This window comes from Ictidomys tridecemlineatus, unplaced genomic scaffold (assembly GCF_052094955.1).
Source record: "Ictidomys tridecemlineatus isolate mIctTri1 unplaced genomic scaffold, mIctTri1.hap1 Scaffold_87, whole genome shotgun sequence".
NCBI classification, from domain to species: domain Eukaryota; kingdom Metazoa; phylum Chordata; class Mammalia; order Rodentia; family Sciuridae; genus Ictidomys; species Ictidomys tridecemlineatus.
In genome coordinates this window covers 223182-367360 of record NW_027526114.1, presented here as the reverse complement: position 1 = coordinate 367360, position 144179 = coordinate 223182, and the positions used below count along the sequence as shown (strand labels likewise).

General features: G+C 35.9%; 1 protein-coding gene and 1 pseudogene across 6 annotated transcripts; both read left to right on the top strand.

Annotated features, from left to right (window-relative positions):
• The first annotated feature begins 36401 nt into the window (after positions 1-36401).
• On the top strand, positions 36402-39227 carry LOC144374769 (F-box-like/WD repeat-containing protein TBL1XR1 pseudogene; annotated as a pseudogene).
• A 16744-nt stretch (positions 39228-55971) lies between these two features.
• LOC144374771 (adhesion G-protein coupled receptor V1-like) lies at positions 55972-129004 on the top strand. Of its 6 annotated transcripts, XM_078037508.1 has the most exons (23): positions 55972-56209; positions 57158-57316; positions 69715-69808; positions 71801-71879; positions 71996-72134; positions 72793-72864; positions 75868-76131; positions 78445-78526; positions 79367-79491; positions 81518-81626; positions 81994-82117; positions 90177-90295; positions 91035-91157; positions 97277-97499; positions 97829-98028; positions 102090-102236; positions 104630-104885; positions 106321-106523; positions 108303-108479; positions 108847-109029; positions 111311-111490; positions 114568-114724; positions 121838-121955. In XM_078037508.1, the coding sequence occupies exons 14-22, from the start codon at positions 97457-97459 to the stop codon at positions 114679-114681; spliced, it is 1503 nt and encodes a 500-aa protein (XP_077893634.1). In that variant the 5' UTR covers positions 55972-56209; positions 57158-57316; positions 69715-69808; positions 71801-71879; positions 71996-72134; positions 72793-72864; positions 75868-76131; positions 78445-78526; positions 79367-79491; positions 81518-81626; positions 81994-82117; positions 90177-90295; positions 91035-91157; positions 97277-97456; the 3' UTR covers positions 114682-114724; positions 121838-121955. The 6 variants fall into 6 exon arrangements, 5 of the variants coding, with proteins under 5 accessions (XP_077893634.1, XP_077893633.1, XP_077893635.1 ...); XR_013434078.1 differs by lacking the exons at positions 55972-56209; positions 57158-57316; positions 69715-69808 and adding an exon at positions 71239-71461 and having other exon boundaries at positions 114633-114724; XM_078037507.1 differs by lacking the exons at positions 55972-56209; positions 57158-57316; positions 69715-69808 and adding an exon at positions 71239-71461.
• The last annotated feature ends 15175 nt before the right edge of the window (positions 129005-144179 follow it).

Below are 144179 nucleotides of genomic sequence, written 5' to 3'. Positions count from 1 at the left end.
CACGTAATGAAGAAAGTTAACAGATGAGTCTTTGTCTCTAGCATGGGCCAAATATACATTTGCTTGCTCTTTGTGTCTTATTAAATATATAGTTCTCTCTAATGGAATGCAAAGAATAAGAGTTAATAAGTGAAAACAACACCTCTGACAGTCAGGAAAGCATTCTTTATCATTGCTATTAATCTCTCATAAATTACACCTCCTCAAAACAGAGAGAACCCAATCAGGCAAGTTGAGATTTAAGGTAAAAAGCATATTTTTTAGAAATAAGGCATCATTTATCCAGGTCATTCATACCATTGACACTGAAAATCAACTGTTTTTATGTGATTCTGGGCCCATTACTACAGAAGGTAAAACTCCATTCAAACAGAGCAGACACAGTGACAGAAACAGTGACAGAATTATTTTATACAATATTACACATGCAATAGTGTAAGCAAAATCTTGTGCAGAGAATATCCCTAATGTGGCAGCTTACTGCAAAGAAAGATGACTCAGAGCAGGAGCAGTGTGGGAGGGCTTCAAGAGGAAGATAGTGACTCCAGTAAATTTTCCATGAGGATTGAGTTTGAAGTGAGGGAAGGGAATCTTAACCAGAGAAATCGGAGCAAAAACAGAGGGTTATAAATGTGTGTAAGTTCAACACTCCAGAAAGTTTGTTTTGATTTTGGCCCTTGCTTGGCCTTTCAGAGCTAACACACTCATGGAGGAAAAAAAAAAGTAATGTTTGCCACTAATTTTACAACATCTAGAAACTAAGGAAATGAAGAGCACCTGAATATCAAACTCAGTAAATGTCACTAACCAAAACCCGAGAGATTAAATAAGCAGCTTCTTTAAAAGCAAATGAGAAAGAAACAGTTGCTGTATTCTTTTAGAGCACTATATTAATTGGTCTCCTTTGTTGGTGCCACAAGATATAAATTATTTAAAATAAATTATGTAGATTTATCTTAATAAGAATAAATGAGCACATCATTGCAACAGAGCAGGAGCTTCTTCCCTAACTGACTTTATACACATCATTAGAGTTCCAGGGCAGCCATTCTTGGGCAACCCTGGTTTAGGGCGTTATTTATTTATGGTCAAGCTTCCAAAAGTGTGGAAGCACTGAGGCAAAATGCTGACAGGTCAGATCGACAGAGCACACAGCAAGCTGACCTTTGCTATTCCTTGGAGTGAGAAATATTTATGAGGCTAAACTTTCTCCTAAAGTGCAAAGCCTAGAGAAGAACTGTTTCTCAGATCCTGCTACTCAACAGAAAGCATAAAGCATGGAATTTCGAGTCAGAAGATCTGAAATCAAGTTGTTTTATCACTTAGAAGCTTTTTGATTTTGAATATGGAAATGATTAATATCTGCTTTAACTATATATTTGCTGTGAGGAGAATAGAAAAAAATCAAAATTATTTTATATGATGTTTGTAATTTTCCAAGTCATATGATTCTTAATTTTATAACTGAAACTTGTTTACTCTTGGTGGAATAAACCAAAGGTCTTTTCTTTTTTCTTTTTTTTTCCTAACTACCTGTTGAAATTATCAGCACACAGATCCCATTAGATTTTGCTGTTTTGATTTCATGTTTCCATTTTGGCTCTTCAGCTTTCTTTTAAAGAAAAGCCATTTAAACTGACAGTTTCTCACTCTTAGGACTTTTGCCTTTTCCTCAATTGCACGGCGTCTCAGGTTACACCATCCGGTATTTAATGTAAAATACACACTTCCATGATGTGCTAATTGTTTCAATAATGCAACCTCACAGTTGTAATTAGTTCTTTTTGCATAGTTTCTTCCTGCCATGGATAGTATTTTTTTCTGAATAAATGATAATATAGGATTGTCTGTGTCAGATCAATAGCCTACTGTTTCCAAGAGCATGCATCTCAGAGGCCAAGAGAAGGTTTTTCTTCTGTAATGGGTGGCAATTCTCTTGTCACCCTATCACAACACCCTGTATGTAATCAACCTTAAGACATACAGATTTTCAGATGGGATTCTGAAAATCTGCTTCTGAGGTGGAAAGCAAAGAAGGTTCCATGTCATGAGTCCATTGTATATCCCCCCAAAAAACAACAAAAGATAGATATAAACAAATTACTTAAATATTAATGAGAACCCCCAAACAACACAAGATGATATAAATAAATTATTTAAACATTAATGTAGAAGTAATTACTATAAACATGTCTGAATATGTTTATTTTAATTTAGAACCTTAGTATAGTACTTATATGCTATATGTCCTTCTGTAACACTTTAAGCATATTTAATTTATGAATTGTTATCAGTAAGGAAAAAAAGGAGAAGGATCTGGCAATGAGCATTCTAAGTCTTCAGCAATACTTGAGGAGGGGAGGTAAAGATGACCTGGGATCCAGTTTTCCAGGGATAGTGAGAAACTGACCTCTGATATCAGCTTAACTGGGCCAACATGAGATTAAAAATAAAAGAAACTTAATGAATACATTTTTGGCCTCGTTAATTTCATTTTATATTTTCTTTGTAGAATTTTATAAGTTTTGCATATTTGTGTTTTGAACAGGTACTCCATCTAACAGAACAACCTGAGTTAATTTGAGATAATAAGCCATCATCTATAGGTTAGAATAGGATGTAAGTTTGACTTCTAATATTAAACCCAGTAAAATGGAAGAGATAACTACAAAATTATAGAGATTAAAGTTACTGTTGAAACTGACATGCTGAATGTTTAAACCCAAAACTTGGAAACCAAAGACAAGGGAGTAAAAGGGCAAAGGGAAAAGTAGCCAGTATTTCGACCATTGCCCTCTAGGGTTAGCTTGGACCCAGGGAATGACAGAACTGTTCTAAGTGTCCTGCAACTCCAGGTGTTACTTGAACTCCCCATCGGGGATTATGAAGACCTTAGAGAACAGGAAGCCAACCAGTGCACATTCATTGAGGAGGGAAATGTCTCTAATGCTTCCATTGGAAGCCACAAGTGGTCATCAAGATGATGACCTATTCTGGCAGATGGCACAAATGGTAGAGGAAGACCAAAAGAGCCAAGAGGCTTCCCACAAGCTCTCCTAGTGACCCTAAGGAGAGACTCTGCTAAAATAACATTTGCCCTAAGTTATTTTTTTTAATCTGATAGAAAAAAATCCAGATCCTGAGATGTGTAGGTGAATATAACTATTAATACTTACTTATGTAACCTCACTTGGATGTTTCCACTGTTAGGACCTCTGGTAATATTTCTGCTACTCCTGTTCAATTCAGGTCTTTTTAATCTAAGAAAGTTTGTGTCTTCCAGATTACAAAATTCCATATCCAAAAGTTCACAACACAAGAATATCAACCTATCCCTGCAACTGAGACCAGTGTCTATCTCCTTTATAAAGTCAGGATGAGACTTTTGATCCTTCACTAGGCAGTGCCATAGCCCCTGGCCAGAATAAAGCATCCATAGAAGACATATCTTCACTGGTCACCAGCCCTTAAAATTCAAGGATCAAAGTGGGCAGGGGGGATTTAGGATAAAGAGAAAGAGACACTGAATCTTAAAGGAAATACTCACAGGCCTTTGAGATGTAGAAAGCATACTTAAACAATATTCCCTTGGCCCATGACCTTGTAAAGTGAAGGATATACACAAGTGCAGAAAAAACTGGAACAAAATTGTGCAGCTTCATCTCCAGTGCTGCCCATGATATACCCCATTTATAAATATTGGATCTTCAGCAGAAATTAGGCCTGCTTCTCGTTCTCTAGATAGCGTGCATTCTCCCTTGAACATGTGTCTACCTTCCAAAATAAACCTATGTCTATGTCTTTAAAAAAAAGAAAAGAAAAGAAAAAGAAACTTAAACACAACATTTCAATGTCTTAAATAGCACTGGAATTGTTGACAAATTTCAAGAAAATAAGAAATTGTGAACTAGATCCCTGGCAGTGAAAATGAAGGCAACTGAATGCATTAAAGATAAATTAGGGAAATCAAATCAACACAAACTAATAAATATATGGATATGGGGACAAGAAAGGAAGAGTAAATAATGAAAGATGGTTTCTAGGGTTTGGGTTTGGATCACCAGATGTTGCCAATAATTCATCTGAGAAACATGGTAGAAAATGACGTTTAAAAAAGATATGAGAGGTTGATAATTACAACATTTTGAAAAGTACAGGCCTTTGGAGTAGTCAGAAATATCCAATAGGAAGCTAAAGTATGTGTATAGAGCTCAGAGAACTATCAGTGCTATATTTTCAGACTTAGGAGACCTTAGACATTGATCCTAACCAAAACTGTTAAGTTGAAGAAAAAGAACAGGAACTTAAAAGAACAGAAAGTATTTCTAAGGGAAACCAAGGGTCAGCAGAGAAAGTGAATGTAGGGACAGAGACTTAGAGGGAAGAGTCGAGAAAGAAACTGGGAAAAAAGCTGTGCCATTGAACTCAAAGAACAAAGGAAAGTTTAGAAGAGAAAAATTAATCATTACTATCATCAAGCCTTCATTAATGCATTGAAAACATTAGTTTCAGCACCGTGGCTGCCACAGAATGATTGGCACTGGAATGATCATGGAAGAGTTCACTAAAAGTACAAAGTGTAGGTTTGTCTGGCAAAAGGAGGAGAGAAAGGACAGTGGCTACACAGGGATGCAGGATGCAGATTCAAAGGTTATCATTTTTCTGCATTTGAAAGAACAATTTTGAGGTTTGTTATAGTCAGAGAAAAACCAGTTAATGGAGAAAGGTTTGTAGGTAAACAAGAAGGAGGAAGTTATAGGTGGGAAAAATCCTATGGTTTCAAGAGAGATTGCTTTTCAGGGAAATGCTGTCTAAAGTTCATCTCTAATGTAAAGAGAGGCACTGCTTCCTTGGGGAAGGGTGTAAAGAAGGTAAAGTGCTGTGCAGATAAGTTCAGAGAAATTGTATAGAAGATGAAGCAGTCCAAGTATGTCTATTCATTTCTAGGCATATTTATTTACCTTGAAAACTTTTAATTTTTATTTTTTAATGCTTGGCAATACATGTATACAAATTGGCTTTAGGTGAAAAAATTTTGTACAAACTATGGTTAATTATGTAAAAAAGATAAATAAATAAAAATAAAGAATTGCTACACTGCTCATAGTATCTGACTACTCTATCTAAAGTATTTCCTGTCCCTGTGTCTGTGACTCTGGGCTTGAATTAAGCAATTCGCAAAACTACAAATTATCTTCTTCTATTTCTCTCTAGGTCTTTATGGATTTGCTTTCCTTAATAAAAATATGGAATAAAAAATATAATAGTTTTTTAGTTAGAAGACCTCTCTAACACATTAAAATGCTATTGGCAGAAAATATTCTAGAGATAAATCTTAACATTTTCAAGAGGAGTAGAGATGCGTTTGTTTTCATATCAAGAAGAATGGCCCTTCAAAGAGGACTATTGATTTCATAGAGATTTCAAAAAGAATAATGAATGACTAAAAATAGCAGCAGGGGTGAGAGATGATACTGCTGTAACTCCTTAGTAAACACAAGAAACTAAATTAGGCAATTAAGGCCAAATGAATCTCATTCTTGCATTTCTGCAAAAGAAATGTTCTCTGCAATACTATTCAGGGCAAAGATTGTACCTTGGTCATTTCTAACCCCTAACCTGCCACAGAATCTAGCATAAGAATAGAAAAAGGAAAGTATAGAAAACCAGGGAGTGGGCCAGGTGTCATGGTGCACACAGATAATCCCAATGGCTTGAGAAGCTGAGGCAGGAGGATCTCAAGTTCATACCCAGTCTCAGCAATGGTAAGGTGCTAAGCAACTCAGTGAGACCGTGTCTCTAAATAAAATACAAAATAGAGCTGGGGATATGGCTCAGTGGTCAAGTGCCCCCGAGTTCAGTCCCAGTACCAAAAAAGAAAAAAAGAAAGAAAAAAAGAAAAAAGAAAGAAAGATGATGAAGAAATAGTTTGCATTGAAGATGTCAGAATATAGAAAATGAGTGGTGTGAAAGAAAATAAACACCACAAAAAAAGGTTGATTGGTGTGATACGAAAGCAAGCACTCTTGCTTCAATAAATGTAAAGTGTCCATAGAGAAGATTACTCCTGGTCCTACTATCTCTGGAAGTTAGATAGACAGTTATTTGAGAAACCAAAATGAAGACAGATGCTGAAAAATTGTGTGAGCAAAGCACTTTCCAGAATAGTGGAGTGTAGAAAACATGTCATAGGAGTAAGAGTGGGAGTTGAAGCAATTGTGGAGTCAGAAGAAGAGAAGACCGATTCTTGTGTGATAATATATGGAAGATTAAACTTATCCTTTTCATTCCAGAGGGGTAGAACAGAATGTTTATTTTATTGTTTTCCAGTTTTAGAAATTGTCATTACAGATGGTTGAGTAAATTATACTACCAAGTTTATGTTACTGTATTTATCATTGGTCTTTACAATGATTTACCTCTTTGTTTATGGTCTGTAATTCCCTTGTTTGACCCATTCTTACTCTATCCCATTGGCAATCATGTTTCATATCAATCTTTTTTCTTTGTTTTCATTATTAAAAGTGTTTTAAATACCATTATATGCTATACAACTGTGTACTTAATTTTTGTCAAGCTTTTTGATGAGAATGTGCATTTGTTATATTACATTTGCATCTAATCGCTTTTAACTGCGGTGTAATACTAGACATGGGATATTGACTATGACTTATCTAGTCCTTGAATTAATGGCAACAGGATTACCTCAGATCTCCATCCTGTGCTCTTCACACCATCTGTACAAAAAAGCCATGAAAAAGATTTCTGTATATGTTCCTTTATGAACCTGTTGAGAATTTATATGTATTACAGTGCTATCCAGAAAAACAGAACCAATAGATTACATCGATGATGTAGATGTAAGGGAATTTTTCCAGGCCCTGTGGTGCCCTCCTATAATCCCAGAAGTTTGGGAGGGAGGCTGAGGCAGGAGGATTGTGAGTTCAAAGCTGACCTCAGGAATAATGAGGTGCTAAGCAATTCAGTGAGACCCTGTCTCTAAATACAAAATACAAAATCAGGCTGGGGATATGGTTTAGTGATTGAGTTCCTGAGTTCAATCTCTGGTAATTCCCCCCACCCTCTGCAAAAAAAAAAAAAAAAAAGAAATTCTAGGGGAATTGACTCATGTACCTATGGAAGCTAAAAAGTTCCACAATAAGCTAGAGAACCAGGTGTCAGTAGCATGGTTCAATTCAGGTTGGAAACTTCAGAATCAGGGAAATGGATTGTGTAACTCTTAGTCTGAGGCCAAAGGCCTGAGAACCAGCAAGACCATTAATGAGTGCATTAGCATATGTCCTCGAATCGAAATTCCAGATAACTTGGAGTTCTGATGTCCAAGGCTAGGAGAAGAAAGGGGTACCAGCTCTGAGAGAGAAAGAGGGGTGGGGGATTCACATTTCCTGTGTCTTTTTGTGCTGTCCTTATCCTCAGTCAATAGGATAGTGCCCACCTACACTGAGTCAGGGAAAATCTTTCTTACTCCGTTCACTGAATCGAATGCCAAAGTCTTCAGGAAAAACACCTTCACCACATATCAATAAACCATGCTTTGCCAGTTACCTGAGTACCTCTTAATCCAGTCATCTTTACGCTTGAAATGAATCATCACAGGGTGTGTTAAAAAAAACATAATCACTCTGCCAATGGTTATTATGCATATGCTCAGTTAGCCTAAGTAGTTCAGCACTATTCGCCAGAACCCTGCTTCAGTCTCTACTCCACCAACAGAGAATGGAGACAACTATACCCCTACTATTACTATTATCCAGCACTCTAATATTAATCAGTCTAATAGGGGTAAAATGATCCTATTGTAGTTCAAATTTGCATTTATATGGTTGATATTTATTTTGAGGGTCTCTTCTCATGCTTGTTAGTTTTTGTTTATTTTACCTGTAATCAGCCAATTTATATCTTTCTAAATGTCTCCATACATTTGCATTGGTCGTCCTGCTTCCATACAGAATTTCCTAGTAACATTTGAACATCAAAAATGGTTTCTCTTATATTATCACTTATCTACTGTCCCAGGTGTCCTTAGTTGAATTGGGAATCCTTATTTATTTATTTATTTATTTTTAATTTATTTTTTAGAGAGAAGAGAGAGAGAGGAGAGAAAGAATTTTTTTAATATTTATTTTTCAGTGGACACAACATCTTTATGTGGTGCTGAGGATCGAACCCAGCACCCCGAGCATGCCAAGTGAGTGCGTTACCACTTGAGCCACATCCCTAGCCCCCCAAATCCTTATTTTTTAGATAATCAATGTCATCAGTTTTCCACATAGCTGATTATTTTGAAATTCTAAGAAGTTCTTTCCAGCCATCACTTCTCAAAATAACCTCCTAAATTTTCTTTCCATTTGTAGAACTTGCAGTAGAAGAATGTGTGGCGTAACATGCATACGTTTTCTGTGCATTAGAACTAACCTTAGAGAAAAAAAAAGAAAAAACCAAAAAGATTTACCATGGAGTACAGAAAAAACCCCTGTTACAGAGGAGGCTGAGGTTGCTGTCATTAGCAAGTAAGTTTGAACGGATGGTATCAGTGAGTCTTAAAGAGAGAGGTCAAGAACAGTCACTAAAAAATAACTTTAGGGGCAAAGGGAAAAAAAATTAGAATCAGACAAATGTCCATAATTATGAGAATAGAAAACCAAATTCCAGTTTATTCAGACCTACAATATTAACCACATAGAAATTAGGAGAATGCAGCACACAATATATCCAACCATGAATAAATCTCAAATATAGTATGAAATAACATAAAATTGCCTACATTAAAACACAGTATAAACCACTGAAATATATAAAGCACATTGTTTAGAATTTTGTTTTAGAAATAAACTACTGGAAAAGTTTCCACAAATAATGGTGGAAGGGATTTTTTAAAGAATTGGGAAGATAGTTTCATCTATTAACATCTTAATAAAAATAGATATTTGAAACAAATAAGACAAAATATTAATTAATAGTAAATTTGAAGGAGGAACCACACATGTGTCTTTGGTATATCTTTACATTTTTCTACATATTTAAATTATTTCAAAATTAAAAAAAAAAACTTCAAAAATGAAGATTGATATCATAAGCAATTCATGAAAACACTGTGTTTTAGAAAATGATAGTTATTGAAATGCAACAGCACATGTTTAATAGACCCAGCTGTTTAGCTTAATTCAGCCGCTTGACTCTGAAATGAGTCTCTGTGTTCCAATACTATGAAAGATACAGCGAAGCACAGGTTGATGATACAAAGGATGATATATTCAGTAAGTCTGAATTATACTTTTGGGGCATATATGAAGGCTAGGTACATTAATTAGAAAGTTAAAAAAAACTCAATTAAAAGAAACTCTTTTTCAAAAATATGCAGAAAGACCTATAACACATCTCTGGTGGCGTCCTGAGTTTCACATTAGGAAGCAATTTGATATATAATTGAATGCTGGAGAAACAGATGAGTTATCCAAAATGGTGAAAAGAAATCAAATGAGTGTCAGTTCTCAAAAGCTATGGATTGAGAATGCTAGAAACATAGCTCTGCCTCATCTAATTTCATGAATCCCATTTACTTTATTTCCTGCAAACACCCAAGTCCTTTAGGACTAAAATTTTCAAAAGTATTCATTCTTCAAAATTATTAGCACTTTGAACATGTTGCCAACATTTTCTATGATTTGACTTCTCTGAAGCAGTTTTCCATAGATTTCTTTCCTCCCAAACCATTCCACTATGTGTTTTGAACCCATCATCTATAATCAGCAACAGATCTGGAATTCTTTAAACCTTCCCCCCATGTCACAATATCCATGTAGTTATTTGAGAAGAGATTCTTTATTCTCTTAACCTTCATGTGCCTCAAGCTCTGGAAGAGAACCAATATTCCTTTCCTTCTCCTGCTTCCAAACCCTCAGCCCAGGCCATCAGACTTCCCATCTGCTACTCTCTGTGGTCACTTTCACCTTCTGACTCTCTGGTTACTCTTCTTCATTGACAGATTGTTTTAGTTCCTGATTTATTATCTCCTTTTGTACTACTATAGATGATTTCCAAATTTCAGTACTTATTTCTCTCCGGTCCCAACTTCTTCATCAACCAAAATAGATTTTTACACCCACATCTGCCATCTAGTCCTTAAAAGTTAGGGATCACTCATGACTTTACCACTTGGAGAAAAAACTCAGTTTAATACCTTCTATTCTATGACCACACCTCCTGGCCTTCATGCTCATTTGTCTAACATTTCTTCAATTTCTAAAAATCCCATTGAGCCCTGCAGTCCATTGTTTCTATCCTTTCCTCACTACTGCTCACCCTTGTTAAATCCCCTCTGTCTTTTCTTAGATTCTGTGAAAAAGAGTTACATATGTGGGCTGGGGTTGTGACTCAGTGGTAGCGCTCTCACCTAGCATGTGTGAGGCACTGATTTCGATCCTCAGCACCACATAAAATAAATAAATAAATAGATAGATAAGTAAATTAATGAAATAAAGCTATTGTGGAAAAATAGAATTAAATATTGTGCTTTGACAATATTTCTGGTTCTCTTACTTTTTTCACTTTGTGTTACCCTAGCCTGAAAAAGAAACTTCAACTATAGTTAAATTTAACTATCACTTCTTGAAAAATGGATACTGATGAATGAAAAGCACAAAACCAAGCTGTCTGGTCTCACTATAAATTCTTGATGACGTGTCTCAGATTGAGTCCTCAACACTGCCTGATAATTCATAATTTAGCTCTACTTCCCCAAACTATTTTTCTCCTAATTCCTCAAATAACTATTTTATAGCCTTTGGTGTGTCTTTGAAATTACTACAGGATGCCCTCCCTCCAACCATCAGTCTATTGTTGACTTTGCTGCATTCTTCAAGGGGTCACGGGAAAGATACAGAAGTCGATGAGGACTTTCCCTTATCCGACCATCACCAGCATATGGCCATCCCCTCTGCCTTGAGAATAAAGTGTCTCCGCCCTACTAAGGGGCCACATATCCTTATGTGCCCTAAATCTATTACCACCACCTAACAATAATCCATGATCACCTCCTGCCACAGCTTCCCAACAACTTTTCTCCTGTTATTCCAGGGTCTTCTATCTCTTGGCCCTCTGTCACTTATCAGGGATCTTTTAAAAACACCTCATCACACCTGCTTAAAATTATACAATGACTTTCCAACACAATAAGTGTACCATCTAAAATCTTTCTTTTGGTTTTAAAAAGAAGAGTCCTTGATTATCTGTCCTGCTTCTGTGTCTGTCATTGTCCTCACTCTGTCTGTTCAGCCATGCATTCTGGGGTGATCAGTTCTTATTGTTACTACTCAAAATGCTTGTTGCTTCATGTTCAGAAAGAAGGACCCTCCTTATCTTTCAGATGCTGTGCTGGAAAATCTTCACTGCCTACCTCCATTATAAAATAACCTGACTCTTAAATCTCCTAGTGGAAATGCCAGTATCTGAAATCTGGAGAAATATGACAAAGGAAGGAGATCCACAGCAGATGGCTACACAGGGCAGAGCTGTAGACAAGTCACAGCCCTCTTGAAATAGGAGTTCTTGGCTGAGTTGTTCTCACAGCAAAGCTGAATAATAACATATCATGTTAGGGTCACTCTTAACAACAACCCCATGAATGACTTTCCTTCTGAAACTCAGCAAGGACTCAACGACAGAGGAGAGAACAGTCGTGCCAACTTTAAAGGAAAGGTGGAGATGGAGATGACTGTGCACATCTTATGCTCTGTCCTTATGCCATGGCGGTGGGACTGGAATGAGAAGCGATCGAGTGAAAATCGTGAAACACGATGAAAAAGGTGAAATGAGCCTGACTGCCAAGAGCCTTAAAAGTAATTTGCTGTCAACATACCTTATATACAATCAGAGATATGATAAATTGTGGTATAAAGATGTATTAAGAATTGTAATGCAAAAAATAGCAATAATAATAAGAGAAAAAATAAATATGTAAATGTAAAGACTAAAAAAAATAAAAATACAAAAGAAAGAGCATTTGCATTTAAAGTTACATAAAAGGTCATTTCATTTTATGGTTAACATATGCCTGTGTATTATTAAGGAATAAAAATAATATAATCATAATTAATAAAAATTTATTTAATAAAAAAAAGTAATTTGCTGCAGGTAAATGAATTAGCTTGAATCTTGGAGCTACTTTGAGCAGGTACTAGAAAGCCTACTCTGGAAGAAGTTGGGTGGGCCCAGTAAATAGTGAAGAGAGTGCAAGGAAGTAAATTGGAATGAACTTATTGAGATGTGTTGAGGACGGGAAGAAGATAATAAAAAATTTGGTTATTTCTAAAGGAAACATCTAAAACTGGATAGATTTCTTAAAACTTTCTTTTTGTTTTAATCCATGCTTCAAAGACTATAATACTCTCCAAGTTCTTAGATTATTAATGACACCAAAGCAGGAGAAAAAAAAGAAATGTACCATAAAGGACGTGTAAAGGAAAGACAAATCACACTCAGGTTCTTGTAGGCACAATCCGATTCCCTGCCCAACTCCCTTTTATCTTTTACTGAACAAAAGGGATATGGCATTGTTTCAGAATGGTAATACATGAAATAGAAAATTAGTTGGGTGCGGTGGCCCATGCCTGTAATCCCAGTGGCTCGGGAGGCTGAGGCAGGAGGATCATGAGTTCAAAGCCATCCTCAGCAATGGCAAGGTGCTAAGCAATTCAGTGAGACCCTATCTCTAAATAAAATATGAAATGAGGCTGTCAGTGGTTCAATGTCCCTGAGTTTCATCCCCGGTATCAAAAAAAAAAAAAGAAACTTAAAGATTATCTCAGTGTTTACTCTGTTTCTCTCTCATTTCCCTATTTGCTTACCATTAGTCACCCTGAATGCTTTGCAAAAAGTTGTTCACCAGCCTGGCTGTCAGTCACTCACTTATCTACTCCTTAATGGTCTCACATGACTCTGCTTCTTGGGCTTTTCTTCATGCTCTCAAATATATCTCTTTCTCTAGCTCACACTTGTCTTTTGATCTTTGGCTCTACATACACACACATCAATCCATCTATACTTCCTTAATGCAGTTGAGTTAGAGAATGTAATTATTATCTTTTTAAAATTAACTTTCTTGGGACTGAGATCTGGAAGAAAGTATGAAAAATATCCTATCCCACAAAAGTGAGGAAAAAAGTGTTTCTTTTGGGCTACCCAGGTAAATTGAACATTAAACCCTGCCAACTCTTTATATTAGTATTGTTCTTTGTACACATCCAATTTAAGACTCAGAAGAATGCCATACCTTGAGTGAGGTAACTGAAATCATTCTGATTTCATGAATAAAGAGCATACATGGTCACATATAGAAGCACTGGCTTCATGGCTGTGAAACCTGTGCAGATGCACAAAGCTCTTGTCTGAAGGGTCTTATGCACAGTTTGATACTCTCTGCCACTATCATCTTAAATCTTATGTACACGGAGTCTTGAATTTAGATTTTATACTGAATTGGTAAATTATGGAGACTGCACTGGGACTTCTATTGAAAAAATGTCCTGAGGCAAAGCCAAGTTTGCTTTGTGCAAATTCAGCAACAGTGGTACCCCTTGGCTGCAGGTCTTCTCACCTCCTGCTTTGGCAATGTTGAGCAGCCTCCTTGGTGAGGTCTATTTCCTCCCAAGGGGCAAAGAGGGTGGGAATTCCTGATCTACCTCTGTACCACAGTAATCTAACATCTATGCTTTTATCCTAATATTGAAACCTTGAAATTTACAGTCTAAATATACTACTTGTGAAAAGGCAAAAAAATATCATGATGGAAAAGAGCTTCCTTAACTATGTAGTATATACAAAAGTACATTTTAATGGTTAAATTCACATGTAAATGTCATTAATGTTAGAATCTGAGCTTTTTTGTCCATAATGTTTCCTTCTCAAATAGATCAACTTAACTATCAGATTCAAGAAAGAATAAATTACTTTTTAACATGGTTTTTAACATCTTTTTTTAAAAAATATTTATTTTTTTTCTAGTTTTAGGTGGACACAATGTCTTTATTTTTTATGTTTATGTGATGTTGAGGATTGAACCCAGTGCCCCGCACGTGCCAGGCAAATGTGCTACCCCTTGAGCCACATCCCCAGCCCCTTAACATCTTTTTAACGTGGTGTTAGTTACTCCAACAAATACCTACTGAATGAATAGGACTGAGTAGAAAATATGAGGGTCTAAAGACATATATTTTTCAGATATATATGAAAAAATTTATAATCAACCCCAAATCTCATTCAGGATTATTGTAAAATTTCTGGGCATTGGAAATAAAAATTCTGATTATTTATAAATGCAAAATAGCAGAAAAGAGTTTTCAGTTGCACCAGATTTGCTTGTCTATTTATACAAACTCAGAAGTATCCAGTATATGCCCATGGATTGTATCAAACAGAAATATTTATGTGTATTTTATATTTGATAAATTTGTTTTTAATCAAAATTATTAATTGTATGTATTTACAAGGAAAAACTGCATAACCACATGTAGTATCGATATGTTAACTCTATAGTCTTTTATTTGATTTCTTTCAGTCTGATAAATTCATTTCTGACTATATATTAATTGCCTTTTAGGCTTACTTATGTTTATATAACTCTCTTTTTCTCAAAGTCAAATTTGGAAATAACAAACTTTGGGGTCAAGTTATTGAACTTTCTGAAGTCTACCTTTTCTATGGTGTTTTATGATGTTGAGTTTAGATAAGAATTTTTATAAGGTATTCAAAGTATTCTTAGAATTATTCTTTAAAAAGGGAATATTTTTCTATTCAAGATTCTTTAAGTAATAAGTGATCAGTGCTTTACAGTACCTTATTTGAGTATTTGAAGTCATTAAAAAGACAAGAAAAATAAATTCAATTTTAATACACTTGTATCTTCTTATCAAGAGATATAATTTTTTCTTTGCCTATGCAGGGTTTTAGTAGATACAATTGGAATTCATTCAGATACAACAGTTGACCTTCAGATAAAGATCATTTAACATGGGTGTGAATTAATCATTTGATAATTTGTAGCATGGTCACAAACTGAAGTTCACATACAGATCAAACAGGGAAACTAAATTAATGACAAGGCCAGATAAAATGTCAGAGTCATAGCACTAATTTCCCCTCAGGACTTACTCAGGAAGGTATTAATTAGTCTGAAAGCAGACATTTTTTAAATTTTAATAAATATTTCCAAGCAGTTTTCTTGAGTAGTTTTATACATTCATACTCAAATCATCAATGCAACATATTTCATTTTATGCTAACACTTGATACATTTTCTGTTCTTTTAATCAAAGCAGTTCTCAAAATATTTTATTGTAGTTTTAACTTTCATTTCTCTGATTACTGTGGTAGTTGACTAATATTGTGAAGTGCCTATTCAATGTTTTGTCCCATTTGGTTTTTGCCTATTGTGTTGCTTTGTTTAGTCTTCTTTTACTGATTGGTTGAAATTCTTTTCATATTCTGGAATATGAGTCTTTGTTAAAAGTATATATTAAGTACATTTTCCTAGATAACAGTCGCCTTATTATGGTGGCAAATTTAATGAAATTGAATGTACCAATCTTTCCTTAAATATTTAATATCAGAAAGAAATTTTTGCCATCTCATGATTCTGAAGTTACTTCTTATTTTGTTTGATGCTTTTTAAAAAGTTTATGATAGATTTTTTTTCTTGATAAATTACATATACATATTTGCAAACAGTTGAATTTTGTAGTTGCTGGATGAATTTTCCTGTGTATGTCACAGAGATCAAATCAGTTAATTGTGGTGATCAGGTATTTCTATATCTTAACTGAATATTGTCTTTAAATTGTGTAGAATTGTCTTAAAATCTCCAATTATTCTGAGATGAGAAAATCTTTAACTAGGCTTATTGGATATTCATCCCTCCTTTTAGTATGTCAAACTTTGCTTTATATTTTTGAAACTGTAATTTTCTGCATACAAAATAGGGTAATTTTATCATCATTTTGGACAATTTACTTTATCTTTAAGAAATATCACTTTTTTATTTCATGAAACATTTATTTTCTTAGATTTTGTCTGATTTTAATAATATTATGCCAGATTTCTTACAGTTAATAAATCTTTTCCTAGTTTTACCCATAAGTTGTCTCTATTCTGATATTTGAAATATGCTTCTTAGACATAGCCTATAGTTTACTTTTTAAAGATTTATGAAATTTGACTTTTTGTTTAAATATGTCATTTTTAATAAATTACAATTACTGAAAAAATTGTGTTTAATTTACTATCTATATGCTCTTTGTACCTTCACTTCTTTCTTTTTCTGAGATGATTTTATTTTTTCCTTTTTATTGGTGCAGTATGATTGTACATATCAATGGGATTTGTTGTTGCTTATTCATACAAGCCCATGATATAACTGTAGTTTCTCCAATTTCATTTCTTAGCATCCCACTTTTCCCCTTTTTGACATTTTAGATATATAGACTGTCTTTATTATCCCATTTTTTGTTTCTGTGTTATCTTTTTTTGGGGGGGTGGGGGTGGGTAGTACTGGGGATTGAATCCAGGGTCTTGTGCATGTTAGGCAAGCACTCTATCAACTGAGATATATCTTCAGTCCCTGCATTAGCTTTTAGATTACATCATTTATTTTTCTTTTGCTGGCTACCTTAGAAATTACAATATATATCCCTTATTATTATTGTCTGCTTTAAATTTTAAAATTTATCACTTTCACTTCATAATGGAAAATATTACATATTCTCATATTCTCTCTTTTGCCAACTTTATGCATTTTGTATTTTAATTTTCATATATTTTGTTTGTATGTTCAGCATTCCAGGTATCATTATTATTACTATTACCATATTGGTTTAAGCAGGTAATATTTATTTTCATATTTCTATATGTTCAACATTTTCATTAACCTTCATTCTTTTTTATCAGTTTCATGGTCCAATCTGGAATTATTTCTTTCAGTCTGCTTTTTTCCCCCATTTTCATTGATTCTGTTTTATACATGACATTAAGATTCATTTTTACCTCATTATAAAAGTATGAAATATAATTAAGTCCCCAGTACTTCCCCTTTCCCTTCCTTCCTCCCTCCCCTGTTCCCTCTACTGATTTTTCTGCTATTTACATTTTGTTGTTGTTGTTTTGATAGGTAGTGTCTGTGGACATACATGATAGTGAGATTCACCACGGCATATTCACATATGCACATGAGAAACTGAGGTTAGATATTTTTGGAAGTCTAGTAAATTTTGGTAATAAAGTTGTGTATGCACATGGATGTGAGTATGTGTGGGTGTGTGTGTGTGCATGTGTGTAAAACCATTTTAATTTTTATTTTGAAGGTTATGGAATTTTATTTTTAATTTTATTTTGGTAAGTTATGGAATTTTATATTGGTATTTTTTCTTTCAGTACTTTCAGTAATCTTTATGTTTAAACCCTGTTTCCTAACAAAAGCATATACTCGGGTTAACTTTTATAGCCATCTTTGTCTTCTGACTGATGCATTAACATATTTCCCACTTAAAATAAACTGTGTTAACATTTTCCCCAAGCTAAGTACTTTTTTTAGTTGTTTCATTTGTTCATTTATTTAATTTGTTCTCCTCCCTCACTATTTTCTGACTTCAGTTGTGTATTTTTATATTTCAACTCATTTACAGAAATATTATTCACAACATCTTTTGAAAGCATTTTTAGCACTTGCCTTAGAATCTACAATATATATATATTTACATATGCAAAGCCTACCTTCAAAATACTTTGTAATTCAGGATTGCTGCAATAAAAATTTTTAATAATGAATGAATAGTTATAAGATAATTAACATATCTTGTTAACAAAAGTAAGAGAGTTATTGGAAATATAGATAATTCAAAATTTTATAATCTAAATGATGGAGAGACTATTATATTACTTGGAAGTTTCTTTTTAAAAAAAACATTCGTTCTAGATTTGAATAAAATGCAGTTGAGAAAACTGAAACTATTCAAGATGGTAATAAGGGGAAAATGAAGAGAATTGAGAGCTTGAGCAGTCAGAATATTTTAATATTTAAAAATCATAAAGCAAAATAAAAATAAATTAAATATAAAACTGCCATAAGGTGGGTATTTTATCTACATGGCTAAAATGAATGCTTCGTAAGCTGATATTGGAACTGGAGTGAATAGAACTAATTTTTAAAAGATACCTGGACCTTTTTGTGTCACAGAAAATAGGCCTAAAAGATAAAGAATACATGGGAGCTGTAAGACTGTCCTGGTCTTGATACCATTTATAAGAAATTTATGCAAACTATCTGATTCTCCCCCAAATTCCAACCTATTTCTAGAATGGAGAAAAATCTGGCAGGGCATAAATAGGAAGACATTGTAAGAAAATATATGAGCAGCAAAGAGAGCATGAAAGCTTACTAATACATAAAAACCACATGCCAGGGGCTGGGGATGTGGTTGGTGGTCCAGGGGTCAAGTACTTACCTGGCATTGATTGCCAGCACAATAAACATGCACACACACAAAGCATATACCAGAAAAATAAAATTGCAAAAAGAATTTGATAATTATGATCATATATTTTATTATGAATCAAAGCTGAAACAAGCATAAAATAGAAAATCTGGATACTTCTCATTTTGATATATCTTTAAACTTGTTCAGAAAAACAAAACCTCAAGCTTAGATAGATTTATTGATAAATTCTTCTAAGTATTTAAAGATGTGATAATATAAAATTTAAAAAATCACTTCTAGAGAATTGGAAAGAACTACATAAACTTTCCATTTCATTTTATGAGTCAACTTTATCTAAATATCTGAAAAGGACTGGACACAGTGTTTCATACCTCTAATCCCAGATACTTGGAAAACTAAGACAGGATCACTGAGTTCCAGGTCAGTCTAAGCCATTAAGCAAAACCCTGCCTCAAAAATAAATAAAATAAAAATTAAAAACATTGGTAATGTAGCTCAGTGGTAGAGTGTTTCCTGGGTTCAATCAGCAGTACCACACACACAGAGAAATAGAGAAAGAAAAAAGAAACTCTGGTAAGGACATTGCAAAAGCAAAGAATCTCAGGCTAATTTCTCTTCAATATATACTCAAAAAATTATTTCCAAAATGATTTCAAACAGAGTTCAAAATTGTATAAATAAATAATATATCACTATCAAGTTGTGTTTATTGCAAGAATGTATTAATAGATGAAGTAAAAACATGTGATAAAATTCATTAATGTCATGCTTTTTAAAAACCTGAGTTTGACCAGCTATAAATAGAAAGAACTTCCTTTGATAAAAAAAAGAGTCTTAAAAAACAAATATCAGCAAATATCCTAACAATACTAAATACTTAAAAAAACAAAATGCATCAAATATCCTAACAATACCAAATCAAAAGTATCATATACAACTGGAGCAAAACAAGGATACCTACCATTGCTTCACCTATGCAAAATTATTTGAAGATCCTAGACAGTAAAACCACAAAACAAAATATTGTTGTGGTTTGTCTATGAGGTATCCTCCCAAAATCTCATGTGTTAGTCAACACAGTGTCATTCAGAGTTTGAATGATTAGATTATGAGAGTTGTGACCTAATCAGTGAATTAATTCATTTGTTGATTAATAATAATTTGAATAGAATATCTGGGTAGTAACTGTGGGAAGGTTGGGTGTGAGTGAAGGAGACAGGCCACACCCAACTAAGGACATGCCCTTGGGGATTATACTTTGTCCCTGGCTTTTTGCTTTCTCTTTCTTTGCTTCATGGATGTCATTAACTGAGTGGCTTTCCTCCTGCATGATGCCACATCTCAGGCCTAGAGCACTGGAGTTGGCTGACCTTGGGCTGAGACCTCAGAAAACTTTTCTTCCTCCAAGTTATTCTTGTCAGGTATTTGGTCACAGTGATGGAAAAGCTAACTAATGCAAATATATTTGAAGTCTAAAATAATCTGCAGATAAATTACTAGATTTAGTGATTTAAGTTTAATTCAAGTTCATTGTGAATATATTTCATTTCTATTTGCTATTGGAAAACTATTTGAAAATTATTTAAATCATACCATATAGAATTGCATAATTTTGCAATCTATAATTGATGAAAATATACAAGATATCTCCATAAACAACTATAAAATATTAGTGAACAAAATGTCCAAATAAATATATAAAGAATCACATAGAAATAATTGAAGATTCAATGTTCTATTATGTTTGATTTTTCTATTGATTAAATAAAATTCCAATGAATACCCCATTAGTTTTTTTTTTTAAATTGGGGAGGCTATTTATATAAGCTGACTACAGAATTTACATAGAAATTCAAAGAATCTAAAATAGATAGAAAAATTGTGATGCAAAATAAAATGAAAAGATTTATACTATTAGATATTAAGACTTTAAAAAACAACAGTAATTAGGACAATGTGGTATTCCTGAAATGATGATCCAATATATAAAGGATAAAACTGTTTCCAAAGCCAACCATAGTATATATGAACACTGGATTTATGACAAAATTACTTTCCTGTAGAGCAGTTATAGTAGGGGAAGGATATACTTTCTAGTAAGTGTTTCTTAGTCAATATCTGAATGACAAACATAACTTATGATTACTATGTTATATCATATTTTAAAAAATAAGTGCAGTTCATAGTCCTATATACAAGCCATGAAATAATAGCACTTTTAGAAGGTAATAGGTAAATACCTTTATGACTTTAAGTAGAGAAATAGTTTTTAAACAGAAATAAAAAAAAGTTAATTATAAAGGTAATCACTGATAAATTGGACTATATTAAATTTAAGAGCTTTTGTTGAACAAAGGACAACATTTATGAGCATGAAAATGGCAACTCACAGCTGGGCATATCATGGTGGACATCTGTAATTCCAGTTACTTAGGAGGCTAAGGCAAAAGAATTGGAAGTTTGAGACTAGCCTAGGAAACTGGGTGAGAACCTATCTCAAAAAAGTATAAAGGACTGGTGATGTAGCTCAGTGACAGATTACCCCTGGATTCAATATCCAATACCCTCCCACCCCGCAAAAGGCAAATGTGAGAGGATATTTGATATTTTTAACATATGTATCTTATAGAAAGATTCAAAACAAAGAACTTTTAGAAATAATATTTACAAAAACTCAGACAAATCAGTTTAAAAATAAGAAAATCCCTAAAAGCAGTAAAAGTGCCAGATGGCTACATCATAAAGAGTATATCCAAATGACCAATAAATACATAAGAAAACCTCTCTAATCAGGGAAAGCCATATTGAAATCACAATGAGATATCACTATTCACATGACAGGGGGTAAAATGAAAAGATTGACAAAGAGTGTTTGCAAAGATATGGAGAAAACCAAAGTAGCATAACCTCTTAATAGAAATGCAAATTGTTACAACCACTTTGGAAACTCTGTATAGAGTCTATACAAGCTGATATATGCATTCCCCTTTTCTGGTCAAGTTTCATCATGGATCCATGATTTCTGCCTCCTGGTATTAACTCAACAAAATTGTCTCCTCCCACAATGAACAGGAATGAATCATGTAACCAGTAAAATTTTGTATGACTTCCAAATCCAAGTCATAAAATGCACTGTGTTGGATCAGTCCCTCTTGGAAAAGCTAGCTGTCATGTCATGAGGGCATTCAAGAACCTTATGAAGATACCAGCATGGCAAGGAATTGAGGTCTCTTGCCAACAGCCATGTGAGTGAACCATCTTGGAAGCAGATCCCCAAACCCAGTCAAGCCTCCAGATAAATGCAGCCAAGGACAACATCTTGACTACAGCCTTGTGAAATACTCTGAGCCAGGATTGCACAGCCAAACTATTCCTGTATTCCAAAGTAGCTGAAATTGCTTGAGATAATAAACATATATCATTGTTTGAAGCCACTAAATTGGACAATACATTCTCTGACAAAGTAGTTGCATTTTTTTTAGCTAAAACCTTATAGAAGTCACATATTTTTGTGCACAAAGAGACAAGTAAAACTTTGTTTATAATAGCACTAAGTTTTATAGGTTAAAATGGAAACAAACCTAATGTTCTTCAATAGTAGAATACCATACAAGGATAGAAATGAATGGACTCTAAAACAAGCAACAACACAGATTGATCTCAAAGACATTACATTTAGTAAAGGAAGGCAGATATAACAACACAAGCTATATGATCTCATTCGGATAGCTTTTAATTGCAGGTGGAAAGATTCTATGGGGACAGAAACCATAAGTCACTTCCTTTTTGAGAGTTACTTAACTGGGAAAGAGTTTGATACTGAGATGTGAGAGACATTCTGTTTCATGGTCTGGTTGGTAGTCATGTGGGTATTTTAATCTCATGAAAATTCATCAAATGATTTGTGTATTTTTATTCATTTATGTTATACTTCAAAATATTTCCTTTACAAGAAAATTCTATCATCTGTTCAGCTCTCAAAGTACTTCGTAGAAAGTAAGTATTCAATAAATATATATATTGAATTTATATTACAAAATAAGATACTTTAGATTGTTTGACAAATATGGATACTTGCAATTTTCAAATTTCAAATTAACATATATTCATATATATCAATTTATTATTTTGTTTTGTTAAATGTGAACACACATGCACACTCATCTATATATCTATATATAATTTTAAGTATTAACTAAAATAACTCATCCAAATCAAGGTTTTAACTAACAAAGTGTTCAAAATTTTCACTTATACCAAGAATATTCCTTCTGTAATAATTTAAAAATTAGATTATTTTAAAGTGGATACAGCAAGCCATTTGGAGATGACAAAAATGGAACTTCAAAATATCTGATGTTTCCTAGTTCTTGGGAGTAATTTTGAAGTTGAAACTCAAATTAAATTTTTTTATTGATATAATTTTTTATGCTCCTGTTTGGCTCATGTCTGAAGATGAAAGTGATTTATAAAAGTTAGCGAATTCTTAGATGTCATTCTGTCTTGGCTTCCACTTACTACTAATTGGCATCCAAGTAGGACACATGTTACTTAAAACAAAAAAAGTGAATGCCACTCTGTCCTTAGGCTACCCTTATGGTGGTGGTAATAATAATAATAATAATAATATTCCTCAGATTATACTAACCCTCTGACTCTTACATTCTCTATCAATTCACTTCCTTTCAAAAAGTGGCGCTATTAATTTTTAAATTTCAAATTAAGATGCTCACATTTTCTACACACAGGACATCTCTACAATTTTATTAAACGCTAATAATAAAGAAAGATTGCATCACTGTCCTTAATTAGTTAAATTTTAATTATATTGACTCTGATGCTAAGGTCAATTCCATTAAGGGATCACCCCATTCACCAATCTTCAATAGTATGGACTCACATAGCACTTAGAAACTTGTATGTGCAATTTAGCATTTAACTGTAAAGGCAACAAAACACCATTAACTCAAAAATCATGTTATCATATAATCTACAACCATCCAGGTGACTACAATCTCAGAGTTACAGAGGGAGATACTTGCCAGAAGCCCACTTGAAGAGTTTGAAAATTAGACTAGACACCATGAAGTGATACATGGCTTCACTAAAAAGGAGAATAAATCAATCTCTCCGAGCAACACCTACAGTGATCATACACTGTATCAATCTTTCAGTAAATGTTTATACCTACCTTTTATGAATCAGACACTGAAAACAGGGTTCATGGGAATTAAAAATGGAATAACATATTAGTCTTCTGCTGGTAGAGCTAAGCAAAGTAGAGAAAATAAACTCAGAAACACATGAGTTTTTAAAAATAGACCATGATTGAGTGGAAAAGAGTTCTCTGTAGGCATGAGGAATAAGTGAGACAATGTATCTGAACAATAGGGAAAGTTAAAACAAGGAGGATGTGCAGGAGATGGAGGGAGGGAAACATTCTAGTAAAGTAAAACACAAATGCGAAGGGCAGGTATTTTATACACCATCACATGAGGTGACTGTTAGCAGTCCAGTCTTACAAGGCAGTACTGTTTGAGGATCAACTGTGATCGAGATAACAAGCACATTATGGAAAATTCAACCACCAAACACTTTCTATGCACTAAGGACCCTGGACTAAATAGCCTAGAAAGTGATGCGTCACTGAAGGTTTTAAGAAGTCCATAATCCAATATATATTTCAAAAGACTCTCCTTTAGTTTGGTTTTTCATGTGAGCAAAGCCTAAGACAAAGATTTGAAATGGATTGTTCATTTTAGGATGGTCCCAGATAGAGTGAAATTATTGGAAAATTGAGGAGAAAATGAGAAAAAGAAAAAGAATACAAAGATTTAATATTAGGGTTACTACTTCGGACTTGTTTTTACCTAGAGTTTTTGCGAAATGTACAAATGTTTCCCAGAATTATCTGCTTGACTGATACGAGGTTATTGGGTCTGGTCCACAGTGGGTCAAGCGTTCTACCTGGGGATTATAAATCTCTCCCAAGTCTGGACTCTGCTTACTCTCCCAGGTACGCTCCTAGGGAGAGCCATTGGGAAGAAAATAAAGATGTATCATGCCCTTCTGGTGGTTCTTCTGGTGGAACACTGACAGGAAAGAACTGTTTTCCAAAGTATATGGACAGTTTTTTTTTTTTTTTTTCCTAAAGGATGTCAACATCCATTTTCTGGAAGCACAGATTATTTGATGGTAACAGTAAAACCTCAGCCTAGAAATGTGAGAGAAAAAAGACTAAGCATCAGGAAAGAAGGAAAACAGCCTTCCTGACTGTGTTCATAATGCATTAATATATATATATATATATATATATTTGTTTTTTTTTTTAAGAACTTTGTCAAGGGGCTGGGGACCTGGCTCAAGTGGTAGCGTGCTTGCCTGTCATGCATGCGCCTGGGTTCGATCCTCAGTACCACATACAAAGATGTCGTGTCCACCAAAAAAAAAAAAAAAAACTAAAAAATAAATATTAAAAAAAATTCTTTCTATCTCTCTTCTCTCTCTCTCTCTCTCTCTCTCTCTCTCTCTCTCTCTCTCTCTCTCTTTCTCTCTCTCTCTCTCCACTCTCTCTCTCTTTAAAAAAAAGAACTTTGTCAAATGTTGGGTTTTGGCTGAGTTCTTGGCTTATTTGATGTACATTAAAATTCCCAACATATACCGTTATAGTGCTCAAGTAATCTCCTAAATATTATTCAATGGAAGAAATCCAGACATAGGAGTTGGCTGGTGGCTAGTGGACCTTTTGCATGATTTCATTTCAAAAGCTTTAATTTTCTTTATAGCCTGGGACATAATTCTGCATATGCTTGAATTTAGTAGCTTTGAAAGTTCTATACATGGTGTTCTTATTCATTTTTCATTACTTGGTCCAAAGAACTGTGATTTCCTAAGGATTAATGTTTACATCAGCGTTTCTCACCCTTCCACACAAGGCTTTAATATGGCCTCTGAATCTATTTATTTCTTATGGCTCATTTCCTTTATTTCACAAATAGCAGTATGGACAATTCTTCAAATTTGCCAGAAAAACATTCAACACCGAAAAACCATGTTTGTCTTTTTGATACTGGCATTTATTTATTTAAGATAAGATTTGATAAGAACTCATTTCTGTAGCTATTAAAAATAAAATATAGCCCAGGTAATTGTGAAACCTCAAAAGCAAATGCTTCCACAAAGACAGTGCATCAAGCTTCTAATATTAGAGATACTGAATCTTAGTAGTGCTTTATTTCCCTGCCCGGAATATAAATAATCATAATATTTTTTTAAAAAAGCTTTCCAAAGCAATGAGCTGATATTTCAGCTCTCAATGTGTCATACCAGTTTCTGTGCCTTCTTTCTCCTTCACTATTTCTTTAAATTCAGAATGAGTCTTGTCACTACCTTATACACAGAAGACTTCCATGAAAGTTACAATAAACCAGTTATTCTTCAAGCCTCCCCTTGGGACAATGGATCCCATTTAACTTTTACTACAAGGGCTCACATATCAGAAATGGATCTCTAATACATACAATTTAAAGATTTGTTTAGTGTAAATTTAGGACTCTCTTATCATGGCTTTCTTGAACTATTTCTACTATTTGTTTGAATTACTTTATCATATACATTGCCTGATTAATATTCCTTCTATATCTTATGCATCATCACTATCTTCATGCCTACCATGTGCCATCTCTGCAAAATTATTGCTTTTTTTAAATCTTGGAATTATTAATCCTTTAGATACCAAGACAGGATTAAATCTACCCTTCTCCTTCTCCTTCCACACATAACATCATCACCAAATCCTGGAAATCGATTCTGTCTCCCCTAATACCTTTTCTTCCTGCTTTATGTAAAGAATAGTCAAATAGCCTTAAATGTAATGGAATATTTTTGATTATGTTTACATTTAAAACTGCAGCATTTGCTATGTAACCTATTAATAGGCTTGGTTGACCAAATGAATAGATAGAAGAATCAACCATTACCTTCCAGCATACATTTCAACTTTAAGAACAGACAACATTACTATTTCGTTGGCTGGAAAAATGCAACTGTAAAATCCAATGCAATCTTGTCCATTATCCTGAAAAAAAAACCTCTCCTTAAATTTATTGAACTTATAACATATGTTAAGTGCTATATAAATATTAGGAATTTAAAAATTTAAAATCAGACAGGGTCCTGTCACCAATTTGCTTACAGCCCAGTAAACACTGAACATGTGCAGAAGAACATATAACAGTATAATCAAGACCAGTTTCATGGAATTAATGGAAAAATAATATTTACTATTGCTTACAACTAGGGAGTATAGATATGCTTTGCTTCTCAATCTAAGCCCAAAGAATATACTCAACAATGAAACTTATAATGAACCCATTATAATGTTTGCTTATATAGAATTTCACATTCATAATTATTTTTGGAAGCTTAATGTCAATCCAGGCAGTTATTCTCATGCAGTTTTTAAAATAAAAAAACCAAATCTCAAATATCTTGCTGGATTTACCAAATGCCACTTTATCATGTGGTGTTAGAGCCAAATTCTAGGTCTGTTGATTCCTACTATAAGCATATCATTTACAAAGTTCCTGAAATAAGACATTTTATCGATATTTTCTTAATGGTTATTTTCTTAATATATATTTTCTTTTTTCTTGAATGTTTTAATTTTTATTTAAAGGTACTACTTTAAATAAAAGTAACAAATTGTCCATTAATATATTTGAGATAGGTGAAGGATATAAGTATTTATCCCCACAGATGTAGAAACATTTAAAAGGAAACTTATACATGTTGCATGGATTCATTATCCTCTCTGGGACTGCAGAATGTATAACTGCCTTCAAATGACTGTTCCTTCTACTACAATTGCAGAGAATTTCATTAAATTTTCTATGATTTAAATCCAAATGTGCTCCAAAGACCCATGTGTTTAAGGCTTGGTCCTCAGCCTTGGTGATGCTGGGAGGTGCTGGAACCTTTAGGTGAGGCTTGGGGGCAGGCCTTCAGGTCATCTGGTGTCTGCTCCTGAATGATGTGTTCCTTTCCTTTTTCCACCCCATGTCCCTGCCATGATGTTGATGTCCTGACAAGTGGCCTATAAACAATAGATCCACCGGATCATGAACAAAAACCTCCAAAACTATGAGCCAAAATAAATCTTTTTGATTTATTCAGTCTTAAGGAAGGAAATTCTGACATATTGTGCAACATGGATAAATCTTGAGAACATTATAATAAATAAATCAGTCACAAAAAGACATATGTTTGATAGTTTTATGTTTTTAAGGTATCTAGAGTAGTCAAATTCACTACTTTGGGTATCTAAAGTAGTCAAAACGCCTGATTATCTCAGGTGTTTTTTACAATAATGAAAAATTGACAAACAAATGCTGATATGTGGATGGTTCTACTGTCTGTGAGTAATAATAGCCTGTATTTTAAATTGTTGCTGAAATAGTATCTAATTAATAAGAAAGATTAAAAGCACTCCAGAAAGAAATGTCATTATTGATCCTAATTCTATTAGTCAGCTTTCATCAATATGACCAAACAAGAATAACTTAGAGTAGGAAATGTTTACTTTAGGGTCACATTTTGAGGGGTCTTAGTCCCTGGACAGCTGACTCCATTGCTCTGGGCCTAAAGTAAGGCGGAACATCATGGTAGAAAGGCATGGTAAAAAAAAAAATGTTGCTCAGAACTTGGAAGCCAGGAAGCAAAGAGAGCAAGAGCAAAGAGCCAGGGACAAGAAAAAGTCCAAGAATATGTCCCCAGTGTCCCAGCTTCACCCCACCTGCCTACAGTTACCACACAGGAGTCCATTTAAATAATTATTAGTCCATCAAATGGATTAATCCACTCATGAGGTTACAGTTTTCATACTACAATCATTTTTACTTCTGAACATTCCAGCATTGCCTACAATATGAGTTTTTGGGGGATATTAAAGTTCCAAACTATATTTTCCAGCAATGCCATTCTGGTTCTTAACTATTTTTGATCCACCTCCTGAATTCTTTGTGTCATCTATGATATTTACTTTTACAAATCATTTATTTTCTTGGATTCTCATGATAACTCCAAAAAATTTGTTGTATAATGGTTCAAGCTCATTAAGTCCAGTTCTGAGTTAATCTCACCCTAGAGGTCAAGATGGCAGGGTAGAAGGAGGCTGTTTTCCTTGTCACTCTGTGACCTGGGATTCAAGCAATGGGAATACTGTTTCTTTATGAGTTATTAGAGGAACCCTGGCAGCTGCTCCTATGCAGAAATTTAGGCCACTGGTCCATGCAGGTCCCAAGGCCTCGTCTGTGCAGGACACTTGGCTGCTTGCCCATGCAGGACCCCCAGCCACCACTCCTGCACAGCATCCCTAGCCTCCACTCCTCTGTGGACCCCCATCTACCAGTGTGGGGCTCGACTGGTCACCTCCATCTTGGGACACTGCAACCACTGCCACAGTTGACTGCACCAGGGGGCAGCAGACAGGATGTCTGGAGATAGCTGCCAGCCATAACACTGCACACCACAGAGCTGCATCTCCTGGCCTGACACCCGTCTCTAAAAGCAGCTGCCTCCATCTTGGGACCCCTTTGTTGCCATCTGTAGTTGGGGCAAATCTCAGCTTGAGATACCAGCTGGAGCCTTGAAGCAATATCAAGGTACCTATAATGCCCCAACTCCCCCCTCTCCCCTGCAGCCACTAACCCGGCACAGTACTTGTAGCTATGTGGCTGGTCCATAGCTCACAAAGCCTGGTCCTGATCTTCCTAATACAAAACAGCTCTCTGCAACAGGTGCACAAGTTCCAGAGTTCATCCCACAAGACTTCCGGAGAGAAAAGTTCCTGATTGGGAAGTAGAAAGCCAGGGGGTGAGTGAGACACATTTTAGAGACTAAATTAGAAACCAGGAATTTTGAGGACTACAGACAATATAAGAAGACAAGCTCAGGAGCCCACATCATATGAGTAAGTTTTAAGGAAGATCCTTGGAGTGCAGTCTCCCAATGGGGACTGACAAGTGCTGTACCCCACCTCCAGAAGTTCTGCCCCCAAGACCAATCCTTCATCATCCTGAGGGTGGCGATAGCAGAAAACAACAGACAATTCCACCTACTGGATGAGAAGGAAAGCAGGAAATATTCTGAACAGAAATCAACAGAAACAATCCTTGAATTTTCCTTTGGGAATTTTTTTTTCTTTTCTCTGTCTCACCCTCTCTCTCTCTTTCTTTTCTCTCTCTCTCTTTTTCCAACCTCAAATCCCCAATATTTGTAAAACCAGTTCTTTTCATGGATTAGGCTACTGAAGAGTAGGATATCTGAATAGTGTATTATAGCAGTGTTGTATATTCTTTTATCTCCTATTTTTGCATTTTTTATCTTTCTTAATTTCTATGTTTGTTTTTTGTATACTCTCTATTGTATTTCCACTTACTTGTTTCTCCAAAACCAGTTTTTCTCTTTTTTGCTTGACACTAACCAACTTCTTTTAATTCCTTTTTCATGCTCCATAAGATCTAATAACTCTATACCCTCATCTTTTACCTCCTTACCCTCTCACTCTATATCCCACTCCTAGTTCTCTCTTTGCACACCATCAGAAACTGTAGACACTTTTGCAAACCTACTGTTTATATTGTAGATAATAATTGTACTTACTATTTCTGTATATTGTGACAAAAATGTAAATAATAGGAGCTATTTGGTTTAAGGCTGCATTGTTTGTATTGGGATCTGTTAATATTGATCTCCCCCTTAAAGGAAAGTTATTGGAACTCTACAGGGACACTATAAACCAATAGGGTAAAAACTGCAACACCTCAAATCCCCAGTGCTAGAAGGGAAGAATTTAGAACAACATGAATAAACAAGAAAAGAAAGTGCCCCAAGCAAACCAAGATACTACATTATTAGAGTCCATGGCCAGCACAGCAGAAAAAAATGACAGAGAAGGAGTTCAGGATATACATAATTAAAAGATGATATAAGAGAGAAAATACAGGCAGCAAAACATCATTGTGATAAAGAGCTACATAAGCAAATACAAGAATTAAAAGATTATGTCAATAAGGAGATAGAGATTCTAAAAATAAAATTAGAAATCCATGAAATAAGGAAACAACAAACCAAATTAAATGCTCATTTTAGAAAGCATCACCAAAAGATTAGATCACTTTGAAGACAGAAACTCAGTTAATGAAGACAAAATTTATAATCTTGAAAATAAAGTTGACCACACAGTAAAGAAGGTAAGAAACCATGAGCAGAACATTTAAGAATTATAGGATAACATAAAAAGACCAAATTTAAGAATTATTGGGATAGAGGAAGGGATAGAGTTACAAACCAAATGAATGAACAATCTATTCAATGAAATAATGCCAGAAAATTTTTCAAACATGAAGAATAAATTGGAAAGAGGCTTACAGGACACCAAATGTACAAAATTACAACAGATATCCACCAAGGCACATTATAATGAAAATGCCTAGCATTCAAAATAAGGAAAGAATTTTAAAAGTCACAAGAAAAAGGAATCAAATTACATAGAGGGGGAAACCAATTAGGACTTCTGCAGATTTCTCAACTGAGACCCTCAGAGCTAAGAGCCTGGAATAACATATACCAAGCTCTGAAAGAAAATGGATGCCAATCAAGAATTTTATATTAAGCAAAATTAAGCTTTAGGTTTGATGATGAAATAAAAACCTTATATGATAAACAAAAGTTAAAAGAATTTACAACCAGAAAGCCTGCACTAAAGAACATCCTCAGGAGAATATTCCATGAGAAGTAAATGAAAAACAACAATGAATATCAGCAAAGAGAGGTATTACACTAAAGGAAAAAACCAATCAAAGGAGAAACCAAGTCAAGTTAAATACCAAAAATAAACAAAATGACTTGGAATACAAATCATGTCACAATTATAACCCTGAATGTTAATGGCCTAAACTCACAAATCAAAAGACATAGATTGGCATATTGGATTTAAAAAAGACCCAACAGTATGCTGCCTCCAAGAGACTCATCTCATAGGAAAAGACAGCCACAGACTGAAGGTGAAAGGTTGGGAAAAATCACATCACTCACATGGAGTGTGGAAGCAAGCAGGGGTTTCCATCCTAGTATTAAATAAAATGGACTTCAAGCCAAAGTTAATCAAAAGGGATAGAGAAGAATATTTGATACTGCTTAAAGGAATCATACATCAACGAAACATACCAATTTAAATATATAAGCCCCAAATTACAGAGCATCTATGTTCATCAAACAAACTCTTCTCAATTTCAAGAGTCAAATAGTACACAACATAATAATACTGGGTGACTTTAACACACCTCTTTCAGAACTGGATAGATCATGCAAACAAAAGCTAAACAAAGAAACCATAGAACTCAATAACACAATCAACAACTTAGACTTAACAGACATATATAGAATATTTCATCTATCAATGAGTAAAGACACTTTCTTCGCAGCAGCATATGGATCCTTCTCTAAAATAGACACAAAGCAAATCTTAGCAAACACGAAAAAGTAGAGATACTACCCTGAATTCTATCAGATCATAATGAATTGAAATTAGAAATCATTGATAAAATAAAAAATAGAAACTACTCCAACACCTGTAGACTAAATAAATATACTATTGAATGAACAATGGATTGCAGAAGACATCAAAGAGAAAAAATTTTAAAAATTCTTAGATACACATATAAAAATATCTGGGACACTATGAAGGCAGTACTGAGAGGAAAGTTCATTGCATAGAGTTCATTTCTTTAAAGAAGAAAAAGTCAACAAGTAAATGACATAACATTATATCTCAAAGCCCTAATAAAAGAATAATCAATACCAAAAGCAGTTGAAGATAGGAAATAATTAAAATCAAAGATGAAATCAATAAAATTGAAACAAAAGAAACAATTGAAAAAATTGACAAAACAAAGTTTATTATTTGAAAAAATGAATAAAATTTACATACCTTTAGCCATGCTAATGAAGAGAAGGAGAGGGAAAACTCAAATTACTAAAATCTGTGATGAATGATGAAATATCACTTCAGACACTACAAAAATACAGACCATAATTAGAAATTATTTTCAAAATTTGTACTCCAATAAAATAGAAATTATTGAAGACATCTACAAATTTTTAGAGTCATATGATTTATCCAGACTGAATCAGGATATGTATACAAGTTAAACAGATCAATTTCAAGCAATGAAATAGAAGACACCATCAAAAGCCTACCAACCAATAAAAGCCCAGAACCAGATGGATTCACAACTGAGTTCTACAAGACCTTCAAAGAAGAACTAATACCAATAGTCCTCAATTTATCCCATGAAATAAAAAAAGAGGGAACACTTCCAAACTCATTCTATGAAACTAATATCACCCTGATCCCAAAACCAGACAAAGACACATCAAAGAAAGAAAACTTCAGATCAATATCTTTAATGAACATTGATGAAAAAATTCTTAATAAAATTCTACCAAATCAAATACAAAAACATATTAAAAATATAGTGCACCATGATCAAGTGAGGTTCATCCCAGGCATACAAGCTTGGTTCAACATAAGAAAATCAATAAATGTAATTCATCATATCAATAGACTAAAATATAAGAACCATATGATCATGTCAATAGATGAAGAAAAAGAATTTGATAAAATACAGTACCTCTTCACGTTCAAAACACTAGGAAAAACTAGGGATAATAGGAACATATCTCAATATTGTAAAAGCTATCTATGCTAAGACCAAGGCCAACATCATTCTAAATGGAGAAAATTGAAACCATCCCCTTACAAACCTGGAACAAGACAGGGATGCCCTCTTTCACAAATTCTATTTAACATAGTCCTTGAAATTCTAGTCAGAACAATTAGACAGATGAACAATATTAAAGGGATATGGATAGGAGATGAAGAATTCAAACTTTTACTATTTGTGATGACATGATTATATACTCAGAGGATCTGAAAAATTCCACCAGAAAACTTCTAAAACTAGTAAATGAATTCAACACCCACAATCAAATGCATTTCTGTACATCAGTGATGAAACCTCTGAAAGAGAAACTAGAAAAACTAAAAAACTCCATTTACAATAACCTCAAAAAAAAAAAAACTTTGGAATCAATGAAAGAGGTGAAATACCTCTACAATGAAAATTATAGAACGGTAAAGAAAGAAATTAAAGAAGATCTTAGAAGATGAAAAGATCTCCCTTCTTCTTGAATAGGCAGAATTAATATTATCAAAATGACCATACTACCAAAAGCACTATACATATTTAATACAATTCCAATCAAATTCCAATGACATTCCTCAAATAAATAAGATAAGCAGTCATGAAATTCATCTTAAAAAAAAAAATAAGAGACCCAGAGTAGCCAAAGCAATTCTCAGCAAAAAGAGTGAAGTAGGTGGCATCACAATATCAGAACTTAAACTATATATAGAGCAATAGAAATAAAAACAGCATGATATTGGCACCAAAATAAACTTATAGACCAATGGTACAGAATAGAGGACACAGAGAAAAATACTCCCAAGTACAGTTACATCATAGTAGAGAGAGGGACCAAAAACATATATTAGAGAAAAGATAGCTTCTTCAACAAATGATGCTGGGAAAACTGGAAATCCATATGCAAATAAAATTAAGCCCCTATCTCTCATCATGCACAAAACTCAAAGTAGATCAAGGACCTTGGAATCAGACCAGAAACCCTGCACCTAGTTAAAGAAAAAGTAATTCCAAATTTTCATCATGTCAGATTAGGCCCTGATTTCCTTGACACGACTCCTATAGTTCAAGAAATAAAATCAAGAATCAATAAATTGGAGAGATTCAAACTGAAAATCTTTTTCTCAGCAAAAGAAAAAATCAGTAAGGTGAAGAGACAACCTACAGAATGTGAGCCAATTTTAACCACATGCACATCAGACGTAGCACTGATCTCCAGGACATATAAAGAACTCAAAAAAACTTAACACCAAAAAACCCAAATAACTCAATCGATAAGTGTGTAAAAGAAGAAATACAAATGACCAAACAAGTATATGAAAAAAAAAAAATGTTCAAAAGTGTTAGCATTAGGGAAATGCAAATCAAAACTGTCTGGAGATTTGATCTCATTCCAGTGAGAATGGCAATTATCAAGAATACAACTAATAATAAATGTTGGCAAGGATGTGGGGGAAAAGATGCATTCATACAATATTGGTAGGACTGCAAATTAGTGCAACCATTCTGGGAAACAGTATTCAGAGTCCTCAAAATCTAGAAATGAAATGACCATATGATCCTGTTGTCCCACTCCTTGGTATATATCCGAAAGTTCTAAACTCAGCATACTACAGGGATGCAAGAATATCAATGTTTACCGCAGCACAATTCACAATAACCAAGTTTTGGAACCAAACTGGGTGCCTTTCAACAAATGAAAGAATAAAGAAAATGTGGTATATATACACACAGTGGAATATTATTCGTCCATAAAGAATGACTTTATGACATTTTCTAATAAATGGATGGAACTAGAGACTCTCATATTAAGTGAAATGAGCCAGACTCAAAGAGTAAAAGTCAAATGTTTCCTCTGATACACAGAAGCTAATCCAAAATAAGGAGGGTAGGGAGAAAGAGAGAGAAAGAAAAACAGTGGGGGGAGAGATTCCATAAACATAGAGGAAAGTTCAGTAGAGTCAATCAAGGGAATTGAGAGGGAGGAAGGAGAGGTGAGATAAAGGAAGAACAGTGGAATGAATCTGACTGAACTTTTGTGTCAACGTACGTAAATATTCCAGTGAATCTCAACATCAAGTATATCCACAGACACTGATTAATAATATGTGTATGTATACACACAAAAAAATGCAGAAAGTTCAGTAGAATAATAGAATAGAGGGAAAGGAGCACAGGAGACATGAGGCGGGAGAGTGGAAGTGCTTGGGACTGAACTAGAGCAAATTTTATCCCATACTTTTGTGATTATGTCAAAATGTATCCTAATGCTATATATAACTAAAAGGAATCAATAAAAAATAAAATGGTTATTTTAATTTAATGGTGTGATAATTCTGGAAACAAGTGCTCCTACTTCCCCAGGTTTAGCTAGGTTTGTTTGTTTATTAGTGCTGGAGAGAGCTTTACCATGAATACCATCCTCATTCAAATCATTATTGGTGAGCTGTGGCTGTGGCTCAGTGGTAGAGCATTTGCCAAACATGAGTGAGACACTGGGTTTGATTATCAACACCACATATAAATAAACTAAATAAAAGTACTGTGTCCATCTGCAATTTAAATTTTAAAAATGTTTTTTAAAAAATATCCTCAGTTGAGCGCCTCAGCAGCGGGCCTGGAGGGAAGGCGGGAGCCAGCCTGCGGAGCCGCTCCCCCCCCCCCCCAAGCCGTGCCGCCGCCGGCGTCCGCGCGCCCCTCCCCCGCCGGCCCCTCCCCCGCGCGCCCGCCCGCCCAGCGCAGCGCAGGCCGCTCGGGTTTGTTTTGCTGCGCTGCCGTGGCCGCCGCCGGCCTCGTGAGCTCATTTGTGCCTGGCTGGTCCCCATTCCTCTCTCCCCAGTGTTGAGTGTCTGAGCCGTTGGCTGGTCCGAACCATTTGGCTCTTTCCCTTAGTAACAGCTTTTACCTTCTGCCTCAATTCCTCTCCCCGCTGGCGCCCTTCCCCCGAGCGCCGCCTCCCCCCACCGCCGGCCACGTGCGCCCCCGCCCCTCCCCCCGCGGCGGGAGCACCTCTGCTCGCCACCTGGGGACCCGCGCCGCGCTCCCCGCCCCCGCCCGCCCGCGCCCATCCCCCGCGCCCTCCGCTAGACGGGGTTATAATTGCCTCTCACCCCCCCGGAGGGGTTATTTTGGGGGTGGTTGGAGGCGATGGCAGCGGCGGCGAGGAGGGGAATTTCCTTGTGCCTCCATTCCCGGGAGGGGGGAGCGGCGTTGGAGGCCACCGTTTCCAGAATCAGGAACAGCTTCTTGTGATCGGTGGTACCGGATCTTCAGTTGCGCATCCCTACGTCAATGCACTGCCAATGGGTTATATCCTTTGTTGTGACCTCATGGTTTAAGTGGGAATAAAGATGAGTATAAGCAGTGATGAGGTCAACTTCTTGGTATATAGATACTTGCAAGAGTCAGGGTTTTCTCATTCAGCATTTACCTTTGGTATAGAAAGCCATATAAGTCAGTCTAATATAAATGGTGCACTCGTCCCACCTGCTGCCTTGATTTCTATCATCCAGAAAGGTCTACAGTACGTAGAGGCAGAAGTTAGTATTAACGAGGATGGTACCTTGTTTGATGGTCGACCCATAGAGTCTCTGTCCCTGATCGATGCCGTAATGCCTGATGTAGTACAAACAAGACAACAAGCTTATAGAGATAAGCTTGCACAGCAACAGGCAGCAGCTGCTGCAGCTGCCGCAGCTGCCACCAACCAACAAGGATCTGCAAAAAATGGAGAAAACACAGCAAATGGGGAGGAGAATGGAGCACATACTATAGCAAATAATCATACTGATATGATGGAAGTGGATGGAGATGTTGAAATCCCTCCTAATAAAGCAGTCGTGTTATGGGGCCATGAATCAGAAGTTTTTATCTGTGCCTGGAACCCTGTTAGTGATCTCCTAGCATCAGGGTCTGGTGACTCAACAGCAAGAATATGGAATCTTAGTGAAAATAGCACTAGTGGCTCCACACAGTTAGTACTTAGACATTGTATACGAGAAGGAGGGCAAGATGTTCCAAGCAACAAAGATGTGACATCTCTAGATTGGAATAGTGAAGGTACACTTCTAGCAACCGGTTCATATGATGGATTTGCCAGAATATGGACTAAAGATGGTAATCTTGCTAGCACCTTAGGGCAGCATAAAGGCCCTATATTTGCATTAAAATGGAATAAAAAAGGAAATTTCATCCTGAGTGCTGGAGTAGATAAGACTACAATTATTTGGGATGCACATACTGGTGAAGCCAAGCAACAGTTTCCTTTTCATTCACACCGGCATTGGATGTTGACTGGCAAAGCAACAATACCTTTGCTTCTTGTAGTACAGATATGTGCATTCACGTCTGCAAATTAGGACAAGACAGACCTATTAAACATTCCAGGGACATACGAATGAAGTAAATGCTATCAAATGGGACCCAACTGGCAATCTCCTGGCCTCCTGTTCTGATGACATGACTTTGAAGATATGGAGTATGAAACAAGACAATTGTGTCCATGATTTGCAAGCACATAATAAAGAAATTTATACTATTAAATGGAGTCCAACAGGACCAGGGACAAATAATCCAAATGCCAACCTTATGTTAGCAAGTGCATCCTTCGATTCTACCTTTAGGTTATGGGATGTAGACCGAGGAATTTGCATCCATACTTTGACAAAACACCAAGAGCCTGTGTACAGTGTAGCTTTCAGTCCTGATAGCAGGTATCTGGCAAGTGGTTCTTTTGACAAATGTGTGCACATCTGGAACACACAGACAGGTGCTCTAGTTCACAGCTATAGGGGAACAGGTGGAATTTTTGAAGTTTGCTGGAATGCAGCAGGAGACAAAGTTGGAGCCAGTGCATCAGATGGTTCAGTTTGTGTATTAGACCTTCAGAAATAGCGCTACTAGTTGGAAGCCATGGACCGACTATGAATGTGTACATAGCCAAAATGACTGTCCCTGACCCACGTACTGCTATAGTCCCACTTGAACCATGGCCAGTCCACTACAGCCAAATCTAAAAGAAATATATACATACAGTGTATATAAACAAAATTGCACCCTGAAGATGACAGAGTTTTGTCACAGCTTGTGAATTCTGTTCACCAAGTGCTGGAATCTAATCTGCTGTGCCCCTAAAATAGCATTTAGAAGTTTGGATATGAAAAACAGAAGAAAGAGATATACGTTATAAAAGCAGACCATACATACATGTACCAGTTTTTGGATACTAATGACAGCCTTGTCTCCCCCTTTGAATCAGCAGACACCATGGATTATATTCTTTTGTTTCCTTTCAGTAGTGAGCAGTTTGTATGTACAGAGAAAATGGACTTAAAAAAAAAAAACTTGCAGCAGTAGTTTGTTCTTGCTTTTAAATTTTGTTTTTGGTTTAGATTATGGATGCATGAAGTAAGGGAGTGAATCAGTTTCTTGTTTATATTTTTTTCACCTTTTAAACAAAAAAAAATCTTAAAAATATTTTAATGCATTCTTTTGAAGAGATTAATGTTTGGTACATTTTATGGCTCCCAGAGCATATATTCAATTGGTGCATATTGTGGAAGGAAGGGGGAATTTGAAATTAAATGAAAACATATGACTTGGGTCATGGCAATCTGTAAGACACATCAGTAAAAGGGTATTATGCTCTGTTTTTTTTTTTGTTGTTGTTGTTGTTGTTTGTTTGTTTTCTGGTTCTTTTTTTGTGATGTGGCTTAAATACAATAGTTTCATTTTTGGGACATGTTTCTGCCAATTAAAGACTAGAAGGGCACAAAATTTTTTTTTAAATACCATAGAGAAGATATATTTTTAAAAAATCTTCTGATGTTTTGTAGCCATAACTGAATTATGGTTAAAATGTGCACTATTGTGAAAAGGAGCAAAGTAGTTTTGGGTTTTTTGTTGTTTATTTGTTTTGCTTTGTTTTCTAAGAGATTAAAACGTTTCTGGATAAGGATTAGCTTCTCAAAGTGTCCATCATTCTGTATAGAAGCTTAACTATGTAATGTAACCAAACTCCAGTATTAAGAATCTCTCATGTTGTTTTTCTTTTATACAAAGCAAGATAACGGCATATAACACTGCCATTACATGGCAAAATGCTTGCTACCTTAGTTTAAAAAACAATCTTTAAAACAAAAGACTTGCTTCAAGGTATTTTTAATAGCAGTGATTCAGAATTAAAAAAAAAAAAAGATAATTGCACTAACCTCCTTGCTGCTCTGATTCTGCATTTGTGGTACTTGTGACTACATTTTTTTTCAAGTATAAGATAGATTTAAGCTGCTATTTTTTTTTCCAGTAATCACTACTCTATCATGTCTTTTACTCTGTTTATGTCAAGTGTTTTCTTAAAGATAACAGGCATCAAATCTCTTGTGCTCATGCAACTAAAAGCAAAATATACAGACAAATGTTAGAATGAGGCCATGTTTATGTGTATGATTAACAGGGTTTGTCATTAACATAAGAATCTAGGAGTGTCAATTTGGAAGAGAATAGTTGTCAAATTTATATCTTACAGATTTTAATTAAGGAATTGTTTATTATCAAGCTTAGCAAATTTACAACACTATTTCTGTCAATAATTATTTTGAGGTCTTTACTGCTAAAATTTTAACCTGTGTTCTGTGTTGAAGTGGAAACTGATTTAACCCAAGTTAATGCAGCTTTGATTTGCAGCATTTGTTGTTTTGCTATTTTTACAAAACAGCATTGATTGAAGCAAGTCTTGGTTTTACTAAGGTAGAGTAGCATTTGCTATAGGTAAAGAGAATAAATACACTTAATTTTCACAATACATTGTTATATGTACCCTAGTTGTTGATAGTGGGGACTATGATACTGTAATAATATTTTTTAAGATTTACATCCAGAGAGGCAGTCATTCATGATGGTTTTGTGCCAGCTGTTTTTAGGGTTTTGGATCACATTAGAGATAATTTAGAACTTATAACCCTGTGACTTATGTAGGAAACCTAATATGCTGAGTATCTGGCACTTGAAATCCTGCTTTTATTGCTAGAGGTTCACATCTGGTTGACCTCTGTTGTTGTTTAAAAAAAATAAATAAAAATAAAAAAATCTGTGCAATAAAAAAAAAATATCCTCAGTTAAATCAATATTGTTCTATGCTGTCCTTTGCACCAAGATTCAATCCAATCTAAATTTAAAAGCAAGAATATTGTCTTAAGTTTTCTTCTAAAATATTTAAAGGATGGTATTTCATATCTTGTTTTGTATTCCATCTCAAATTATTTTATTCTTGTGTTCTGAAATATAAGGACATGTTTTTATTTTTACTTATTAAATAATAACTTTATCTGCACTATTTATCAAATAGAACATTCTTTCCCCACTTAATGGAACCACTTTGTACATAAATTGCATGTATATGTACCTCTACTCTGTCTTTTCTATTCTGTACCATTGGATTGCCTATGTTTGTATTATTAAAACAAAGTCTTAATTATTACATTCCACCAATTAGTTTAGACATTTGATATACAAAAATAAGTCTTTCTTATTTAAAATTTTATTATAGCTATTTTTTAATTTTACTAGTCAGTTACTAGCAGAAGTCACTAGGTGAAGCTTTCCTCATGGGGAGCAGGCCCATGATCTCTTCTTCCTGATGGGATCCTGGACATGATACTGGCACTGAGGGCGCTATGGTAGAGATGTGATTCAACAAGGCCATGATCAAGGTGACTGAGAGGCATGAGAGAAGTAGTGTGGGGCCCTGGTATGATTGTGAAATCACAAGATCCTCAGAGAGTCTGAACTTTCATCACTTTAAAGACTCCGTTGTTTAATTCATAATTTTTGCATTTCTGCAATTTATAAGTCAACTCATGTTTTATCTGTTATAACATCATGCCTTATTTTGTTTTGAAAGGATGCATTAAAACACAAGAAAGAGAAAATTAATTTAAAATAGTGTAACTTTATTTCCTTGGCACCAAAATAGACTTGTAGACCAATGATGACTTGATTGGAATATGTGAAATATGTTAATATCTCCTCTGAATAATAATACAAGGGAATTATTTCCTGAAGGGAGAAAAGCTCCGTGGGTATTTGTTGAATATATAGTAGCCAATTTAAATTCTTGTTTTTAAATTACTGGTTCTTTTTAGTTATAGAATGACAGTAGAACCCATTTTGATATAATACAAGCATAGAATATATCTTCTTCCGATTAGGACCCCATCCTTGTGGTTATACATGATATTGGGATTCACTGTCGTTTATTCATATATGTACATAGGAAAATTATGTCAGATTCGTTCCACTGTCTTTCCTTTACTCATCCACTCTCCCTTCCCTTCATTCCCCTTTGTTACTGAATTTTTATTATTCCCATTTCTTCCATCCCTCTACCCACCTTATTGTGGGTTAGTTTTCAAATATCAGTGAAAACATTTGATATTTCGCTTACTGGGGCTGGCTTATTTCCAGACCTAATATGCCCTGAGTCCTAAGGTAAACTCTTCTGTCCAGAGGTTCCTTTCAGGAACATTGATCTTTGAGTCTGAATAAGAACTGGCCATATTATGCCTCTTGTGATTCACTGGCCCTGCTTTCTGAGCTGATTCTGGAAAGCCAGGTACTTTTCCAGTGAACACCAATGGATAGCTGTCTTATAGGTTGTGAGATACCCAGTGGCAAAGCAAAAGAAATGCTAAGTATAATGACCTGAGATATTTTTCCATGAGCAAAAACCTTGGAACAAGGAGGGAAATCTAGAAGATGCTAAAGACAGGAAGGGTCAGAAAGCTGCTAAGACACAGTAAAAGGTGTCACTAATAATTATTAATAGGCAAATTAGTAGACTCAATTATTATTCAACATCTAAACAACTTTGTTCCCCTTCTCTTTGAAAATATACTTCTTTGACCCCACAACTTATGAAATTTGCCATGACCTTCTTTGGCCAAAGGAATGGAGTACATCCAAAGCACATGAATTAACTTGCCCCCTTGTGATCCACCATGAGAAGAACATGTTTGAGAAAACTCATAGAACCCAAGGGAATCTAATGGGCATAACTCTCAACCATGTTCAGCCACATCTGACCAGCTCCACAGACCCCTGAGCAAGTAAAAGTAAATACATGAACTTGTAAGGCTCTGAAAATCAAATTCGTTACACAATAAAAATTATCTAATAGAGCCTACATTAAATGGGTTCACCTTCAAAATGCCATTTCTTTTCCCAGAAGTATTATTGATATGGATATTTCTGGAATCCTGAGAGTATTTGACCTCACATTGTCACAAATTCTCATAGTGGATGACCTATAATTACAGTGATCCAGGCAGTTCCATTATGAAAGCCAAAGATATACAAGGTCTAATAAATCCCAACTAAAAGCACTTCAATAAAAAATACATATAATCATCTAATTTTTAAAACTTACAGATATAATAATATAAGGTCTATACAGGAAAGAAAAACTCTAGGCAAAATCATTAACCATCAATAAGAATTAAGTAGCTCTTGGCTTTATATGAGCATGTTAATACTTTTAAACTAAAAACTATGTAAAATAAAAATATATGAATAATTGATTAAAGTTAGAAGTAAAATAGATTATAAAATATTTCAACCACAGTTTTATAAACAGTTTCTATGTTGTTACTAATTCAGACAGATAAAATGAAGGAACAAAACATTCTTGAACAAAACAAATCTGATAAATGTGCTGCTCTTTGTTACTTTTAGTTGCTTTTTGTAACTTTTAGATGTTTTTCATATGCTTTTGAAGAATATTTTTAAATTATTTTAGTTAGTGTTCTCATTTGGACTCATTAATTTTGTTAAATCTTTAAACTATATACAAATGTGTTATTTAAAATCTTTGTTTCATTGCTCAAATACATACCTGCTATTTATATTACTATTTTAGTAGCCCAGTTTCACATATTTTAAAATTTTTTCTATTCATTTGTTTAAAATGTATCAAAGATTCATTTCAGAATTTTTTCTTATTTAAATGAGTAATATTAACTTTCTCTTTTTAGAGATATCTAAAAGGAAGTCCAAAATGTACATCTGAGTTTTCTTGGATGTACATTACCTAAATTCATACAAAAGTTGAAGGAAGTCAAATCTGGAAAGAAGACCTTCAAATGTTTAGGTCATCAGTCTTTGCACTTGCTTCTCATTACTAGTCAACTCTGTAAGTGGATAAAATATTTTACAATTACATTGGGGTGATGGTGAGAAAAGATTTATTTTTGCTGTTTACCCATTTAAGGAATTGTTCTAAGAAACAATTATTCAAGTAAACAATAGTGGTTATATTTTAAGTGAATCCTGTTTTCTAGGACATCATTGGCTACATAACATCAGGGCAAGAGAAAATAATTAGTTCTTTAAATCTTGGAAAGTAAAATGGATTATTTATGCAGTTGTCAATAATGTCCTCATAGGCAGTACACTAAAAAAAGAATAGTGTTCAAAAAATCTGTTGCTTGGCAAATTAGAAAATTTTCTTATATTCCAAAGAATCTGGCTGGGTAAGTTTAGCAAAAAAAAAAAAAAAAAAAAAAAGGTTGTTATAAGGATAAAAGTTAGTTCACAAAATGAAAAAAAATACAAGAAATTCTGATATAGAAATCAGTATGGTTTTGCAGGACATAGTGGTGCATGCCTGTAATTCCACCCAACTCCTCTGAGAAAGGGGTTAAAGACCAGGTTCAACAACTTGGCAAGGCCCTAAGCAACTTAATAGATCCTGTCACAAAATAAAAAATAAAAAAGCAACTGGGGATGTTTCTCAGTGGTAAAGTGCCCCTGAGTTAATTTTCTAGCACAAAACATTTAAAAAAGAAAAAAAAAGAGAAGAGATGGAGGTAGTAGGAACTAATATACAATTTAATCAGAATGCCACAACTGGAATAAGTAAGATTTAACCATTTTCATTTTTGTATCACTATACTGAAGACAAATACTTGGAGAAGTGAGTGTCAAAACCTTATAATAGAAATGTGCTCAACTCTTGGCTAGGGAAAAGAAGCCCAATTTTATTTCCTGCTTTTCCAAGATTATACAAAGTAAAAATGCCTCTCTTTCCCACTCAACCAGGAAAAAATATTATAGTGCTGTTAACAAAGAAAGGGAAATAGATGTTGGGTAAGCAAAACTTTAACAAATAACCTGTCTAATCCTTCTGGCTACCTAGTATCTATATACAACTGTTGTTCAATAGGTTCCCCCAAATTATCCTTGCCCAACAAAATATAGCTATATAATGCTTATCTGTAACCTCATCCTTTCTTCAAAGAAAAATAATGTTTCATCATTTATTTATTATTATTGTTAAAAATTCCAGATCTTCTCAAAATATTCATACCATATTCCCATGATTTCATCACATGCTCTCTTTTGGTTTTAAATGGTGAGAAATTTACTACATATTTGCACATGTCCATACTACCATAAGAAAACAAATGAGTTTTTGAAAAAATGTTCAAAATTGTTACATATATTTGAATAGGAAAAGAAAGACAGAGCTAAGTTTCTTTGTTCTATAACCACAAACTTTTTCTACAACCCCTTTGATGATTTCTTCTGTTAGCCAGTTACTCACTTCCACTGTGATGCATCAAATTTTCTTTCCTGAGGGATTTGGCCCTTTGATAATTACATGTTTAAATATATATAGCAGTTTCTATCAAACTTTCCACCTCAGAATAGTAGAAAAAGAAATAGTCTTGAAGATTAGACATGTTCCGTTCATACTCTACTTACCCTCCTTTCATAGCTGCAACACCTCTTCATAACTGTGATGAATATTACCCTAAATCTTTTGATGTAGAGTGTTCCCCAAAATCTTATTTTGAAAGCATGGTCCTCAATGCACAAAGGGTCAGAGCTGGGGATTTTATTAATGATGATTGGATCATGAGAGCTTTGACCTCATTGGTGAGTTAATCAAGAAGTGGATTAATTCACTGGTAGTGGAATGGACCATTGGGAGGTGGACCCTAGTTAGAAAAAGTAGGTCACTGGGGTTTTTCCCTGAAGGGGCTTATCTCTACGCAGTCCCTTTCTCTTTCTCTCCTCCCTTCCCTTGCCTTCCCTTCCCTTGCCTTCCCTTCCCTTGCCTTCCCTTCCCTTCCCCCCCCTCTCCTCCCACCCCCTTTTTCCTTCACCCTGCTTCTTGACTGCCATGAGCTGACAACTTTCTTTAACCGCACGCTTTTACAATGATGTTCTGCCTCATCCAAAGCAATGGAGCTGGTTGACCATGAAGTGAATAGTTGAAACCATGAGCCAAAATAAATCTTTCCTCCTCCATATTGTTTTGTAAGATATTTTGTTCACGGCAATGGAAAGCTGACTAACACAATAATCCTCTTACTTAAAATAAAAACAATACCTTTTTATGTTTTTTTTCTCTCTGAGACATAAAAAACTGATAACAACCAGATGGTAGCCCTAAGTTCTTATTCATCTAGTATTGTGTTTCTTAGTGAAAAGAATTATTATCACTGAAATTAAATAAACAAAGCTCAGAGTCATAGAAACATGAAGATACTCAGTGGAAATGTGAACAGTATTGCTCCTCTTCCACTCCTTGGTCTTTGGACTCCTTAACAAGGCCACAGCAGAAGCAGCCACACATACTTATTGTTGATTAAGAGCACATTGCATCCATAAAGTGGCTTAAACATGCAAGCTGTAGTCCGTTCTCTAGTACTACAATTCATATTTAAATACAACCACACTGTTATAATTCCAGGTACTTCCAAAAGGATTTTAACCAGATTAGTAAATTCTAGTGTCATTAGCCCTTTGTCTATGTCCTCATCCTTAACATGAAAACTTTTTTATTTGTTGTTTGTAGGTATATCTGACAGTACTGTGTATTTTGACATATATACATGGAGTAAAACCCATTCCAAATAGGATCCTATTTTTATTGTACATAATGTGGAGTTACTCTGGTCCTGTGTTCATATATGAACATAGAAAAGTTATGTCTGATTCATTTTATTGGCTTGCCTATCCCCATCCCTCCTTCCTTCCCTTTATTCCCCTTTGTCTAATTCATTGAATTTCTATTCTTCACCTCCCTATCCTCCTTCATTGTGGGTTAGCATCCACATATCGGAAAAAAAGTTCAGCCTTTGGTTTTATGGGAGTGGCTTATTTCACTTAGAATAATATTCTTCAGTTCCATTCATTTATTGGTAAATGCCAGAATTTAATTTTTTATAGCTGAGTAATATTCCATTCTGTGTGTGTGTGTGTGTGTGTGTGTGTATAAAATTTTCTTTATCTGTTGAAGGGCAACTAGATTGGTGGCATAGCTTGACTATTGTGAATTGAGCTGTTGTAAACACTGATATAGCTGCATCATCATAGCATGCTTATTTTAAATTCTTTGGGTGTAAACAGAGTGAGATAAATGGGTTAAATGGTGGTTTCATTCCAAGTTTTCTAAGGAATCTCCATACTGCTTTCCATAATGATTGTGCCAATTTATAGTCACATTAGCAATGTGTGAGTGAAACTCTTTCCCAAAGCCTCCCCAAAATTTATTGTTCTTGTATTCTTGATAATTGCCATTCTGACTAGAGATGGAGCTCAGTGTAGTTTTAGTTTGCATTTCCCTAATTTCTAGAGATATGAATTTTTTTCATATTTTTTGACCCTTCATATTTCTGTTTCTGTGAAGTGCCTGTTCAGTTCCTTTGCTCATTTATTAATTGGGTTATTTGTTTTGGGAGTTTAAGTTTTCTGAGTCTTTGTATATCCTGAAGATTAATGGCCTATATGAGGTACAGGTGGTAAAAATTTTCTTTCATTCTGTAGGCTCTATGTTCATGTCCTTGATTGTTTTCTTTGCTATGAAGAAGCTTTTTAGTTTGATGCCATCCCACTTATTGATTCTTGATCTTACTTCTTATTGTTTAGGAGTTTTATTGAGGAAGTCCATTTCTGAGCTAACAATGATGGAAAGTTTGGCCTTCTTTTTCTTCTAGTAGGTACATGGAGCTCAAACTATCCCTATGTGCTAATGACATGATTCTATGTTTAGGAGACCCTAAATATAGAAACAAACTCCACCAGGAAGTAGAGTTTTTAAACTCATAAGTGAATTCATCAAAGTAGTAGGATATAAAATTAACACTAATAGATCAATTGCATTCCTATATGCCAATGATGATCAGCTTTAAGAAAAATTAGAAAAACTATCCCATTCACAATAGCCTCAAAAAGTGAAATATAATATTTGGAAATTAATCTAACAAAAGAGGTGAAAGACCTCCACAATGAAAACTATAGAACACTAAAGAAAGAAATTGAAGAAGACCTTAGAAAATGGAAAAATTTCCCATGTTCTTGGATAGGGAGAATTAATATTATCAAAATAGCTATATTGCCAAAAGCACTATAACAATTCCTATTGAAATCCCAATGACCTTATTCATAGAAATATAAAAAACAGTCATGAAATTCATTTGGAAAAATAAGAGGGTCAGAATAGCCCAAAACTATCTTAGTGAGAAAGGTATTACAGTAAGCATCACAATGTCAGACTTTAACTTATATTATACAGCTACAGTAATAAAAAAATGGCATGGTATTGGCATAGAAACAGACACGAAGACCAATGGGACAGAACAGAACACACAGAGACATAGCTACCAAAATACAGTTATTTCATACTAGACAAAGGCACCATACATTGGAGAAAAGAAAGCCTCTTCAATGAATGGTGCTGGGAAAACTGGAAATCTATCTGCAGTAGATTGAAATTGAACTCCTATATCTCAATCTGCATGAAACTCAACTCAATATGGATCACACACCTAGGCATTAGGCCAGAGACCATGTGCTTACTAAAATAAAAATTTGGACCAACTCTCTATCATGTTGGCTCAGGAACAGACTTCCTCAACATAAAATCTTTGATAAAATGTGAAGTTGTATGGCTCAGCTTTGATGAGAAGAGCTCCTCAGTTTTAAATCATTTGTATCATCCACTAATGTCCATGCTGGGCTGAAATATGAGTTCTGAGCTATTAAATTTATGCTCAGATCTGAGACCCCTTGTATTCACAGGATATGCTCTTATTTGAAAAAGCGTTTTATTAAATGTAAGGAAGCTGAGTTTATCCTGAATTAAAGTGACCCTTAATCTTTTGACTGTTGTCCTTATAAAGGAGTAAAAAACACAGACAGAAGGAAGAGAGCTATGTGAATAAAGCAGTGACTGGAGTGAAGCTGTCAGAAACAGGTGTCACCAAAAACTACAAAAAGCAAGGGAATAAGCTACTTCAGAGTTTTCAGAGTAAGTGTGGGGTCTATAAACACCTTGAGTTTGGACTTCTAGCATCTAGAAGTAATAGAAAATAAAGTTCTGTTGTTTTAAGCCACTGAATACCTGGCACATATTTTCCCCTTATCTGCAGTTTTATTTCCACAGTTTCAGTTGCCTATAATCAACTGTGGTCCCAAGATATTAAATGGAAATTCCAGAAATAAATAATTAATAAGTTTTAAATAACTTTTACTTCAATATACTGTTAAAATTGTTATTGTTATATTTTATTATTGGTGTTAATCTCTTAGGAGTCTTTGCTAACTTATAAGTTGAATTTTGACCTAGGTATGTATAAGAAAAAACATAATGTTTATCTGGTTTGGTTTCAGGAACCCACAAGTGGTCTTGAAACACATTCCAGTGTGTTTAATTGGGGACTGCTTTAATTTGTTATAGCAACTCTGAAAACCAAGTGTATACCAGCATTATAGATATTTTACTTGTGATATGACTCCTACAGTAATTTGGCTAAAAATGAGGCTGATTAACATAATAAAAAAATCAACCTTTCTAAATACTTAGATACTATATTAAAAAAAAACATTGTTAAACAAATTTCATGTTTGACAACCATTTGAGGATTTGTGCACATACTTCTTTCCTGAATTATTTTTTTTATAAATCTGTCAATCTTTATCTTATACAACTACCAACAGAGAATCAATATATTTGAGAACTTCCTACCATGCAACCAATAAATAATTCCTATTAATAAACATTCAAGAAACGTGTATTTATAATAAAAATATTATGTTTAATTAAGTATGGAAGAGAGAAAAAAATCAAATGCCACAATATGGTCTGCAAAAAAACTCAAGTAAAATTATCAGTAATAATAAAGCAAGCATGTGTATGCTTCAAAAGAAAGTAGAAGTAGTTTTAAAGACAAACTAAAGATTGACCAGGTAAGTCCATAAAGGAACTAGATGACTTAAGATAAAAATAAAACAATTTACATTAAGTCGCAGATGAATGGTATAGCACTGGACTAAGCACATTTAAAAAGAAATAGTTAACCTAGAAGATAAATCTAAAGAAAGGATCCAAACCATTCATGAACAGAGATAAATCTTATTTTTTAAAAGGTGACAAAAGACATGGAAGTTAGAATACCATCTGCTCTGCTTTGCACTAGTGTTGCCCAAAGGCTCTAGTGTTACAGGATTAGTCACCAGGGTGGTCCTTTTGGAAGCTGGTGGGAACTTTAGGAGGTAGGACCTAATGGTAGGCCATTACTTCACTGAGGCATGCCTTTGAAGGTGAAGTGAAACCATGACCTCTTCCTCCTTCTCTTTTGCTTTCTAGGCATGAGGTAAGCAGTTTGCTTTGCCTTGTGTTCCCATCATTGCCACCCTGCAATCTTATTAGAGGCCACAAGAAATGGGTCCACCAAGTCTCAGACTAGAATCTCCAAAACTATGACTCAAAATAAATCTTTTCTCTTTGTAATTATCTCAAGGATTTCATTAAGTGAAAGAAACTTGAGTCATACACCCTCTAATATATCATAATTCACAAAAAAAGATATGATAGACAATTAGAATATAAAAGTATTAATCCAACAATTCAAAAAATTCAACAATTTGCAAATAGTGTATATATCAGTAATTCACATCTAAACACATAATATTCAAACTTTAAAAATAAAACAATATCTTTAAACCATGCCAAAGTAAAGAATAAACTTTCAATATTGGTATAAAAATTAGTGTGGCAATGGCTTCTTAACAGTAATTCTGAATGTCAGAATTCAGTGGTCTTTCTAGAAAGTAGAAATATCTGCAAACTTATAATTGTATGATGGTTATCTATTGCTGTGTAACAGACTGTCAAAAACTTAGTTACTCAAACATTTATTATCTCACACTTACTCTGGACTGTGATTTAAAAACTGCTTAGCTGGATATTTTTGGCTAACAACTTTTCTGAGGTTGCTCTTAAGTTGTACATCCAGACTGAAGTCATCTGAATTCTTGACTGAAAATGAAGTATACTCTTAAAAAGTGTAACATTGTTGTTAGCAAAAATCTCAGTTTCTCATTATCTATTAACTGGTTCCTCTCAGCTCTTTGTTGCATGGACATCACTATAGTGCTATGTGATGATCCTTACAACACAATATCTGGCTTCTCTAGGGTAATTGATCCAAGAAAGAGAGAGCAAGGAGGGAGTCACACAGCTTTGTGACCTCCTCTCATCTCGCATGCCATTATTTATGTCACATTCTATTCTAACCTAAGTCAACTACTACATCTATTCCTGTATAAAGAAAAGGGAAATTAAATTTCAAATTTTGAAGAGAGTAACATAAAGAATATAAGATATACATTTTAAAAGATTCACAAATATATACAAAAAAGTAAAGAAAATATGAAAACACATTACAAAAATTGATATATTTAATCATAAACATATTTCAGGAGAGATTTTAGGAATCATATAATATATACTGTCCAAAAGTTATAGATGGGGGTGCAGCTTAGTTTATAAAATAGAAAACTAAAACTTGAGAACTGGCTTGCCCCAAACTAAAATCTAGGCTTTCAGATTCCAAATCCCAAGCTCCTTCAGCAACATAGCACAGGATTTAGCTTTGACCCGATTACTCTCTTAGTCAAAAGGTATTTCATTTTTCTCAAAATCTTTGAGCCCTGTAATGCCTTATCTTGTGATAGTTCTATTTTTATATACAAGCTCCCTGATACCATCCCTGAGGTAATAGCATGCTGGATTTCTTCAAGGACCAGCATGGTTAGTGTTTCAGAACTAACAAGTGAGAAGGCCAGGGTCAGGATTGAATTGGGAGGTAAATAAGTAGGGTATGTGTGGGTAGAGTACTAGCAGCACAGTAGTCAATATATTGCTTCTAATTATTTATTTGTTTATATGAATTTCACCTTTATATTCCTTGAAAGCAAACTATACTTGCTTTGCTTTTGCCTTCTCAATAACTTTTAAAATTGCATTATTTTATTGAATGTGTGAATGAATAGATCTCTTTCCATGAAACTCTGTCTACATTATATGATTAAAAAATAAATGATTCGTGGTAAAATGTCTGAACCATTGATATTATAAAAACACAATAGAGAATGCTCATGAAATTTAAAATGAAATTGCATATCTTTTTTGAATTTAAAATAAGTCAATGACAGAACTAAGCAAAATATTGACATTTGAAAAGTATTCCTACTATTTGACATCTGGATTTCATTTAATTTACAATTGCTTTGTAAAAATGAAATTATAATATGAAATCATTGTTGAAGTGTCTATGATACCTAATTAGTAAACTGTAAATTTCAGAAACATATTGCTCTCTTATCCAGAGTATGTAATCCCTAAAATATTGGGGAATAGACATATTTTATACACTCAGAATAGAATTAGAGGCCCTAAAGTTCTATAATAATTCACAGAAGATATAAGCATTTGTAACATGATTCTAGCCTTATGAAGTCTCCATCTATACTTTGATTGCCTTTGATATAACTATAAAGCAATTAAGAACCAATCTTCTTTTTCATGGATTCTGGCAAATGAATTTCTAAAACTAAAATAGCAATGAGATTTCACTATCATTGTAGTATTTACATCAGCTAAACTCCTTCTGAAAGCCAATAGTCTAAACAGTATAGTAAAAGTAAAAACTTATTCCATGAGAATCATCTTTAACAATCTAAGAATCAGAATATCCCCTCCACACACACACACACACACACACACACACACACACACACACACACACACAAACACAGAGAGAATAAAAATAAGTATGGCCAAAACAGAAGTAGTAGGACTTGCTAAAAATCAGTAGCTGTAGCTGAGTGGTAAAAGCAGCTGAAAGGGGAGGAAAATGCTTAACTTGGCCTCCAGATGGTTTTGCTGAGAACATGGGTACAAGCTAAAAATGGATAGTGGCTCCCAAAGGGCAGAACTTCAAGCAGGGCACCTGGTTTATTACTTTGTGTAGAAGGAAAACAAGCTTAGAATGAGAAAATACAGACTTTCATAAGCAGTGGTTAATGGCCTGGTTGTCTGATTTGAGACTTGAAAGGAAAAGGATTAGATGTATAACAGGGAAGTAAGAAGTATGGACATATAAATGGACTTAAAGGAGCACAAAGATTAAAATTTTCAGGTCATCTTTGAACACCCACCAGGAAAGTGTCACTGAGTGAGTAGGCAAAATATCTCAACTAATTGACATTATTCAACATTTGTCATTAGCCACCCCAGAACCACTATGAAGGTTACATGGCTGGAATGGGTATAGTGGCAGAGACACAGCCTTCCCATGGGTACAATGACATGGATGCCCACTTACAGGACATATCTGGCTACATGTGCCTTTGAATATTTATCTTGTCAGCCAGAGATAAACATTGAACCCCTGATCTGACACAATTTTTCTAGAATATTGAATGCTTAGAAATAAATTCCACAAAAATGAGGGGTGTGTCCTGTTTGTAAATTTGTAGGAGCCCATTGATCTGGAGCATGTCAAGATATGTGACAAATTTCTGTATCTGCCAACTATTCTCCCTTAAAAAATAGCTTTAAAAATCTTTTGTTTTGTTACTAGATCTCACTATTGGTTCACTAGAGACATATGTTTAATGATGGATTGACAGGTGACTACATGACCTGGGATGTTCATTGTAAACTGGGGATTTTCTGACCTGTGGAGTCAAGAAGTTGTGTTTCCAGTAGCTTGCCATGATCAAATGGAAGTCATATATCTGAGATGGGCTTAAGTAAGTTGTATGAATAAATGGCAGAGGTGCCCATGGCCCATACACATACCACATAGTTCCTCCCCCTTAATCTATAACTGTTTTCTTAAAGGGAATCTCCTATGACTAATGACTAAGAAAATTAAATATGGCCTGGCAGCAAATCCAGTGCTATATTCCTACCAGGGTATCACTGAAGGATAGTAGTGATGGAAAATTTTCTCAGTAAGTATCATTTTTTATTTAGTAGATTTTCTTTTTAGTTACATTTTTAGGATTTTAGTTATTTAAGGAGATAGTTTAAAGAATTTCCTTATAACATTCTCCCTCTTTCCTTACTCTTTTCCTATCATTTACCCTATTATTCACATCTTACATTAGTACATTTGAACATCACTACATTTGTTACAACAGGTAAACTAGTACTGATACATTATTATTCACCAAATTCCATAGTCTACATTAGGGTTAACTCTTTGTGTTACATACTTCTGTGGTTTGGACAAATGTATAATATTCTGTATTCATCATAATAGTATTTTGCAGAATAATTTTATTGCCTTAAAAATCCCCTAAGTTCCACCTATGCACCTGCTTGCCTTGAACCCTTGGCAATCACTGAAATTTTACTATCTCTAGTTATTCCTTTCCAAGATATCACACAGTTGGTGGGACTATATGCTAGCCTTTCCAGATTGGCTTCTTCTGCTAAACAATATGTCAAGAGCTGAGTTGGAAAGAACTGAACTGCCAGATGCTGATGTGGTCCATTAAGACAACAAGCCAAAATTATAGTAACTGGTAAGCCTTCATTTCTGACTGCAATGTATAAGCAAGAGGTTAAACAGAAAAAGGTACCAGTTCTCTCAATGTGACATTTTACCCTATGGAATGGTGCTGGGTGAAGGTCAAATTTATAAGTGCAGATAGGAGAATCACCTCAGTGCCAAGGCTATCCTAAGGAAAAGGCTCTTGCTGTTTTATGGACCTGGTGGGGAGAGTTGGGAGAAGGAACAGATTAGGAGTGGGAAAGTACTGGATGCTACTGAGTGAGAATGGAGAAATATTTTCAAGCATCACCAATAAGGTGGTCATGGCAAAGGCATTTGGGCTAGGAATGAAGATATGTATCAGAGCAGGTAAGAGGTGAAGGGTTTGATCCCATAGCTAATCCTTTTTGATTTTGAACCAAGTCTGGTGTGTAGAACAAAGCTTTCCCAAACTTTGTTCAAGTATAGCAAGAGGTTGGCCAAGTATAGCCTTTGTAGCAGGTTATACAGGTCAAGGCCGAAAGAGAACACATATCATTTTGTCCTAGAGCTGGACTCCTCAATATGCATTTAACACTCCTTTTTGTCTTTTTATGGTTTTACAACTCACATTTTTATCATTGAGTAATATTTCATTGCATCGAAATACCAGTTTGTTTATTCATTTGCTTTTTATAAACATCTTAGTTTCTTCCAGTTTTAGGAGATTATGAATACAGTGATTTAAAACATTTATCTGTAGGTTTTTGTGTAGTTTTCAACACATTTGAATAAATACCTAGGAAGAAAATTACTGGATCATATGGTTAAACTGTGTTTGGCTTATAAAAAACTTCCCTGGGCTAGGGATATAGCTCAATGATAGATCACTTGCCTGGCATGCATGAGGACTTGGGTTCTATCCTCAGCACCACAAACACAGAGAAACTGCCAAACTGTCTTTCAAAGCGGTTATAACAATTCTGCTTTTCCACTAGTAATGAATGAGAAATCCTCTTTCTCCATATCTTCTTAGAACTTGTTGCCAGTGTTTTGGATTTTAGACATTTTAAAGGGTGAGTATTAGTCATTGTTTCTAATGTGTAATGTCTTAATGTCTTATTATATTGAGCACCTTTTCATATACTTAATGCTTTGCTGTATGGATATCTTTTTTGTTGAGATGTCTGTACAGATACTTTGCCTTTTTGTCCTTAACATTGTGTTTTAAGAGTTATTTGTGCGTTTGTGGACTCATTCTTTATGAGATATCTGTTTTTCCAAAGATTTTCTCCTAGGCTTTGGTTTCTCTTTATGTCTTTTGTAAAATCAAAATCTTCTTGTTTTGTTTTGCAGTGCTTATTATTGAATTCAGAACTTCACACATGCTAGGCAACAGCTATACCAGAAGTTGTTTAAATTTACTAAAATCCAATTTATCAATTTTTTATGGATTGTGCTTTTTGGTGTTATATCTAAAAATATCAGCAAATTCAAGGTTACCTAGACTTTCTTGTATGTTCTCTTTCAGAAGTTTTTTAATTTTATATTTAGTACTGTGAACCACTTTGAATTAATGTTTTTGTGAAATATTATGTCAGGGCCAAGATTTACTTTTCATTTTTGTGTGTGTGTGTGTGTATGTGAATACCCATTTGTTTTATCATCACTTATTAAAAAAGATTATTTGCTTATTCTTTCACCAATGCCATGGTGTTTTGATTAATGTGGATTTGTAATTGTGTCTTTAAATCAGGTAATATTAGTTGTCTGACTTTGTTTTTCTCTAGTATTAATTTGTCTGTTATGAGTCATCTTCAGAATAAGTTTTTCAATATCCTTAAAATTATTTTGGGGGGTATTTTGATCACTCTAATTTGATTTGATAGATCAAACTTGAAATTATAGACATAATATTGAACAATGAACTTGCTTTTGTATTTTGCCTAGATGTTATGTAAGGGTCTGGCGAAACGTCGGAGGGAGAGACCACCCAAGAGACTGACTCCATGCAATTGGCAAAAGGGGATATTTATTGGGGATCCATTCCAGTGCGCTGGGACTCTGTGCTCACTCAAGGAGGGAGAGCAGCCCAGAGCCCAGAGCAAAGGTCAAGCAGAGCTTAAGTACACTTTTTGGAGGGGGCTGTGGGCTTTGCATACATCAGAACAAATCATCATGAGGCGCGGGGAAATTGAACAACAACTCTGAGACATGATTGGCACATTCGCGTGTGGGGGGGTGATTGTTCATTCGTAAGCGGGTTACACATTCAAACTGATTGGTTCGGGCCCTGTGACGAACTGAACAGGGCCCTAGGCTAAATGGCCAGTAGGGCGTTGTTTTAACTATCTCAGGAATTTCAGGTTCTGGGTGTAACAGAGGAATTTAATAATACCTAATCTTTTACATTCAAGCTTTCCAGCTTAGAAACTTTACCCTTTCAGTTAGAGTGGTTGGCAGTGGCTAATGATTTGGCTAATTGTCAGAAACATGGAATATATACATGGGGAAATTGGTAAAAAGATTGTAGAAAGATGTATGCAGATGGTCACAGAGTTTGAAGATATTTATGCCATTGTAAATGATCATTAAAAATAAATTTAAGCAAAAACTAATAAGGTGAATGGAATCGCTCATTCTGTGGACATCTGTCAGTGAGTTTCCATCTAATCTGTCCTTACCTGACACTCAAGGTACAGAGATTTGTTGACAAAGATGGGGATTTTGCAACACAGACTTCCATATCTAGGCTGATTATCTTCAGCTGCTGTGATGTGTTCAATATGCTGACAACAAAATCCAAGTATAATTCCCTACTAAGGCACCAGTTCTTGGGAAATCAGTCACTCACCTGCCATCAGATTGATTATGTAGGACCAGTTCTGTCAAGAAATGTGAAAGCTTTTGACCTTACTGGAAGAGATACTCACTCTGGATATGTATTTGCCTTTTGTTCCCATAATGTTTCTGCCCAAACTATTAGACATAAATTTATGGAATGCCTTTTTTACTGTTATTTTGTCTTTTGTTTGTTTGTTTGTTTTTTCCCACACAGCATTGATTCAACCCAAAACAACCAACAGCTACCAGGTAAAGTGAGATGAGGAACTCAAAGTCATGGAGTTTTCTGATCTTTTCACATTCCCCATCATCTGAAGCTTCTGGTATAAAAGAACATTGGAATGGCCTTCTGAATACTCAGTTTTGGTGTCAGGTAAATGGACACCTTAAATGTCCTTCTGGGGTAATTGATCCAGAATACCTAGGGAGACGGGGTTGCTAAAAATGAGGATAATAATGAGCATTATCTGGAATGCAGGAGATCCCCTGAATCACTTTCATTACTCACATGACCTTGTGATTAAAGTCAATGGTAAACTGCAACAAACCTAATGTAAGAGGAACTATTAATGACTCATAATCTCCAAGAATGAAGGTTTTGTTATTCCATCAAGCAAGGAACTAAAACTAGCCAAGTTGCTTACTAAAGGAAAATAGTAGATAGCACAGGTAAAATAAATACCAGTTATGTCCATATGACTGACTGAAGAGACAACCAGTATGCTTTTTTCCTACTCTATTTGAAATATGTTAATGATAGTTAACATTATATCTTGTTATTTAAATTATAAGTTATTAAAGGGGAATGTGACTCAGCTTAAAGACAAATGAATATCACCGGAAGACAGGTAAGGGAGAGTGTGACCTCTGTTAAGGGGAGGGTTGCATATTTTAGGTGTAAGAAGGATAATTGCATTTTATTTGGCAAGGGCATGAATTTTCTGTTGTCATTATTTAGGAATTAAAATAACTACATTTAAAAGAGATGCATATGAATGCCAAGTAGGCAAGGAGTGGCCTGTGGGGAGATATATTGGATCATCTTAGCTAAGGTAGAATTGTATTTCCCAGAATTTCTTCCTGCATTGTTCTGGCTTGATGTAGGTCACAAAAGACTATTTGCATGATTTGGGAGAAGCACAAGAACCACAGAAGCCATACTATCTGATGCTCCCAAGGTCAGGGAAATGGAACCAGACACTGCTGCATCTCTCCCACACTGCTGTGGATTGCAATCTGTCTCTGTGGGGGCTGTGGGGGAAACAACTGGTCCACAGTTCCTCCAGCTCCCAGATGTCCTTCTTTAGCCCCTTGATTCCTGAGTCAGGTGCATTCTCAGCAGCATCAAAGTCAGAGGTTTGGGGGCCATATGAGATCAAAACATTTTCCAGTTTGTTCCATTCCTGAGGTTTCAATTAATTCTTGCACTCCTTTACATAGAAATCCATCTTCCCTTCCTGACTGCCTTCTCTTCATGTCCACATAGAGGCAGAAACCAACTGTAGCTTCTTATTGACTGATTAATCATTGCCTGCAGTTGCGTTAGATCAAAACCCTATATATAATAGTATGTCATTTAATATCACTCTCTTTGTGGTTTATCAGATTGAATAATAAGTGATATGCCTGTCTTTGCAAATATGCAAACTCTCTCTTTGTCCCTCTTGATGGGATGGGTATAAAATGGTGCTTCATTAGTACTTCAACTTGCAATTCTTAGAGTACTAGTGGAAGAGAAAAACCACTGAAGGCCCTTTTTACAGTTTACCTATTTTTATGGAATTTTCCACCATTTTCTTCTTTATATGAATTTCCTTAAATATTCTAGATTCTTATTTCACAGTGCTTTACATGGTGAAATCTGTTCTCCCAGATTTGTAACTTTGTTCCTGTCATCCTATAATGGGAAAACATTCTTATTTTGGATGAATTCTTTGCCTTATAATTTGTACTTTTGTGATTTTTAAGACATTTTCCTCTCCCATCTTAAGGTCACAAGGATACTATCCTATATATATTTTTAAATTACCTTTGGCATTTTATCTCTAACATTATCTCTTAAACAATTTCTTCTTCTTTATACTGTTGAGAGGTTCCACCTATCTCTAGCTTTTCATTATATCTGAACAGAATATTTGTCAGTCTCTCTTCCAGGACCCTGTTGGTTTCATTACAGTCACTTTGAGATAGGTAGTCACATCTAATAGGGTAAGAAATACTTTTTTTCAGGATTACTATAAGTTTTAGTAAATTTACATTGCATTTTGAAAAATTACTGTATACCTTTATTAAATTTTAACTGCTATCAAAAGTACAAATGATTTTATTTATTGTATCATTTCTTTTTGTATCTATTTTTATTAATAGGCATTAACTGTACATAGTAATAGAATTTACTGTGACATTTCCATAATGTATACACATTACTCATATTCACATGCATTTTCTCCACCCTTACCCCCACCTCAACACCCATCCTAATCCCTATTAACCACTATTCTCCTTTCAGGTCTATGTTTGTTTGTTTGTTGTGGTTCGTTTCCACATAAGAGAGAGAAAATGTCTTTCCATGTCTGGCTTCTTTTCCTTATATGATGTCCTCCAGTTTCATCCACTGTGCTGCAAATGACAGAATTCAATAATTCATTATGGCTGAATAATAATATTCCAACATGAATATTTACCATATTTCTTTATACATTCATATGTTGATGGGCACTAGGCTGATTACAAATCTTAGCTTGTTTAAATAATGCTGCAAAAAATGTAGGCATAAAGGTACCTCTTTTGTATGCTGGCTGTATTTTCTTTGGATATATACCCAGAAGTGGGATAACTAGATCATATGGTACTTCTATTTTAGTATTTTTGTGGAATCTCCATACTGTTTTCCATAGTGGCTGTACCAAGTTACATTTCAACCAACAGTGAATAAAAGCTCCCTTTCCTCCGCATCCATTTTTAATTGTCTTTTGTTTTGTCTTGATGAGTTTTTTAAGTTCTTTATATATTCTGGAACTTAACCGTCTGTCAGATGAATTGTTGGCAAATATGTTTCTCCCATTCTATAGGCTATTTCTCCACTCTTTTGGTTGTTTCCTTTGATGTACAGAAGCTTTAAGTCTGAATCAATCCCAGTTGTCTAGTTCTGCTTTGGTTTCCTGTGCTTTTCCAGGAAATGATAACCTGTTCCAATATTTTGAAGAGTTCTCCCCTATTTGTTTCAGAGTTTGACGTCCATCTTAGGTTAAAGTTTTTGATCCCTTTGAGTTGACTTATACAGTGTGAAAAGAAAAGTTCAAATGCAATCTTCTGCATTATGGCCATTCCATTATGCCAGTACCATTTATTTAAGACACTATCTTTTCTACATTTTAAAATTCAATTATTCAAGATTCAATTACTTGTATTTTTAACACTGATTTTTTTAAACTTTCCATATATATTTTAAGTTTCTTTTAGTCAGGATTTCTGAATAATTTAATAAAAGTTTGTCTATCTGATAATATGTTCATTGTAAACTTAAGTAATATATATGTAATTAGCACTCATTTGTACTATATTTTTTTATATTTTTATAACCCTTATTTACTTTTTTTGTTTTATTCTTCATATATTGGATTTTATTCAGTTGATGTGAAATATATATTCTACTTTTATATTTCCTCAATTATGATTATTTACAATTTTATTGACACTGCTTTAGTCCCATGATTCTTCCCTCTCTTGTATCCAGTCTATTGATGAGTCCATCAAAGGCATCTATTACTAGGTTTTGTTTTCTAGCTTTTCCTTTCGCTTCTTTCTTAGCACTTCCATCCTTGTGTTCCTAGCATGTATTTGTTCTTGCATATTTCCCACTTTTTCCTTTAGCACCCTCATATTAATCATAGTTGTTTTAAACTCCCAGTGTATGCAGTTGTTATGGTTTATATCTAGAATGTCCTTCAGAGGCTCCCATGTTGACTCTATGTCTCAATTGCAGCAATGTTCAAAAGTGAGATTTTGGGGAATAAATTGAATCATGAGGCATATGATATAAATAGTGGATTAATCCATTCAGGGAAATGTGATTGAATGGATTATTTATTGGGAAGTAGTGGAAACACTAGGGGAGGCCTAGTTGGAGGTCTGTGAAAGAGATCACTGTGAGCATATCCTAGAAGAATATATTTTGTCTCTGGCCCCTCTCCCTCCCCACCACTGTCTTTCTCTCTGGTTTGCAGCCACCATAAGGTGAACAGGTTTCCTCCACATTCTTGTGCCGAGATGTTTCTGCCTTGAAGCCAGTCAACTGTGAACTGAAATCTCTGAAACTGTGAGGTAGACATTTCCTCCTTTAAGTTGATCTTGTTGGGTATTTTGTCACAGTAATAAAAAACTGACTAACATAGCTGTTAGTCAAAAAAAAAAAATCAAGGCATAACAAGTATCAGTAAATGTGTCTGCTGATTAATTGATGGATAAATACACACACATGCATATACACACACTTGAATATTACTGAGCCAGAAAAAAAGAAATCCTGCCATTTTTACAAGATATATGAAACTTGAAGAAATTATACTGAGTAAAATAAGTCAGACATAGGAAGACAAATATATTATTTCACTTATGTGTAGAATTCAAAAACTCATAGAAAAGAAAAGTAGAATAGTGGAATGAGAAAAATGGTGAGATGCTGTTCAATGATAGCAAATTTCAGTCATAACATGACTGAGTTCTAGAGATCTTAATGTACAGCATGGTGACTATAGCTAATAATATTGTGTTATATACTTAAATTTGGCTGAATATAGATCTTATCACCAAATGCACAAAAATATAATGGTATGAAGTGATAGGTGTGTTAATACAATTGTGCTAAACATTTCTTAATGTTTAGGTATATCAAATCGTTCAGTTTTGTACCCTAAATATATGCAACACTTACTTGTCATTTTTATATCAATTAAGCTAAAGGAAAAATCCCAGTGTGATAATTCCAACATCTCTGCCATGTTGAAGTCTTATTCAGATGCATGCTCTGTCTCTTTAAACTGTGATTTTGTTATTTTAGTAAGTCTTGTTTTTATTTTGCTTTGTTTCTTTGCAGGCCAAACATAATTCACTGAATAAAAACAACTGAGATAAATAGGCCTTTCCTTTGAGATGTTCCTGCTAGGGATTAGGTTGTGTTTGTAGATATCAGAGGCTGAACTTCCCTCTGGTCCTTTTTCTTTGGGGTTTCTCTAGAATTTTTTTTAATATCCTATGAGCATACTTTTCCCAATTGTATTCACCTGATTTTATATAGGAGTAGTTTTGATGTCGGTTGAGGGGTGAAGGGGAGAGAAAGCATTCTGCAGTCCTTCCTAGGGCCTCATCTTTAGTGAGCCTGTGTCCTAGACTGTGACCTTCAAAGTGCTTCTCAGTTGCCTCATTTTTTACCCTTCTAGGGGACACAGGAAGACTGCAGCTGGCTGGGGTTTGGTATTTTCCTTTCCCCAGACCACTTAATCTCTATTAAAACTCTGAAGGTTTGGCTCTGGTAAAATAGTTTCTTTGAAGATTTGATCTTGTTAAGGAAAATTACTCCAGATGTATTTAAAAATGGCTACATACTCACAGAAGCACACAAAGATATTTTCTCCTGTCTTGACTTGGATTACATGATAAGGCTTCTGGAGGTAAAACTCACAAAATTTTGATGACCTCTTAAGACTGGCCATTTTCTGTGCTTTTATCTCTTAATCTTGTCCTCCCTGAGCCAACAGCAAATGGGCAATTATGTATTACATTTTCCTGCCCAGGCCCAGGTTCCTATGGTATTCTGCTTTAGGTTTTGGCTCTACTAAGCTTTGAGCTCTGCATCCATCTGTTGGTCTCTTCCACTATTGGTGCTGTTTGCTCTGTAATCTCAGTTCTTTAATGTATCAAGGAAAATTGTTGAACTAGAGAAATGATTTTTCAGGCTCCCTACATGCTGATTCAGAAGCCAGAATCCAAGAACAATTTTTATGTGTAGTTTTCTTTATGGATTTCTTAAACTCATAGTGATGGATAACTTCATGTGTCAACTTGGTTAGGTCACAGACATTTAAATCTACAAACCTTGAATATAGCAGATTGCCCTCCATAACATGGACGGGCCTCATCCATTCCACTGAAGTTCTTAAGAAAAAAAAACCTGAGGTCCCTGAAGAAAGAATTCACCTTCAGAATATCTTCAGATGCAAGCTACATCATGAAATTTTTCCCGACGTCTCCAGCCTGTTTTCTGTCCTGCAGAGTTTGGACTTGCTAACCCCACAATCATGAGCCAATTTCTTTTAAAAAAATCTATTTCCTGCTCATTCTCTTCCTCTCTCCCTTTCTGAATCTCTCTCTTTGTCTCTGTCTCTGTCTCACTCTACACGCATACACACAAACCATATTAATTTTGTTTCTCAGCAAAACCTTAATACATTTACCAACCTGAACCATTACCAATGTCTATTTCTTCCTTTCTTTTCCCTCCAAAGTTATTACCTGTCTGATTTTCCTGACACTTTTCTGCCCTTTTTATCCCTCTTGCTATCCATACCCTTAGCACTAACTGAGAAACAACATTCTTTAAATTCAAAAGTTTCTCTGCTTTATTAAAAAATCCTTTATTATATCAGTTTGTATACAGCCCCTTTTAAATATTTAATATTTCCTGAGTAGGGATTTGGGGAAGGAGACTAGATTTTATTATGTACCATCTTATCAAAAACTCTAATATCTTTTCTAATGGAGATATCCTTTGTGACATTTAAAATGTAATATCATCAAACTTTTATAACTTTATCTTCCCTACTTCACTTAGTTAGTTTATAATGCTACTGCTTATCAACAATTAGGTTGATAAGATCAGAGTGAAAAAAGTTAGAAAAATAATTGTATAAATGCAAAATATAGACTGAATTCTATAAAACTCAGAGAATTGTCCAATCTGTTTTTGTTTTGTTTTGGTACTGGAGATTGAACCCAGAGATACTTTACCACTGAGTTGCTTCCTCCGACTTTTTTTTTAATCCTTTGAGACACGGTCTTGATACATTGTTGAGGCTAGGGTTGATTTTGTAATTCTCCTGCCTCAGTTTCTATGTAGTTAGATTAGAATCATGCACCACCACATCTACCTATTGTTGTTTTCTTAAATTTGGGGAAAAGAACATACAGATACAGATCATGTTAATTAATAAAATGCCAAAGTGTTAATTTTTTTAAAAGCTAAAAATGTGAGATACAAAAACAGAATAAGTCACAGTGGTTTAATTCATAAATAGAAGAATCCATAGCATGACTCAAAGTGCATCTAAAGCACAGAGACTTTTAGACTCAGCTGGAAAAATCATATTAAAAGCATTTTGTTAAGTTATACTCCAATAAGGCAGTAAAATCATATATCTTGGAATTGTCTTTGCTTTAGGACAGAAATAATTTGTATTTCTATCTTACTTAAAAAATAATAAATTAGCATGTTGCTTTCCAGAATATGTTCCCCAATCAAAGGGACAGACACCTAGAAAATTAAGTAGTTCCTACAAGGCCTGTTAGGCAGTGAAAAGACATGCAGTCATTCTTGCCTTGTTCCCAAATTTTGAACAAGTTTTTTTTCCAGCAATATAACTCTTACATCTTTTATAAATCAACCACATTCCATTTTTCTTTATTCTTCCCCATTTCTTAACATCTATATTTTAAATTATTTAACTCAAACTTAGACAATAAGCATACCTAAACAGTAAATTAGATTACTAGTTTGCCTCTCATAAATTTTGACAACTAGATAGCTTTTTCTAAACTTTTAGATATTTGTGGATTGAAAGTGTAATCTACTTTCTCACTAGTTCTTACTCTTGTTTTTTCTAGGAAAATCAAGTGATATTTGGATTTAGAGAAATCTGCGCTTGATTATTGGATCTAGATTTCACTAGTTAAAAAAAAAGATAATTCAGAAACTCAGAGATGAAGTTAAGGTTACTTTTTCTGTGATTCCAGGTCTTAACCTCTAAATAATTTTGAACTCTTATAGCATATCTTCATTTTCTCCCCAGTTAGCTAATTTATCTTCTCTGTAAACTATCCTACCAAAAATTTCATCTTATTTTCTCCTCATAATACCTCTTTTAATAAAGTGTATGAAAATTGTATTTGCATATTTAATATTTACTTATGATAGGATAAAAATACAAAGCCTTTTTACTTCCATCTTTATTACGTGAGAAATTACATTCCTTTGTGCAACATTCAAGAAAGGATGTGATGTGATGCTGATCAACCACAGCAGGGCACTGAGTTTGCCAATGCCTTCCCTTTCCTTGTCTCATTTAATTCTAATCAATCCTCCCATCAATTCTGAAAGATGAACTAGTTGGTAGATGATCCTCTTTATGAGGCAATAACCCTGACGATTACAAAGAAACTGATTTTATTACTTTGGTAGTGAACTCTAAATCCACTAAGCAAACACAGATTTCTCTGAATCCAAATTCAATTTTTTCTTTCCAGTAGGTCATACTGTGAAAGTACTTTGTAAACTGCTGTCAAAATGTGCAGAGTTATCATCACTGCATGTATTATTTATTTCTCTCTTTTTTTTAATCTCTATACAGGGGTGTATCTTCATTCATTCAACAGAGAGGCACCAGACAAGACATGTTTTTATAGATGAAACTTGTATGAGGTTACATGTGAAGCTTCTCTCCTAATTTAGCAAACAAATGAATTATAAATTCAAATCCATGAAAACATTACTGGAAATGTAAATCCTGATTTTCCTGAAATGTGTCCTTTTCCAAGTCCAAGTTTATGTAAGGAGTCTAATGACTACAGCATATGACTCAGCATACTGCTGTTCAGAGGGACCTTCCCATGAAAGGTAGATAGCATACCTATAAGATGTATGGTGGATTTCATAATTGCTAATAATTGAACAGATTATATAAGGGAGAAATATAAGTGGTGTTTGGCTTTAAGAAAAATAAAACAAATAAAAAGCAAAGCCATTGTGAATTGCAATCAGCTTAGGAATCAGTGTCATCTTAAACTGCAGGAACAATTTCAACATCGTTCAAATGAAGATCTAACTTTTTCTTCAAACACTGTGTTCTATATCCTGTCTTTAGCTTGGCATTTACTGCTGGGTTTACCATAGGCAACCAGCTGTTCTCTACTATATGGAACAAGGCCAGGACTCAGTTGGAAACAATCAAAGGCTAAAATTCTACAAAGAATAAGTGAGAACCAGAGAATCAAGAAGACTTCAAAGAGTTGTGAATCGATAAAATGGACAGTTTTGAATGAACGACTAGATTTTGATCTTCCTTCCCTCAAGACTATATTTAAATAGTATTTAGTAACAGATAAAGCCTTTGCATTTGTAAAAGCTAGTATGCATTTAGTTTGGAAGAATAAAAAAGTTCTATTTCTTATTTTTCTGAAGCAAATATTAATTTCTGATTTTCCAGATTTTAAAGTGCAGAGTGAGCACTGTTCAGTGACAATACAACTCTATTTGCTCCCTAAATATGTTATGACATATTTGCTCATCTTCTCTCAATTGAAGTGGTCTTTTCTTTTCATTTTTTTAGACAGGGTCCTCACTGAAATTTCTCAGGCAGGCCTAGACTTTTGATCCCCCTGCCTCATCCTCCAGAGTAGCTGAAACTATAAGCATACACAACCTTACCTGGCTTCCTTCATCTGCAGTATTTCTTACCTTTTTATTGTGGCACTGACAACTTTGAGCCTAAAGTGCAAACTGTGGTCTGTGACCTTGAGAGCAAATGCATAAACACATAAAATTATATAATCAGTTTATGAGTCCCCAAAACCCTATCCCTTGAGTCCAGTTGCAGAACCTTTACAGCACCTATAATGTTCTTTTTATCCTCTGCCTGTCAAACTCTAATTCAACTTGCAAGACTTAAGTTGAATATGCCACCCCTGAGTGGTCTTCTCTATTTCTATCCCTCCAAGCAAGCTGACATTTATTATTCCCTACATTATGCTATATCTCTATTATTAGCATTTATTCATTCTCTTTACTTTTCTTTCTCCCTTCAACATTTATTAAACAGACATCATAAAACTAAAATGAATAAAACAATGCTTCTTCTTATGGAACTCCCACTGCACTAAGGGGACTCATACAAATAGTGTTATCAAGTGAGATAAGTATTGACATAGAGTGAAAGAAATGCCAGGAGAGTACAGATGCTTGACATTTCTCACAAATATTAATATTATTTATAGATAATTTTGCAATTTACCCAAGATTTCCCAACAATTCATCTTCATTTAACATCCCCGACTTTGCTGATTGTATTATTATTATTGACAGCTACATTTTATGGTTCATAAAATAAAGTCAGGGAAAAAATATATGGAAAAGAATAACCCAGCAAGTAATTATTGAAGTTAGAATCCAAACTAATGTTTTCTGATTCTGTACTATTTTTCTATACTGGTTTAAGTTAGTATAAACTATGCATTCTTCTTCCAACTAAATTATGAGATCTTTGGATTAAGATAAACATCATTTTTTTAAAATTTTATTTTCTCTCTCTTTCCATTCTTACCCAAAAAGTTACCAAAAAGTGGTAGATTTTTATTAATATTTGTATAGATTTTCTAGATTGTATTTGTCTCAATGTACTTGATTCAATCTCTGACTGGAAATGTAGATGCATGAATTAATTTTATGAAGCTCCTATAATTTGTAAGGCACTAAATTAGGCATCTTTACATATATCATCTCATTTAATTCCAAAACAACCTGAAATGTAGAAATATTGATTTTATTGTCATTGGGAAAACTAATACTCAAAAATCTAAGCAAATATGTCTCAGGGTACATTTGTAAACAGCTAACCTATGCAACATATTCCAGGCTAAAGTCTGCAGATAGTTATTTTCTGCCTTCATGATTAATTAGATTGGTTCATTATTCCGAGGAATAATGTAAATATTAGCCAAGGAGTGATCTAGAATTGAGATTAAATTTATCCAACAAGCATTTCAGCAAATACATAATTAGTGCCAGTATGTGCCAACCATTTTTCAAGATAATGTGGATATAACCATGAGTAAATGACTTTTTTCTTTCCCTCATGAGTTCCAATTATAATAAAGAAAGCAAATAATAAGCACATGTATTAGTCCGTATGGGTGCCTTATAGTTTCAATGGGGTCAACAGAGAGGAAGAAAGTGGAGTCTGGGTCTAGAGGTATGGAGGGGAGAAGTTACCATTTTATTTAGATAAAATTTGAACAGAAACCAAAATTGAAGAAAATAAGACATAAGTACATCTAGAAAAAAGTATTTAAGGCAAAAGGAACAGGTGCAGGTACCCTATGAAGAGCAAAGAGTCCAGGTTGCTAGAGCAGAATGGGTAATGGCAGGGGATATGGACCAAAGACAGGGATAGGAGATGCCTAAAATATTACAGGTCATTTTAGGATTTACTATTTTGCTTTTGTTGTAAGTGTTGTTCTGTTTTGTTTTAACTCTTCATAAACTGAAAGTTAACATTTCTTTTTTATCTTGAATCAAACATAATATAAATAGTAGGAATTGATTTCATATTTTGAATATTCATTTTTAAGAGCTTCTATTCTCTCAGGGTCTTTTATTTTTATTAATTTAAAAGTAGGATAAGCCATCTGAAGTGAGTAGCTTTTATTGATTTCTGTGGCACTATGAGCTAAGGTAGCATTATGAGAATTCCAAATCTATAAAATAAAAGGTAATATTATATCAGTATGTAACAGGTAACACAGGATTTGACAAAAATCACAGGCAAGTCATCTTTCAAATGTCTCATCTGTTAATGTAACTGAATTTAAGTAAGTGGATTATAACTTAGTTATGTCAGTTTTAAAAACAGAAAATATATAGCCATTCTTTTCTTCCCCCTATAGTCTAAATTATTAAACCTGGGTTTTCAGTTTCACTTTTCTTTCTCTCTAGCTCTTTACAACATTTTCTGCTCTTTGAGTAGCACTAGATTTAAACACTGCAGGTTTGATAAACAAAAGCAATAGTTACACAGTGTTTAACTGTTAGTGGTTGGCTGGATCCTCCTGACATGGATTTTGCTTATCTTTACTTTTTGGGCACCAGCCTTGTTTTTCATTGGTATTATGTGGTCTAATGATTAATAATAATAACTATCACTTAAAAAGTATTATCTGTAGATTATGTACTCCACAAACACTATTTTAAATTATTATTACAATCTCACCCCAAAGTAGCTATTATTTCTTCCATTATAAATATGATAGAATTGGAGCCTTAATATTTAAGCAACTTACCTAAAATTATAGAATTTTGAAGATCTCTTTCATTGCAAAGCATATATGTAATGTGTGTGTGTGTGTGTGTGTGTGTGTGTGTGTATTATAATGATATCATTCTATCCCTCATTCTAAACATTGGATATTATGAAATTTAAAATGTTTTGTTCATGTTACATTTAAAATAACCAGGTTTATATATTTATATAATTGGTTTGTGTATTATGTAGGTCTAGGCTGAAAATATATTATTAAGTGGTTTCATACTGTTCAACCTATACAGCTAGGTATAAGTTTAATACTTTTATTTTTTTCCAATTTTGACATTTTCTGCTGCAATTTCATTTTGATACTTTCTGTATACTTTGATGCATATATATTTGTAAGACAACTTAAAAATAGCTTTTGATTTGTAATTCTTTTGAAAGCATAATTAAAGGAATGTAATGGATGTAATTTTTGTAGGATGATACACCTGAACTAGAAGAATATTTCCTGGTGAATTTAACCTATGTGGAACTTATCATGGCCCCTTTAACCTCTTTTCCTCCAAGACTAGGTAGGATGGCTCTTTTGTTTGCTTGTTTCATTTTACTTCCTTCCAGTGAAGTAAAGTAACTTCATTTTCAATCAGAAGTGTGTTTTTTCATTTCAACTATGTGAGCTTTTTACATTTATTTTAGAGAGCAGCATTATTGTTGTTTTGGGCGTTGGATAGTATAAACACATTAAGAATTATTATGTGGTGGTCTTTATATTTTACAACTATTTTATAAGCAAATTTGTAATCCTCAAAATAGAATTAGTTCTTGGGAAGGCATTTTATTTTCATGTTCTTTAAACATTTTAATTAGCTATTTTCATTAGTTCTCCAACTTTCAGGTGATTTATTTTCTTTTTGGTAAGAGATCTTTTGTTTGTTTGTTGTGTTCTCTGATTCTTTTTTGACCTTTGATCTTTTTCTTTTCATGCTTTAGAAAAGACTCAGTTAATTCATTACAGACTGAAAGGTAAAATTTGAACTTTGGTATAGATTTATGTAGATTCCTTTAAAAAGATGACTTCCAATGTTGGAGCAAAAACTCCTGTTTGCAGTTTGAATGTTTTAGTATTAAGAAATTTTGACTGAAGCCTGTGTGTGAGTGTGTGATGGCCCACTAGGGGGTGGGGGTGAGTAGCACAGAGGGTGCCTAGCTCCATGGCCCCATCATGAGGGTAGAAAGAATATTGCACCCAGGGGACATTAACCTGGTGAAGAAGAAGCCTGGGCAAGCACAGTGGCTTGAGGAACAGCATTTGTTATTCACATCAGAGACTCATTGTGACAAGTTTGAGAACACTGAAAGGAAGTAATTAGTTTCCTACATATTATTGTTTGATAAATTTCAGATCTTTTGCAAAAAAATAGAAAAGTGCAATGACTTGGCTGTTCCATAGAGTCTGGTTACATGATAAACATTTTTCATACTAAGAAAACTAATAAAATACTTCCTGTTTCTGTGATATTCATATTAGAGGTGGGTTGAGTAGGTGAGTGATGTTCAATGCATTATGATGCTCCTCTTTCATATGTTTTCAGTGACAAACTGCTGTTACTTACATCTCATTTTATAGATGAAGGGACTGAGGCTAGAGAAATTAAATAGTATGACCAAAATTACACAGCTATGAAATGGCAGGGCTGGGATACTCTGATGGGCACAAATCCTAGTTTTATATTCTCTCTTGGTTTTATATTCTCTCAGTATTGCTCTCTTCAATCTAGAGAGAAGTGCATAAACCCCTACTCCTTTCTCTATCTTTGCAGCTGTCACAGGCAACCTAGACTAAGGAAAAGAGCAAATATTTAAAAAATCCAACAAACATAAGTAACAGGGTTAGTTAATATTTCAAGACTGAATAGCAGGTATTGGTAACATATTAAGCTTGATGGACAGAGTACAAAATAAAAATGGTAAGAGAAATTCACTTCAATCTTAGTCTCTTTTTTCATTCTACAAAGTCTTCTTCTTCTTTTCCTTATCCTTCTCCTTAATAGAAACCTTATCTTTCTTGCTTTTTGGTTTGTGTATCCCTGTCCTTGTGTCTCTTTACCAGACCTGTCTCTGTCTCTGTGCCACTCCTGGCCTGCCCTTCTCTTCTCATTTCTTTTACCTCTTTTTTCTGCCTCTCTACTCCTTCCCATCTGAAACAGTTCTATTACAGAACAGAGGTGCCAAGTTTTAAATTTTATTAAAATAATAGGAAAAGCTCCATAACCTTAGTTGCTTATTATTTCATGCTGTTCGTAGTTGATTTAAGTTTTATAAGTCAGTGGCTCTTGTTAGCAAAGTGGTCTTTTTCAGATGTTATTAGCATTGGTGCCTTTGTAGTCTTAAAATCTTTTGAGTAATATCAGCAATATTCATATTAGGAATTATATAATTTCATAGGGACTATCTTTAAATTCTAGATCAAGCATAATAAAATTTTAAAGTTTAATAATAAAACTTTATACAAAATTTATAGTAATAAATTTGTATTCATTTAAATACATCTGCATATTTTTCAGATTCAGAAGGCTTGACTGCACAAATCATTATTGATGCCAACGATGGTGCCCGAGGGATGATCCAATGGCAGCACAGCAGGTGATCCCAAGGCTCTGTGAGCCCTTCTCCAAGCTTCAGATCTTTTACCATCTACCAAATAGAAGTTCAAAATAGGAAAAAAGTACTTTCTTTACTTTCTCTTTCTGTTCTTACAGATTTGAAGTAAATGAAACCCTTGAAAGTGTAATATTGGTAGCTCACGGGAGTGAAGGGGCTCTTGGCCATGTGTCCTTGTTTGTGTACGCCCAGAATTTGGAAGCACAACTGGGGCTGGATTACATCTTCACCCCAGTGGTAGGTCTTAACATCTATCCCAGACGACCTTTATGCATTATTTTAAAATTACTGTTCCCTGAGAATTATAGTGACTTATGTCCTACATAAATTAGTACACTATTATATAACCCAATTCACAGTAAATTAGAACAGATTTTCATGCGGCAAAATAATTTTAGTATTTTAGTAAGTAATATAAATTTAGTCTTATGGTAACAATTATTCTGTGCATATTAATTTTTTTATTGTAACAATTGATATTGGAGAATACAGATCTTGTGTTAAGGAACTCATATCATTAGATGACCTTCTCAAAGTGTTTCTTATTTTGAAATTTTTATCCTTTATTTCATTGTTTTTAACTTACTGAAACACTTTGTGTTTTAAAAACTTTTTACTTTGTTTCTTAGTAACATTTTCCCCTTAATCAGATGTTCAGCTTCTTCTTTTCCTCCATAAATTTTACTTTTAAAATAAAACACTGTCAATTTAAATAAATTAAGATAGCTAATTCTTTGTGTTCGCAACTATATTGTTTCATCCCAAACATTTTATTTAAAAAAATGTTTTTTTAAAATGATATTATTCCTTTTAACTTTTAACCAGATTCTTCATTTTTCTGATGGAGAAAGACATAAAAATATAGAAATCATGATTCTTGATTTTTACATTCCAGAAGGAGATGAAAAATTTCAGCTCATTTTAATAAATCCTTCTCCTGGACTGGAACTGGGGAAACAGACAATAGGTATTTGACAATTTCTTCTCACCTCTTTCTCGTGCTGGTTTCCCTAATATGGGGGAAAGGCAGATTAGAGAGACTTGATGATTTCTACTTAGAATAAAAAAAAACATTTTAAATTAGGCATCTTGGAATTCTATGTCAGTGTTTTTGAATGGGTATATTTATGTAAAGAACAAAAAAAAAGTTAGTTGGTACTAAAGATACTATTGAGTCATTTCCTAAATTTAGAATGTTCAAAACATGAACAGGGAGAATGCAGAAAATATGTTTCAAGTGATGACTATAAAGAAGGAGGAGAAAAAATAGATAAAACAAAATAAAGGGAAAGCAAAAGAATGAACAAGAGAATTTGACTGTGAGAAGAAAAAAAAGGAGAGAAAGAGAAACAAGTAAAAAAAGAAACAAAACAAAACCAAAATTAACAAGACAAAAACACAGACCCTTAAGGGTCAATTCAAGGAAAAATAAACATGTTTAAAAAATGCTAAAACTGAGATTAAAAAAAAACAAATGTATGTATGTATGTATGTATGTATATATGTCTACCAACGAATCACTCCAGCAAGAATACATACACACATGCACACTTAAAGAATTATCTCCACTTAGGTGTTTCAGAGTGTTGATAAAGGTGGATGTCGGTGCCTATCCTCAACTGTCATTCTGTTTCTTCTTGGGCTATGTATTGAGAGTAAGAGACACAACCTTGTTTGGGGGTTAACTACTTCCTCTTTTTGTGTTGTTCACTAAACTGCCCACTGCATTGGCCTAACACTGAAGTTGTTTGAAATAGCTTTCAGCTTCCCTGATTACCATTATAAGATAGGAAGGAATGGGAAGTACTGTCAACTGCAGTTTTGTGCATACAGATAACATTGATGCACTCGGAGTGCGGAGCTTCTGCACAGTCCTAGTAGTGATGTTCTGGTGGCTAGGGCTTAGGTCTAATCAGAGCTTAAGGACTTTGTTGAGTATTATCTTCCCTGGAGAACACACATTTTTAGTGCCAGGCTGATGGCAATCGCTGCCAGGATCTCAGGAATCTTCCTAGAATTCTATTTGTAGGACAGGAAAGCCAGTCCTCTCCACGTGTTTCACGTCTCTATAAGTCTTACACACTCTGCTGCCCACAAACATAGCCTTCCCACACTTAGTCCCTAAGTGTATTCACACCCACTTGTTCAGTTTCATGACCTCTTCAGCTGGTTATGTGAGCCACCAGACTCAAAGGGTTAGTGAGTTGCACTCCCCTCTGTATTTCTTACTTGAATCACCATGGGTACAATATTCTCCGTAACTCTTGGATTTGTGTTCTACTAGGTACACGTTGGGCCACATGATGGGACATTATGGCAGTTCTTGTTTGATCTTACAGGCTTCTGCAGTAGCAAACTGCAAGGTGGCCTCCTCAAGATGACTTCCATGTCAGGTCTTCCCTTGTCAGTTGAGAGAAACAGATTTCACGACAAGCACATTTCAAACAAGAACCTGTTGTGCAGCCTCTGGATAGCTAAATTATGACTTTTTATCATCCATAGGTTTTCCCATGCCAATAGGTTGTGTCTCTCTCTATACATATTACCTCTCCCCTCTGTGGCCAATCAGTGCTGCTGCTGCTGCAACCAAGTTGGCTCCAATGTACTCTTTCTTGTTCTTTGTTCAATGCATGTTCATTTCTATTTTTTTTTTAATATTTATTTTTTAGTATTCGGTGGACACAACATCTTTGTTGGTATGTGGTGCTGAGGATTGAACCCGGGCCACACGCATGCCAGGCGAGTGTGCTACCGCTTGAGCCACATCCCCAGCCCGCGTGTTCATTTCTATGATTCTAAGAGACCATTATTATCTAAAATTGAATTTCAGTGAGTTCCCTCTTTTACCCACCTTGCTGAGAAGCAGTTCTCCTGCTACTTGAGTGTGGAGTCATGGAGCAACTGGAAATGCAACCTTCCTCTATTCCACTATCTTGAATCTCTTCTAAATTTATATTTCAAACTCTTATCATAAAATAATTTTTTTTCTTGTATCTTGGTAGTAGACAAGCATTTCATTTAAGGATGAAAGTTCTGGACCTTCTTTTCTATTATCTTTGCCTGATGGATAGCTCCAGGACGTGTTGAGCAGTACCAGTGCTGGCAGTCATCATTATCTTGTTTCTTTCTTTTATTATTATTATTATTATTATTATTATTATTAGTTATTCAAAACATTACAAAGCTCTTGACATATCATATTTCATACATTTGATTCAAGCGGATTATGAACTCCCAATTTTACCCCATATACATATTGCAGATTCACATGGGTTACACATCCACTTTTTTACCTACTGCCATACTATTGTATGTGGTATTCTGCTGCCTTTCCTATCCTCTACTATCCCCCCTCCCCTCCACTCCCCTCCCCTCCCATTTTTTCTCTCTACCCCATCTACTGTAATTCATTTCTCTCTCTTGTTTTTCCCCTTTTCCCTCACTTTCTCTTTTATGTAATTTTGTATAACAATGAGGGTCTCCTTCCTTTACCATGCAATTTCCCTTCTCTCTCTCTTTCCCTCCCCCCTCTCATCCTTGTTTAGTGGTGATCTTCTTCTCATGCTCTTCCTCCCTATTCTGTTCTTAGTTGCTCTCCTTATATCAAAGATGACATTTGGCATTTGTTTTTTAGGGATTGGTTAGCTTCTGTTTTTACTGGGAATGTTTTCACTGTTTCGTCATTAAATTTGGTCTCTGCTGTTGACTTCTGAGAGGTAGCCTCACATCAGGTTGACAAACCTACCTTCCATTCTAAGATTGCAGAGTATTTTCATATAATAAAGGAATATGAAATTTTATGTAATGCTTTAAAAATTAACCCTCTTTAAAAAAAAGGAAAAGGTACTCTTAAAATGATCACTTGTGGTCAAGAGTTGACCTTTTTTCCAATGAAATATCCACACTCATTTAAGCATTTATAACAGCCCCTCTTATTTTCATTTATCTTTGAATATTTTTGTTTTGACAGCTGTAATGACCATCCTTGCTAATGATGATGGCCCTGGAGTTCTGTCATTTAAAAACAGTGAGCACTTTTTTCCTGAGAGAGCCAGCAGCTCTCTATGTTCAGGAAAGTGTTGCGGTCTTGTACATTGTTCGGGAACCTGCATGAGGACTGTTTGGAACTGTGACAGTTCAGTTCATTGTCACAGAAGTGAATTCTTCAACAGAATCCAAGGACCTGACTCCTTCCAAAGGCTATATTGTATTAGAAGAAGGTGTTCGACTCAAGGTACAGTATGCAACTTTAATAAGGATGAAGCTTATAACTCTAATATTTACAAAATATTTTTCCTGCATCCTCAAAACAAGAAAAAGATATTTCCAACTTAGGTGAGAAATAAAGACACGATTAGATTATTATGTGACAAGTGCTAATGTACTATATAATATGTATAGAGGGCAACTGAAGAAATTTACTATTAATAGAGAAATATGTAAATAATAAAAATACACATATTGTTTTTTTATTTTAAATTCCAAACTTATTTAAATGGTATACTTCACTTTATATGTAAAGCATAAGCCAAAAATAGCTCCCAGCCCTAGTCAGTCATTTCTTTTTGCTATATTTTAATTAAACAGCATGTAACTTCTGCTTCAAACTGTTTGAGAATAGGAATAGTGTTTGAAAGAGAAAAATCCTGGATTTGAGATTAATTATAAATGTGATCTATCCTTACATAAGTTTAGTTTCCCAACTTATTTTTCTATATATTTTCCATTCCTGTATATTGATTTTCTGTTCCTACTAAACTTTATTTTTAAAAATATAGTTGAAGTTTAAATTAGTTCATCGCATTATCTTTAGACATTTTTCAAGCTAGCTAAAATACTGCTTTAAAGAAATATATTTGCAGCCCTTTCCTCTAAACTAATTTATCTAACAATCAAATAACTTTCTCAATTTTAAGTTTTTGTAAAGTTCAACATTTTTTTTTGTTCATTTTTTAAACGTTCTTCCAAATTTAAAATCTTTGATTTCTTCAAAGACACACTTAAATTGTGAAAAATACAAAAGTTCAAATGTGAAGTATATTAAAATTTGTCATTGCTTTATTCACATTTTTTCTCTTAATAATTTTTTTTGTAATTTAAAATGTTTAAAATTTTTTTACTGTAATATTTTGTGTCTTTTTCTCGGCGTGTATTTAAGTAAAAACTTTTGTTCATTTGGTAAATTAAACATTAGAGAAAGTTGGATTAAATATTTTTGGCTCACACAACTGTTTTTGCTCCACGTTTTTATTTTGACATATAAATAGTAAAATGCACCAATTCCAAACATATGGATTAATGATTTTAAACATAGTATACACACATATAATGACCTGTATTAGTCAGCTTTTCATCACTATGAACAAAATACTGATAAGAACAACTTAATGGGGAAAGATTTATTTTCGCTTAGTGTTTCAGAGGATTCAGGCTATGTCATTGGGCTCCAAGGTAGAATCATCTTGGTGGAAGGGTGGAGTTGAGGAAAGCTGCTCAGCTTATTGTACCTGGGGAAAACAGAAAGCAAGAGGAAAGTGCCAGAGAGAACCCAGACCTTTCCAGGACAACCTCTATCCCTTGTGACCCACTTAATACAAGTAATCCATTCAGCCATCAGTGGATTAATCTACTGATGAGATCAGAGCCCTCATGATTTATCACTTTCCAAAAAGTCTACCTCTGAGCACATGAGACTTTGGAGAACATTTCATATCCAAAACATAATACCTCCACTCAGATTAAAGATATTAACACTACTGTTACCCAGATGGTTCTCTTTTGCGTCTTGCCTTTTCAAGAGGAAACTACTTTGTAATGTTTTAATTGACTCATTTTTGCTGATTCTTGAGCTTTGTATAAATAGGGCCTTATAGTATCTATTCTTTTGTGTTTAGCTTCTTTCATGCTTCTTTTGTGTGGTTGCAGACATGCGTAGCTGATCCTTTTTTATTGTTGAATAGAGTTTTATGGAACAGATCACCATTTGTTTATCCATTTTCCTGTTGATGAACATTTGGGGTGTTTCTAATTTGTTCCTACTATGGCTTTTTTGTAATATATATATTTTAATTGTCAATGGACCCTTATTTATTTATATGTGGTGCTGAGAATTCAATCCAGTGCCTCAAACATGCTAGGGAAGTGCTACCCCTGAGCCAGAACCCCAGCCCCTCTACCATGGCTTTAATGGTGAATCCTAGACTAGAAAGACATTAATGAAGTTATATAGCCAGAGCAGGATAAAAAAGTATCCCAAAAAAGGACATGAATTTAATATTTTAATATTTTATTCTGTGTTATTTAAAAATGTCATTTATTTTTTTAGACACTTCCATGTAGTGTACCACAATGTTGAAACTCCCAAAAGTAATAACATGAAAATCCCAAAAGTAGCTATCACATTATGGGGACCATTATTAAATAAAAAAGAGGTGCTGTTTTTTGAAAGACATTATTTTGGTTTCTAAAATGTTTATTAAATTTCTCTGTATGTGTTTTGCAAATATATTCTATTCTAGTAACTTTACTTTTTTTATTTTGTTTTCAGGCTCTGCACATTTTTGCTGTATTAGACACAGAACCAGAAATGGATGAGCATTTTGTTTGCACCTTGTTTAATCCTATGGGAGGTGCGAGACTAGGGGCACAGGTTCAAACCTTGATAACAGTATTACAAAATCAGGCCCATTTGGGGCTGTTCGGTATTTCTGCTATTGAAAATAGGTATAATTTATTTATAAGAAAATATAACTTCTGAAAATAAGAAAGAAATAATTTTTGACATAAGAAAATGCAAAAGAAAATTGAGGTGTGATTATGTAAAGTGGACTTTTAAAATGAATTCCAGAAGACAGATCCATAGTCCACAAGCTCTCTTATTACAGAGAACATCAAAGACTTAACCATGGCCTGCTAAATGGTGTCATCAGAATTCTTATGTTCTCATAGTTCACACTTCTAGGAAAAGGCCTGCATTATTTTGTGATTTTAGAAATAAAAAGCAAGAAAAAATATAAAATATACTTGGTCACTGAATCCAAACACATGACTCTTTAAACATATTAAAATGATTATAGTTATAAAATTTCCTTTGGAAACTGACAGATATTTATATACAGTATTTTAAGAGATTTAGTTTTATTTCTATACTAGGAATTTCCTGTTTTTTACTGTCAGATGTTTTTGATTTATGTGTGAAAAATTCAAAAAAGACAGTTTTAAAATGTGTAATGTTAAATTACTGATCTTCAGTATTTTCTGATTATGAGTGTTGCATTTGTATTTTTAAAAAAAACTCCATAAATGAATATTTTCAAGCACCCATTTGTCTTGAAAATATTCATGTATCAAATTTGTGCATGTCATTTGGGTTATATAAATGTAGATGCATATTAAGCATATGCTGGTAATGTGACATATATTTTAAATATGTAAAAATTATATTCTTTTTCTGTTTTCCACAATTTCAGAGCCACTTCTATAGATATTGAAGAAACCAACAGAACAGTATACTTAAATGTGTCGCCTACTAATGGCATTGATTTAGCTGTGAGTGTGCAGTGGGAGACGATATCTGAAACAGCCTTTGGCATGAGTATGTTTAGTTTTTTATGAGAACAAAATGCTGTAACTCAGAAATGTTGCATGTATAAGATTTACATTATTTCCATGAATTATAACTTATGGATTTATTAAAAATGGGAAACAGATATTTAATTTTATTACTATATCCAAGAATATTTATTGAGTGCCTAGGTATGGTATTGAGCTCATGGAGCTTAGAATTTAAGGTGTACCAAAATAAATAAGTAAAAATCAATGTGGAGGAATCAAATATGCAAAGAACTGGGTTGGAGGAACCTGGGAGACAAGAGGGGGAAGCTTTAGTGGCAGGAAACTCAGGCATGAAAGGACATGTCATAATTGAAGAACCTCAGTGAATAGGGAGTACAGAAATAGGGGAGATGCAGAGATCATTGAAGAACTTGAGAAATATTTTATGGATGTCAATCTTTTATCCCAGAGTTAATGGAAAACCTTTGAGTAGTTTAGGCATGGGGAAGATGGTATGGTATGATCATGTTTGCATTTTTCAGTGTTATTCATAGGACCGTGTAAAGAATTGGTTGGGGGCTGGGGATATGGCTCAAACGGTAGCGCGCTCGCCTGGCGTGCATGCGGCCCGGGTTCGATCCTCAGCACCACATACCAACAAAGATATTGTGTCTGCCGAGAACTAAAAAATAAATATTAAAAATTCTCTCTCTCTCTCTCTCTCTCTCTCTCTCTCTCTCTCTCTCTCTCTCTCTCCTCTCTCACTCTCTCTTTTTTAAAAAAAGAATTGGCTGGTATAGCAGAGAAGAGAGGATGCATGGAGATGAGCAAAAGGGCAACAGATGATAGAAGTTTAGAGCAGGTGATGAACTGGGTGCAAGGGTGAGGCTGAGTCCCAGATGACTCCTATTTCCTCAGCTTGTGTGGTAGGATGGAGTGTCTTGCTACTGACTAAGAGATATGTGAAAGAAGGCTAGGTGTTGTTTTGGCGAGGGAATTAAAATAAATGTGTTATAGCACATGTTAAGTTTGAGTTCCTTTTGAGAAGGCATTTATACTCAAAGGAAGGTCTCTGCTGCAAGATAGACTTAGGGATCTGACATGTGTTACTGTTTTTAAAGTCATGGACATTGATTTAACAATCTGAGAAGAGGAGCTCTAGACAGAGAAGGGAAGAAGACCCAGCCTGAAAATTGAAAAGCATCAGATTGAATGGCTAGGGATAGCAGAGTGATCTCACGAAGGGGATTTGGAGACCTGGTGAGAAATACAGGAGAAAAAAGTAGATTGCAGATACTAGAAGAGTGTGTTAAAGGGTGGGAGATGGACTGGGGCTATTGCTCAATGTCAGAGTGCTTGCCTAGCATGCCCAGGGTCCTGAGTCCAAACCCCAGTGCTGGAAAAAAGAAATAAAACATGTTTTAGCATATTTCCCTTTAAAATTACAGTTAGCAAGTATTTATATTTAAATAGACCTTGGGAAAGTTCATATGGCTATAGAGTGAAGTATTAGTACTCCTTTTGTTATCCATAATTGTTATTTTAAGTTACTATTTTTAAGTTTTCTAGCCTCTTTCTTTCTTTCTCTCTCTCTCTCTCTCTCTGTATCTCTGTATCTCTCTCTCTCTCTCTCTCTCTCTCTCTCTCTCTCTCTCTCTCACAAACACACACACACACACACACACACACACACCATGGGGAATTCATTTGTATTGAAGTCATTAGTCTCAATGTTTAAATAACAAATTAGAGCAGATAAGTTTGAGAAGGAAATATGCACTGGTAAATAATGATTTATGTTTTTAGGGAGAATGGATGTTGTCTTTTCAATATTTCAAAGTTTTTTGGACAAGCCAGTTTCTGGCTGGTGTTTCTTTACTTTGGAAGATTCAGTATATGGTATAATGTTAAGAAAATCATCATTTACTATTTACCGATGGCAAGGGATTTTTATTCCAGTAAAGGTAAACATTGCTTATTTTTTTCCACAGTGCACAAAATAAAATATACAAGTAAATGTGAGATACATTATGAGTTAACTGTTTTTTGTAATTCTCATTTTCTAGGATTTAAAGATACAAAATCCTAAAAATTGTGAGGCCTTTAAGATTGGACTTTCCCCCTACTTTGTAATTACTCATAAAGAAAGAAATGAAGAGAAGTCTTCTGTTAACAGTGTGTATACCTTCACATCTGGATTCCAGTTATTCCTAGTAAAAACAAAATCTTCATTTTATATTGCTTTACCTAAAAGAAATTCAGATTTGTAAGACTGATCTAAATGGATGACAATGTATATTCTATGTTAATGAGTAACAGGACTTTTTGCAAGTTGATACAAATTGTAGCATGTATCTTAACCTGGGGCTTTTTTTGTTTGCTTGAAATGATGTATGCTTATGATATATGCATACCTAGTGATCAGAATAGTTTTAAACATTGAGTCTTAAACATCAAATACTAACTCATTAGTATAATATTTAGTGCCTTTCTGAGTTAAACTCTTTAAATTTTTATTCCCACTTTTCTGTCTTCCTTGCAGGTGCAAACAGTCATTATTTCTGAGAGTTCCCAAGTAAGATATTTTACTTCAGACAGTCAAGATTATTTAATTGTTGCAAGTCAAAGAGAGGATTCCGAAAAATACTGTAATTGAAAGTTATGAGGTAGGGTCTAGAGATTTGGTATAAAAGAAAACCATAGTTTGTGGTAAAGTAGTAAAGGAGAATATGAATATTGATTGGTCCCAATTAACTTTTAAACAACAGTTATGAATATTATATGTTCTTCAAGAACCAAAGCAAATGTAATCATAAACATGAACATTTAATCAGAATTTAATTGAGTTGGAAAACATTATGGAGAAAAATCACACAGCTAGACAGATGGTATCACTAAAAAATCATGATTAACATTGCCAATTGGGCACTCAGCATCACCCCAGAAATTTCACATTTTTCTAGCACACTACATTTTATAATCTCCTTAATGTTTAATTGATAATTTTTGTCTCTCATGCTTCTGTACATGCTTCTTATCGCCTCATTTTCAACTAATGACCTCAGTGAAATGAAAGTCACTAGAGGGAGATTACTTATTTTCCCAACACCAAATTCAAAATCCCACTTAAAAGCCAGTGTTGCCCCTCCCTCCTGCTGCAGCAGAGGAGTGTCCTTCTGGAGAAGCCCTTCCTTTCACATGGCTGCCCCTCAGCCTTCATAAGGTTTAGTTATTCCCTCCATAGCTGGCATTTCTTTCTCCATGAAATTATTACAGTTGGCATAAATAGTTGAGAATTGTTCAGTTTACAACAAAATCCCTTGATCTCTTCCCTTTCTAATTTCTTTTTTTTTCATTTATTGTCTCTCCTTTGTGGTAGGACGTTGTGAGAGAAGTGTCAGCTAGCTTTGTCTACTTCTCATGCTCACCCATGGCGACTGGGTTGCCAAATCCAGTGGATATGTTTATCACTGTCATATACAACTTCCCACCAGCATGAGACTTAGTCATACCCAAATCTCAACCCCCTCTACTCTTGTTTTATGATACCACAAGGCTTTCCTTCTTAAGAACTCTGTCTGCTCAGTCTCCATTGCTGGTTCCTCCTCCCTTTTCTGAATCAATATGTCTTAGAGTATTCCATAATTCAGTTTTAGTTCATATTTCTTCTTTCTTTTCACCTACTCTGGGAAATTTCATCAGTTCTGTAGCTCTTCATAGGAACATCAGGCTAGCTTTACATATCAGCTATAGGCTAATGTCTTTCATATCATATCTGTAACCTTTCCTCTGTAGTCCAGACTTGAATGTCTAACTGCCTATTGATGCATCCACTTAAATATATTTTAGGAGTGTGTTATAATGTATATCAAGCTGAACTGTAATTAATTTTCTCTATGAAACTTGTGTTTGAGTATTTTCTTTTATCTCGGGAAATAGTAACCTCAGAAATGCAAGTGCTCAAGGAAGAATTCTGTGATATATTTTGTTGAATTACCCCCTTTTTTTCTTTCACATCTAATTGATCATTAAGTGTTTTTGAATCTGTGTCTCCATAATAATTTTGAGTATAGACATTTCTTTCCACCTCAGCTCATCTCCGTCTAAGCCTAGTTCTTATCTTTTCTTACCTGAACTGCTAGTCTCCAAGCTAGTCTCTGAAGTTCTCTGATCTCCTCAGATTCATTCTCTATTGGTAGCAGGAGTAATCTTTTAAAAATATTGATTCATGTTACTCATTTAAAAAATTTAGTGATTCCAAATGATAATAAATTTAGCATTAGTTAGTATGCTATATATGTAGGATAACCATATTTCTTCTAGCCCAGGATAGCACTGGATCATGCCATGTCCTTGTATAATTATTATTAATATTTCAATCTCTAAAGAACCCCTACATGAATGGTAATTGTATGGTCACCCAAGAAAGGATACTTCATGAGTTCCCCTTTCCTGTCTTGACTGTTCAACCTCTTAGCACTGTCAGCTTTCTGGGCTAGTTTTTATTCAGAGCATCATAACCATCTGTATCTTAGAAACTGTCATGTCATTCCTTCTATCTTCATTCCCCTAATACATACATTTTTTTTCATCATATTATCCTGACTTTTGGCTTCAGTACCAGTTTTAATTTATGGTCATCATTTGTTCAGTTATTACTATGTGAGTTTTTGCCTTTTCCTCATCGTTAATAAGAGTGATAAAGGAGGAGGTCAGTGGACCCAGGCTCCTAGCTTAATGCTTGTCTCAAAAGTCCTAACTGTTGACTGCATAATTATTATTTTTTATTTTTTAAATTAGAGCTTTATAGTTATACATAGTAGTTGCATTCATCCTGAAAAACTCACACATGCATGGAAATCTATTTTAGTTCATGATATCCATTTTTCCCTCCTCTTTTTCCCTTCCATCGTCCTTCCCCTCTCCATCCCTTTCCTCCACTCTGCTAGACTTCCTTTCACTTGTCTATTATTTAATATTTGATTCATTTGTATTATCCTTTCCTTACCTCCTCCTTTCCTTATTTTACTCTAGCTTCTGCATATAAACTTTGAGTTTCTGAGTTTGGCTAATTTCACTTAACATGATATTTTCCATTTTCATCCATTTACCAGCAAGTGCCATCATTTCATTTTTTTTTATGGCTGAGTAAAACTCCATTGTGTGTGTGTATGTATCATAATTGTGATACATATTAAGTATATATATATATATATATGTATATGTGTGTGTGTATATATATATATGTATATGTGTGTGTGTGTGTATATATATATATATATTTTTTTTTTCATTCCATTCCAGTCATCTATTTTTTGGCATCTGGGTTGATTCCATAAGTTCCCTATTGAAATTTTGCTGCTATACACTTTGAGGTGGCTATATCCTTGCAGTGTGTCAATCTTATGTCTCTCTGGAAAAATACCAAGGAGTGGGATAGCTAGGTCATAGGGTGGTTCCATCTCTAGGTTTTTGAGGAATCTCCATACTGCTCTTCAGAGTGGTTTAGTAGTCACATCAAGCATGTTCAAGTGTACCTTTCCCCCCAACATCGCCAGCAATTATTATTCATATTCTTGAGCAGTGCCATTCTGACTGGGTTGAGATTACATTGTATTGTAATTTTGATTTATATTTTCCTGATAGCTGTTGAACATTTTTTTCATATATTTTTTGGCCATTTGTGTTTCATCTTTTGAGAAGTTTCTGTTTAGATCTTTTGCCCATTTATTGATTGCATTATTATTATTATTATATTATATTTGGTGCTAAGTTTGTTTAATCTTCTGGATATTAATCCCCTATCAAAAGAATAGCTGGCTAAGATTCTTTCCCTTTCTGTCATCTCTCTCTTCATGTTCTTAATTGTTTCCTTTGCTGTAGACAAGCGTTTTAGTTTTATGGCATTCATTTATTCTTCATTTTATTTCTTGCACTTTGGGGGTCTTGTCAGCATCTATATGATGGACTATGAAGCCTATGTTTTCTTCTAGTAGTTTTAAAGTTTTTGGTCTAATTCCCGATATTTGATCCATGTTGATTTGGGTTTGTATAGGGTGAAATAGAGGGGTCTGATTCATTTTTCTATACATAGCTATCCAGTTTTCCTAGCACCATTTGTTAAAAAGGCTGTCTTTTGTCTGTCTAAAATATAGTTTTGACATATTTTTCAAATGTCAGATGGCTCTAAGTATGTGGATTTGTCTCTTCGTCTTCTATTCTGTTTTATTTGTTTTCATGTCTATTTTGATGCCAATACCATGCTGTTTTTGGTACTGTAGCTCTGAAATATAATTTCAGATCAGGTATTGTGATACCTCCTGCTTCTCTTCTCTTGCTTAGTATTGCTTTGGCTATTTTGTTTCTCTTATTATTCCAAATGAATTTAAGAATTGTTTTTTTCTAATTTTGTGAAAAATATCATTGTTATTTAAATGAGATTGCTTTGAATCTCTATATTGCTTTTGGTACTGTGGCCATTTGACAATATTGATTCTGTCTATTCAAGAACATGGGATGTCTTTCTATTTGATAAGGTCTTATTCAGTTTTTTTCTTCAATGTGCTATAATTTTCATTGCTGAGTTCTTTTACCTTCTTTTTTACATTAACTCTTTAACACTTTTTTGGATATTATTATAAATGGGATGGTTTTCTTCATTTCTTCCTCAGCTGAATTATGGTTAGAGTGTAAGAAAGCTATTGATTTATGAGTGGTGATCTTGTATTCTCCTTCTTTGCTAAACTTATTTATAAGCTCTAGAAGTGGTCTAGTGGAGTTTTTTTTAGGTCTTCTAGATATAGAATCATATCATTGGCAAACAAATAGTTTGATGTCTTTTTTCCCTATTTGTATACCTTTCATTTCCTTTTGTTGCCTGATTGCTCTGGCTAATGTTTTGAGGACTATATTGAATAGGAGTGGTGAGAGTGGACAGCCTTGTGTTATTCCTGTTTTTAAAGGAAATGCTTTTAGTGTTTCTCCACTGAGTATGATGTTGGCTTTGAGTTTGTCATAAATGGCCTTTATGATGATTAGGTAAGTTCTTCTGATTCCTAGCTTCTCCAGCATTTATTCATGTGAATTGGTGTTTAATTTTATCAAAGGCTTTTTCTGCATGTATTGAGATGACCAAATGATTTTTGTCCTTAATTCTGTTAAAGGATTAATTACATTTATTGATTTGCCTATGATGAAACAACTTTGTATTCCTGGAATGAAACCCACTTGATCATGGTGTATTGTCTTTTCTGATGTGTTTTTAAATGGTGTTTGCTAAAATTTTATTAAGCAATTTTGCATCTAGTTTATCAGGGATATTATTCTGTAGTTTTATTTCCTTGATGCATCTTATCTGGTTTTGGCATCAGGGTTATACCAGCTTCTAAAAATGTATTTAGGAGTGTTCCCTCTCTTTTAATTGCATGGAATAATTTGAGAAAGAGTATTAGTTCTTTTTTAAAGATCTAGTAGAATTCAGTTGAGAATCCATCAGGTCCTGGGTTTTCCTTTTTTGAAAGGCTTTTAATTACTGTTTCAGTTTCATTAGTTAGTGTTGGTCTATTTAGGTTTTCTACATCTTTCTGATTCAATTTGAGTAGGTCCATATGTGTCTAGAAATTTGTCAGTGTCTTTAAGATTTTCCAGCTTATTGGAGTACAAATTTTCAAAACAGGTTTTGATAACTCTGGATTTCAAAAGGGTCTTTGCTGGTATTTCCTTTTTTATCTCAGATCTTGTTGATTTGCTTCTTCTCACTCTTTCTTTTTGTTAGTTTGGCTAAGTGTCAATCTTATTTATCTTGTTTCTGTCTATTGTTTTCTTATTCTCAGCTTTATTGATTTTGGCTCTGAACTTAATTATTTCCTGTCTTCTACTGGTTTTAGGGTTAGATTGTTCATCTTTTTCTAAGGCCTTGAGGTGAAGCATAAGCATATTTATTTGACAATTCTTTAATTTTATAATGGTGCTATAATTTTCCTCTTAGAACTATTTTAATACTGTCCCAGAGATTCTGATCTATTGTATCTTTCTCTCTTTTTTTTCCTAAGAATTTCTTAATTTCTATTCTTATTTCTTCTTTGATATTTTCTTCATTTAAGAGAGTATTGTTCAATCTCCATCTTTTTGTGGTTTCTATTATTTTTCTTGCTTTGATTCTAGTTTCATTCCATTATTATCTGATAGGATACATGGGATATGTTGATTTTTGTTTTGGTATTTGCTAAGATTTGTTTCATGGCCCTGAATATGGTCTATTTTGGAAAAAAATTTTGTGTGCTGTGGAGAAGATAAATTCTGCTGTTATAGGGTGGAATATTCTGTAGATGTACATTTGATCCATTTGATTTATAATATTGTTTATGATGCACACATGGAAATAATTTTTTAATACTTTTTTATAACTTTATTGAATTTTTTACAGTGGTGCTGAGGATCAAACCCACTGCCTCACCCATGCTAGGCAAGTGCTCTACCACTGAGCTACAGCCGTAGCCCCAGAAAGAATTTTTAAAAATTGCAATGAAGAATGAATAGTGAAGGACACTTCTCCATTGAATTAGACAAAATAACTGATGACATTGCGTGGTTTTTGTGTATTTCAACAGTCTTTCTTTTCAATTCTTCTGAGTTGTATACAGATAGAGAGAGCAAAGGGTGGGGTTGTTTAATACTTCCTGGTTTTGTGTTGCTCTCTGAGCTGCCACTTGGAACAGCCTAAGATTGAAGCTGTTTGATGTAGTATGTAAGACTCAGCTTCCCTTCTCACTAGTATGAGGTGGGGTGGGTTAGGACAAACTGTCAGCTGGTGTTTTGTCCATCTGGACCAGTTTGGTGCACTCCTAAGGAACTGCCTCTGCAGCATCCTGTGAGAAAAGTTTCAGCAGGTAGGGCTGAGGTCTCATTAGGCCTCCTGGGCTTTGTTGGCTGGGGCTTCTTTGGAAAGACTAGATGGACCCACTTCTAGATTAGACAATAGCCAATGTCATCTGCAGGTCTGGTTCTCAAGACCCTCCCAAAAATCCAATCATGGGACAGGGGGTTGCTGATCCTTTACTCACTGCTGCTCAAGAGCACTGTCTTCTCTGGTCTAGTCCTTTAGTGTGTTCACCATGCCAGCTCAGACTTCAGCTGGTCACATGAGCTGCCTGAGACAAAGGACAAGTGAATTTGGCTCCCTTTGCTCTGGGTGTAGTCACTGTTTTACTCACTTTCCATTTGGCCCAGCTTAGGTCCCCGGAAAGCTGTGTGAAGGACATTGTGACTTGCCTCATCTCTCCATAATCAGTTGAAATATAGAGCGTGCTTTTCAAGCATTAGCATGCAGTACAGCCTATGGATCAGTTAAGAATAGGTAGCATTTTTGATTTCAGGTTTCTCTCTATGAAGACTGTGTTCTGTTTTCTCTGTCTGTGGTGACTCTGCATAGGTGGTGGGGCTGCCAGGTCTGCTCCAATGTATTCCTTTTTGTTCAGTTACTGTACCCAAATTCCTGAGTCCCTGAGCCACTTCAATGTCTAATGTTAAATTTTATTGAAATTCCTCTTTTACCCACCTTGTTAAGAAGCTGTACACCTGTTGCTTTGGTCCCAGGCCACTGTTGTGGGGTTCACACACAGAGACATGACACCAAGGTGGTTAATAAGAGTAATGTTTATTTTGTGCCAGGACAGACTGGGTGGATTTTCATCCAAAAGCCAAGCCCCCATTTCAGCAGGGATTTGCCTTATATAGCCACTGCTAGTCTCCCTTTCCCCTGTTACATATTAGCTCCTTTGCTCCCCTATATGGAAAAATACACTTCATGTGGTTATTCTATAAGGAAATTTTGACAGAGATGCACAGGCCCACTGGGGGTGTTGGCAGAGTTGCACATGTGCTCTGAGTGTTAGCAGAGTGGCGTTTGCATGCTTAGTGTGCCACACTGCCTTTCTTTGTTCTGGGGAACACATGCATACCTGGTTACTAAAGGCGCCACATTGCTCAACAGAGTTGCATGTGCACACATCTACTAGCTGTGCTGTGCCTCTTGTCTTTGTTTGAAGAGGGCTCCTACCACACCAGGATGCAGCTTAGGAAGTAGCTTTCCTTTACTTCGTTATCTTCTGTCTCCTCCACCATCTTCCATCTCCTGAATAAGTATAATTTATTGTGAAAGTGCTCAAATTATATAGGAAACCAGGTCGATTATACGCTTTCTTTTAATTGTAAATATTATGAACACTTACCCTGAAGCCTTGTATGCATTGCCACCATGAGGATGAAAATAGTTTAGGCATTTCTCTATATGCTGTTGATCAAGACGTTGGAAATGATGTGCATCATCCGAAGATCTTGTACTAACTTCTAAGATTTATTTTCAAATAATTTCTCTTTCATTTATTCTGCATGCATGTGTGTACACACACAGAGATAAAAAAGGGGAGAAGGCATTAGGCTTGGTACTTTCCCACTTAATAAAAGTATCATCCTAACTAAATAAAAGGATACAGGAGAATAGACATGTGACATTGGCTAAATTCTTCCTAGTGCTAAATTCCTAGTCATGAAGGTTTTTATATTTGAACATTTCCTACAGGTCTTCAGATGGAATAGACAGAGCTTTGCATTGCAACAGAATCTTCCTGTCTGGGGTGTTTTGACCATGGCCTTATTCAACAGAGGCAACTCTTTGTTCTTAGCAATTTCCCAGGCTAATGTCAGGCTACATGTCCTTTTATTCAGATGGTCTGGCAGCACATTTATTTACTTTGAAGAAGTGCCAGTCAGTGTAATGAAACAAATTGAAGCTTTGTCTTCAGGAGATGATATTTACTTAATTTTTGCCAAAAATACCTTTTTAGGTAAGATGACATGGTGTTTATAATGCAACTATAGTTATTACCCAAATCGTCTAGCCTTCATAATATTTGTTTTATATGAAAATGCTCTTGTAACAATTTTTTAGGTAATCCATAGACTATTTCTTGAGGGATAATGTTAATTATCAGGTATAAATGCAATTTGAGGAAAAAATAAGCATTATGCCAGTACTCTTGTAGTGCCCTGAACCACCAATTTAAAGTTATGTTAAAATAAAATAAGGGGTGGTTGGTAGAATAGAATGATCTATGAAGATTTCATAGACAAGTGCAAACAGGTAACTTTTTATCTGAATATGTTTGGGGTGTCATGAATAATTTATAGTACTAATAAAAAGTGTTCAGCAACTTTTGACAATATTGTTTCAAAAATGTTTTCTAAATAAGAATATGATTTCTTTTGCTTACCAAAAATTTAGATGAAATTTCAACAATGTTAAAAAAAAGAAAATATTTTGCTTCTTTTCTTTTTTTATGGTTGGGTCATGGACAATAGCTAACTAACTAACTAACTAACTATTATATATATACTTTGTGTGGTAAATTCAAAGACATTTGAAACATTATCTAAAAAGTTATGTTTTTGTTGAACTAAATGGATTCATATGAAATTTGTTTCTTAAATTAGAATTACCATTTTGTTATAGTCTTACTAGGCAATTTTGCCATTTTCTTTCTGTAACTTTTACTTCAAGATTTGATTATTACTCTATTGTTGTAGGAGATCAGAATTCCATTGATATTTTCCTCTGGGAGATAGGACAGTCTTCTTTCAAGTATTTCCAATCCCTGGATTTTCCTACCGTTAACAGAATTCATTCCTTCACACCAACCTCTGGAATAGGTAAGGACTTTTAAACTGCTAACTAGTCATCCTAAAGGCAGTGTGAAACAGGATTATTTGAATCTCATTGAATTAGAAATAAAATTGTCACATTCCAGAGCCTGGGTATTTTAAAAAGAGTATAAAATCAATATCTGTACAACAATCTTTCCAGAAGTCCTAGAATTTCAAAAGGCTCCTTGAGAATAAGTGACTAAAATATAGGGGAAAATGTTAATGAAGAAGAAAGATAGGATACTTCTTTTGTCTCTTGTCTCTTTTATTTAGAGAAAATGTAAATGACATTAAAATATATATATATATATTTATTTAAATATATATATATATTTAAATATATATATATTTAAATATGAAAGTATATATAAGAAGAGAGAAAACATTAGCATTTAAGGATTTTTTGAAAAGTCAGAAAGTTGGATATATGTGTAGTATATCTGCTGTCTGGAGGAATCACTTGGGCAGGCTGTAGAGAAAGAGAAGTTGCCATGTGAGCTGGTCAGGTTGCCTTTAGGGAAGGTGTCAACAGTACAGGGACAACACACAATTGGTGAATCATCATGTATGCTGCTGAGGTGCCCAGAGGAACTTGGAAGCCGAGCCCAAGGGGCTACACAGGCTAGTCCAAATGAATCACAGTCCTGCTGTTGGATTGAGACATACCAATTTCATATGAATGAAACAGCACACTTTTACTAATTAAATATTATATGTAAGTCATTGTTATGTAGATATGAAGAATTCCCTAACTTCATAGTCTTAATGTCTGAGTAGAGAAGCAATAAAAAATATGAAGACCCTATTGAATAATGGATAGAGAGATTGTTAGAGGGTTGGGTTTCAGAGATATTGATTTTTGAGGATAATCTAACTCACAAAAGTTAAAATGTATAAAGTAAAGTATATTGAGAAGACTGGAGGATTTGGTGCAAATATAGGAGACAGTCTATATTTGCAGTTTTTCTCTTAGGTGCCTGACTGCTTTCTTCTCTGTTAGGCTTTGTGACTGTCACCCTAAGTCACCTCAACACTAACCAGGAATCACAGCTTATTTACCTCTCATTTCTAATACACACACACACACACACACACACACACACACACACACACGTCACTGCATCTCGTTTCTGTGTTTTCCACTTCTTCCTCCTCAGCTCTGCATCCATGATATATTCTCCCAGACCCCGCCACTCTCCATCTGGACTATGGCATGGGTTTCAGGTCTCTAGACTTGTCTTCATTCTGCTGTCAAAATCCTATGCCTGCCTGTTTTCTCCTTATCCCCTCCTCAGATTATCGCTTTACATTGTCCACACACTGATGCAAGTCCTGTGTTGCTGCACTCTCTTATGATATACAGCTTGATTGATTTTCGTGTTTGCTCAGTATGGATTTGCTGAATAAATTATGTTTCTTTCATCATATACTTGTTTGTCTTTTTTCAGTTGTCCCTTAATTTTGTGCCTTTTAATTTTTGCTTCTCTTATACCTCAAGTTTTCAAATGGCTTAACTGTGTCTACTTGAGGCACTTATTATTATTGAAAATAGTTGTCTAATAAATTAAGGATGAAGTGTGCTGCGTGAATGGGCCATTAATTAAAGTTATAGAATTGCCTTTAAAGATTTTTTAAAAATATAATAGGCAAACTTTCTAAAAGAATTTGTGGGAAATTCTGCCAGAGGTTTATTAAGGAACCCATTGTGAGGTCTCTTTATTTCTTTTGTTTCTGTGACTTGAGGTTGTGGAAGTATGAAAAGATTTTAGGTAATTATTCAGAGAGGCTTATTATAGATCCCCTGAAAGCTGAAATTATGCATTAAAGAATGTTCGGGGGCTTTCTTATTTTGTATGTGTCAAATATTTTATTAAAAATATTAGATTGCTGCCATGACTGTGAGGATCACATATTTTATTCTGATTTATGACTTTACAGAGATTATTGGGTAGTGATTGAGTTCTTTATATGGAAGGGGAAGAATGAATATAACAAAGACTACAAGGACATATAAACTCATATTGCCCTTTACCCTTCTCTTTTTTATTAGTTAATAGATGTATTTTACATGCCAATTATGTGCCAAGCACAGAGGTAGAACCTAGGGAAACAAGGGTAAGCAAAATTATATAGTCTGTCCTTATTTTGAAGAAGTTTAGCACATAGTAGGGAAGAGAGACATCATACGTAGCACACAATTTTCTATCCATAAACAAATAAAAAGAATGGAATATTGTACTTTCATAATACAAAATGGGGAAAAAATGACCTGGTCTAAAGAGAGAACCAGAAAACTTTCTTAGTGAAGAATTATTTAGCTGAGAACTATAGGTTGAGTAAGAGTTCATGAGACAAAGAATTGAGCATGAGATGGGCTCCAGGCAAAGGCAGCAGCATGTACAGAGGTCAGGTGGTTATGGTGAGTGGTGCTTTGAGGGAAGGACCAGGAAGACCAGTGTGACCCAAAAGAGGCAAGGAGGAGACATTAGTGTGGGGTGTAACCAAAGATTAAACAGATAAATCATATGGGGACTTGAAAGAGTTTTGTCTTTCTTCTAGAAGTATTGGGGTATTTTTTATGAGAAGGTGAGGAAGAAATATAGGGAGACAAGTTATAGAGAGAGAGATGGGGAGGGAGGGAGGGAGGAAAGGAGAGAGAGAGAGAGAGAGAGAGAGAGAGAGAGAGAGAGAGAGAGAGAGAGAGAGACACTGTGTGTTTGTTTTAAAGGGGAGCTTTTTGCTGTCATGGTAGAAAAACTTAGAGGCTACTAAGAAAAAGTATTTGAAGACACTCTGGAGACACATACTTTAGACTAGGCTAGCTTGGAAAGTGGTAAGTGATGCAGGTGGAAAATAGGTTGGTGATGCAGGTGGAAAATAAGTTGGTGATGCAGGTGGAGTAGATTGATTCAGATATCTCATGAGTTAAATCCGGAAGAGTTGATGGTCAGCAAGATGTTTGGGGTAGGTGAGAGAGAGGTTGTCAATAGCCTTCATTTCTGCAGGTAATGGAAACATGATACAACAACTATCATGGAGGTGACATGGGGGAGGACTGTGCCTTTCTGGGACAAAGATAATGAATTTGGTTGGGATATGTTGAGTTTGAGATGCCTTTGAGTAAATATTATTGGTTGGAGTTTAGAGGAGAATCCTTAGTCACAGATAAACAATGGAAGTCACTAAGTACAGAGGATCATTTTAGTATAGGCTGAGATAGAATGGTTTAGAAAGAGACTATGTAGTATGAGAAAAGAACTCAAACTGAACCTTGTTGAACTCCACTTTTTTAAAGGGCTGGTAAGGTATTCAGAACATAAGGAAATCTATAGCCTTTAAAGACTGAATGTTTATTATGTTCCAGGGCCTAGTTAGCACCCCCTCTTTTAAATCTCACTTAAACCTCAAAGCTCTGTATACTGCTTGGAAGGCTCCTTAACCCTCTTTTCTTAGTCTCCCAACTGTTAGCTTCACCAAAACTATGGCCTCTGGACATCATCCTTTTTGGAAATCATTTGGAATAGATGGTTGCTCTCTTCATCTCTGTTTAGTCTTCATGAGAAGTCCAGGGCACATGGAGGTGAAGAGACTTTGATCCTCATTTGGTCTGTACATCCTGTAGATCACACAAACCCTTATGTTTAGGCCAGATGCCCTGTCCCACCTCCCTCAACTCCCCACATGCTCCCATAAGGCCCTGTGGAACAGATAGACTGTTATCTCAGACCTTCCTCAAAATCTTCCCTTCTCCTTACGCTGGAACTCAGTTCTCTCCTCATGTTGCTGCTTCCTCTGTAGCTCTTCCTGGCCACACTGTCTCTTACTGTCTTCATTCTTAAAGTTAAGAATACTTACTTTCTACCATTCATTACTCAAACTTCTCTTTATCTACACTTCTTAAACTGTCTTATCTGGTTGCCTTTTTTTGAGATAACTTCTGCTTTTTTTATTGTTTTGCTAAATGGAAGAAGAGTACGAGTACTAGTTACACTTCCATGTCCCAGAGTAGAGATGTAAGATTTTTTGTTATCAATTCTCTGACCCAATTTCCTGCTTTTGAAATGTTATAAATGTTTACTTTCTGAGGAAATACTCATTATATGTATATATAGATGGTCCTTGACTTAAAATGGCTGTGCTTAGGATTTTTCGTTTTTGACTTGATGATGGTGTGAAAGTGATATATATTCAGTCAAATCCATACTGTATATTTTGAAATTTGACCTTTTCCAAGGCTAGTGATATGCAGCATGATTGCAATGCTGGGCAGCAGCAAGGAGTGCAGCTTCCAGTTGGCCCCATAATCACGGTGCAAACAGCAGAGATTGCATTCTGTGTGGTGTACTGTAGTCAACCAGTTATATGAGACATTCAATATTCAATTATAAAATAGACTCTGTGTTAGATGATTTTGCCCAACTGGAGGCTTTTTCTGAGCACATTTAAAGCAGGTTAATCTAAGCTGTGATGTTCAGTGGGTTAACAGTATTGAGTGCATTTTGACTGATGCTATTCTCTACTTATTATGGACTTATCAGGACATAATTTCATTACAAGTTGAAGAGTATCTGTAAGTAGATTTGAGCACCCATATTTTTAATGTGAACATCACATTATCAACTTGTTTCCTATTCATACCAATCTGATTGAAAAGTGAATAGGGAATATCTATGAAGGTGGAGAACCAAAATCAGTGGTGCTCGGATCACTCTAGTTTTGATCTTGGTTGAGACTGTGTCAGCTAAATTTGAGGGCTTTCAGATCCATTTGAGTTTTATTTTTTTTAATATCTCCAGTTTTATAAAGCTTTATGCAAAATATATGGATAGTTAAAGATTCATGTGTGTTAATAAGACTTTTCTTAGTCTTTTACACAACATTTACAAACTATAATAGTACTTAAATTAATTGCTGTAAACAAATATGGTCAGTAGTTCTTGATATGTAGGAGTAAGAATATGGGGTTTGCCACTATAACTTATGGGCTAACAGTTTAGAAGACCCTCATAATTTCTGGTCCCATGTGCTATTTTAACACTCAATCAGTTTTATTTGGGAGTTTATGTTCCATTGAGTTTCTCTAAGTGCTGGAATTTGGATGTTTCTATATGGACCCCCTACCCACCTTGGCCAGTATTAAGCCTCAAGATTGTTTAGTATTATATACAACATGTATGCCCTCTTCCTTCCCAACTTCTGTAGATACAAATATGTGCCATTGCTTTGAATTTAATAAAAATACACTTTTCTGATAACATTTCAAAAAGAATTGGCAGAATATACTTTAGGAGTCATGAATTTGTTCATACACTTTGGCCTAATAACCTTGAATAATTTATCTATTGAAATAATAAAAATTCTGTCTTTACTTAATATTGGAAATGAAATGTAAAACAACAGATAGCCAATGTAGGGAAATTATTAAATATATCTTGAAGATCAACCATACATATTATTATCTATGCATTAAAATTATGAATTTATATACTACACAGCAACATATAAACATATAATCCTGTGTAAAACTATAAATATGGGATAAAATTCTTAATTTAGATTTTTTATACAATTTTTTACTATTTATAACTGTCAGATATAAATTAATATAGTGACTAGAGAGGAAAATATAAAAATTAAAACATTTACTGGTGTGATTATGTATATTTTTTACTTTAAAAAATTACTTATAGGGGCTGTGGTTGTGGCTCAGTAGTAGAGCACTTGCCTAGCATGTATGAGGCACTGGGTCCCATCCTCACACCACAGAAAAATAAATAAATAAAGATATTGTTTTCAACTACAACTAAAAATATATATGTTTTTAAAAAGTACTTATAAATAGATATTGAGATAGATTTAAGAATACAAAACCCATGTGAGTACTACCAGACAGTGTTTTCATTTCTCTTAAATGCATGTGGGTGCATTGTCCAGCTGGATTGATCGTTCCACAGCACTCATAAATTATTATTTATATTTAGGTACTTTTAGAAATAGCATTATATTTACTTAATTTGAGATGTCCAAATGGAACTTTGGGAAAAGTTTTGCTTTGGAAATGGGGGAGACAGTGTATGAAAGAGTTCACTTTTCACCCCAAGATGCCTTTTCTTTCTTTCTTGCAGTCCACATACTTGTACTTGGCCAAGAAGGGTCTGCTCTTTACTGCTGGGATTAAGAGCTGGATCAGTTCTCATTTGTTCTGGAAGCACGTTCTGCTCAGGATGCATATTCTGTTACAGTAAAGTCCCTTAATTCAAGCAAGAAATTAATTGCTGTTGTGGGAGCTTCCCACTCACACATGTATGAGCTGGCCTACATCTCCAGCTAGTCTGACTTTATTCTTAGGTAGGTCCAACACTTATGCAAGGTGTCTGTATGCTCACTAAAATTTCATATGGCATCAAATTTCTAAGTGTCAATGACTGAGGAATATATAAAATATAACAGCTATTTTTAAGCCAGAAATAGAGATGTTATCCATTCTCTAATATGAATTCTATGAAGTTCTTCAGTAGTATATACATAATTTTAATTAAAAATTTATTTATGAAATGTGATTCTTCCAAAACTTTAATATTACTCAGAGTAATGTGTTTCATGAGTAATCTAGTATGTGTGTATTTTAAATTTGTTGTCGTTAACTTATTTTATGTACGCTTCTTATGCTATTTCAGGTGAACTGATATTTGAACCTGGGGACAGAGAAGCTACAATATCAGTAAATATTCTTGATGATGTAGTTCCAGAAGAAGAAGAATCCTTCAAAGTTCAGCTTAAAAATCCCAAAGGTGGAGCAGAGATTGGTAGCAATGGCTATGTGAAAATAACTATTCTGTCTAATGATGATGCCTATGGAGTTGTTGGATTTGCTCAGGTAATGATATTAAGGATTTTATACTCGTAAGTCAAAGTGATTTTGTTCATTCTCATTTATAAATTAGGACTTTTCTGCACTTGGTGAGTGAGTCATACTCCCTGCAGCTGTTCTCTTTTCCTTTGCCATGGCTTTATCCCCTGTTCTGCATTCTAAGGTAAATTCTGCTGGCATCTTGGAATTTGCTGTCTTACACAATGGGGCCTCTGGATCAACTTGTCCTAATTTTTTTGTAGTTATTCTTTTTATTTCAATTTGAAATTAATTGTTCTTGGTCCAGGAGTTTGGCTCTGCTGTTAGCCTTTTTACCAGAGGGCAATGATGAGACAGACTGTTTAATACACTATACACTGTGTTGTGTCATACATATCACATAAAATATTTTTATTGTGGGGAGGATGGAAGAGAGATATAACTATATGTGCATTGCACACATGCAGATGTCTTGTCTTGAGGAAAACCAGCCATGCTAATCTTTTTAAATATATTCCCCACACAGCCTTTATCAGCTTTTGCCAGTGAGCAAAAGAACAGCCATTCATGTTGCATCATGTATTATATTTGCCAGGTGTATTCTGACTTTTGAACTAGAGTTATATGTACAGCTATTATCTCTCTTCCTCTGAAATCTTCTACATATAAGGAAAACTTAATTTATATTAGCTTAAATGTTAAGAGCATGTCCACAGAGAAAGAAGTTGGAGATTGTACTGTGTCAATAGAGGTCCTTTCCCTTTCTCTACTTTGTTAGTTCAAAATGGATCCTTCATTGGTTGTTTGAGAACTGATATTATTATTTGGGCTACTGCTTTTTATTCATGTCCAGTTAGGGACAGAAAGATACTTTATATCCCATTTTGATTAAAGAAGAAATTTCCCAAAGCCTCTCAAAAACTTCTTATCTCTAATTGACCAGAACTGGGCAACAAACCTGATCAGTTGGTTTTTCATTTATTCCATAAATGCAGCAGATATTTAATAAACACTATGTTCTGAATATTCTGCCAGATGTTAAAGATGTCAGAGAATGAAACAATAAAAATCTCTACCTTCATTATCCTAGAGGGGATCAAGGAGACACTGACAATAGGCAAAGATACAATAAAACATGTACTATATCTGACGGTGCTAGTGCTGTTGAGAAGCATCTGGCAGAGAAGGCATATGGAGCATGAAAGAAGGGGTGTGGGTTGTAGATAGGAAATATAAAATAGAATGGTCAGGAAGGGCTGTATGGAGTTTCAGAAGGGCATAGGCCTGGAGGGGTTGAAAATTGAATTATATTGACATCTGGGGTAGTAACAGTTCAGACAGGGACCCATTACCAAGAGGAGAGGCCTGCAGTGCCCTCTTGTCCTTATAGAGCAACAAGGAAGTCACTGGCTACAGTCAGTGTAGCAGGGGAGATAGGTCCAGGAGGCTAGTCAGGGGCCTGTTATCCCAAGACCATCCATAGTTTTGATGATTCACTGGGAGCACTTAGTGTTGAATCATACTCATAGCTATAATTCATGAAAGCAAAGGATACAAACTCAAAATTCTCCATGGGGAAATGCTCATGGGTGAAGTCAGAGGAAACCAGGTGTAAACTGCCAAGAATCCCCTCCCAGCAGAGTCTCACAGGACATACTCATTTCCATAGCATCAAGTTGTTACAACATGTGGAATTTTGCCAACCAGAGGCTCACTAGAGACTCAGTGCCCAAGGTTTTAATTGGCAGTTGGTCATGTGGTTACCATCTGACTGGCACATACCAAAATTCTACACTTCCAGAAGGAAAACAGATGTTAGTTAATCACATTTGTACAAATAGCTTGGGCACAGGGAGCAACTTGAGAGCTCTGGGAATAGAGAAGGGTGTGGTGGTGCATATCTTATCATTCTCTCAGGAGATTAAGGCAGGGATATCAAAAGACAAAGATTCTCCTAAATATCCTCTCTAGAAATAAAAAAACACAAGGGTTTGGGGCATAGATCAGTGGTAAAGTATCCTCGAGTTCATCCTCCAGTACCCAAAACAGAAGTTCTGAGAATGGTGGGAACCCTCTTGAAATTCATATTCCCAAACACTAGCTGAGGACTAGCCTGTGAGCTGGCCTTTTTAGGGACAACAATCAGGACTGCTATGTCAATATTTTTGTACACAAGTCCCTTATTTAGCATCGTACTGAGTTTGCCCTCTTAGAAGCCTTTGGAGGGGTTAGGGTAGAAGAAATGTGTGACCTGATTCATTGTAAAAAGAATGCTCTGACTATAATATTGAACACATACTGTGAGTAGGAAGGACACTCCCACAGGAGTGTGGAGACTATTGCAGTAATTCAGGAGACTATTGCAGTAATTCAGCAAATAAGCAGAGCTATGGGAAGCATGAATTTACCCTTCCCCAAGATATGAATAACTGTGAGAAGAGCAACATTGGGGGATGTAAGATGACAAGCTTTGGACATTCTAATGTCCTCAGTCAGTTGTTTGCAAGGGTGCTTCAATGATCATGTCATTGAATGTGGAGGGGTACAGAACATTTCCACAGCCTTTGCAGGACAACAGACAAGTATGTAGAGCAGAACCCTCATGTTCTGCAGCGTGTGTTCATCTTCTTACCTTGAAGCTGTTCTGCAGATAGAGAGCACAGACTATCCTCAATTGTATGGGCACGGTAGATTCCACTTTAGGAACCTTGTTTAAAAATTGTCTAGAGACACTAAATCACTGTGGTGTCACCATGCCAGGGTAAGTGCCCTGGATTCCTTTAGTCCTTTCAGAATTTCTCAACACAGCTCTTTTTTGTCTGGACAGTCTCCTTTCAAGATGAGGTGTAGTAGATGACAAGAACATCTTGAATATTTCTGGCTACATGAAGTCCTCATTTAACTAACCTTCCTTTATGGAAAATATAGAGCCAGAGAGGATATTTTTTCTTTTAAAAAGGCATTATCTTTTCTGAATAAATTATATGCATATTTTAAAATCAAGGCATTTTCTTCAGGAATGTTTGCCTTGAGCAAGATTTTATTACTCTGTAACATCTGTAACAATTTGTTAAAATACTGTATGAAGTATCACTGTAGGATAGGATCTTTACTGAAATTAGCATTCTAAATAGAAGCTTTCATAAGCTTTAAGAAATTAATGGGGGAGTCTCTTTTCAGATTATCATAGTAAAAAGACATGAAAAATCTTACTGGAAAGAAAAAATCTTTAAAACTTCATATTTTTTTCTTATTACCCTTGAGAAGCCAAGGATATATTGTAAGAAGGGATTATCTAAAATATTCATTTGAAGGAAATTTCATTAAATGGCTGGCAAGAGATCTTCTGTTGTGTGTTCAGTGAAGAATATTAAGTCACAGAGGTACAAATTAATTTGGGAAAATGGTAAGAGGCTAGGAAGCATAGGTGAGAAGAAAGAAATTCTAATATAAAGCAAAGGAAGATTTCTGGCTGGTAAAATAGTTGTAAGGTTTGTGAGGTAGATATGAAACACCATGAACAGAAATAGGTAAGAGGATGTGAATTTAAGTATAAAGTTACATTTGCAAATGATTGGAAGGAGCACCTTCATTCTTACGATGGGCTGCACTGGGGTGGGAGCTGGAGACCTTGTAGGTCCAACAGATTTTACCATTAGGAAGAATATACCTAGAGGGATTGCCAGACCTTACTCTGAGGGAAAGGCTTCTTGCTCACCTGACTCCATGTCCTTTCCATTCTACAAACTTTTTACATGTTATAAGTACTATTTTATAAAAGAACATGCTTTCTGATTATCAATTTAATAATATGTTCACTCAACAAAATTTGAAAATATAGAACAAAAATAAAAATAATCCTATAAAATTAAATCTTTATTGACTAGTATTTTATCTACTTAAACCTGTATGTTTAAAAATAAAATCATAGTAATTCTTACTTTACTATTTTTAACTGTTATTTTAATTTACTGTTTCACATTGCTTATTACCATGAAATCTACAAAAGCATAATAACATGAAATAAAGAAAAGACTATATTTAGATGATTTCAAGTCAATCCTTGTGACTTTTGGCATATTTTTCAGAATTCATTATTTAAGCAAATAGAAGAAATGGAGCAAGATAGCCTCATAACCTTGAATGTTGAGCGCTTAAAAGGCACATATGGCCATATAACTGTAGTATGGGAAGCTGATGGAAGTATTGATGATATATTTCCTACCTCGGGAGTGGTATGTAATGTTCAAAAATTGTAGAAGACACATACAAATTATGATTACTGTTGATATATGAGACCAGATCCTGCCTCAGTGATGAAATGTCAACACTGAATTCTTACAAATTACCACAGAGAGAAATACAATTTGAGGTTAGTTTTGTTGCTATGGTTATTGTTCCTTTTTTTCTACAAAACCCAAATTATCTGTAAATAGTTATCCCTCTTGAGGTTCAATATATCAAATTTTTAGTATTACATTGTCAGAAAGATAAAGCCACCCAAACTGTGGATGGAAACATGTTATTAATGTTTAGATAAAATGGGAGGGCTGGTAAGTATGAATAAGCCTGGGTAAAATAATCAACCTTCTGGAAAAGATATATCAATGGTGTATAGTGATAGAGGTTTGGAACATGGGCAGAAGGTTTATTTGAGTTGCATTCATAAGAAAAAGAGGAAGAGAAGAAAGTGAAGGGGGAGAAGTTGATCTATGGGCAGTTATAATTGAAGTTGATCCTGTGGGAGAGTTCTGCAGTCAAGCTGATCCTTTGGAGTCATTCCAGTTTTAAGGCTGAACCATTGTCTTCCCCATTTTTGTAGTTCTTTACTTCATGCCACCTTTTAGTGGGGCATAATCTTGGGTGAGACATTTGCTGCATGTAAGGACCATTCCCAATGAGGAGCACAGAAGCTGTTGTTCCCAGCAGCTGTGGGGTTGTATGTCCCTAGAAGAGATGTGGGTAGAGGATCACATTAGCATTAACTGGAGGACAGTATAAATTTGGAGCTCAGGTGCAAAAGTGGAATCAGGATGGCCACAGAAGTAGATGACTCACAAAAAGAAGTTTCAGGAAGCCTCTTGTCTGATGTACAAAATGGGTTGTCTCCTTAGCTTGCCTTGGGTTTTATACATTAGTCAAGTTTTTTGTTTTGTTTTGCCCAAATGCTTCTCTGAAGAATTATTTTTAAAAAAAACTTTTATGGCAATATCCCCCAAAAGGAAAATTGATTATTATAGTCCACATTTCTAGTTTCATTTATTTTGAAAGGTGAGTGGAATTTCAGTGTATTAAGAATGTTATAGCAGGGCTAGGGTTGTGGCTCAGTGGTAGAGCGCTTGCCTAGCAAGTGTGAGGCATTGGGTTCGATCCTCAGCACCACATAAAAATAAATAAAATAAAGATACTGTGTCCATCTACAATTAAAAAATATTATAAAAAAATCTTTAAAAAAGGAATGTTACAGCAAATTCCATTGAATTTCATATTTACTTTATGCAAGCTACCAAGACTCTAAGTCATATTTCTGAATTACATATCTCCAATTAAGATTTCATATAAAAGCATGATTAAAATTATTTGTAATTTAGTGCATAGTATTACCCAAAATGTATGCTATATTATTGAAAGAATTATTTTGCTCAGGAATAAGAACTTTTTTTCTGTAAGGGATAGATAGTAAATATTTTAGGCTTTCTTAGCCATCTGTTCTCACTCACAACTAGTTTGCCTTTGTTGCACAGTTTTGCTAGATGATATAAAGTAGATAATGTAGGCAGTCATAGACAGCATGCAATTGAATAAGCTTGGCTGTGTTTCAATAAAACTTCATTTATGAAAAATGGATTTGGCCAGTAGGCAGTAGTTTTCTCACTCCTGATTTTATTAATAAAGCTCTTGGGTTTATATCTTCCAGTGCCTTCCCTGAGTGACAAGGTGCACGTCAACAGGGGTAGATACATAGGCTTGTAATACCAATTTGAATAATTGTGGTTTGTAGCCATATTGTTGGAGAGTGGGTATGAGGTGGGCATAATGGGAAATAGCATTCAAGAAGCTGACAGAATTCCGGTCAACAGGGACTTCAGATGCCTTTAAGCAAATTAGGATCTGTCTCCTTAGACAATGGAGACAGAGAAGGAGAGAAATGCTCTCCCTCTCTCCCTCTCCCTCTCTCCCTCTCCCTCCCTCCCTTTTTCTCTCTCTCTTTCCTTAGGTTGATTCATTGTTAAATGTTGCTTCTATCTGGAGTAGCAATCCTGACAAAAATTCTATAGAGAAAAATGTTTAAGCTGTCATGCCGCCTTCTTTTATTTTTATAGAACTTTACATGTGTTATCTAGCAGATTTTCAGAAAGACTTTGTACACTAAATTAGAAAGAAATATAGGCTCCAGGATATGACAACTTGACTATATGATTTATTAGCTTAGGTTTAGAAATGGTTTACTTTTTCTTTTTCCTACCATTCTTATTTTTAATGTAAAAGTTATTTATTTGTATAATAACATATTGTTGCTAAACTCTTTGTTAAATTATATCATAATTGAAAGAAAATCAAACTTTTTAATATCCTTACGGCAGAGTGATAATGACAGGATAAATAAAATCTTTCTCTAAAATTTTAGATTTCATTTACTGAAGGCCAGGCACTGTCTACAATTACTCTAACTGTTCTTGCTGATGATATACCAGAGTTATCAGAGGATGTGATCATAACACTAACCCAAATTGCCACAGAAGGGGTTGAGGACCCATCAAAAAGTGTTACTATTGATCAGAAAAGAAACAAGTCCGTAATAACTACTCTGCCCAGTGACTCTCCCTATGGCTTCGTGGGCTGGCATGCCAAGTCTCTCTTCACCAGAGTAGCAGAGCCTAAAGGTAAATTCAGTTACATATTTTTCAGGCTTTAGTAAAAAATGAATTTACTTTTGATGCTTAAAAAAATGCAAATTTCTATTTTTATATTACTTTTCCAATTTGACAAGTCATAGCCATTTTTGTTCTTCAAATTTTATGATCATGTGACTACTTAGCAATAAGGTTTTTAAAAATACTTTCAATTTTTAAAGATATACTATCATGGTAAAAATGTTAACAGTTTAGTGAAGTCATTGCAGTAGAGGTAACTGTTTTTTATTTGAGTTTCTCTTCATTGTTTGTTTTCCTCACCCACATTTTCTCTCTACATTTTTAGTACTTGTATGGTGCACTGACAACATAGTGAGAAGCACATCGTATCAATGTATAAATTGCTTAATCCAAAAAATTAATGAGAAAAAATTTTATACTGTGAGGTGTACATTGGTCAGTCCTTGTTATTTTTCTTTTAAGTGCTGAAATCTTCACCTAAATAACTATTTGTATTGTTGGATAAATATAATTTTATGGATGAAGGTCATTTGATGTATTTTTAAAAAGGGTTAAACATAATATGTATTTAGAGTACACTGTGAGATGATTCTAACATTTTCAGATAACAGTGTGGATATCCAACTTTCAAATATCTTTCATTGGAAGAGTTGATGGGAAAAAATGACATGTAGTATTTCCTGGGTCTTTATATTTCCATGTGTTCAGAACTGAAACAATAGACTTATGATAAAATAAGCCATTTATTTTTTTATTTAACACACATTTTTGAAATACCTAGCAATTGCCAGGAATATCACTGTGGAATTTGGAAAGAAAGACACAACATTAGTCATTAGAAATTCATAGACCTGCAGGTGAATATTGACAGGCATTTTTACTGCATTTTATATGACAAATTAATTTTTTAAAAATCTAAGAAATGAAATAAAGTGTAGGTGTTGTGAAATAATTTGAACCTTGAGATAGACACCTCAGTATATGAACTTCAGTATATGCTCAGAATGAGCATTCCATAGAAACATTGCCTTTACTCTTGAACATCCCATGGATCACTCTTATTCTAATGATTAGTCATTAAATGATGTCTTCATGTATCTCACTAATTATTTTCAAGAATCTTTTAAACATATAACCTCTGTTCAACTTTACATATGCACTTCCCTAAGACTTTCAGCAATTTCAATATGACACGTACAACACAGGAAGCTACGTGTGGAATCAGAGCTGAGGGATTAGACAGAATACTAGGAATGGATGGTGATTTTCAGCACAACTTTGGGGACAATGGACAGAATACTCCTTGGGAGTATGTACTGTATTTGTTTTAATTGTTTGCTTACCTGTTTAAAAAGATAGTGCAGAACATTCCACTGTGAGTACTTGAAACAACATTGACAGCAAACAGAAAAGCATACTGACTAGAGGCATGTTTGTCTCATAGAGAACATCACCAATCTGCAGTTGTACATTGTTCAAGATAAAGGGTTCTTTGGGGACATTGCCATTCACTTGAAGGCGAAACCCAATTTCTCGCTACACACAAATAATCAAGCTATTGAAAATAAAGATTATGTACTGCAAGAAACAACAATAATAATGAAAGAAAACATAAAAGAAACTCATGTGAATATTGCCATTTTGCCAGTGAGTATGGATGGCAATAAATGTGCTAGAAAAGAAAAGAAAATGCTTTTCAATGTAAAATTGTGATGTTCTTACAGGTAAAAATCATTTTTAATGATCCTTTTAATATAGAAAATGTGAGTAATTTTTCCACCTAAATAAATATTTAATATGAATAAATAAATATTTTATAACTAGCTTACAAAAATGACAAATTTGAGTGAACTTTGAAACATTGTATTTGGATTAATTATTTGCCTGACTGTCTGTACTATTATGTTGATTGTTTAGTTGCTTTAAACTAATATCTAAAAAAATGGAACAATTTAGTTAATTTTATTGTTGGTTTGATAGGGGAATAATTTCATTTCAGGGTACAATTACTTGAATCCAGATTAATATTCAGATGGCTTAGGTCTACTTTTTGCTCTGTATATCTATATTTACATATTGAAAGAGAGAAAAAGAGAGAGAGAGAGAGAATGTGGAAAAATCTATAATGATGCACACAAAAAAACTGAAAGTGGCAATAGTTGTATTAATGTTATAATTATTGGGGCTGGAAATATAGCTCAGTGGCAGGACACTTGCCTAACATGTGGCAGGTTTGATTCCCAACACTATGCACTTAAATCAACTAAGGTATTAATAAATAGTACATTGTAATATTAATAGCACTATATGTTGATTATTATACATGTCTATATTATTAGTAAATGTCATTAGTTTTCCTACTAGTAGTGACTTCTGAAGAGGACTGTCTGGGAAAGATACAGGAATAGAGTAGGAAGGTGGTTTCCTTTCCCTTTCTACATGTTTTCTTTTTATGTTTTGAAATTTTATTTCATGTTCAAAAAAAATAAAAACCTTTAAGAATGAATTAAATATAGTATTACATCTAGATTTACAGGTCTAGAACTTTCATTTTTAAAGGAAAAGTAAAATTTACTAAGCTTCTCTTAGAATATTATATATGAAAGGCATATTCAATACATGTTAAAATTGAGGGATAGGTCAGGCATGGTGGTGCACACCAGTAATCTTAGTAGCTTGGAAGGCCGAGGCAGGAAGATTGCAAATTCAAAGGCAGCCTCAACAATTTAGTGAGGCCCTAGGCAACTTAGTGAGACCCTGTCTCAAAATTAAAAATTTTTAAAAAAGGGCTGGGGATGTGACTCAAAGGTTAAGTGTCCCTGAGTTCATTCCCTGGTACCTCAACAATAAAATTTGTGGAATAGGTTTTGAAAACTTATTTATTTTCTAATGAGAATGCGCATTCCATAGAAACATTGCCTTTAATCTTGAACATCCCATGGATCCTGAAGTTGTCAGTGAGAATGTATACATTTGAATATGAATCTTTTTGTGTGTAATAGAGCTGCCCATTCATGTAGATGAACTCATTTGTTCCATACTGAAAAATATCAAGTTTCCAATGCAAATTAAATATTTTTCTTTCAAAATTAGCTGGGAGTGATGGTTTATTCTTTTTGTAATTGTGTTTTTAAATAAATGACAGCAGAATGCATTACAATTCTTATTACATATATACAGCATAATTTTTCATATATCTGATTGTATATAAATTATGTTGCCACCAATTCGTGTACTTTGGGTGATGATGTCTATCGTATTCTACCATCCTTGTTAATTCTTGTAGTTCCAGCTACAAGGGAGATTGAGGCAGGAAAATTTCTTGGGCCCAGGAGCTCAAGACTAGTATGCTCTACATAGTGAGACCTCACCTCACAAACACAACCAAAAACAGAAAAGCACTTTTTCTTTTACCCCACCTCCCAGGATGATGCTCCTGAGTTGGAAGAAGGATTTATCATCATCATCACTGAGGTAAACCTGATGAACTCTGACTTCTCTACAGAGCAGCCAAGTGTACAGAGACCAGGAATGGAAACAGCTGAGATAACGACTGAGGAAAATGATGATCCCAGAGGAATTTTTATATTTCATGTTACTAGGGTGAGTTGAATTTCATATATTTATAGTAATGTAGAAGCTCATCCCTGATGATTTGTTCAGTGTTTTTGTATTTTCTGCAAAACAATTGGCTTTGCTTGTAGGTATTTTAAAATAGATGAACAGCCAAATTTGTCTTTCAAATTAATTCTTAGTTCTCTTTGACCAGCTCAAAGGATTCATCAAGTTTATTTTTTGTGAAATTTCAGAGTAAAAGTTCTAAAGACCTGTCATGCCTATTTCCGTTCTATTAACTTATAATTTGAAGAGTGAAGTATGAGATATAAGTGGAAGCAAACAAGTTACAAGATGATGATTTAGGATAGTTGCCCCTTTTGTCTTACTTTTCAACATGTGTTCTTTATTCAAGGATGTTGGTGGAGTTATTACTGCTCATGAGGTGCCTCCACCCTTGAACTTTCTTCAGGTTCCTGTAGTCCAGCTGGCTGGAAGTTTCGAGACAGTAAATGTTTATTGGAAAGCAATACCAGGCACTGCTGGCCTGAAAGACTTTAATCCATCTCAAGGGATTCTTGAATTTGCAGATGGGCAAGTAAGTTTGTCATGAACATGTTAGTATTTTTTGATTCTTCTTCAAGAATTTTATAGGTATCTACCAAATGAGCATGCATTAATGATTGCCAGTTGTATTATAACTCTGAATGTTTCTGTGTCAAGTCAAACAGATATTATTAATAAATGTGGGCCTAGGAAGAGAAATTTAAGAAGCAAGAATTACACCCCTTTTTTTAATACTGGGGATTGAACTCAGGGGCATTTGACCATTGAGCCATACCTCCAGCTCTATTTTGTATTTTTTTTTTAGAGACAGGGTCTCACTGACTTGCTTAGTGCCTCCCTAAATTGCTGAGACTGGCTTTGAACTCATGATCCTCCTGTCTCAGCCTCCTGAACCACTGGGATTATAGGCACTGTGCCTAGCTCACCCTTTTTTGAACTTCCCCACCTGATTCCATTAAAAACCAAAAATTCTAAAACAGTATAATGATTGACTTAGAGGTGCCTGCAGTGTATAAAAACCTACGTGATGAACTTGACTGTATTTATGATCACAAATGCTTTTATTCTATTTCTTATTTTTAATAAAGGTTAAGGACAATTTTTTCACAATATCTTTTATTTTATTTTTATGTGGTGCTGAGGATCGAACCCATATCTCATGCATGCTAGGCAAGCACTGTACCACTGAGCCACAACCTCACCCCCTCTATTTATTTCTTAATGTTTATAAATGCATATTTTAATTTAGAATTTCCAATAAAATTTTTAAATATTAAATTTATGTCTCAAATTTACTTTATTTTACTAAAACCTGAAAAATGAATGACATTCTAGACTTAGGTCTACCAAGCTTAAAAATTACAAAATATTCCCAAAGTATTATAAATTTTCTAAATTGGGTATTTTGTAATATATAAGAATGAGATATCTTTATAATATTTTCCATGAAAAGTGGAAAAGGCATATGCACAACCATGAAAATATTAGTAACTTCATATAGCAGAATCTATAGGTAGCTTTATTCTTGCCTTGACAAATCTGCATAGTATTCATAAACTTATTGGTTGCCCCTAGGGGCTCAGGAAATTCTGTTAAAAAATAAGCATGCAAATCTACATTTTTCTACACATAGAGACCTATTATAGTTAATGTTTTCGAAATAGTGAGTTTTTGTTTTCTATTATCAGATTTAGAACTTTGCATCATTTCCTATTAACATGGAGGAGTAAATGTTAATGTTAAGTACATGAGATTTTTACATTAAAAGCAGAAACTAAAAATTGATTTTTCACCAAAGCAACCTTCCAACTTTAGTTATGTCATCAGTAGTAATTCTGAGCACATAGTTGAAGTCTCATCATTTTCCAACATCCTTAGTATCATCCTGATCCTTGAAGTCCACATCAATATGGAAGACAGTCTGTATCCTGCAGTACCAATTTGAGGTGCACACATTTTAATGCGCTTCCATTTTACCTTTTGATTTTGTTCAAGCTTTCGTTTATCTGAGTGTGACATCTAGATTTCTTGCTTCTCTTTGTTGTTAAATTAAAGGTTTTAGGTAAAAAACTTCATTTTCTGGTAAAGATCTATATCAAAGTATTGGAATTTACCTATGGCATACAAAAAGAGACTTTAAATATTGAATATATACCTAGTATAGTTTATGACCACTAGGGAAATCATAAGGTGAACCAAGTTTATTTATAAGTTTATAAAACTTTTAACATAAACTCAGAGAAATGAATTAAATCCTGATTTTTAAAAAATCTTAAAAAAAACCCAAAATCAAATTTGGCCTTTCTTCCTGCTTTTCTTTTCCCCTACATTAAATATATATATATATATATATATGTATTTGAAATCAATAGCATTTATATGAATTGCAGAATTCAATTATAATTTTTATTGTTTCATTTGCTTTCATATAATAAAACAAAGCACACTAGGTTGTATGTTTGTACAATAGTTGTTAGAGCATTCATAGCACTTATAATATTTTTTCAAGATTAACAGTTCTTGTTTTTTCTATCTGTAAATATACTATATTTTATTACATTTATAATGTTTTATCTCAAAAATAGCAGACTGTAAATTTCTGACTTTCAACTACTATAAATATCATGATTTTAAAAGTATTACAAATCTAACAGGCAAAATTATTGCTTCTTTCTTTTGTGTCATGTTTCTAAGTTTCTATTGAAATATATATAATGAAAAATTATTGCAATATTTTCTTCCCCTCCTCTCCCTCTCTTCCTTCCTATCTCTATTTTTCTCTTCCTCTCTCCTTTTCTTCCTTTCTTTTGTAGGTTACTGCAATGATACAAATCACCATAATTGATGATGCTGAGGTTGAACTCAAGGAGTTGTTCAATATTTCCTTAATCCATGTGGCTGGAGGTGGCAGACTGGGGGATGATGTTGTGGTAACTGTGATTATTCCACAGAATGATTCTCCACTTGGAGTATTTGGATTTGAAAAACAGACTGTAAGTTAAATATATCAGGGGAGTGTGAAATTCTCATATAGTTCTAAGTAGAAAAGTGTCTATTACTTTTGTTTTGAAATTCTTCATTACTCTTCCTTTACAAATCTCTCTTCAATTATCTTTTGAGTTTGTTGTTAATTTAGGGGCCAATCCTCCAACATATACATACAGCTTGATATAATGTGAGCTCCTAACACCGGACAATTACAGAGGGAATGCGATTTCCTATTTATTGAGTATACTAGAACAAGAAGTACTTTTTGTCCATACCTTTTATTTTCTGTGTATTCTACAGATCACCATCCTGGCCACATAACAGGACTGTCATGGCCTGAATGTGGCATCCCAGGATGGGTTTAGTTGATGAGGGAATTTTCCCTCAGTTCTGGTATGCTGTCATGTTCTTCCCTTTCACTTCTCACTTCTCACTTGGCTGTTTTCTTCCAAGACCTGAAAGAGGGAGTTCACTTATTATTGGTTCATCTTCTGAGGGAGGGAAAAAAGCTTCTTATGATTGGTTAATCATAAGAATTAAATATTTGTGTGGCATAGCTTGGCAACTAATATTAAAGTATCACCATATCTCAAAGTACTATGACTCTATCATAATTATTATTACATGATCTCGGGGCCATAATTATTATGATTTTATCTTTTAAAGGAAATTCCCAGATGAAATATTCATAAAGATCCTTAGCAACTTTCCTGATTACATATGTCATCACTCCCTTTATTTAATCATTTATATTTGATCATTGTGGATAATTTTCAGTGATTAAACTGCTTTACTGCCCCTTGTCTTTACTGTCCTGTGCATGAAAGGCTAGACCTACAACTTACCTCTCAGAGCTGGGCTTTTCATACGCTCCAGAATTAAAATAGAGCTTAATAATTACCTAATGATTTGGTCAATGAAATTTCAATTTCATTAGGAAATAGGAACTATAAAAGGAACAGAGCACAGTTTTGCTGTGGCTCCATGAAACTCTCTTTCTTCCTTGGCAAAAAACTGCACAAGTGTTTCCAAGGAGTGATGGGTTGGCAAAAGAATAGCTGTGATTATCTCTCAGACAGCATTAAAGTCTGAAAAAATAAAACAAATTTAAAGAGGAGAGTAAAATTTTCCATAATATTAGTATCCTAAGAGAGACAGCATTAATATTTTGTGTATTTTAAACCACATGGAATTCTTTGCATATTTTAATATGTATGAATAAGTAACTTAATTTTTTAATAAAATTCCTCTATTAGCTTATGAGCTTAGGTTAAAATTTCAGGTTTAGTGTTGAAATCTTCAGGTGGTAAAACCTTAATGTTTTTGCTTTGGAGTTCATCACACTTTTGGAGTTGGATGTTGGATATTGCGTTTTTAAGTTTCTTTTCCCTATATGGAAAATAAAGTTATGCTACTATTCATAAGTAATTTTTGCTTATTCATTTTATCTTAACTTCTAACATAAACTTTTGTGCTCTAAACCTAATTGAATCATGCCTGGAAATAATATCTTATCGAAATAGCCTTAAATTTCCAATTTGTCTTGAGATTCACAAGTGAGATTCAGGTTATTCAGTCTGCAGTGTATAATTCCTCATAACTGTTATGTGGAGTAAATGAGTTCATGTACCTGGGATTTCTTTACACTAAGTGTCAGTTGCTATTTTTATTGTGTAGAATGAATAGCTTCTTGGCAGCTCTTTCCAGCTGCTTTCCTTATATCCCATCTTTTTTTTATTGAGAAAGTCCCCAATAACATAGAGTTTATCTTTTAACATGTATATAAACATACAACATTGCACACATAGTAAACATTCTGTTAGCATTAATTGTGCCACAGATTAGACTGAGAACTGAAGAATATTGAGGAAAGATTAGTATTAATGTGTCAAAGTTCATAAGCTGCTCATAGAATAATGCAGTATATATGCCAAGACACTAGGAATATCAGAGATCTACAGAAATCTACATATGAAACCCAAACTAATGTTATATCTGTGGAATCAAAACCACCACATGTATACAATTGATTTATAATGGATTCCTTTCTTTTTTCTTTCTTAGTAAATATCAGTCTAAATATCAAACTACTTTCCAGGCCCCCTTTTTGCCAAATATGCATACACATCTGATTTCTGAGTTTCTGTGAATCTTAAAAAAAGCAAAGTGTATGAAGAACTGACAAATAATGGAAATTCAACACATATCAGTTAGCTCCAAATCTCTATTATTGGTTTGAATGCAAAGTCTCATGGAAAACCAACCAACCAACCTATATTTCATGTTTGTTAAGTTTGTATCTGCCTTAAAAATGGAAGCATTGTGTTATTTTGCATTTGCACTGAAGGTGGATATTGTAGGTTCAATTCAGACTTTATTTCACTGAGTTAACATATGTAATTCATTTGAATTACTTATTTTAATAAGGACTTCTGTAAAAAAATACTGGCAAATTAATGTATTGAATCTCCTCTCTTTAAATCAAGTTAAACCTCTTTTAACTAAAAACCTCTTTTTACTAAAGTAGGTAAACTGCAGATAATTGAGAGGACAGTTTGAAGTCTGTATTATGTGGGGAGCCTGAACACCTTTACAAAAAAACCCCTAAATCTTAGTTTCTTCCCATAATATTATTATTTATACAGGAGTCCTATGCCAGTATTCCTAGTTGGCTAATTGTTATGGATACCTTATCTTTAACTGATAACTCAAGTATCAGACTCCTTCTTTCTCTCATTTAGGTCCTAGGAATCCTCTCTATTCACCTGACACATGGGAAAAGAGAGAATATGGAGGATTGTGTGGAAGTTTATGGCCAGAGTGTCAGCAGCATATGTTGCTCCTAGATATAATCTACTCACAAGAATTCAGTGGCTCCATCTAGTTGCAAGAAAAGATGAAAAATGCCATGTTGTTGAGTGTCTAAAAAGGATAGGAAGTGGGGTGAAATATTTTTCTCTGCCATGATTGTAACATTTCATGAATTGAATTCTAAATTCAAAAACTGCAGTCATCGTGAAAAGAAGATTCTGTTTGTTTCTTCTGTTATTCTTTTTATGTTACTGGATTTTCTTTCTTTCAGATAATGGTCAATGATTCCCTGTTTTCTGATGACAATTCGTATGTGACATTGACATTTGTTCCCAGGGGGAAAGGGCGCCGTCCAACTTCGGTGGACTGTAGACGAGATAGCTAAGGATAATCTCAGTCCTTTAAGTGGGACACTTCATTTTGATGAGGTAATGGCAGCATGAGGACTCCTGTTATATTTCTCTAATTTGATATTTATAATTTGTAGTTTCTCTAATTTTGTCTAATTTCTCTTAGCATAATACTACTGTGAATTTATATGATAGTATTTAATACATCTGGAATATTTTGAAATTCCCTACACTGTGGGGAAAAAATATTCTTCTCTGAGGGCTGGGGTTGTGGCTCAGTGGTAGAGCACTCTCCTAGCATGCATGAGGCACTGGGTTCGATCCTCAACACTACATACAAATAAAATGAAGATATTGTTTAAAAAATTCTTCTCTGAGAGAGAAAGAGGGAGAAAACTCCCAATTCTGCTGTCAGATTGTTTAATTCCCACTCTATTTCTATCCCACAGCCAACATCTTACAGTTCCTTCTCTGACTAAGGGCAAAGTTCTGAGTATGCAAAACTTTTATACTGAGAATAGGTTGATTGTGTCTCATATTAATACAATCTCGTAGTCTCAGCTTTACAAATGCTTGAAATTTTTAACATCCCTGTACACTTTGAGAAAAAGATTGATATTATAGCTGCTCAGAAAACTGAATCAAGATACATAATTTAAGAATGGGAAGCCCATTACAATCCTTTCATATGTATCTCAGCCCTCTACAACAACAAGTGAAGGTGAAAGGTTCTGTCTACTTTACTTTGATGAATGAACAGGATCTCTTTGACCATATGATTGGTTTCTACAACTAGTAGAACCAGAAACTAGGGGTCATGCTTTTTTTTTTTCTTCAGAGTTTTCACAACCAAAGAAAGAAATACAGTACTTTCTTTTGGTTTACTAATAGGCGAATAATAAATTAATTAGTGATGCCCTCTGACAGACTATTTGCTCCTTAAATATTACCATTTTTGATGTATTGGTTGCTCTAATGGCATTAAATTTCAGGTGTTGCAGATATAGCATCCCTTTGTTTCTCAGAATCTAATAAGCTGTGAGTCAGGAAACATCTAGGTTGCATACCTTAGCTATGATCTGAAAATTTCTCACCTAGCATACAAAAAATTTAAAATTTAGAAATGAGTCATGAATTTCTGTGAAGGTTTTCCTTGGTAATAAAGGGCATATTTTTCTAGTTACCAGGTTCCAACTGCTAGATGTACTTCTCAGGTGATTACAAAGGGTTTCTGGTTTTGAACATCTATACCAAATGGAAAATAATGTTATATTTTCCCCTATTGGGTAAAGCCATTCCTTTTCAGAGCACAGCCTCAAGAAGGATGGATTTATTCCTGGATTTGACCCTATTTGCTAATTGTTTGTCACCAGTCTTAAACAGGTTGAAGGTTGAGTTTCCTTTATGTACAATTGTATAGCAGCACCACTGTTCTTGCATATCTAGTTCTAAGGTATCCATATCTACAGGACAGGGGTTCTAATTTGGTTTTGACAACCCCTGCAGTCTTTTCCTGGTCCTGCTTATGGCTACTACTACACAGGTGGATCTCTAATCCCACAAATAATTCTCACAGCAATGCTCACTTTGACAATTGAGATACTAGTCTACAGGGCAGCCCTAGTGGTACCATAGTTAACTGTATAATAGCTTCCTGGACTGCCTTAAAATGTACCAATGACTGTGAGAGTTACTCTTCCCCCATTTACAGGGAAATTCTCTTTGTGATCTTTTCAGTTCTTTCTTGGCACTAGAGAAGTCACTTCTGACTATGTCTTTCTGCATGAAGGATATCTGAGCTCCATATTATTATAGAAGTGTGCAAGCCTCCAGGACTGATGAATGTCCACAGATGATATGTCAGTAGGTCTTTCCTGGTGAGAAAGTTATGAGATTCAGGGCCTAAAGGTTTTGGAGAGAGTACTCCTTAGATCAACATCTGTTTAAGTAGAAGTAGCAGCATTGTGCAGGGTTGAAGGCAAGCTATGATGGAGTTTTGAACTGACACTACCACACACTATAGCTTGCCTTCAAAAGGGACTAACAATTCAAAGTTTTCCTGAGTTTTAGAAGCGTTGAGTTTCATAATTTTGTGTTGTGTAAGTCACCACGAGTGAACTATGCCAGAAAGAGGATCTGACCTACAGGAGAGGTATTTCTTCAGATGAGCCAATTTCCAAAGGAGCCTGAAGATGAGAGTTGTCTGTCTGAAATACTCCCAGCACATGGGGTAATGAGTCCTTTCTTGATGGGATAAGATCTCACTGGACATCAGAAAATCTACATGGAGATCTGGGGTAGAGCCATGCTCAAGAAAAGCTTGCTCTGAGAATCTCTCCTACTGTTTTCCCTTGGTCTTCTCTGAATAAGTATAATTTTTCTGCTAATTTTGGTTCTTTTCCCTCTACCCATTCCTGCTTCCTTCCTACCTCTTCAAAAGATTTCAATCCCAAGAATACTATTATTTCTTCCCTATCTTGTACTTCCTTTTAGCTCAATAGTTTCCTAGAAACTTTGCTTTCAATGTAGCCTGGAAGAAGTAAAATGGCCCCTGAATAAAGAACAAAGGAAAGGAAACACACAGAGAGACTAAATTTAATGCTCTGAGACATCACTGTGACACAAATAATTTTTATCTCCACCTTTTCCTTTGCATTCTGATTTTTAAAATCCCAACTTATTCTGTATATTGCTGATAAAATTTTCTGCAGCTTGGATCCTACTGTTTGTTGCTTCTGGGGAATGTTTTTTTTAATTACATTTTTTTGACACTGTTATTCTTAAATAACATCTCTTAATTTTCATCTCTTCACTCATGCAGTTCTTTTTAGTGTTACTTGTACCTATTTTGTAATAGATGAACTTTTTTTCATTTTTCTTTTTTCTTTTTAGATACACATGACAGCAGAGTGTATTTTGACTTATTATACATATATGCAGTATAACTTATTCAGGATCCCATTCTTGTGGTTGTACATAATGGTGTATTCATGTATGAACATAGGAAAGTTACTTCAGATCCAATATATTCACTTTTTAAATGTTGTTAGGACTTCTAGGAAAATGTACATTCCTGCTTGGGACCTTATTAAGTGTACTCACGTGAAGTGTGTAATTCCTGGGATTTAACACATCACTCCCATTTCATTCACTCTATGCATAATGTAAATTGTAGGATCAGAATTGATGTGAAGAGGAAGAGCTGAGGAGAGTAGGACCACAACAGCTTTGCATTTTATGGCAGCCAGTTATTGTGGTAGGTGTAGTCTCTGTGGCCTGGAGTTCAGAGACCTCAGCAAATGGTCTTAATCCTCTGGTTCTCCATGTTATTTATGTTCAGGCTGGGGAATGTATATGTGCCATTTAGTCAACCCTAGATTGATACCTCTATAAGAGAAAATTATGCCTTGAATTTAGAAACCTTTTCTCACTTTCTTTTTCCTTTGTTGTCAGTATAGGTCCCTTATGGTGTCTATATGTGCATTTGAAGAAGGTGCATCTCCCCCAATCAGCCTGCTGCCAGTTTAACTTAGAAGTCCCTTCCCCCCATCTTTATATTTTAATTTGTTATAAAAATATGTGTCTTCGTGTAAACCTCAATCAATACAGATGGATGTGAAAAGAGTAAAATCCCCATGAATTCTCCTAGATCTTGCTTTACTACTTACCAGAGGTAACCACTATTGACAGTTTCTTATATGGCATTCCAATTTTTTTTCTGTGCATATTCAAGCATATGTATCTTATTCTTACACAAATGGAATTTTAGTCTGCAATCTGTTCTGTAACTTGCTCTTTTTACTTTAGAATTTATCTTAAGCATTTATTTTTCATACTAATGCAAATTCGCTCCACTGAAGAATTGGTTATATATTTTCCACTGCATTGATTTCTGTCAGTATTTGATACTAACACCTTTCTTTGAGAGTCCTCTGTTTCACCATGGCTTTTATAGTTCTGGTATTTCTTATTTGTTTCTCTGCATTTTACATTTCTTCCTCAGTGTTCTCTTTTCCCTAGTTCCACTTTCTCAAGGATTTATGTGCTGTTGCAGTTTTCTGTCACCTATACTCATCTACTTTACTCACTTTATAGTCTTAATTCTCTTGTGATACTGGGAGTAGCCACCGAAAAAATAAAAACTATGTAGAGTCCATAGCTAGTTAACTTTGATTCAAATCTTCACTCTTCCATTTGCTAGCATGTGATTCCAGGAAAGTTCATTAATTCTTCTCACATTTGGTTTTCTAATGCAAACCAAGGACAAGTAATGCTGAACTTGAATAAAGACTATAAGGATTACATGATGTTATGGTTGGAAAGAGGCTAACCAACCCCCTAACACTTAGAAAATGCTTTCCAAAAACCTTTAAAATAGTTTTAAAGTCATTTAGAAAAATTCTAATAAAATATCAAGTTGATACCTCAACTTAATACAGTAAAGCTCAACTTCTTTCTACATTGTATGATCAAAAATTAATGGCTTCAAATTTCAAAAAGCTGAGAAACTGTTTTTGTTTTCCTAATGTAGTTTGTAGTAGCATTTCTTGAACCACTGCTCTGTACTGCTGTTCTGCAGAATAATAATTGCTCTAAAAGATTGAGTGTTCAAATAGAGTTGGGAAACTCCAAACTGAATTAAGAAAGATTTCCTGGTGCAATTAAAAAATTACTTGCATATATTTTGAATCTCTAATAGAGAAACTCTTCTAAATATATTTCCCCATGAAACTTTCCCATCACCTTTTATCCCAGAACATTTATATTTTGTAACTAGTGTTCCAAAAACATTGGCATTTGCTACTTGTAATCACCTGTCAGCGGTTTTTCCTATTACTTCTTGTCAATTTTTTTGAGAAATGGAGATCATACCACATGGAAACTGCCTTATATCTAGAGTAGTAAGGTGGGTGGCAACATAACTGTGTAATGATTCTTGTTGATTTTTATGATGCATGTTGATCATTATCCACAACGCTACATTTGTGAATTTGCCTGTTGACTAAAATTTATTTGTAAATCTCCAAATCAGTACTCTTGCTTCTCTCACAGTCATTTGTGGACACACAAATAGTGGTGGAAAATAAGCTTCGCCCAATGAGCACATTCCCACCTGAGGTAGAACAAGACGTGACTTTTCTTGTTTCCACTCTCATAATGTAAACAGATGTCTTTGTCATTGTCAATGTATTGCCATTTCATTTCCATTTTAATTTTCTGTTGGTGAATTCACTGTTTTAAATGGCCTCCAAGTGTAGAGCTGAAATCTTCAGTCTTCAACAAGGAGTTTGTGATATGTTATAAGGAGAAAATATTGTTTTGTGTTAGATAAGCTATTCAAGTCTTAGTTGCAGTGCTTATTTAAAATGAAAAATATGTTAAAATGACTCAGAGTTTTTGCCAGTGTGCACATCTCTGCAAATGACCATAAAAGTGCCTGAACACTGATTCTGGGGTTACAAAAAAAAAAAAAAACTGGTTGAGCAGGCAAATGTGTAAATAGGGATTCCAAAAATTATGAGCGCTAACTATATTTTCAACCAATAGCACCTCAGAGAAATTACCGTAAATACAAAGAAGCATGTAGAAGAATGTTTGTGGTAATATTATTTACAACAGTTAATAGTCCTTATTAGATAAATGTTGAAAATATTGTAAATGCAAACAGTGGACTGTCCACACCAATTAAAAGGTTAAATTAAATCTGCATGCAGAAATGTGGATGACTTTAATAGTATATACTGAAAGAAAAATTAAGAAGCAGACACAATGCATTTAAGAGTGAGTGACAGGATGAGGAGGGATTTGACAAATGGTATTTAAAGGGCAGAAGCCAGGTACTTTGGTGAGCACCTGTAATCCCAGCTACTCTGAAGGCTGAGATGAAAGGAACACTTGAACTCAGAAGACCAGCCTGGGCAAAATAGTGAGACCCCAGGTCAGAAACAACAAACAGGGCATGGTGGTGCACAACTATAATCTCAGCTACTTGGGAGCCTGAGGCAGAAGGATCACCAAATTCAAGGCCAGCCTCAGGAACTTAGGAGACCGATTTCTCAAAAATTTAAAAAGCGCTGCTGACGTAGATTAATGGTAAAGTATCCCTGAGTTCAAATCCCCAGTACCAAAAAGCAAAATAAAACGAACAAAAGAAATGGACAGATAAAGGACAAAGACTAAATAGAAATAAAAGGCCATCCATTGTCCAATGGAAATAGTGCTGAAGGCTGAAGAACAGAAGAGGATCAATACAAAATGTGCTCCTAAGATTCAGGACAAAAACAAAAAGAATGAAACATAAAATCAGTAATAGTCTGTGCCAAGCATGGTGGTATGCATAGGTAGTTCCATCTACTTGGGAAGCTGAGGTGAGAAGTTCTGTTGAACCCAGGAGTTCAAAACTAGCCTGGGCAACATAGCAATACCTTGAAACCTCATCTCAAAAACAAACAAACAAACAAATAGGATTCCTGTGTTTTAACAGCAAGGGGAAAAAATTATAAGAAACAGGATGCATTCAGCAAGAAACAAGTGGAACATATAAGAACAAAGGAAAACAAAATCGGAAAGGTGAAGATTAAAAAAAAAAAACATTGAAATGTGTATATAAAATTCCAGGTTCCTGGATGGAAGCACTAGATTTTCCTTATGAATTAGGCTCCTGTATTGCTGCCTGTGGTACTATTGTTAACCAGGAATGTGCCAGAGATAACTTAACATTGACAATACAGGCCATGAGAAGAATGTCAGTGATAATTAACTACAGCAAGTGTCTCTAGCCTATCGATTGCAGCTGTGACTATAATCTCAGGTCATCCATTGCTTGTTTTTCTTCTTGAATGGAGCCAACTCCCCTTACAGATGTTAAATCTGTGAGTTTTTACAGTTTACATTATGATGTAACCATTTGTCCTCTAAAAGATTGAACTCCAGTATTGAAATTTTTCAGTAAATTTAGGAGATGAGAGATGAGTTAATTTTTAAAAATTTTTCCTATTAAGAGCATAAATGGAATTTATAGTTAGAGTTGACTTTTTTGTATAATAATTCTCCCTAGATGCAACCCTTATTCTAGGCAACAGAAAGGACTGAAAAAGTGATTATGCGCATAAACCTTATTCTGCTAATAAAACACTCAAAGTTTGACTTTGGTCAATCTGGAAGATTTATTGTTCTTCTCATTTGCTATAGATGGAGTCTCAGAAGACCATTGTATTGCATGCACTGCAAGACACCATGCTGGAAAATGACAGGCATTATACAATTCACCTGTTACCAATTGATGAGGTAGAAATATCTCCCGCAAAAGGTAAGAAAAATTTTGGAAATTAAAAAGTAGATTAAAGCAGATAATTAGTAGTTACAGAGATAGGCAATGTTAGGTTTTCTAATTCCTAAAATTTTGCTAAAACATAAAGATGTACTCAGGTAAGTACATTTTTAAATTAACATTATAATACCCCATGTTGGTAAGACAGGTCAGATTTCATACTGCTCAGCTGTGACTTTTTAAATAAAACATTTTTATGAAGCAACATTATAAAATTAATTATGGTAGCTTCCTAAATGATGTGATATTAGGAGACTGGTTAAATGTGGCAGAATGCTATGCAGTCATTCAAAATGATGTGGCAGAGAAACAACTACATTGAAAATGAATAACAATTACATGGGTAATTGTTATGGTTATAAAGTAGGTTTCAGAACAACATGCTCAATGTAATCCCATTTTTGTCATGTGCTTTCTCTCTTTCTTTCTTCCTTCCTTCCTTCCTTCCTTCCTTCCTTCCTTCCTTCCTTTCTTTCTGTTGGGAATGAAGCCCAGGGCCTCATGCATGCTCCATATGTGCTCTGATGTGCTTGTCTTATGTAAGTTTGGAATTATTTATTTGAAATGTTAATAATGGTTTTGATTTCCTAAATGTGGAAACATATTATTTTTATAATTCAACATTGTTTTAAACTAACATATTATGTTTGATACGTAGTGTTTACCTGTTTTCATCTGAAACTAGAAACTACGTATTTTGACACTTCAGAAACAGGCATCATATGGTTCCTGTGATGACTTGTTGCTTGGATCAGTAGAGAATGTTTCAAGAAAATTTTTGTTGTGTGTTCTATCAACAATAATCACAGTAAAAAATGGCCCAGAGTTTAATTATAAAAACTTTGTATTGTTACATGTCTTTTTTGCTATCAAAACTCCATCCTATTGATGGGTCTGTGACAAAAAGCAAAATCTGTGGTCAGGAAAATTCTAGCATTACTGTATGTATTTTGGGTAGTTATCCTTTTGTGTTATGTGTCATCATCAACTTAGGTAGTGCATCAATAATCATTCTGGGAGAAAGGGGAGCACCAGGAGAAGTTGGGATAGCTCCATCATCTAGGCATGTCCTCATCGGGGAGCCTTCAGCTAAATACAATGGTTTTGCTATCATCAGGTAAGAGCTTCAAGATTTTTCTTTGCTTCTACGGGGTTATGACATTGTTTAAAGGATTAGTCGTAGTACACCATTCTTAGTGCATATACAGTGTTCGTGCATCATGATTTTACATAGATGTAGCATCATTTGGAAATGCTGCACCTTTTAGACTGAAATATAAATTAGATCCCAAAAAAGTTTCAGACTAATGGATGATTTGCACAACCTACACCAAGGAAAGCTCCTGGCGTTGAGATCAAAAGTCCATGCTTTCAGCCCTATTCTGTAGCTAAATGTGCAATATAGGAGATATATTCCATCTTTGTTAGCATGTTTGCCTTAGCTGGAAACCATCTTTTAAAAAAGCATCAAGGTCAAAGATTTTTATTCTAAGTGTTACAATGTCAGGACTTATCATATAACTAAATTAGTATGATCATAGGAATGTCTGTTTCTCTCAAATTTCCTCATGAGGAATAGAGGTGGCAGCCATCAATGAAGTGGCCAGATTTGACTCAATATTTTTTTAAAATATTTTATTTTTTAGTTATCGGTGGACACAACATCTTTGTTTGTATGTGGTGCTGAGGATCGAACCCAGGCCGCACGCATGCCAGGCGAGCGCGCTACCATTGAGCCACATCCCCAGCCCTTGACTCAATATTTTATCTTTGTGATAGTTATCCAAAGATGATTATTTATCCTTTTACATTAGTATGCGCATGTATGAAGTGTTTATTATTCTTTGGAGAAGTTTGTTAGGCTATTCATATTTTATGCCCTATGTATTAAAAATCTGTAACAACTTCTTTTTATTCCCTCCCACTATTAATGTTCAATTTTTGCCAATATGCTTGTCATACATTGACACTACACTAGCTCAGTATTTTCTAAGTACTTTCTTGCAGTTTATAATTTATAGACAAGTTTAGTTAAAAGTATTAAGTTCTTGAAAAAAATGAAAATTGATTACTGTTGAAAGATTCAGTAAACATTTAGGAAAAGTACCAGCAATCAAAATGTATTAAATATACATTTTTGTATTTTTGTAGCCTTGTTCGTGGCCCAGCAATCTGGGGAGAGGTCACAGTGTTCTGGAGAATCATCCCTCCTTCTGTGAGGGTATTTGCTCAAACATCAGGAAAACTGACAATGCGAGATGGACAGTCTGCAGCCATTGTAGTGATACAGGTATCAATGTTGCTGGCTTATTATGCCCTTCACTCTGTGTGTGTGTGTGTGTGTGTGTGTGTGTGTGTGTGTGTGTGTGGTGTTGGGGTGGGCCATGAGGAGGTTGGTAATATTGCAGAATCTGTTGCTGCTTTTTATGTAAAAGGAATGTTTAAGTTTTACAGATTTTACTGTTAATGATTGTTTTCATCCTTCTCTAGGCTTTGAATGATAATATTCCTGAGGAAAAGTCTTTCTATGAGTATCAGCTCACTGAAGTCAGCGAGGGAGGAGTGCTGAGTGACTCCAGAAGCATGGCCAACATCACTGTGGTGGCCAGTGACTTTCCCTATGGCCGATTTTCCTTTTCACAGGTGCAGCTTCGAGTATCAGAGGAAGCACTGGGGGTATGGTGTGACTTACTTAAAAATATTAATATTGTTTTTGTTTTTGATGTTGTGAATGCTCTTTAAAAGTATTCCCTTGTTCATAGTCTAAAGTTTTTCACAAACACATTAAATTGCTCCTAACATTATTTTAACATATAGCATATACTTTATAAATTCATGTTTAATTTCGACTTAATCCTGGTAAATAGTCTTTAATTAGTGATAATGTTGTCTGGTAGATTAGACATACAAATCAAATGTGAAAATGCTTTTTGCCTAGGTTAATGTCACTATCATCCATTTGGGTGGATATTTTGGCCTGGTGAGACTCTGGTACAAGACTGTGAGCGGGACAGCAGATGCTGGCTCAGATTTTGTTTATGCATCAGGAGAGCTCCTCTTTGAAGCCAGAGAGACGGTGAAGAGTCTGCTTGTTGAAATCCTTGATGACGACCATCCTGAAGGCCCTGAAGAATTTTCTGTAGCAATTCTAAAGGTGGAACTCCAGGGAAGGTAAAGAAGAACAGGAAATGAGTAAAAAAGAGGGAGAGAGAATGAATAAAGCTACATGTGTAGACACCAATACTGAGGCGTACAACTATTCTTTTCTTGCTGTTTTTCAACCTATGTGATGTTCTAACAGCTCATAGAAGGGAAATTATGAAAAAGACTAGGTGTTATTATTTGTTTTGGTTTCATGAAGGTGCCAGTAATTGGGAGAAGCACAGAAATCTTTTCAAAACATCATTAAAAAAAAGGAGTACCTTAGTGTTGAGTATCCTTAAAAGTATTACAATACTTAATAGAGCTAAGTTACAGGAGCTAAAAGATCCCAAAGGATCTTTCAATTCATGCTAAGCAATTATGTATTTGTTATTTATTTTTTGTGTTTTAAAATTTTATTTTTTATGACTTTCCAAAGAGGATATGATTTTACCATCCAAGAAAATGGACTTCAGATAGATCAACCTCCTGAAATAGGAAACACCTCTGTTGTTCGAATCATAATAATGAAAAATGATAATGCAGAGGGAATCATTGAATTTGACCCTAAGTATACTACTTTCAAAGGTAAGTCCAAGTGGCTTAATTGTATGTTTTGCACCATCTTCTCAATTAGAAAGTACCTGAACATAGTATTCAGTTTGAATTTGCATATGTAAAATTTTCTTGGTTTGGTTTGTATGTGTGTGTGCACACACATATATACCTTTATATTTTTATACTTACTAATTTTGAAAATGTTTTTAATTATCAATATGAAGTCTTGAACCATTCTGTGTAGGGCAAAGCCAAATGGTTAAAAATAAGTAATTGTAGAAAAAAAATTATACTTAACCTTAGGATTATTAAAATGTTTCAGTTTTAAACATTTTAATGAAAACTCTAAATTATTTAATTTCCTATGTCATAAGAAATTAGTGAATATTCACTTTTTAGTGAATAATTACCTTTAAAATGACTTTGTTTTTGGTGCAGGTGGAGGTAGTGTCTGGATCTTGATCCTATTTTTGGAAATAGTTTGAGTATCACTTTCCCTTTGTAGAAGTTCCCTTCTATAGAAAAAGAGTACAGAGAATTATGGCTATATCCCTTTCTAGGGAGAAAGAGAAAGCTCCCTTTCTAGGAAATGGTTTTCTTCAAAGGAAGAATACAAGGGGAATGAAGGGAAGGGAGGGGAAATGGTAATAGGAAAGACAGTAGAATGAATCAGACATAATTTTCTTATATTCATATATGAAGACACGACCAGTGAACTCCACATCATGTACAACCACAAAAATGGGATCCTAATTAGAATAAGTTATACTCCGTGTATGTATAACATGTCAAAATACACTCTACTGTCATGTATATCTGAAAATAACAAATAAAAATGCTATTTAATCTGAAAAATTAACATGTTATCTTGCTTGGGCAAGTAATTTATTGGCTCCATTGTTTCTGTCAAAATTCTTTGGTTATCTCGACGTTTTTAAAGTTCATCAAAAAATAATTTAAGAAATTGGTTAATAATGACTTTTATGGGTAAATCATGCAAGATATTACAATTTTCTGAACTTTAGTCTACAACTAGTAAAAGTTGTGTTGAATTTTTGCATGAAGAAAGAAATAGTATTTTGACTATTTTTTCCGTTTCTTAATTTTGATTCACTCTCTTTCTGGGAATCATGGGGTAATACCTCTTTATATATAGTTTTTTATGTAAGTGCACTCTTATTTATCCCTAGATATGTGAACTATATGAAATGATATTTTAATATATTGAGGTTAGTAGAGCTCAAGTAGAAATAAAGATTTTAAAATTAATTTTTAAATTGAAATCAAGCATTGAGGTTGCATTTTCATATTCACAGTATATTTTAAAAGACCTGAAACCATAACAGAATTTTTTATGTAGATTTTTAAAGTATTCATATAAGTAGCATACATTTTATTTATTTATAATATTATCTTTCAACAAACTATTTAGAACTAATCCATATATAAATTTGTAATCCATATATAAATTTGAAGTTTCTTAAGTCCAGCTAACATTGTCTTGTAAACCAAATCTTTATGTTTGTACATGGTACACAGAGAAGAAATGCCTATACAAATGACTAAATAGGTTGTGTGGATTCTAACCTTTACTGTTCACTATAACTTTCAACATCTAGTGAACTACATTATTCCTAAAAAAAAAAAAAAAAAAAAAAGAGTCATGAAATTTTCACTAATCGTTTTTAAAGTGATAGTTTGCCTTGTCACATTATGTTTAGTTACCTAGTTTAATTTGTCTGAATCATATAAAAGTTGGTTGCTTTTTTCGGTGTACCAGTTAACTCCCAGTTCCCCTTACAGTGGAGGAGGATGTTCGAGCAACTGCGATCCCAGTGGTGAGTCTGCATGGAACTTATGGCATTGTGACTGCTGATGTCATCACCCAGAGCTCCTCTGCTGTTCCAGGGGTCGTCAGTTATATGCTGCACAGCAGTTCAGTCATCTTTTAGCATGGACAGAACTTAAGTTTTATAAATGTCTCCATCACTGATGGCAGTGAAAAGTTGGTAATCCAGGAAACTGTGTGGGCCCACATAAAACATGATATTGAGAACTGACTCTAACATGCACCCATAATACATGTGCCCATTGAGAAAGAGCAGATGAAAGACTTTAGGGGATGTTGGGCATAGGGAAAGGGGTCCCGGGACCATCGTTGTGTATGTATTTCCTTTCAAATACAAGAGATAATTTCTATTTTGGAGACTTAAAAACTCTAATCAGAATGTGGAAACATCCTTCAGTGCACTGCCTTAAGCCTTAAGCAACTAAAAAGAGAGGAGGAAAGTCTAATAACTGTCCCAGGTTATGTAATATTGATGCTGATCATTCATGCTTTCAGTTAAGCACCCTCTTCTTCCATTTGGAGTCTGACTACTGTGCCTTGAATATGTATGATCAATTTGGAAAATGACTAGTTATTTGGAATTTACAAGCATTTTAATATGTTTAGACTCAGAATTGCTCCTTCTCGCTATGCAGTGAATTTGAGGGGCCTTTTGAAATTCTTCTCACTGGAGCTACTGGTGGAGCGATCCTTGGGCGCCACCTAGTGAGCAGAATCACCATAACCAAGAGTGAATCTCCATTTAACACTATAAGATTTCTCAATCAAAGCAAAATTTCTGTTCCTAACCCCAATTCCACAATGATTTTATCCTTGGTCCTCGAAAGAACTGGAAGACTCTTAGGAGAGATTCAGGTAGAGTTATTCTTTTTTTTTGGTTTTAAAAATAATTTTTGATAGATTGTATATGATTTTGGATTTTCTTCTCCAAATATATATGCTTTTTCACAATCAATAAATAGTATTTATTAATTACCTTGTATGGGTAAAATGGTTTCTGGATAAGATGAAGTACATAAAAGTGTATTGGACATACATCTATCCTCAAGGAATTCTTGAGAGCAAGTTAATGATTCTGTTTAAATTAATAACTTCAACAAATATTTTTTTTATTTTTATGTGTTTTTTTTTCCCGGTACCAGGGATTGAACTCAGGAGCACTGAATCACTGACCCACATCCCCAGCCCTTTGGCGTGTTTTATTTATAGACAATGTATCATTGAGTTGCTTAGTGCCTTGCTAAGTTGCTGAGGTTGTCTTTGAACTCGTGATCCTCCTGCCCATCCTCTTAAGAGCCACTGGGATTATAGGCATGTGCTACTATGCCCAGCTTCAACAAATATTTATTGGGAGATTTCTAGGTGCTGATCCTGTTTTAAGTACTAAGAATATATTTGTGAATTAGATCTCTTATGTGTTCTTACAGAGTGCTCACTTTAGAAAACATCATTAAACAGTAATAAAATTAGTAAAAACACATTATCTGATGACAATTAAGGCTCTGTTTATAAAATTGGGAGATACATTTGTGAATGACCGGCTGTCCACTTTTCTTTTTTGTGTGGCACTGGAGGCTGAACTTAGGACACTCTATCATTGAACTTTACCTGAGCCCTTTATTATTTTTTCATTTTGAAATGGATTTTGCTAAGATTTTGACCTTGAACTTGCAAACCTCCTCTTTAGCCTAACTAGCTGGGATCACAGGCTTGTTCCACCACGCCTGGCTGCTGGCTACCATTAATTGGATGTTGAGGATATGATGTTGAAGCTGAAGGCTGAGGGCATGTAATTGTTAGAGAGTTAAGTATGTGGGAGTCCTGCAGAGACATAGCCTGATGTGAGTTAGGAGAGGTCCCAGTGGTCAGGGCTTGCAAATAATGGTACAAGAGTACAAGATAGATTAGAGGGCTCAATAGGTATTTAATCACATAGAATCTCCTTTTCCAGGTGAAAGATCAATTCTAGGTGAAAATAGGATGCTATTACAGAGACTTAAGAATGGGAATAATGTCATGGATTGTCATCGAAAGCATCTCACCCTGACTACTGTTAGAAAAGTGGTTTACCATTGAAGCAGTGTAGAAGCACCAGGATTAAGTTAGGAGGCTATTGCCCTCTGCAGAAATGGTGGTGGAAAGAGATGATCAGTGAATAGATATTGAGTGTGTTTTGGAGGAAAATTCACTGGGTTCAAATTGGAGACTGAGAGAAAGAGAGGAATCAAGGTTACCTTCTAGAATTTTAGTTTGAACAATTGGCTAAATAGTACTGTTTTCTGATATTCAGAAGTTTGGGGGTGAATCAGGAGTTCTGTTTTGCCATGTTAATTTGAGATACTAGTTGGCATGCCAGTGGAGGAGTCAAGTAGGCAGGGGAGTGTGTGAGTGCAAGCACAGTGTGTGGTCAGGGCTGCGGCACAGACTAGGAATGCACTAACACTCAGAGAGTTGTTTGAAACCTTGAGATCAAAGAGTGTAGATAGTGATGTGGAAAGTATGTAGCTGAGCCCTGGGCTTCTGGAATTTAGCATTCAGAGCAGAGAGCTAGCAAAGAAGACTGAAAGTAAAGGAGGAAGAAAACCAGGAAGGCATGTGCCCTGTAAGTACCATACAAGCCAAGAAAGATAGCATATAGTGTTGCTGGAAGATCAAGTGACAAGCAAAAACAAGTGTCCTGTTTTTTTTCCTTCATAGTTGATATGAAAAATATGAAATTTGGAATTATTGAAATTTAAAAATACATTTATTATAATGTGAAAATTTGTTACTTGTAACAACTTATGAAGATTTCTGTTCATTTTACAATAGGAATTTAACTTCATAGACATGCAGGTTATATTTGCAAATGCCATTGTTTTATTAAAAAATAAGCTGATGAAGTAGGAATTCTCTGGATTTATCTTATAATAGTTTTGTAATATATGTATGTTAGTTTTTTTCTAATACTACATATACTGCAATAATCCTTCGGTTAAAACTGATCTTCTCTATTAAAAAATAAAAAACAGAACATTTTGCAGGTAAACTGGGAGATAATAGGACCCAATTCTCAGGAAACCTTACCACCACAGAACAGAGACATTGCAGACCCAGTGAGCAGATCATTCTTTTTTGGAGATGGAGAAGATGAAGTGAGAACCATAATTCTGACAATCTATCCTCATGAAAAAATTGAAATTGAAAAGACCGTTGTAATTAAACTTAAACTTGTGAAAGGAGACGCTAACTTAGACTCCAGAGCTAAAGATATTACATTAACTGTAAGTCTGACTTTACCTACAAAATTTCAGATTTAATAGGTTTATCAAATTCATTTATAGTGTTTGAAACTCTATATGCTTGTGTTGAATTGAAAATTATGAAGCCATAAGAAGTCATAGTAATTCCAACAGATCAAACCTTTTTATTTTTATGTTTGTTCATGACATAGCCTGATTATTAGCAATTTTTAAAAAGTTTTAAGAGAGTGATACTTATTTTACAATCTTTGAGAAAATTTGTTTTGGCAATATTTGGCACTTTTACAGAGGAAGTATTTGTTATGTCATCTTTGTCTTCAAAATAAAGAAAAATTATTAATGTGCTATAAATCAGGTTTTTTGAAGGAAGAATGCACTTGTTTAATTAGCACAATGATTTGGTATTATATTAGACCTGGATTCTATATATGTGATATGAATCACCTAGTCATGAGGGCCAGAATTACTGGGAGTTAAGTAGCCCCGTATTAGTAAGCTACTGAAAACAATGTAGAGAGAGAGAGCACTATTTGATTTTTTTGTTTGTGTGTTTGGAAAATACTCTTGTTTGAGAATCTACTTCTGTCATAGTATTCTGAAGAAAGAGAACCAGTAGGACACATACACATAGAGTGATTGCAAAAGAGAAAGAGATTTTAAGGAACTGTCTCCTGTGATTATGGGAGTTGGCAGGCAGGAGACCCAGGAAAGAACTGAAGTTGTCTGTGGGTCTTGAGTGGGAATTCGTGGGGCAGGCCAGCAGGCTGTAAACTCAAGCAAGGTTCCTGAGTTACAGTCTTGAGGCACAATTTCCTTCTGCTGCAAGAAACATCAGTGTTTGCTTTTCAGTTGGATGAATACTTAGTGGAACTGCTGGGTCACATGGCCATTCTGAATTTAACTTTCTGATAAGCTGCCACACTGCTTTACAAAGTGGCTGTAGGACTTCAAATTCCCTCCAGCATGACACCACAACTCCAACTTCTCAAACTTCTCAATGACACCTGTGATTTGACACTTTTTATCATAGCTCTCCTAGTGTGTGTTAGGTGGTGTGTCAAGTGGTTTTGCATGGCACTGAACCACCAATGCATGCTGATGCCTTTCACAGGCTTCTTGGCCTCTTGTATATTTTCTTTGGAGAAAAGCTTTTGCAACCCAGGTGTGGCAGTGCATAACTGTTATTGCAGCTGCTCCAGAGGCTGAGGCAAGAGGATCTCAAGTTCAAGGCCAGCCTGGGTGATTTACTGAGACTGTCTCCAAATAAAATATGGAGAGCTGGGATGCTGTTCAGAGGTAGTGCTGGACTAGCATGCAGGAGGCACTGGGTTCAATTCCCAGGATGAAGAAAGAAGGGAGGGGAAGGTAGCTGGCTTCAGGCAAATCTTTTGTCCAGAATTAAGTTGGATGGTCTTTTTGTTGTTGAGTCATGAATTCTTTATATATCATGGATACTAAACCCTTATCTGATACATGATTGATAAACACTTCTCCATTCCATTGGCTGCCTTTTCAGTTTTTCTTGTCCTCCTCTAAATGAAAAAGGTTTTCATTTTGATGAAGTACAATTTTTCTAGTTTTTCATTTTGTTTCTAGTGCTTTCAATGCCAAAATTAAGCAAGTTTTGTTAAACATTTGTTGACCAAATGCCAACTCTATCATATTCCTTCAAATTGGGTTTTATTTCTATAAAGTCATCAGTAACATCTCCACCTTCATTTCTACTTTAGTTTCTTTCACACTTTTTAAAAATATATACCTTTATCTGTTTGTTTGTTTGTTTTCATGTGGTGCTGAGGATGGAACTCATGTGCTAGGCAAGGGCTCTACCACTGAGCTACAACACTAGTCTGGCACCTTTTCTCAATGGTGTTTTGCAATTGCACACATTGATGGTGTTTGTTGTTGCATATTGTTGCATGTGATACACAATGTAACAATGCCATTTGGCCAGGATTCCTCCTTAGCAGTTCCCCTCCCCCCACCTCACACCTGCCCCTTCTTTTCTCCCACTGGTCTCCCTTTGATTGTCATGATGTCTGCCCCCACCTTCCTTTCCACTTTTCCTCTCTAGCTTCCACATAAGAGATAAAATATAGGACCCCTGACCTTCTGAATTCTTTACATATTATCTCCTTTTTTTATTAGCCTAAAAGTTTATGGATCTTGTTGGTGTTTTTAAACAATCAACCTTTTGATTCATTGTTTTTTTCTATTGCTTTTCTATTCTCTCCCTTTTTTAGATCTCTGCTCTAATATTTAGTATTTTCTTCCTTGTTTGTCTTTGGGTTTAGTTTCCTCACCTTTTCCTAGTTTCTTAAGGTGTGAAGTTGAGATTGGACACAGAGCTCTTGTCCTCAATTGATTTCTTTTTTCCTTCCTTCCTTCCTTCCTTCCTTCCTTCCTTCCTTTCTTTCTTTCTTTCTTTCTTTCTTTCTTTCTTTCTTTCTTTCTTTCTTTCTTTCTTTCTCTCTTTTTTTTTTTGACACAGAGTCTCACTAAGCTTCTGAGGGTGGCCTTGAATTTTGGATCCTCCTGCCTGGGCCTCCTGGTCACTGAGTTTACAGGCATGGACCATTGAGCACAGCTATGGTTTCCTGGCTATTGCTCATTTTTTTCTTCTACAATGATTCTTCAACTTACTCTATGAATGTTTTAAAATAACCTTGTCCTGCTGTGCAATGCAACATTTTTAATTGCCATCCTCTAAGTGTCTCTGTGGTGACTCTCACTTGAAGTTTTACCCAAGCCTTCAGTATCCCCCAAAATCCAGGTTTGGGTGGCCTTCCCTGCTGAGGAAGAGGTGACTCCAGGGAAAGGACACAACCATATACAACACACACACACACACACACACACACACACACACACACCTCATTCCTCACACATAGCCTTGCACCCTGACACACATGCACAAATTAACACACACCTCACACACACCACATACACCAGACACTACATACATACTCCTTCTTCTCTGGGCTCCACTTACAGTGCACCCCAGTGTATCACTGCAACACCAAAGAGCAACCTCTGCAAGGAACCTCACAAACCAGACCCAGCCCAGGAACCAAAATCCCCAATCCCCTCCTCGCCCAGGAGAAAACCTAGGAACAGGTGCCACAGTTCGCGTGTCTGTGAGCCAGGGACACCTCCCCACTGCTCCTGAACACATGTAGGAAGATCTCTCTCAGAAGCTTCCTGGGGATCCAATGGGTTCCCTTACCAAACAATAATTACCCAGTTCCTGACAACTCCCAGAGGCCAATGAGGTCTCACCTCTAAGGAAGAGCACCTGCCAACCAGGTAGCACCCACACATGGGCCTTGCAGCACGGTAGAGGTGCACCCAGCCCCACACCTCAACATGTAGACCCAGAAGAGAGTGGGACCCACGCGTGGCCCAGCCACAACTCCTGATACACTCACATATTTGGTCTAGGGCTGGGAAAGGAAGGTGGAGACCCAGGGTCTGAATCCCGTAGACTCCTGTGGGATGCATCAGACACTGGAGGCAGCCAGGCCATTGCCCATGTGGTAGCACTTCTAGAGCCAGCTGGACTGCAGGGAAAAAGTTGGGTGGCAGGGGACACAGGGCAGCAGTGAGGGTGGCTCAGACAGCCCAGCTAAGTCACCAGGGAAAAGAGCAGGGGCTGGGATGGGTGGAGGTGGCATGGTTCACTCACTCTTTGGATAGTCCAGGACCCATCATCAGAACTGGGCTCAGCTACATTTTTTCTGCCAATTACTGGAGCCTGGGGACAAGCACATGTCCCTGTATTCCTGCAGCACTTCCCAGCACTCCATCTCTTCCTCCAGGGATTGGGCCACCAAGGAGTTACTGTTCTCAGAATCTACACAGGAAGATGAAGGACAGGTCAAATCATGGAAAAGGCAGAAAGCACCAGAAGGCCATACTAGGATGACCCCTGTAGAGATCAGTCCTGTCCTCCCCCAAGGCCCTGCTGTGGTTTCTGGTATCAGCCAGGCAGGATGTGGCCAAGGACTCAGCCCCAGGTGCAAAGAGCAAATCAGACAGAAAGAGCCTTGACTGCCAAGTGCATGAAATCCCAGCAACTGGGGAGGCTGAGGCAGGAGGATTCCAAGTATGAGGCCAGCCTCAGCAACTAAGTGAAGCCCTGTCTTAACATCAAAATCAAAAGGGATGGGGATGTGGCTCAGTAGTAGAACACCTCCAGGTTCAATCACTAGTACCAAGGAAGAAACAGAAAAGGGTAGTGCAGGAGAAATGTAGAGGAAAAGAAAAGAAACGGGCAGGGCAGGGCCAATGTCCACAATACTCCAAACTCTGCATCTCTGAAACAATCTGCCCTTTCCTTCCTACAAGAAAAGGCCTCCTTCCTCAGGACCATAAAGCCTCAGTCCAGGTACCTCCTAGTTGAGGCCTGCCTACCTTAGCCTAGCACTACCCCATCCATCCACCCTCTTGTCTGTGGAGAACCTCACCTGACCAGATATGTCACCCACACAGTGCACACACAGCCACTCAAGATTGCATACCTGAGCCCAAATTTTTTCCTTCTAAGAATCTCTATTGTAAAACCTGGGTCTTGATGACATGGTGCCATTTCAAGCCTGTGCTTGAAACCTCTGAGCTGACTTCCCAAGGCCCATGTGCCTGCTGGGCTCCAGGTGTCCCCTCCCTTTACCCCTGCTCTTTTTCCTCTCACAGCTCTTTTACCATTGCATTTCCTCCCTACACATTCTATGAAGACCTTAGGCCCAGAGTGCTGGAGGAAGAAAAACCTCAGGCACACACACTAAAGGAGGTCTCAGACCCTATACCAATTCCTCATGCAGGACTCAGACTCTATGCTTAGTTCCTGTGGAGATGTCAAACTCAACACCAAAACCACATGCAGGACTCAGACCCTATACCAAGTCTTCTAACTGCCCACACATAAAACATCACCAAAAAGTTGGAAAATTTTCTGCCACATACCCCACTCCCAGACCACTTCCCTTTCACAGCTGACATTTTACAATAAACCCAGGATTCTGATGGGCCTCCCCCACCCCCCCCCCCATTATACCAGCTGGACAGACAGCTCTAGTGAACCTAACCCAGTCAGAACTTGGCATCTTCTCTGGCCCCAGGGACAGAATCAGGAGCTACAGGGCTCCTACTAGAATAGGACACACCCACTCCCTCCTGGGGGTGTTCATGATGGTGAGCTGGATGTTGGACCTTGTCCAACATCAGTTTCACCTGCAGCCTGAGGAGATAGTTGTCATGTGCAAAAGGGTTGGGCTGCCAGGACCAGAGAAAGGAGCAAGACCCTAGGCACACCCAAACCTTCATGCCAGACCCTGGCTTCCTGTGTCCTCCAACACAAACAGCCCCAGGGACTGTAAATCTCAAGAGACAGAGTCAACAAAAACAAATAAATGTGACCATCTGATTTCCAAAAGATGCCTGGCTTCCCTGCTAATGGAGATCATAACTGGATCCACAGGTACTACTTCTGCCCACCCCACTGGACTATGAACAAGATGAAGGGCTCCAAGCACTGGGGAGGGGAGGGTGGCAGAGGAGATGGAACCTCAGGCACACTGCAGCCAAGGCAGGTAGAGAGGCTGGGGGCTAGCAGAGGTTGCCTTGCTATGCATCCAGTCCTGGGGTGCAGGAGCATGTTCTCTAAACAGACTGGCCAGGAGCAGGAATCTGTGTAGGGAGGCAGACAATCAGCTGCAGGTGGGTGGGAATGGCCAGGCCAGGCTGCCTACAGCTTCACACCCTGCCAGGGCAGAGCATTACAGCTGCTCAGCACACAAGTTTCCTTAGAAATGTGAAGAAGAGCTGGATACAGTGTGAAACACTTGTCATCCTAGCAATATAGGAGGCTAAAGCAGAAGGATAACAGGTTCAAAGCCAGCCTAAGCAATGAGGACCCATCTCAAAATAAAAAACAAAAATAAAAAAGGCTGAGGATATGGCTCAATGATTAAACACCCCTAGGTTCAATCCTCAGGACCAGAAAGTGTGTGAAAGCTCATACCAGCTCACTGACACTAGACAAGCTCCAAAGGCCTCTGAAATGCTCCACTTCAAGAGATCAAATGCCAGATGTATGTGATGATAATTCTGTTATATCTCAAAAGCAAACACACCTGGGCACAGCACAGCAGGCTTTACCAGCCCACTCTGTGGCAGGCGCTGGGGGCAGAGGGGAGCAGAACTGAGACACAGATGCCATGGCCCAGTCCTCTTTCCCACCTGGTGCACATCCACTTCCTCCCTGGGCTGGGCCTCCAGTGGAGCCTCCTGGGATGCCTTAAGGGAAGGGAACCTTGCTATTTGGACTTCATTCTTGTTAGATGGGGTCTCACTCACTCATGCCTGGGACTGGACTGAACCCCACCCACCCTGGGCCCCAGAGTCAAGTATGCTTCCCTCCCAAGTGGTGTCCACCATCCTGGCTCCAAGCAGCACACTCCCCACCTCCCAGGAGCCTTGATTCTTTGGCAACTCTGAACTTACTTCCTCCATCATAGAAACATACATCCTCCAGGAAAACACAGAATTAAATAGAAACATGGTTCCTAGACCTTCATGCCTCCTCCAGGAATCTCCCAGCATTGGGGAAAGAGTTCCAACTGGGTCCCTGGGGACCTGGGCAGGAAAGGGTGGCCACACCTCTCAAAGCCCTCACCCCGCCCCCAACCCCTGCCTGTGCAGAGACCCCAGGTTTCCCCCCATGATTTCATCCAAGGGACCTCTAGACATGGGTACCTGGCAGAACACATTGGGCCCAGTATTCCTACCAGCAGGTGAAATCACCTGGAAAACCTCCATGTGACTGAGAGAAGTGGCCTCCCTCTGCTGCAGAGCCAAGTTCCCAGTTCCTGTTTCAGTTTCAATTCCTGTAAACAGTTACCTCCAGGTGTGAGGAAGCCAGGGCTTGCACCCCTGCCAGGCTTTGGCTCAGGGGAGGTGTCAGCCAAGTCTGCCCTCTCTCCCTACCTGCAGGGATGGGCAGCCCCTGGAAGGCAGCACTTGGTAGTGTAAGGGATGACAAACGCAGGCCTGGATAAAAAATGAACTATCAGAACACTGTGATGAGAAGTAGTGCCTAGAAAAGGTTGGGTTCCTGCACAGGGAGGGTCCCTGCCGGGTTCTATTCAGATATTTCCAGGAAACCTGATACCTTTTGCCTTTTGAATTGTAAATAACTACCCTCTGAATCTAATGACTTCCCTTTGAAGTGTAAATTCCTCTGTGGAGGCTCAGGGTCAGGGCTAAAGACTTGTCCTTTGCTGTTTCTTTTCTGATTCCTACCACAATAGGACTCCAGTATGAGAAGAATCAGGGGAATTTGATAGAAAGGCCACATGTCCCTGTTCTCAGGAACATCCCCCTTTGTTTTGGTTCTGCTGGCAAGTGGTTCTGGGCCCAGCCCAGGCCCTCACCAAAAATGATGAGGGGCAAAGGGCAGTGGCCTTTCAGGGAGGCTCTGCAGCAGGATAAAGGTGGATTGCCACTTCCCAAAGGGATGGGGATTAAATGAAGCCCCTCTGGGTGCTGTGTCTGCCCCATTGGCCCTTTTCTGGCCACTGTCATGGAGCACCCTGTCTTGTCAAATCATTGATTTTAATGCAAACCCCACAGCAAGCCTATGAAGACAGGCTGGCACTGTTTATCACTCAGACCAGCACCTCTTTTCTCCCTCAAACCAGGACCAGCAAGACCTCAACCACAGTTCAATCTGTATGTGAACTCCAGAGGGTTCAAGTCCTATCTCTTCCTGTTGCTAGCTGTGTGGCTGTGACAAGTTCCTTAACCTCTTTGTGTTTCATCTCAACATCTATAATAGCACAGGGTTTTATGATAATGTTGTGTTTAGCACAGTGATGGGAACATCACAGGTTAGGAGCTTGGCTTTTTTAAAATCTCTGGGACTGCAAACCCTCCTCCAAGGCCCAACTGGCAGATGTTCTTTCTGACACCCAGGGGTGGAGAACCCTGGTGGCTCCACCATTTCACAGCTCTATCTTCACAAGGCAAAAAATCTACAGCCACTCAGATAACCAAGTGCATCTGCTCAAGGCCCAAGGCCCAAGGCCCAAGGCCCAGCCAGGTTACAGAAGAAAAGATGGACTCCAAATCTCACTGTAATTCAAAGCCGCTCCCCCCAAACACCAAGGAAGCCAAAATCAATCAAACAAAGCAGCTGCATCCTCACACCTCCTGTGGCCCAAAGAAAGCACCTGAAAATGAGAATATGCCCAGGCAGAGCAGGGGAAGAACCACTCACACCCACTCACACCCATGACACCTGCTCACACTCGGACCAAAGGTCAGCTGTGGGTGAGCAGCAAGCTGAAGTAAGGACTTTGTTCCCACTCAAGCACAGGTGTGAGTGGCACATCTTCAGAGCACATGTATGGTCCTCTCCCAGGCCCTCCATGCTATGCACAGGTTGCAGATTCAAAGGGTTCTCTGGGTGTCCTTGGAACTATGGAGAGCAGGCTGCCCTCTGGGAGTCCTGTGCCCCTTGGGCTCTGGGGCATTGGGACAGGAGATGGGGAGGTAGTTTCTCTATTCCTGTGTTCAGCAAGGAAGACCCATCTGACAGCTGTTGCCCTCCTGTCCCTTCACTGACAGCCTGGGCAGGCTTCGGGGACCCCTTCAAAGGCTCTGCAAACCCACAAAGTCCTCCCCCTCCAGTAGCCTCAGACACCTCCTCCCAAGATATCCTCTGGAATATCCAGGGCCCTTCAGCTCAGCCAGAGGCATTTCATCCCCAAGGGGGACTAAACCCTAGTTCCCTCAAAGAAAAGAGAATGGAAACTTTAAGCAGGATAGATGACTCAAGCAAAGAACCTCACAAAACTGCTTGAGGAAAGTACCCCCTGGGAAGAGTTGGGAGCGAGGGGTCAGGATCCCTTGGGGCTGCAAACTGGCCCTGCTCCCATATACCTGAAAGGCACAGATGCCCCCACTCCCCACTTACCCCAGTGCCCCTTGGGTCTTGTCTGGTCCTTGGGCTGCAGGAGGCAGCCTCTTGACACTGGCCAATGAACTTGGAGGCCTCCTCAGAGGAGACATGCTGTCTCTGGCTGGGGGTTCCTCCAGCCCAGTGTCCCTTCCCCTGCAGGTCTGAAAGAGAAGCAAGAGTCCTCAAGGCAGCAGGTACAAACTGTGCCTCCTGTCATGTGGCCAAAGTCCCATTTAATTTTTATTTTGTGAGATAGTGAGATTGCTGTAGCCAGAAAGTTCCACTGGCCAATGGAAACCCAGCAGCAGTTTGTCTCCTGTGGCTCTTCATGGTCATTGCCCAATCCCAAGTCCCACTCTTCCCTGGATCCCCTTCTATCCAGGAGCCCCCCTCTGTCTCTGCCATCACCAAGGCAGGCTAAGACTGCAGCTCAGACTGCAGGCCAAGCCAGCTTTCCAGACAACCACTGATAACTTTGGGCAGGTGGGCAGGGAACTCAGGTGGACCTGCAGCTATGGCAGAACCTTGGCCTAACACATGTGACCTCCCTGTAGCCTGCAGAGCTGCTTGGAAAGCGAGCCTGGAGCCAGATGACCCTGCCTTCCCCGAGTACCTTAGTATCTCACCCTGCTCTCTTAGAGAGGGGACAAGACAGCTGCCCCACAACTAGCCCTGAGCACAGCTGAGGGTTAGGTGAGTTTTACAGTGACAGCTTTACAGCATTAGAGAGGTGCTAGTGGCCATGGTCACCTCTGGCTGAGCAGTGCCTCCTGCAAAAGTCAGTCTGTAGTGGGCAACCCAGGGATAACAGTCTGGGATCTGTGTTCCTAATAACTGAGGGGACTCTGCCATCTATGGAGGCCCACTCCCCTCCTTGACCAGTGACATCCAACTAAGGAGAGGGTCTTGGCCACTCCAGGTTTGGGTTAAGATGGCAGGACTTGTTTTTTTTCTAACCTGTGAATCCTCAGCACACCAACCCACTCACCACCCTATTCTGCTGGTCCTGCACCAAAGAGCTGCAGAAGCAGTGACCACAGCAGTGGTTCTTCACCAGCTGGAGATCCCAGCTGCATGGAGACTTCCCCTGCTGCAGCCCCTGCCCCTCTTCCAAGGTCTGCACTGGAGGGCCAGCTCTTCCAGATGATTCACCTGCCACACCCAACACCAGTTCCCATGGTGTCTCCTCCCCTCCACAAAGCCCCTGAACCAAATACCACTGAGGTCTGGACACTTCTTCACTCAAACACCTTCAGTGACTCCCCCCTTCCCCAGGCTTTTTTCCACTATGGGGGAGGGAAAAATGTCTCGCCTCTGCCCGCCTAGGTTTTTTAGCTGAGTTTGAATTAAATCAACATCAGACGACTAACAGGAGAATAATTTTGCAAATTTAATTACATACTTAGTCACAAAATATAAGTTGAAGGGTCAGTTGGCTGGGATGCTGGAGAGTACAGTTAAGAGAGGGTGAGGGTGGAACCATGAGATGAATGGAGGTTGTGTAATTATACAGTTTCCCAAGTAACCGAAGCTGTCTGGGAGCAGACTCTTCACTAATGCAGATTTCCTTCAGTGGGGACAATTTCTTTTACAGAAGTCCAGCTACTCCTGGACTCCAGTTTTTAACCAGCCAGCCAGAGAATGCCTAAGTGTACTGGGGGTTGGGGGGATGCTCTATCTCCCAGGTCACATTTTAGGGCAGTGTATCTTGGCCTGTTATCATCTGTGGTTGTCTAATGGAGTGCTCCACTAGCCTGCTGACCAGGACTTCCAGAATAGGGTTAGGGACACCTCTCCAGAGCACTCTATTCTTTAAGTCCACACCAAGGGCCAAAGGCAGAATGAGCGCCCCAGACACCCAACCCTTCCCTGTTCAACTTATGTATCTTTTTCCACCAGTTCTTTAGGTCTTTTAATCAGTCCCTGGCCGCAACAAAACTCAAGGCCCAGTCCAGTCCCCAACTACGACCAAGGAAAGCAGGTCGGGTAGGGTGGCTGGCCCGAGGGGTCTGCACTGCTCACAGATGCTCCCTGTCCTGGACTCCTTCTCTGGAACCTGGAAGGCGTGGCTGTGCTTCAGGCGCTGCTGCTCTGGGGTCACTGAGCCTTTCTCCTAAAAGTAACCTCAGCAGTTACAAGGGCGTAGCCGCAGGTCTCATGTCCCGCCTCGCCAAGCGCTCCAGCTGCAGCACCCCCCACCCCGCTGTGCTGGCTAGGAGGCTCCTGCGCCCCCCCCCCCCCCCCGGCTGTGGCAGGACACGGGTGGGGGGACTGTCCTCCAGGGATGTCTCACCGGACCCAGGAAAGGCCTGAGCCCTGCTGCCCGGCAGCCGGCAGCCAGAGAGCTGGGGTCTGGACAGCGCTGAACCCGCAGGAAGAGGCGACTGCGTTTAAGGATGCAGCAATGCCCTCCCCTCGTCACCACCAGGCCTGGAACCCCTACCTGTGGGATCTTAGGTACTCACTGACCAGCACCCAGCCCCGCGAGACTCATGACCCACACCTGCACCCGTGTGACCTTCCCTAGAGGTCTCTGGGCCCAGAAGACCTGGATCCGCTTCCCCGCACCCTGCGCAATGGAATCCAGTACCCACGGAGTGAATCCTTGCCACAGGGACCCTTGGCATCCACAAGACCCTCAGCCCCCCATGTCTGAATCCTGCCCAGCGAGATTCCGCTACCCACCAGCTGGCACCTACAGCCCAAGAGCCTAGCCGCCTTGTAGACCATCTTCACAGTGTGATTACTGCTGTCAGAGCTCCTTACTGTCAATCACCAGCTCCAATAGGCAGACATGCTGACACACCCTTATCTGCTTGAATCACCTTGAGGCTGCACCTTCCCAAACAGGACATTCATGCCAACCATGCATAGGTACCCATTTTCTGGAAAGCAGGGAACAACATCTTTGCTACCTGGCTCTGTTTCTTCCCCAGGTCATGTGCCCCGCGGGCCTCCTCTCAGCCAGCCTTGTAGCCATTGCTGGGCACGCAGGGACGTGGCTGCAATTTCCCCCACGTGATTCTCCCAGAGGACCCGGCACCCTCCCATATCACGGCTCCTTCCCCTGGGAGGCATACCCTGCCGCTTTGCACCTTGTACAGGTCAATTAGGAAGCCCTGATTTCAGCCGGCTTGGGGGTCCTAGAATCCGCTCCACATACACTGCACCTCAGACAGTGTCCACCACCACCGCAGAAGTAGCAGTCAGTTGCCCAGAAGCCTGAAACCAGGAATCGCTCCTCCAAACTTCAGGACACTAGTGAGAGTCTGGGCATAGTGACACATGTCTGTTATCTCCAGAGACTTGGGAGGCTGAGGAGGCAGTAGAGTCAGAAGTTTGAGGCCAGACCCTGCCTCAAAATACAAAATAATGTGGATGTGGCTCAGGTAAAGTGCTTCTGGGTTCAATCCCTAATATGTTATCAATCAATTTAAATATAGCTTTAGAAAGAAAAATGGGTGTCACCATTCTACCTATAATATAATTCTGAATTCCCAATTTAGTTTGTGGTTCAAGATAAATGAAGCTTCAGCCTGAATTATCAGGTTACCTCCTCTACACCAGTCTTCTTTCAGCCCTTAGGGTCCTGTCTGACCAGGCTTACAGGCATTTACAAGGGTTTCCAGGCAATTTCTGGGAAGAGGTAGCAAAGATGTTGTTCCCTGCTTTCCAGAAAATGGGTACCTATGCATGGTTGGCATGAATGTCCTGTTTGGGAAGGTGCAGCCTCAAGGTGATTCAAGCAGATAAGGGTGTGTCAGCATGTCTGCCTATTGGAGCTGGTGATTGACAGTAAGGAGCTCTGACAGCAGTAATCACACTGTGAAGATGGTCTACAATCCAATGAACCAAATCTGCAGCCCTCATAGCTTGTGGACTGCAAGACCAAAGGTGATGCAATGGCCTGCATCTGACCCACGTGAAAATAATGTTTAAAGTGACAAAACATGTACATTATGTATACATGTATGATGTAAATTGTAATGTATGGCCTAATAGAATTATGAAACAAGATAGAAAAGAGCAGAACTATGTGGATGGTGGCAGGAGAAGTTGCTTTTGCAGGGCTGAACCTGGAACAGAGGTGAATGTGGAGCAGGAGGATGATGGGAGCTTGAGGATATGGCCAGTGGCTTCAGTTGGCTTCACCTATAGATTTGTCCTAAACAGGTGGTGATATAAACCAGTGCAGAAGCCTATGCTAGTTATCCCAGCAACTTGGGAGGCTGAAGCAGGAGGATTGCAAGTTCCAGACCAGCCTCAGCAACTTAAAAAAGCCCTAAGCTACTTAGTGAAACTATGTCTCCAAATAAATAAATAAATAAATAGCTAGCTTGGGATGTGACTCAGTGTTAAAGTGCCCCTGGGTTTATTCTCTAGTACCAAAAAAAATATGGTGACTTGAGTGCTGTGGCCTGCCTAAATATCTCCTCCTCTCAGGATGAAAAACA

Excerpts from the sequence above, each read along its gene's own strand:
- LOC144374771 (XM_078037508.1), top strand. The coding sequence starts at position 97,457 with ATGAGCTGGCCTACATCTCCAGCTAGTCTGACTTTATTCTTAG. Across the intron at positions 102,237-104,629 it reads TATTTCCTACCTCGGGAGTG|ATTTCATTTACTGAAGGCCA; the intron begins GTATGTAATGTT and ends CTAAAATTTTAG. Across the intron at positions 106,524-108,302 it reads TGAATATTGCCATTTTGCCA|GATGATGCTCCTGAGTTGGA; the intron begins GTGAGTATGGAT and ends CCCACCTCCCAG.